The sequence below is a fragment of the Schistocerca gregaria genome, chromosome 5 (genome assembly GCF_023897955.1).
Source record: "Schistocerca gregaria isolate iqSchGreg1 chromosome 5, iqSchGreg1.2, whole genome shotgun sequence".
NCBI lineage: Eukaryota > Metazoa > Arthropoda > Insecta > Orthoptera > Acrididae > Schistocerca > Schistocerca gregaria.
The window spans coordinates 279306606-279450784 of NC_064924.1; the positions used below are offsets into that span (position 1 = coordinate 279306606).

At 42.3% G+C, this 144179-nt stretch overlaps 1 protein-coding gene across 1 annotated transcript; it reads right to left on the reverse strand.

Moving 5' to 3' along the window:
• Positions 1-7175: 7175 nt before the first annotated feature.
• LOC126273317 (short stature homeobox protein-like) lies at positions 7176-100277 on the reverse strand (the record flags this gene model as incomplete). The annotated part of the gene is made up of 4 exons (XM_049976862.1): positions 7176-8259; positions 15605-15753; positions 84894-84951; positions 100098-100277. Coding segments are annotated over 4 exons (567 nt in total), but the record flags the coding sequence as incomplete, so codon positions are not given.
• Between the last annotated feature and the right edge of the window lie 43902 nt (positions 100278-144179).

The following is a 144179-nucleotide window of genomic DNA, read 5'->3' on the forward strand; positions in this document are numbered from 1 at the left end:
TCTGAAAACGTCTGCACACTTACTCGCTGCTCCGTACTCTGACATGCACCAACACACCTCTGCGTATGTGGACTGCTGCCAGTGCCACCGTGCGACGACCGCATGTCACATGCATCACAAGGTCATACCCCGACGTGATTTAAACTCGCAAACCGCTCACCAGAGCGTTGTTTCACTATGTATCAGCATTATCTATAATTTATGATCCTGAGTGTATAAAAAATCGGTAGTAATAATTACGTAACTTATGTTTCCAGGCTAAGAATTAAAACTTTATGAGCACTCCAGGCCTCAGGAGACGACAACCGACATCACACCCGGTGCTTTTTTTTACTTTTGCCCACTCGGCATATTAGCGACGAAAATTTCTTCCGCAATCGGTGTACGCACTGGGTACCTCAGAATCGAGTGCCGCAGAATAAGGGTGCATTGACGACATCGGCTACGAAAGCAGTGGAGTACGTGTAGTTACGCGGGGATGTGATTGCGTCTGACAGCCTCTGCAAGCGGCGGCAGCGGTGGAGCGGTAAGCCAGAGATGGACAGGCGCGTGCCGCTCGATGCTAACAGCGTTAGCACTGACACCCCTTCCCCCCTCCCTCGCCTTCTCCACCCCCACAACCCCTCGCGAGTGCGCAGCTGACGAGACGGCCAAATGTCCGCCGTCCGTCACACACCCGTCCTCCAGACACCGCCACCAGCATTGTTTTTTTATCGTGCTCCAGTCCACGAACTAGCAATGCGACGATTGTGTCCGTCGCAGATTTAACTGCGAGTTGGATAGTAATATCAACTAAATTGCGCCAAATGGCGCGTGCTTCATTTGGTTAGTGCTGCTGGTACAAATTGCGTGAGTCAGCGAGTTGCCTTCTCCAGCAGGGCGCAGTTGGCTCGCTTAGGCCTGCGGTGCATTCAATTAAGCACGTTCGACCCATACAGATCTAGACTTCCTGAAGACCATTCGGCACCGTTCCTTTCAAGCGACGTCTAATCAAACCAGTAACCCCCTACACCCTACTTTTAAATAATTAAATGAAACACAAGGTGTGCAGGATATATAACAAGAATGTCATAATGCCAGTACGACACTGGGAACGTGCTGACAAGTGTTTTCGGAACCACGGTAAACTGCACAGGAAAGAAAAGAATGGAAGAGCTTTAAATTTGGTGCAACAGGAGAAGATTGAAGATTAGATACACTGGGAAACTAATGTAGAGTCTCTGAATCGAAATGGGGAGGACAGAACTTCATAACGCAACTTGAGTAAAAGAATGGATCGATAAAAGGGCTTGTACAAGATAGACAAGCGTGGACAGCTCCATCAGAACAGCTTTCGGACTGACAACAACAACAACAACAACACACCTAACAACCTATGTCCCAGAAATAAAACGTAGTGGGTATATATATTAGATGAAACAACGTATGTAGAAAACATTGATGTCCAAGTAATATCGCAACCTCAAGTAAAGTCTACACATTTATAAGCTAACGAAAAATATCAATATGACCAGCTTTTCACTTTATATAGTCTTTTATAAATTAATGACGTATTGTATGACTGATGGAAAGGGAATAGAAGTACGGCAGGGGGCAGGGGTCTGGAAGAAGAGGAGGATATAACGATGTTAGAAATGGAACTAGCCCTGAGAAAAATGATATCAGAAAGCCACCTGGGATAGATGAAATTACTGTGGAGATGATAAAGGCAGCTGGATCAGTTGGGCCACAGTGGCTATCTAAACTAATAAGATTTGTATCAAAAAATGTGCACCTGAAGAATGGGGAAAGGGAATAATAATCCCAGTTTTCAAGAAGGGTGACAGGAAAGTGAGTGGCAACTGTCGACGGATTACACTCATATCCCAAGTAGCAAAAATAATGGAGAGGATACTGGAAAGAAGAGTGAGAGAAGAAGTGGAAGGGCAGTTACAAAAGGCGCAGTATGGCTTTCGTCATGATAGATCAAAAGCTGATGGAAGGACATTGGGAGTATGGAAAAGATCTGGTGATGACATTTCTCGGCCTAGTAAAAGCATATGACAGTGTTCCCAGGGAAAAGGTATGGCAACCTTGAAGAGAAAGGGAGTTGGAAAGCAAACACTTGAAGTCATCCACGCAATGTATGAAATAAGCTCTAGTTGAGTGCAGACACCAGTGTGAAGAACTGAATGGTTTAAGAATGTTTCGGGGACTAAGACAAGGAAGGGTGATATCGCCACTACCATTTATAATGGTAATGGATGAAACAGTTAAAGAGACGAAACAAGCCCATAGAGGAAGGTAGATGAGTCACTATTTGCTGATGATATTGTGGTGTGGGGAACAAATAGTAAGGAGGTACAAAAACAAATAGACATCCTAAATGATAAGATCGAGAAATAGAGAATAAAATTTAGTGAGGAGAAAAGCAAGGCCATGGTGGTAACCAGAGGGTATAGAGTGGGCAAGGGACAAATTCATATTAAGGGATATTGAAACACCGGACAACTTTAAATATTTAGGAAGTGTATTAATGGTGAATGCTCGTTTGGAGATAGAAACTAACAAAAGAATACAACATATTAGTACATTTTACCAGTGTGTGATGGGCTTGGTATGGGGAAGGGAAGCGTTAATGAGGTGCAGGCTGGTGCTATAGAATACTTGCTTCACACACATACTAATTTACTGCTCAGAGTCTTGAACTGTGACTAGAAGAGAGGAGAGTTGGATACAATCCAGTGAAATGAAGTTTCTGAGATGTTTGTTGGTGAAGACGAGGAGAGACAGAGTGAAAAATGAAGATGTTAAGAAGGAAATTGGAGTGGAGAAGTTGACTGAGAAAACTGAAAAGAATAAATTAAAATGGTTTGGGCATGTGAAGAGGGTGGGAGAGGGAAGAATTCCAAGAAGAATGATGGAGTTCAAGATTGAGGGCAAGAGGCCAAGAGGAAGACTGAGATCAAGATGGATTTATACAATAAAGTTGAGTTTAAGGAGGAGAAACCTGCTATGAAACCAAATTGTGGAAGAAGAATGGTGGAAAGAGCGAGTAAAGTGGCGAAGTAGCATTGATACCCCAACCCGACCAGATGTTGGATAGAGGGGAAACGAAGATGATGATGTGTGACTAATAACCGACTGTTTTTTATATCACTCTTAGAGGACCTGGTTTTTCACGCTCACAAGTCAATACATTTGTACATTAACCAGACTTAGCGAATGTGATAAAAGTCTGTTAAAGATTACTACGGTATCTATGAACACTACATAGAGATAAAACTAATCTATGTACAAATATTGTAACTCTCAGAGGACAGTCATATATTCCACAGCAGAAGTGTGCAATAATTCACCGAAAGACTAATCGTAACAAAGAAAATCAGAATTACAGAACTAAACAACAGGTTACATTATCATTCATTCTTTATAAAAACCGCCTAATATTTGTACTCAAGCACTACCAATCTGTAGCAGTACTCTAAGCAAAAGTGAGCATAATTAAATAAGTATTCATTCTTAACTGCCATTGAGATGATATCTGCCACCCAACAGCAAGTATTCATACATCTACACAAATATAAAAGTTTTACTTCATAAACAGAAGGTATTTTAAAGTAGTATATTTTTAATACTTAAAAATATTATTTTTAAGCAGCTGAAATGTTTTTGCAGTAGGCTAAATCCTATCCTTCCAATAATAACAAGCAAGACTGCCTATGTTAGTTTTTGGTGGAGTACACAATACGTAATTTATACTTACTGCTTCTCGCTGTTCATGTAGTTCTTCACGTCTCTGAACGTTACCTGTATGGACACGAAGTGTGGCTAATGATGTCATAGAATCGCCTGCTAATGAGGTTGATTCCAACTTACCAGACTTCCTTTCAGCCAGAATCATTTCCTTTACTGTTGTCCTTGGATTTTCTCGTTATGAAGACAATGGATGTTATCAAATCACAATGTGTGCTTATGCATGGATACGGTGGCAGGTTCGAATCCTGCATCGGGCATGGATGTGTGTGATGTCCTTAGGTTAGTTAGGTTTAAGTAGTTCTAAGTTCTAGGGGACTAATGACCACAGCAGTTGAGTCCCATAGTGCTCAGAGCCATTTGAACCATTTTGAGCTTATGCATGGATACTTATTTTCTCTTATCGAAGAGACAACTTCTTTCAATAAGACAGCAGATCGTCGACCCGTATATGCGGCGTTTATTGTCGAATAAGCCAGTCCATCAATTTTAATTTCACATACATTATTAAACACTTATTGAAATCATATCAGAACCTTAAGAAACTTTCTATCCAGTATCAAGTTAAACAATTAATACTTCATATACTTAGTTTCTGCTTTAAAGTCACATAATACAAGGTCACAATCACAGTGACGGTAACTCTGGGGAAGTATATCTGGACCTGTCATGCTATCGTAACAGTTGTAGAAGTGATGAGGAATAAAAATGGCAGTCATAGTTTCGTATCGTTCAGGGGAGTCCATTTATAGCGACCCTTTATTCTAGTGTAGTCTGAACTGTGCTCGTTTCTAGTGCATTTTTTTTCTTGCTGACTTTACTAAATCACACTATCTGTTCACCTCGAGAATTATAAGCGTGCAGGGTGCGTTTTTTAAACGAATAGACCGTGCGGAGTGGCCTCGTGGTTTGAGGCGCCATGTCACGGACTGCGCTGCTCCTCCCGCCAGAGGTTCGAGTCCTCCCTCGGGCATGGGTGTGTTCTTATCATAAGTTACTTTAGGGTAGTATAAGTAGTGTGTAAGTCTAAGGCCGATGACCTCAGCAGTTTGGTCCCTTAGGAATTCACACACACACGTTTTTAAACGAATACATTTACTTGGTATGATACGGATGAAACAGGATAACGTATCTCCAAAACAACTGGTCAGAGTATGAGGTTTCGTTAAAAAGTGCAATATTTCTGCTTCTGTAATTTCTTCATTTAATCTGACTTAAAAAGTCGTTCAAATAGCCGTCAACGGTACCAACATAAACGACTTCCACAAAACTCCGTTTTCTTTGCATGAATAAACTCTTTTTATTTGTGGTTGCCTGTAGCTAGTTCACTCCATTGTAACAAAGACGAGTTAAAAAGAGAAATCAATATTGTGACTAACACAGCGATGTTTGTCTTCAGAGTCAATGACAACAATATTTCCACAGTTCACTTGTTTAGCGTTTGTGTGGAAGGTAGTAATTTTGTTAAACTGAAAGAGTATTGTAGCACATCAGTATGATGGAAAAATAAACAATCGGTAAACAACAAGATTTTTTTATGCAGCTGTTGGTAATAAAGCTGTTTGGTTATTTTTCAAATAAGGCGCCATGTGAATGATCTGCAGTGGCATTACTGTGCAAAACATTCAGGCTACTGTTGTGAACGTTCCAAAGCCGCAAGAACGCGAAAGTGGTGCCATGTGATGGTTTCGTTGAAAAAAATGACCTAACCGTGCAAAAACGATCCACGTCTAAAGGTAATTTTGTTGGGACAGGTATTATAGCAAAAGAAAGCCGATCTTGGTGGCCGTTCGGTTCTAGGCGCTGAAGTCCGGAACCGCGCGAATGGTACGGTCGCAGATTCGAATCCTGCCTCTGGCATGGATGTGTGTGACGTCTTTAGGTTAGTTAGGTTTAAGTAGTTCTAAGTTCTAGGGGACTGATGACCTCAGATGTTAAGTCCCATAGTGCTCAGAGCTATTTGATTATAGCAAAAGAAAACAGGGCATTTGCGGTCTGTGAGATCATAAAGTAATGCTTGCTTGATGTAGGTGAAAATTTGTGACTGACACAGCTATGTTTGTCTCCAGAGTCAAATGACAACAATGTTTCCACAGTTCACTGCTTTTCACTAAACGCCAAACTTAAGCTTTTTTGGGTTTATTTAGAACTACCTCTATAGAAACCAAAGACCTCTATAGAAACCAAAGACTTGAGAACTTTCTTGTGGACGCTTTTGGAACGCCTTTTCTGTCTGTAAAGTATGAGGTCTATCTCTTTCTGTAATTTATTCACTTATTCTGCAATTTACTAGCCTGTTTCATAAGGAAGACTCTGAAACTGGCCTGCAAACAGAAAACTTTTCCCATCTCTAACAGAGATAGAGCACTACAAAAAAGATATTTGATTCAGTGGAACAATAGGCACACTGGGCTAATATTCTGCAATTGTAACTATTGCCTTCGTGATCGTTTGAAATGAAGAAAGTTTACGAGCTCTCTAAATAGGCAGGAAAGATTACTGAACGTTGAATTCGTATTTACTAACTACTAACAACAAGACTATGTGTCACACTATATGTTGTCTGTAGAACGTGAAACTAATATGAGGAAAACTACGATAGTCTGGTAATGACGTCAATATAACCAGAGTACATGCCACCACACTCATCAAGTGCCATGGTATAATTCTTCTAATTTGCTCAGTATCAGTAATAAAGGTCTCAGATGACCGTCACGTCACTGTTCCAAATGACTTTCGATTATTTTTCTAAGTAATGGCTAGCGTTGCACCACGACATACAAGCCGAAAGCTATGGTGTAAGGCATAGTTGAGACTTCAAACATCATAGTTTCGTTACAAGCGATTTGATCTTCATTTACGAAGTAGATGATTGGTGTTGACTTGGGGGCAGTGTTTGCTTAATGTGAAATTCTGAAGACTCTAAAAGGCTACAGGTATCTGAACGAACATTTCTTTTTTTTTCTGTAAGACTTGTGTACCGATATCTATAACTTTGTAAGTTAAACATTTTATTCAGCGGGACTTCATAATTTCAGATACCAACAAGCATTGGTTGCTACCACACACATTAGCCAAATTCAAGAAAATTAATATTTTGTAGTCACAGTCTAGCAGAGCTGTAAATAAGGAGATGTTAAATTATATTTTTTCACCAACGCTATTTACATTTGGCTCTTATATTTTCTGAAAACTCTCTCCTTTGTAGATTATGTACAATTCGATGTATTATGTGTTGTAAACAAAACTTTTATTTTAAAAGTAATGAAAGTGGTATTTCTTTTTTAAAAAAATTATATGCTCACCACATCCTTAACGCCTTGTTGGTAATTACACTGATGGATTATGGACAAGTGAAGTTTCAGTACAGCAACTAATTATACATTAGCCACACAAATAGTTTTATTATGTAGAGTTTTTTAATATTTTACAGGCAAGAAGGTCATATCACATATTCACTAGCACATGTCAGAACTGGAATGAAGTCTTTGACTTCCAAATTAAACAGAAACTTTTCTCACAGTAAGCGGATCAGTACAATCTCAAGCATCAGTTCATATATGAATCTAGACTGAAGCCATTTGGAGAAATTTAAACTGTGACGTTTAGCTTCGATCTGTTCAGTTGTTTGCTGGGTGAACATCACTTTCAGTATATGATAAGCTGACAATGATGTTTCAGTTTGCATTTTCAGTATTCGCATTACACCAAGACAAACTCATAACTTTCCACAGGGACACTCCACCATGATGCTACTGTCGAAATAGTCCACACAGTGTTGTGTTCGTTGTTAGCACTAGTGAGGAGTTATGGAGTGTTACGTCATTTAGGTTATTTGTTGGCTACCTCAGATGGTGCACCAATGGTCCTGGTGACCCTCTGGGCAATACAGTGTGCTGTTCTGCAGTTGGCACTACTGAGGAGTAGCACAGTGCCCCCGTGTATTCTTGTTTGCTGTCTCTCCTGGTGACCGCTGAGCTTCCTCAGGCGACAGCACACAAATGAGGAGACACATGATTCATCTGGCCGCAGGATGCCTCAGCTGATGCTAGAACCGCCTTTGTCCAGCAGCAGGTGGCCCCATTTGACGCCCTGTTGGCTACGTGAAGTTGGTATTACTGAGGAGCAACGTGGTTCACCTGCTGGTTGCGGGCTGGGCAGCCTCATCTGGCGTCAGAACTGCCACCTTGCTCAAGTGCAGGCGGCCGCATTTGACAGTCCGCCAGCTAAATCGTGTTGTAGTTGGCAGTGCTGAGCGGCCATGCGGTTCTGCGGGGCTCAGCTGGTGCCAGAACTGCCGCCGCCTTGCTCCGGCTCGGACGGCTCCACTCGTCCGCCCGCGGGCTACAGCGTGCTGTGGCGCAGACCCAGGGCCTCGGCGTGCTTGCGCGCCTTCAGCCGCAGGTCCGCGATGCTGTGGTTCTTGTGCTGCAGCCGGTCGCGGTGCACGGCGGCGAGTGCTGCCTGCAGGCCCAGCGGGTAAGGGCCGGCCGGCGCCGCCTGGTACATCGCAGCGACCGCGTACTGCAGCACAACAAAAAAATGTTCAAATGTGTGTGAAATCTTGTGCGACTTAACTGCTAAGGTCATCAGTCCCTAAGCTTACACACTACTTAACCTAAATTATCCTAGGGACAAACAGACACACCCATGCCCGAGGGAGGACTCGAACCTCCGCACAGTCCATGAGTGCAGTGCCTTAGACCGCTCGGCTGCAACACAACACCGTCGCATTGTAATCTCCCAGTTTACGGTGATGCTCTGTGGCCAAAACTCTCTGCAAAATCATCGCTGTTCTTTCTATTTCGGCCAAGTACGTCTCATAAGCAAATCAAACAAAAAATTAACCACACACCAGGAAATGAAATGTAATGATCCCATGGCATTGTTGGCCGGGAGGCCCCATTTGGGGGAAGTTCGGCTGCCAAGTGCAAGTCGTATTGCAGTCGACACAACACTCGGCGACTTGCGTGCCGGTGATGAGGATAAAATGATGATGAGGACAACATAACACTCAGTTCACGAGCGGAGAAAAATCTCCAACCCAATCAGGAATCGAACCTGGGCCTGATGCATGGGAGGCAAGCACATTATCACTCAGCTTTTTTTTCTGATCTCATTTTGTTCATTATTGTTCTTTTCATTTGCTCGAGGCGGACGTCCCATCGTACTTAGCCTAGTTCATCGTTGATCCGTTCACTGAGTTATTTATTTCAGAGGGCAGCTAACCCTCTGACCGAACATGCTCAGCTACTGTGCTGGCGCTCAGCTAAGTAGGTTGACTAGACATCACAGTAGATATGCCATTCACAGGGCATGCATGGGGAGAGGGGAAGTGGTGGGGGTTGTGGGCAGGCACTGTAGAGGAAATTCCATCCTAAACTGAAGCGTATGATCAGATTTTTTGTGACTACCAAGTGGAGCTCCTCCATGGCTACACATGCAAGGTGACCATGAAAAAAAATATGCTGTCACTTCTGCTTTGGTTAGTATCTAGAAAGAATTCCACTGAAAATCCAACAAAAGCAGCGATTTATTTCAGTCTGGCTTGTTAACCATTTGTAACTTTCAGACAAACATCGTGAGGGGCAAATTTTGGTTAAAACGAGCATTTCTCTGGCCACCATGTTAAAATTCGTATCTTTTGCCAAAACACAATGGAGTTTGCACAGTCACCTCACTAACATGTTTCATGGAGAAAACTGCGAGAGAATTCTGAAACCATAGCTTATTAAATTTAACTGCAAATAAGACAGAGATAATGGCTTTCAATGAATAGAGTCCAGTCGGATAAAAAATAAAAATAAATGAGAAAATCTTAGAACAAGTATCTCACTGCAGTTATCTAGGATGTGATATTAGTTTTAGGTATGAAAAAAACGTTGAGAGGAAGGGGACAATTGGCAAAACTTTGGGAAGAAAAACTAGAAAGGAAAAAACATGAAATTCTAGAAAGCTATGGCTGTATCTGCTCTTGTATATGGTTCCAAATAATGGACGAAAAAAAAAGGGAGTTCACGTATAAAAGTGGAAGAGACGAAATTCATGAAATATCTAAGAAGCTGTAATAAAATGGATAAAATAACGAATGAAACAATAGGTTCAGATTTAAAAATCTTTTCAGTTAACGACAAGATATAAGAGAATAGAAAGAATTATAAGAATCATATTGAGAGACTGGGAGAAAACAGACTGCAAAGAAAGATAATGAATTATCGGTTCACTGGAAAGAGAAGACTAGCTAGACATCATTAGAGAGATCATTAGATGGCAGAGACCTTATTTCACCTACTCCTTGGAAGGAAAAAAAAGAACATGAAGAAAAATGAAGTTTATAGCTTATGAAAAAGCACATCCTCAGTGCAAAAATAAACGGGTAATGTCTTCACTTATGCTTAACCAAGACCTACAGCATTTCTCATTATGGTTCTTAAAAATTACATTCTTTCATAGAAAGAGTATGTAGTTATTGGAATATCATGGTAGACAATGAGGTTTTGCATAATAACCATGAGGCAAAACACTTTCTTTTTTGTGTGCTATCACTTTCAAAAATGGCATTTCGAATATATCAAACCATTTATGAAACATGAGGAATGTTGGTGGTATATCATTCCAGCTTTATTGCTAGTGCGTGTGACCGCAAATGAGTGTGCTACATCAGATTAATTTTCTTAAGATTGGTGTCAGATAGAGACTTCCGCCCAAACAGAGGTTAGTTAAATTTCATACACAACAACATATTAATATCTACCAAACACAAAATCATAGCGACTCTCATTTTTCATTGCAAAATTTTTCGAATTTCGCGCAGTGTCTTACTTAAACACAAATATCGCAATAACTATGACCATTAACGAAATAATGGGCATGTCGTTCGCGAAGTAATGCAAAAATGAATTTGTTTTACCAAATAGTTTCTGTAAAATAGTTTGAGAAAGACTGCAAGGCGTGTGCTTTGATTCTGTCATCGTAGTGCATTGAAGACCAGCGGAAAGCGGGTAAACAATATCGGCCTTCCTCCTTGCAAATAAACAATTGTACTCACCCTTCGCCTCGGGGCATTAGTCATCGAATCCTGCATAAACTCCAGCACCGTCGAGGTAGAGAGTCAACAAGTTTCATCAGGTATTCCATATACAGCTGAAGCCATCCACTGATTATATGCAACAAAACTACCAAAATGAGGGATACAAAATTGTTAAGGCTTTCGTGACCACTTGTTGACAAACTGCCTATTGGCGTCTGTCTCGAGTTCTTCGACCGACGTTCATCTAATGATTTTTCTGACGTTTCGCCAGCACGAGTGGCTGGCCTTGTCAAAGCTTCACCCTCCACCGGCAATGGAGGGTGAAGCTTTGACAATGCCAGCCACTCGTGCTGGCGAAACGTCCGAAAAATCATTAGATGAACGTCGGCCGAAGAACTCGAGACAGACGCCAATAGGCAGTTTGTCAAAATGAGAGATGCTGACCATTACTTTTCAGGTAGTGTTCCAAATAATCCCAGGCATTTTCTGTAGGATTAAAACTGCTCATTTAGTGGCCTAGTCGACGTGCTAGAGTATTACTCAAGTCAGGAATGCGTTAAGCTGCTTTGGTGTGGGTCAAATCAGGGAAGTATGTGAACATAGTTCTTGTTATACTGGACGACAGGTGTGTGTTCTCGACAACCTGAATGAGTGGGCCCAAATTATGTTACCAAAAACACTTTCAAAACATTACATAAACACCTACTTACCGAACTACAGGTGAGCAAGTTTTTCATTTTGAAGGTTAGTTTCAGATTCTGTTTTCCAAGGACGATTTAGAGACATAGATGGCAAAGTATTTTCGGTTAACAGTGATTGTCAACTTTTTTTATCCCACACACCTTTTTAAGTTCAGAGTCCTGCTGAAGTTTTCTTCTGATCATATGCCAGCTAACATGTTAATATCTGTTAGCTAGTGAGTAGTTTGCTCACAGTCTTTCAAATGAAAGCATGATTGATGAACATTTTATCAAGGCATGTATGAGAAAGCAACCGGAGAAATTAAGTCTTTTGTATGTTCTTGCAAATTTCAGTGGCCAAACGTGACTTGACTGTGGTAACCAATTTTTTGGATTTACGTGTTGCCTATCTAGAGAGAACCACATGCCTCTGCAGAAGATACCATGTTCATTATAGCCTTGGCTACCTTAGTTTTGTGGCTACCTTCTTCCAGGCCGTCTCTTTATAAAACTCCAAACTGGGTAATTGCACCGGTGCTATCCTTGAGCAGAAATAAAACTGAAAAAGGTCCGCAGTTGTTGTTTAATGCCATCGCAGAGGCTACATACAATCTGTAGCAATTCTTTCCTGCAGATAGTTGTTTTCAAAGAAGTCCAGAATTTCCACCTCCTGCTTGAATGCAGGCCTTACATCATTATTTCTTAGTCCTGTGAATACGATCCCAAATTCGAGGAGCACTGCATGGTCCGTCATAACCTGCCACAATTCGCGCACCAAACATTTTAAGTGGCCCAAAGTAGGAACTGATGGGGTTAAAATCATGTGAACGTAAAGACCAAGCAAGTAGTCTACTCCTACCTATCCATCAATCAGGAAACATTCGATTCAAGTACCTGTGAGGTGTACAGGAGCGCCACCATGCAAGAGGTGAGCTTCACGACGAATGATCAGTGGAGTGTCTTCAAAACAGCGGGTATGCTGTTTCCGAATTGTTTTAAACGTCCTATATTGTGCTAAATGTGAATTAGAAGAGCCCTGTAAACACTGATGCTATCTTATGTATGTAATACTCACAGACGCAGAAGCAGCACTTCCATTGTTGTCCCCGGGCAATTGCTTTCTTTAGTTTTGTAAAGAGCCAGTATTCATTGTATGTTCTTTTGTGCAGGTTAGCTTCCATGATAACTTTAGATGTTGCTGTATTCAGAACGATCCAGATTAAGTAGGTAACCGTTAATGTGAGGGGCTGATTTTCTTGATAATTAGTGCAAAGAAATATCCTCAGGGATCAATCCAGAGGTAGAAGTTATGTAGAAAGACCAGCATGTAGATGGAGTGAGGCCGTAAGGCATCACAAGATCAAGATCAGTGTTGTAGTCGAAAGATGATTCCACGAAATAGTTTTCTCGTGGAACAGTTAGTGAAGAAATTTACTTACTTTCTGAAATTTAAGGGACAGTCAAATGAAAACGAGACAGATAGAAAGAAGTAAACTGTTTGTTATATAAAAATTAATCGCCATAACTATTAAACGGTTTATTTATCCCACTGTAAGATAAGGTGGTCAGAGTCTTCATGGAAAAATATTTGTGGCTTCCTATGGAACCATGATTGCACCTCTTCGTTCAAAGCAAATTGGCAGCCACGAATGTCTTTCTTCGAGGTTTCAAAAATATGGAAATCGCACGGGGAGAAATGGGGGTGTTTAGTGTATGCGTAAAGGGATTTACAACGAAGCTTCCGCAGCGCAGTGGAAACAACACCACACCAGCTCCAGGGAAGTCCTGATGACCTGCAAGGGTCCGCTGCTCATTGACTTTCTGGACCACGGCGCCACATTTGACGCACAGCGATACACGGATACTTTTCAAAAATTGAAGCCTGCCATCAGTTCCAAACGACCAGGAGTATTGATGGACGATATCATTCTGTTGTAGGATAATGCCCACCCACAGGTTGCTGAAGTTGTTTCGATTGCGCTGCAGAAGTTTTGCTGCGAAGCCATAACACATCCTCCATATAATCTCTTCCTACGCGATTTCCACATTTTTGGAGCCCTGAAGAGAGACATTGATGGCCGTCGATTTGTTTCGGACGAAGAGTCGCAGGCCTGGGTACAATCATGTTTCCGTAGGCAATCGCAAACATTTTTCCATGAAGGAATTGACCGTCTTGAAATAATTAACAGTTTACGTACTTTTTTCCATCAGTCTCATTTTCGTTTAACTGCTCCTTACGAAATATATGACCGGCGGGAGTAATATTACCTTGCAACAGCTCGCAAGAAAAACTTCGTGTAAACTAGCAAAAACGTTTCATATTCCACATTCTTTTGTTTAAAGATAGTAGAGTTTTTCGGTGATGACTAAATAAATTTGAGACGTATTTCCTAAACAAAACATTAGGAACAATATCACAGCTACTTTAGTAAACATGTAACAAGCTAAGTAACAAATAGCTTACGAGTTATAAGAGGTGGTGTTATACTGGGTGGTTATAATTAAAGTGTAGCTACTGACGGAGGTCCGGTGTGGGCTGTAATTATCATATAGCAGCGAAACTTGCTGGACATGCGTTAAAGCGGAACCGATTTACAGCGGTAAAAAAAAATAGTTCCAATTCTGGACACAATGTGGGAATCTGGCGCTGTGAATACGAGAAAGACGTACAGAAATGATTTCATATGTAATGGAGTAGGAACGAGACAGGAGCAGAAAAGGTCGATCAAGTGAGAAAGTCAATATGTTGATTTGATAATTAACCAACTTTGATGAAATCACTGGTTTACAGCCGCGCGCAATTAGCCAAGCGGTTTAAGGCGCTGCAATTATCGACTGTGCGGCTGGTCCCGGCGGAGGTTCGAGTCCTCCCTCGGGCATGAGTGTGTGTGTTTGTCCTTAGGATAATTTAGGTTAAGTAATGTGTAAGCTTAGGGACTGATGACCTTAGCAGTTAAGTCCCATAAGATTTCACACACATTTGAACATTTGAACTGGTTTACACGCATTTGCGCTCGCTCAAAGGGCGAATCGCATGCTGTGCAAGGAGGTCTCGACAACGTGCAGACGTCATGGTACACCTGACAGGCTGTCTGGTGTATCCTCTTCAGAGAAGAACGGAGCGAGAGTAAAGGCGCCTGTGAATGCACGCCGCAGAGTCACGCCAAAGTCGGCAGTTCTGTGTATCCACTGCACCCTACAGTTTAAAATATGCCTCATGACTCCATAAAATATTGCCTGGCCCCATCTTAATAACTTCTATCCGTGCCAGAAAATTGACTGCAAAAGTTTCCGCACTGTTGATCATCGGAGGTTCGAATCCTGCCTCGGGCAAGGATGTGTGTGATGTCCTTGGGTTAGTTAGGTTTAAGTAGTTCTAAGTCTAGGGGACTGATGACATCAGATGTTAAGTCCGACAGTGCTCAGAGCCCTTTGAACCATTTAGAGCATCGGATGGACAAATCTCGTGACACTGCACGAACATTACCACTACGCGGGACACGTGCTGCATGGTCGGTTACAGCAACGGCAACATCACCTATAATTTCCTCTGGGACAGGATACTTTACTCCTCATGTGGTACACCAAGCTTACCAGTGTTTTCAAATTTCATTACCATCCTTCTCAAAGCATTTAATGAGAACCGACTTTTCAGTCAGCGATTCTCTCTCAACGCAGCACTGTAATTGCTAGCATTCACATAAGAAGTTTCACTAACAGTGCATGTTCTCTTTTCTCGATATACCGAGGGAGGTGGCTCAGTGGTTAGCACACTGGAGTCGCATTCAGGACGACGACGGTTCCATCCCACGTCCGACCATCCTGATTTAGGTTTCCCGCGATTTACCTAAATCGCTCCAGGCAAATGCTGGGATGGTTCCTCTGAAAGGGCACGGCTGACATCCTTCCCCATCCTTCCTTAATCCGATGAGACCGATGACCTCACTGTCTGGTCTCCTCCCCCAAACAACCCCCCCCCCACTCTCTTTTCTCGATAGCTATACTGTCCACTCTAGTTATGACTTAAGTGGACCTCATACCATGATACAAACAACACACAGCGCTAGATTTGCACCTGGTGGCCAAAATTGGAACTATTTTTTTCAGCGTAAATAGGGTCCGCATTGAGGCGGCAGGTGGCAGTGCAGTGCGTGCTCACCTGGTGCAGCAGCGTGGGGTCGACGGCGGGCACGGCGAGCGGCAGCCGCAGCGCCGGCACGCTGAGGTAGGGCGCGCCGCGGCACGGCTCCAGCGGCGTGGCCACGGGCGGAGAGCGCCGCGACGCGGACCCCAGCACCAAGCCTGCCGCTGCAACACGCCGAGGCACAGCGGGGCTCAGCGAGCGGTACTCGATACGCTGCGCGCCTCTATACACTATCGACTCATGTTCGGAACATCACGTGACATACACTACTGGCCATTAAAATACCTGCGCCAAGAAGAAATGCAGATAATAGACAGGTATTCATTGGACATATATATTATACTAGAACTAACATGTGATTACATTTTCATACAATTTGGGTGCATAGATCCTGAGAAATCAGTCCCCAGAACAACCACGTCTGGCCGTAATAGCGGCCTTGATACGCCTGAGCATTGAGTCAAACAGAGCTCGGATGGCGTGTACAGGTACAGCTGCCCATACAGCTTCAACACGATACCACAGTTCATCAAGAGTAGTGACGGCGTATTGTGACGAGCCGGTTGCTCAGCCACCATTGGCCAGACGTTTTCAAGTGGTGAGAGATCTGGAGAATGTGCTGGCCAGGGCAGCAGTCCAACATTTTCCGTATCCAGAAAGGCCCGTACAGGACCTGCAACATGCGGTCGTGCATTATCCTGCTGAAATGTAGGGTTTCGCAGGAATCGAATGAAGGGTAAAGTCACGGGTCGTAACAAATCTGAAATGTAACGTCCACTGTTCGAAGTACCGTCAGTGCGAACAAGAAGTGACCGAGACGTGTAACCAATGGCAACCCATGCCACCACGCCGGGTGATACGCCAGTATGGCGATGACGAATACACGTTTCCAATGTGCGTTCACCGCATTGTCGCCAAACACGGATGCGACCATCACGATGCTGTAAACAGAACCTGGATTCATCCGAAAAAAATGACGTTTTGCCATTCGTGCACCCAGGTTCGTCGTTGAGTACACCATCGCAGGCGCTACTTTCTGTGATGCAGCGTCAAGGGTAACCGCAGCGATGGTCTCCGAGCTGATAGTCCATGCTGCTGCAAACGTCGTCGAAGTGTTCGTGCAGATGGTTGCTGTCTTGCAAACGTCCCCATCTGTTGACTCAGCGATCGAGACATGGCTGCACGATCCGCTACAGCCATGTGGATAAGACGCCTGTCATCTCGACTGCTAGTGATACGATGCAGTTGGGATCCAGCACGGCGCTCCATACTACCCCCCTGAACGCACCGATTCCATATGCTGCTAATAGTCATTGGATCTCGACCAACGCGAGCAGCAATGTCGCGATACGATAAACCGCAATCGCGATACGCTACAATCCGACCTTTATCAAATTCGGAAACGTGGTGGTACGCATTTCTCCTCCTTACACGAGGCATCACAACAACATTTCACCTGGCAACGCCGGTCAACTGCTGTTTGTGTATGAGAAATCGGTTGGAAACTTCCCTCATGTCAGCATGTTGTAGGTGTCGCCACCGGCGCCCACTTTGTGTGAATGCTCTGAAAGGCTAATCACTTGCAAATCACAGCATCTTCTTCCTGTCGGTTAAATTTCGCATCTGTAGCACGTCATCTTCGTGGTGTAGCAATTTTAATGGCCAGTAGTATAAATGTGAACCGAAGGGAAAATGAAAATTCATACAGAGCCCGGTATTCGAACCCGGGTCTCCTGCTCACTTGGCAGATGCGCTCACCACTACGCCACCCTGGCACAGTGGCTTCGCGCAGCTGCACGGAATACTCCACCATACCTTCCTCCTCAACCCAACTTCCCGTTCACACCTCAGTCCACTTGGTATTCCCAGTAAATTCGAATAGCATTTCAGAGGGCCTCCAACGGAATTGGAATAGCACTGGGGATGCTACCAGAAACCCAGGCAGAGGTGTTTTAATCAAAATGAAAGTATATGGTTCCAGAGATGTTTTCGTGCCTCAGACATCCGTTATCTACAGGGTGGTCCATTGACAGTGACTGGGCCAAATATCTCACGAAATAAGCGTCAAACGAAAAAACTACAAAGAACGAAACTCGTCTAGCTTGAAGGGGGAAACCAGATGGCGTTATGGTTGTTCAGCTAGATGGTGCTGCCATAGGTCAAACGGATATCAACTGCGTTCTTTTAAATACGAACCCCCATTTTTAATTACGTATTTGTGTGGTAAGTAAAGAAATATAAATGTCTTAGTTGGCCCACTTTTTTCGCTTTGTGATAGATGGCGCTGTAATAGCCACAAACATATGGCTCACAATTTGAAGATTTTATTTCGGTTGTTCCAATGTGATACATTTACCTTTGTGATCTTATCACTTCTGAGAACGCATGCTGTTACAGCGTGATTACCAGTAAATATCACATTAATGCAATAAATGGTGCATCTGGCAATACGTGTAACGAAATTCCTCTCAACAGCGAGTAGTTCGCCTTCCGTAATGTTCGCACATGCATTGACAATGCGCTGACGCATGTTGTCAGGCGTTGTTGGTGGATCACGAAAGCAAATATCCTCCAACTTTCCCCGCAGAAAGAAATCCGGTGACGTCAGATCCGGTGAACGTGCGGACCATGGTGCTTCGACGACCAATCCAGCTGTCAGGAAATATGCTATTCAATACCGCTTCAACCGCACGCGAGCTATGTGTCGGTCATCCATCGTGTTGGAAGTACATCGCCATTCTGTCATGCATTGAAACATCTTGTAGTAACATCGGTTGTACATTACGTAGGAAATTAGCATACTTTACACCATTTAGATTGCCGTCGATAAAATGGGGGCCAATTATCCCTCCTCCCACAATTCCGCACCATACATTAACCCGCCAAGGTCGCTGATGTTCCGCTTGTCGCAGCCATCGTGGATTTTCCGTTGCCCAATAGTGCATATTATGCCGGTTTACGTTACCGCTGCTGGTGAATAACGCTTCGTCGAACGCATGCAAAAAATCTGTTATCGTCCCGTAATTTCTCTTGTGCATAGTGGCAGAACTGTACACAACGTTCAAAGTCGTCACCATGCAATTCCTGGTGCATAGAAATATGGTACGGGTGCAATCGATGTTGACGTAGCATTCTCAACATCGACGTTTTTGAGATTTCCAATTCTCGCGCAATTTGTCTGCTACTGATGTGCGGATTATCCACGACAGCAGCTAAACCACCGACTTGGGCATCATTTGTTGCAGGTCGTGGTTGACGTTTCACATGTGGCTGAACACTTCGTTTCTTAAATAACGTAACTATTCGGCGAACGGCCCGGACACTTGGATGATATCGTCTTGGATACCGAGCAGCATACATAGCACACGCACGTTGGGCAATTTGATCACAATAGCCATACATAAACACGATATCGACCTTTTTCGCAATTCGTAAACGGTCCATTTTAACACGGGTAATGTATCACGAAGCAAATACCGTCCGCACTGGCGGAATGTTACGTGATACCACGTACTTATACGTTTGTGACTATTACAGCGGCATCTATCACAAAGCGAAAAAAGTGGTCCAACTAAAACATTCATATTTCTTTAAGTACTACACGAATATGTAATAAAAAATTGGGATTCCATTTAGCGTGCCAACCATAGCGCCATCTGGTTTCCCCCTTCAAGCTAGACGAGTTTAGTTCTTTGTAGTTTTTTCGTTTGATGCTTATTTCGTGAGATATTTGGCCCGGTCACGGTCAATGAAGCGCCCTGTGTAGGCAGACTGAAGTGACGAATTGAGAAGGGAGGTGTCATAGGGTAGTCCGTGCAACTGTACAAAGCCATTGCGCCAGGGTGGCGTAGAGGTTAGCGCATCTGCCAAGTGAGCAGGAGATACGGGGTTTGACTCACAGCCTTGGTACAATTCATTCTTCACTTCATCTGCATATTTACACCACAGATGTTTTGATAAGTGCAAAGATTTTTGGACCATGTAGTTTCATTTGGCACACGTGGCGTGAGATCAAGCGATTGGGAGCAGCTAAAAAATTGCCATAAGAACAAGTTACAACTCTGATCGAAATCCGACATTTTCGGGACACTCGGGTGGAAGCGATAATAAATCCTATCACCGTACAAATTCCTGAAATTAATTTACAATAAGAGTTCTTGTATTTATGAATTCCGTATATAAACTTTTACGGCGTTTCATGTAAAGCTGATAGTCAAACATGGAAGTATTGTGCTTCGTAAGTATTACTTCTCTGTGAACCTAATACTATGTTTTATTTAGATCATTGTAATTTACCAAATGAATTACAAATGAGAATTTCGGTCCCTGTTCACGTATTAGAATAGCGTGAAAAAGAAGTTATCAGTATTAATCACCTTTAAAACAGGATGGCAACACCCAGGTCAGACGATGAAGAAACTGAATTGGCAACTGAATGCCTAATAATGAATATACGTCATATTAAAGTGACTGTAACTGTGATCGTGAGAATAAATAACAGTGGCAAGACCTGTTGTGGACGTAGTACCAATGTATTTCATTATATCGCAGGACGAGCTGAAGCTCGAGAATTACATCCAACCCTTACTGTTATCATTATTTACTTATTTATGGCTCTGTTTACATATGACCTCTACGAGATATTGCAGTACATGTTTCACGCTTATTTTTGTGATTACTATGATGATATGATTTTTATGATTTATAACTCATGATTTATGATTTTTATGATTATAATCCATATACCTAACATATTAATAACGCTATGACACTTCAGGGTAATAGTACCAGCAGAAATCCCTAATCATGTGGCGATGGTTCAAATGGCTCTGAGCACTATGCGACTTAACTTCTGAGGTCATCAGTCGCCTAAAACTTAGAAGCAATTAAACCTAACTAACTAAGGACATCACACACATCCATGCCCGAGTCAGTATTCGAACCTGCGACCGTAGCGGTCGCGCGGATACAGACTCAAGCGCTTAGAACCGCTCTGCCACTTTCGTCACTTTTTGTTGAGTACAATTTGTTATTGTCTATGGGAAACGCCAGTCCCACTGTGAACTACAGAATACCGCAGTCAGGGAGAGGAGCATATGCTTATAAGACGAATGGTAAAACCCGTAACCGATATCAGGTTCGTAAATAGAAGGTACATATCGGAAATTCGTGCTTCTGTTGGTACACAATCAATTACGTTATTGCTCCCATAGTTCTCAGGGGTACTGCAGGATCCAGTAGTCGAAAGTATAAAATGTTTCGACAGACAACAGGTACTGATCACCACCTGATGATGGCGGAACGGTTCTCTGCCAAAATATCGTGGACTTTTGGCGACTGGTTCCGGCAGTACACCCGGGAACCATGGAAGCTGTGGAAGTCTCAGGTCACATACGCGTATTACCTTATTGTGGTAGTTGCTGGGCTGCTGCATACAAGATTAAAGGCTCACATTTTTATGTAATGGTTGAGCATATAGAAATAACAAATGAAATGCTTATTCAGCTCACATAAATTATGAGACTCGTATTCTGATACTCTTCCTTTACACGTAAAAGAAATGATGACTCATGCTTTTTTGAAAGGACATTCTATTCGATCAATGTATGCAATAAGCCTTTTTAGCTTGATTCTCATACTATTCTAAGTAAAACATTTTCTGACATGTTTGTTGTTCAACTGATGGCGTATCGAGAGTATCCAAATGCTGCCGTCAGACAGAATCGAACGGTGCTGATATATGCCTACTGCTTTACCCCATAAGCCAAAGTGGTTCATATATTGGCAAAAAATGACGTCATTCGACTAATGCGTCCAGAATTTTGGAGTTTCCATGCGCAATTTTGGTCACATCACTCGAGTGTAGTCACTTAGCACTCATGGGGATGATGCTGCAGGGTGGACTAACCCCCTTTAACACGAACGACTCTCTTGTCTCCATCGACTACTCGTGGCAAGCGAGTTTACAATAGCGCCCCTGGCGTTTTGTTTCTTTTTTGTCACATGTCGGAGCGAAAATTGCGTTGCGCTGTGTTGCTGTGAAGTTTGGCTCCTGAAAAGTGAAACGGAGGTTATGGCGGACCATCTTTCTTGCTAAAAGTCGAAATATAACAACAGAATTTAGTAACTACCTTTCGGGTGTAGGAGTATTATTCAATGAAAATCTTCCCTTCAGCGCAAAATGTTTGACAATTAGCTGAAATCACACTCTTTATTTTATGTACAGTCGTGGACAAAACGAGCGAGACCCCTAGCCTTTTCGTTATACTGATCCGCACATCTTTGTAGTCTGCTACACAGCAACACAAGCAAGGCGACGAAGTGCTACCAACATACGATGCACAGGCGTGAAATTGAAAAACTATCCGAACTTTGTCAGACTGTTTTCAATCATGTGTAAGACTATATTAACGCTGATTAGTGTGTTAAACACGTAAATATAAGATATAAATGAAAGAAAAAACTCTTTTAGTATGAACTGTACTAATAAAAATGAATTGCAGCTTAGCGAGTTAACATAACTGTTTTAGTAACACAAAGTTCCCCACATCGTTACGAATTAGTAAAATATTACTACCATTCGTCCACGAAACGGTCTTCTCATCGTTGACACCAGTCACACTGGATTATCGTGTGACTGGTCTAATTCGTAACGATGTGGGGAACTTTGTGTTACTAAAACAGTTATGTTAACTCGTTAAGCTGGAATTCATTTTTATTAGTACAGTTCATACTAGGAGAGTTTCTTCTTACATTTTTATCTCATATTTACATGTTTAACACACTAATCAGCGTTAATATAGTCTTACACATGATTGAAAACAGTCTGACAAAGTTCGGATAGTTTTTCAATTTCACGCCTGTGCGTAGTATGTTGGTAGCACTTCGTCGCCTAGCTTGTTATGCTGTGTAGCAGACTTCAAAGCTGTGCGGATCAGCATAACGAAAAGGCGAGGGCGAGGGGTCTCGCTCGTTTTGTCCACGACTGTACATCATGAAAATCACGTGGGAGTCGTTAAGTGTAGCATAGCTAGTGAAAGACTATGTAATTATCATAACTGAACATTATTAAAATTGTTTTTCATAGCGATTTGCACAGCAAGACTAATTCTGTGAATGAAAATAACCGTTAAGTAATAGCACCAAGTGGACAATATGATGTAAATAATTCGCCACGTTCAGTGCTCACATGTTCCAATTTTTTTCTGTGTATCAACAGCTGTACAGCGACACCCGCAATGCTACAAACTAACGCTAAGAACTGCGTAATACCCGATGATGAGTTGCTGAGCGACTTGAAACCGGTAGTGGCAAATCAAAAGTTTCTATCGTTACAAAAGGTGATTTGTTGCAGTCATTTCTAATAACCTTGAACTTTTTACTGTTGAACAATTTTTATTAATAAATGTGTTCCACCTATTTAAGCGAGCAACTGATCGCCGCTGCCCGTCGCCAGGAAACGCAAATCGCACGTGTGTGGGCACATCGCAGTTCGCAGCGATCGATCGCTGATCGCTCGGAATTCCCGAGCTTTCTGATGAATCGCATATGACGAATCGGCCATGTGTGGCAATTTGGTTACCTCGTTGCGACTCGTTTGGCTAGTTCTAATGCGTGGCTGTGTATTTCTGATTCGTATCAGTGTGTCCATATATAGCAAGGATTTTATGTTAGAATTTATAGTTGCTCAGTGAGGACGAACCACTCTGTGAAGCTGAATGCGGAGCTATGAATAATATTAAGAAGAAATACAAATTTGAAAGTATTAATAATCTGAGATTTTGAAGCGATCTTCACTTTGAATGTTAGGTCGCAGAAGTAAAAATCTACTGGAAGTTCATGGTAATATTCACAATATATTAGATTCCACCCAGTGAATTTTAATGTTTATTAAACAACTAGACGCATTAAAAATGTTTTTGAATTCAAAAGAGACTGAGGTAATATTAAATGGACATTTCAATTTAAGTGTATAGGAGACACATATTCTACAACTATAATTAAGTCCCTTGCATTTAATATAGTCTAACTCTCCCTTACACTCTAAATAAGAGTTATGAAAACCAGTAATAGTGCTGTCGATAATATTTCTACGGTATCATGCGGACTGCAAGCCATTGTGCAAATATTTGTAGCTGAAGACAAAGTCTGGTAAATAAAAAGGAACTGAGGACTTCAAAATGTATTTTCGAAATACAAACTTAAAAGATGTACACATCACTGTAAAATTGTCTACAGCTCCCAAGAAAAGCGTTCGTAAACTAGCTTAATAAATTTCAAATCCTTTTTATTACTTTTTGTTGTTGTTATAAGTGTCGGTAGACATAGGGAGATCAAGACATAGTTCATTTTCCACAGCAGAACTTCGACACAGTGGTGTCTAAAATACTGGGTGAAATCAGCTAATCGTTCTTGTGTGGCCGTCTCGAAGGGACGACCGATTGCACAGGCGTCACCAGCGATGTCATTTATGCACAGTGCAGGATTTTCTTTGTGCAGGTACTGTAAAACATAAATACATTTTTTCTTTTTAGATTTTGGTGTCTCATTTGGGAAAGATAAAATATCCGCATGTAACTTTTGCATTGTGTCACGAAAACGAAACTAACAGTAAAATAAAGATCAAAGTAGACACGAATGCACAAAATCCATTAGCACAGGCCTGGTCAAACAGTCACTGAGCCGGACGTCGTTAGAGCAAAGGAGTCGGCTTGTCACATACCAAGAAATTTGCTAACAATGCCAAAGGTCTTAAATTAGATTTATGTTCTATATTAGGAAAAGTGTAGCTTCTATGTTCTTTTGCTCAAAAAGAAAATGTTTGGAAACCACGTCAATCAGTATGGAATGAGAATTGCTTTACTCTTTTGAAGACCGTGCAAAGTGCCTAATACGCACTGCTCTATAATGAGCTGGAAGAAACACACTCGTTGGAACGTCACTATAATCAGTCACAAAGGCGATATGATGGCCCTGTCTTCTGGCGAACGAGAGCGAATGCTGGCTGAACTGGAAGCTGTCATTAGGAGGAAAAGTGGAGCAATGAACAAATCCTTTATGGTCGATGTCACAAATTATTTGAATTCATTACATCTCTTAATGGAAGGGGAGGTTCATTGGTCAACAGATATGTAGGCAAGATTGATGCTCTCAAACAAAAATTAGTTTTGTAAAAGGACCTGCTTTAAGTTCAAGACGTGTAACATTTCCCAGAATTCAAGTCAGTCATTTGTGAACCATACATGATTGACAACGTTTCATTAATTGAAATATTTCATTCATCATCATCGTTATTTCGTCCTTTGTTGCACTTCAACGTGGGGTCGGCCTTGTTGGTATGGATTTGGCGATATTAGTGCTGGAGGGTGGCCGTATGCCCTTCCTCCCCCCCCCCCCTCCCTCCCTCTTAGGACGGAATTGTGTATCCCAGCATCTAATGTGAGCCATTAAATAGTGCGAACGTTTGCAAATGTCTGCGAGTCATGTAACTGAGGTAGGACGTGGGGACCAGCCCAATATTCACCTAGTGCGATGTGGAAATCCACCTAAACACCACATCCAGGCAGCCCAGCACTCTGGCCCTCGTCCTTAATCCGTCACGTGGATTCGATCCACGGCTGGCGCTCCTACCTGAGTCCAGGAAGCAGCGCATTAGCGCCCTCGGCTAACCTGGCAGTTAAGTTAATTGAAATATTTCATTATGCACTCTAAAAGAGGCTCCGCGAATCTGCGCGAGTGAAGACTGTTTTCGATTTATTTTTCGACCGTTCACGCTCCTGGCTGCTGATTTACCACAGTTTAGTGACCAGACGTACAACCTAGCTCCCGGCGCAACGAATTGTTTGACCAATCCAGGAATTTTCAAGACTTCTATGAAATCTTTTACCACGAGCAACATCTTCGACTGCACAGACAAGACGCTGAAGTTAATTCAATGTATAGTTCGCCAAATCTGTTCGAACATTTCCTTTCTGTTATAACATTCATAAAGTGCCGCCAACGTTTGTGTTTAACAGATTTTAATCTACATCTACATCTACATCCATACTCCGCAAGCCACCTGACGGTGTGTGGCGGAGGGTACCCTGAGTACCTCTATCGGTTCTCACTTCTATTCCAGTCTCGTATTGTACGTGGAAAGAAGGATTGTCGGTATGCTTCTGTGTGGGCTGTAATCTCTCTGATTTTATCCTCATGGTCTCTTCGCGAGATATACGTAGGAGGGAGCAATATACTGCTTGACTCTTCGGTGAAGGTATGTTCTCGGAACTTTAACAAAAGCCCGTACCGAGCTACTGAGCGTCTCTCCTGCAGAGTCTTCCACTGGAGTTTATCTATCATCTCAGTAACACTTTCGCGATTACTGAATGATCCTGTAACGAAGCGCGCTCCTCTCCGTTGGATCTTTTCTATCTCTTCTATCAACCCTATCTGGTGCGGATCCCACACTGCTGAGGTGTGTAACTCCATGTGTTTGACTGTATTACGAACCATAGTTCCAAATATATTGCATATTCTGAAATCGAGATCTGTATAAGTTTATAAACCTTACTCGAAGGTTGAAGTCCTGGTCCAGCACACAGTTTTAATCTTTCAGGAAGTTTCAAATCGGCGTACACTCCGCTGTAGAGTGAAAATATATCATGTGGTCAGAAGTTAATGTTAAATGTCTGTATGTGAAGCTTGTTGTAGTTCTGCTCATCATGTTAACACTATTTAACACAGGGTGTTCGGAAATCCACGTTACAAACTTCTAAGACTTGTAGATGGGAATGAATAGATAATATTTTGAACTAAATAGGTAATATTTTGAACTAAAACCCATGTCAGGAAACGTACTGTTTCCGTGCTACAGCCTTTTGAAAACACGTTGGTAACGCGACCACTTTGAAAAGTAATAGATTAGGCGCGACCCAGAACATCACCTATTTTGTAGTTCAACGCATTAATAGCCAGCGAAATAATCCGTTGTGTAATTGTGGCGGAAGGGGTATGGGATGGAGTCCGACGTTACGGAGGACGATTTTGATAAAGGGTTCGAGAAGCTCTTCGATTACCGATGAGCTTCACCATTCAGAAGGATCATGTCGATGTATTCTGCAAACATGTACTCGACTATGTTGCTCTAACACTAATAGACACGTGAATGAGGCTGGAACTGTTTTATGGAAATGTAGCACTCAGTCATAAAAAAGTAGGACATTATCGGTCGATGCAGAAATAATGTACAGTTATAATTTACAACTTATTTATATACAGGGTGAAGCGCTCGGTCATCACAGCGCAACTCCTCCTTGCCAGCGATAAAAAAAAAATAAAAAAAATTCTCTCACAAAATTTTCTCTGGCGAGTTCATCCGGCAAAAAAGTACGTTAAAGAGTGGCAATCTGGCAACACTGTAACCAGATGTACGGTAACTACCTCGTTTAGGAGGTATTAGTCGTGCCGTACCGTTGGCGTAGTGGGTGCTGTTTTGTGTTAGCATGCAGAAGGTCGATGGTTCGATCCTGGGTTGAGGCATATGGTTTTTATTTGGTAAATATATGATAGGTGATACGGAATCTGGCATCTTAATCGACAACTGCGATTGCAGTGGATCATCTAGAAAACATTTGCACTTTCATACTACAGTCGTATAAATGGAAGATTGGTCAGCTTTGAAAGAAGCCCTTTCCACGTCGTGGGAGTGAATTTATTCGTACCACTTCATCTACTGGATATGAAACCTGTTTTCTTTGTACCCACCTACAATGGTCCCATAGATTTGTAACAACTACGTATATTATTCTTGCCTCATTCAAGCCCATTACATTTTGTTAGAACCTTACGTTACGAGTAGGACTGGCGAACGTGCTTTTCAAATATTATCCAAACTCGGTTATTATTTGTATGTGTTATCATCATGGTCCCAATAATTATGCTTTTCAACACTGAGTCTGGCAACCGCATGCTGTTTAGTATGTCTCTCAATACATTATTATTATTATTATTATTATTATTATTCTATCGATGGGATTGTGGAAACATCACGTGTATTAACGTTAGGGAAACAGTAAAATTCGAAACCGAATATTTCACAATTGCAGGTGTTGGGATGAATCATGCAGAACGACATCTGTCAGGGGTGTAATGCACATTATGTGGAACAGTGAGCAGGACTGCTTATGTATGCGCTGTCCGTCAGACAGGGACTAGTTGCGAGCGAAGTAACGAGCGCTTGACAGACTCCAACATACGTGCATACACGTATCGAATTTTCTCATTGTAAACCTCTAAACAAGTGTGGCAGACGTGTGGCATAGACAAACGATGAATATGTGGATATGATCCTGGTCCTTGGTGTATCTGATAAATGGGCTGGTGTTGCTGCTCGTGAATATGCTTCTGGATATCCTTGTCGACGCCATCCAGATAAAAATGTGTTTCGTCGTCTGGAGCTGCGGCTTCAGGAGTCAGGTTGTCTCCTTCCACCATCGCGTGACAGAGGTTCTCTACGGACTCGCCATACTACAGCTACTGAGGAAGCTATTCTGGAAGTCATACACCAAAAACCTCATCGAAGTACAGGTAGCGTAGCAAGGCAGCTGCGTGTCTCGCAACACGCGATCGTTGACATGCTGCACGAGCATCGGCTGCACCCCTATCATTATGCTTTCACGGAACACCTGTATCCTGCAGATCACCATAAATAGATGCCATTCTGTGAATGGTTCCAACAGCAACAGGAAGCCAACAATGACCTTATGAACACTGTAATGTAGTCGGATGAAGCAGCCTCCACTCACGAGGGTGTCTTCAATGTGCACAATGCCCACCATTGGTGTGGGGTTAACCCACACGTCACCAGCGACTGTGAATGTCAAGTTCTCTTTGGTATCAACGTCTGGACCAGAATATTGGGCGACTTGTATTTGGGCCCCTAAATGTTGCCTGACCGGTTGACTGCACGAAGGTATCATGCATTCCTTTAAAACTATCTGCCTGATGTGCGGGAAGATGTTCCACTAAATGTTCGGCGGAGGAAATGGTTTCAACATGATGGTGTACCTCCACTCTGGAATTAATGTGTGACGGTATTTGGACAGAACTTTTCCAGGAAAATGGCTTGGACATGAAGGTCCAGTTGTATGGTCACCGCTTTTACCTTACCTATATTCCTGTGGTCGCACCTCAAGAATCCCGTGTACTCTACTCTGCCGACGAATGTGGACGAATTGGTAGCGGGTGTTCATGCTGCTCTTCTTACGGTGAACGCAGCTTTGCTGCGAAGGGTTCAGAGCTGTATGATCCGACGGGTTACACAATGCTGGGACATGCAGGGATGTCACTTTGAGCATCTGTTGTTCTGAGGACAACGTATCCTCTTGTGAATGTCATGCAGGACATTATTATTGTCACTGGCTGCTAATATGCAACATCTAAGCACCATATTACATGTAATATAAATGACAAGTAGATTTTGTGTTACTGTACTGTGCTATCGTCTTTAGCATCTCGATATTGGTATTGTTTTGTAGTTATTCTGTCCTACGCCGGGTCAATTGCTTCAACTATCTATTTTTTATTTGTCTACCCACCGATTTGTTATGTCCAGCGTTACAAAATATAGTAAATTTTTAATACATGTGACCTAAGAAACGGTGTGTATTACAGTATGAAATGTCAGAACGAAATTAGCAAATAAAATAAATGCCCCCCAGCCCAGGATCGAACGCTCGACCCCCTGCATGCTAACCCAAAACTGTATCCACTGCACTAAATGTACAGCATAGCAAGCACGTGCTAACATAGGTAGTTACCATACATTTCATTACAATGTTGCTAGATTTCCGCTATTTAACGCCCTTTTCTGCCTTATGTACTCACCGGACGAAATTTTGTGAGAGACATTTTTTTATCGCTGGCATGTGACGAGTTGCACCGTGAAGTCCGAGTGCGCGAACTTCACTTCACCCTGTACATCAACAGACATACATTTATGTTTTCTTAAAACAGTGACTCATACGCTGTTCCATGCGATCATCAGTAGCAGCCAGTTGTACTTCCTGAAGAACTAATCTTACGCTAAACATCTAGCTTATTTGAAAGATATTCAAGAAATTCGAAACAACTGAAGTTGTTAAAATTATACCTAAAAAGATCAATACCTCTCACTGAAACAGTAGATAATCCCTTACTTATATCTGTCCACTGTGCTGTCATTAGCGCTCGGAAAAGCGAAAATTTATATCTTACCGTGCAAGCTCTGATTTCCATTATTTCATTATGGTGATCTTTTCTCGCTATGTAAGTCGGCGTCAACAAAATATTTTCGCATTGAGAGAAAGCTGGTGATTGAAATTTCGTAAGAAGATTACGCCCAAAGAGAAACGCCTCTATTTTAATGATGTCCACCCAAAATACTGGCTCATCTCCGTGATACTCTCTCCCCTAGTTCTCGATATTGCAAAACGTGCTCCCCCTCCTTGAACTTTCTCGATGTACTCCAATAATCCCCACAGCGTTTTCTGTGTGCTCTTTCCAATTTAAGTTGTTAGTAATGGTAATTCCTAGGTATTTAGTAGTGTTTACGGCCTTTAGATTCGACTGATTTATCGGATTCCTTTCAGCACTCATGCACAATTTTCATTATGTACGGTCAGTTGTCAATTCTCCCACCAGACAGATATCTTATCTAAGACGTTTTGAAACTGGTCTTCATCTTCTGACGACTTTTGTAGTCGAAAAACAACAGCATCATCTGAAAATATCGAACGACGACTGCTCATACGGTCTCGGAATTCGTTTGTACAGATAAAGAATACCAGAGGGCCTATAACGCTACCTTGGAGAACGCCAGAAATCACTTCTGTTTTACCCGATGACCTTCCGTCAATTACTACTAACTGGTACTCTCTGACAGAAAATCACGAATCTAGTCGCATTACTGAGACGATATCCCATTAGCACGCAATCTGCTCACAAGCCGCTTGTGAAGTACGATGGCAAAAGCCTTCTGGAAAAATAGAAACACGAAATCAATCTGAAATTCGTTGTCAGTAGCCCTCAACACTTCGTGTGACTAAAGTGCTAGTTGTGTTTCACAGGAACGATGTTCTCTAAATCCGTGTTAAGTGTCAATAGACCTCTTCGAGGTGATTCCTAATGTTCGAACACAGTATATGTTCCAGAATCCTGCTGCATATCTGCATATCTGTAATTTAGTGGTTTACTGTTACTGCATTTCTAGAATATTGATAAGATATGTGCAGCTTTCCAATCTTTGGGTACTGATCTTTCATTGAGAGAGCGGTTGTATATGATTGTCAATTATGGAGCTATTGTATCAGCATACTTTGAAACGAACTTAATCGGTATACAGTCTGATCCGGAAGACTTGCTTTTATTAAGAGATTTAAGTTGCTTCACTGCTCAGAGGATATCCACTTCTAAGTTACTCAGGTTGGCAGCGGTTCTTCATTCGGGTCTTGTTTGGTGAAGGAATTTCGTAAAGCTGTCATTAGTAGTATTTCCACTGCCCTGTATTAGTATGTACACTACTGACCATTAAAATTGCTGCACCACCAAGATGACGTGCTACAGACGCATAATTTAACCAACAGGAAGAAGATGCTGTGATATGCGAATGATTAGCTTTTCAGAGCATTCACACAAGGTTGGCGCCGGTGGCGACACCTACAACATGCTGACATGAGGAAAGTTTCCAACCGATTTCTCATACACAAACAGCAATTGACCAGTGTTTGCCTCGTGAAACGTTGTTCTGATGCCTCGTGTAAGGAGGAGAAATGCGTACTATCACGTTTCTGATTTTGATAAAGGTCGGATTGTAGCCTATCGCAATTGCGGTTTATCGTATCGCGACATTGCTCCTCGCGTTGGTCGAGATCCAATGACTGTCAGCAGAATATGGAATCGGTGGGTTCAGGAGGGTAATACGGAACGCCATGCTGGATCCCAACGGCCTCGTATCACTAGCAGTCGAGATGAGAGGCATCTTATCCGCATGGATGTAACGGATCGTGCAGTCACGTCTCGATCCCTGAGTCAACAGATGGAGACATTTGCAAGACAACAACCATCTGCACGAACAGTTCGACGACGTTTGCAGCAGCATGGACTATCAGCTCGGAAACCATGGCTACGGTTACCCTTGGCGCTGCATCACAGACAGGAGCGCCCGCGATGATGTAATCAACGATGAAGCTGGGTGCACGAATGGCAAATCGTCATTTTTTCGGATGAATCCACGTTCTATTTACAGCATCATGATGGTCGCTTCCGTGTTTTGCGACATCGCGGTGAATGCACATTGGAAGCGTATATTCGTCATCGCCATACTGACGTAACACCCGGCATGATGGTATGGGGTGCCACTAGTTACACGTCTCGGTCACCTCTTGTTCGCATTGACGACACTTTGAACAACGGACGCTACATTTCAGATGTGTTACGACCTGTGGCTCTACCCGTCATTCGATCCCTGCGAAACCCTATATTTCAGCAGGGTAATGCACGACCGCATGTTGCAGGTCCTGTACGGGCCTTTCTGGATACAGAAAATGTTCGACTGCTGCCCTGGCCAGCACATTCTCCAGATCTCTCACCACTTGAAAACGTCTGGTCAATGGTGGCCGAGCAACTGGCTCGTCACAATACGCCAGTCACTACTGTTGATGAATTGTGGTATTATGTAGAAGCTGCATGGGCAGCTGTACCTGTACGCGCCATCCAAGCTTTGTTTGACTCAATGGGCAGGCGTATCAAGGCCGTTATTACTGCCAGAGGTGGTTGTTCTGGGGACTGACTTCTCAGGATCTATGCACCCAAATTGCGTGAAAATGTAATCACATGCCAGTTGTAGTGTAATATATTTGTCCAATGAATAGCCGTTTATCATCTGCATTTGTTCTTGGTGTAGCAATTCAAAAGATGGTTCAAATGGCTCTGAGCACTATGGGACTTAACATCTGTGGTCATCAGTCCCCTAGAACTTAGAACTACTTAAAACTAACTAATCTAAGGACATTGCACACATCCATGCCCTAGGCAGGATTCGAACCTGCGACCGTAGCGATCGCTTGGTTCCAGACTGAAGCGCCTAGAACCGCTCGGCCACCAAGGCCGGCGGTGTAGCAATTTTAATGGCCAGTAGTGTATGTATGAGATATGCGAGAATTGGTTAACTGGTTGTTAGCAGTCGACGTCACTGCACTCGATTTGTGCTCATGTGCAAGATTTCAGAGTAGTCAGGAGTTTTGAATTCAAAACTCGGCGCAGTCGACCGGTCACAGACGTCACGTGACCCACGCGCGACGCGGCTGGCGGCTGATCTACACGCTTACCCACCACGAGCCTGGACTTTGGGCAGAGTGTCGCCAGTGTAAGACGGGCCCCGGTACGGATCCCGGCGGCGTTTAGTAGTTGCACCGCTTCATTAGGCGGTGGTGGGGGAGCAGGGCGCCGACTGCGAACTGCGCGGGCGACGCTTAAGCGAGCGGCAGTGCGCCCCGGCCGTGTTTGACGCGCCGACGCCGTCCCCAGGGCGCCGTTTGTGAAACACGCCGTGGTGCGGGGCAGGCAAGGGGGGAGGCGCAATCCGATTACCGCCACCCGCTGCAGGGGGAGCGGCGAGCCCTCTGCCCCGCCAGCACGCCTATTTGCACCAGTATGGTCCGCGGGTGCTGTCCAAGTTCCGTGCCGCCTCTACTGTCCATACACATTATTACAGCCACCTACACTATCTCATCAAAAGTTCCCCGACATCCCTCTGCAATTCGGATTTGACAATTAGATGTCACGAGAGGTGGAGCCGCCGGTATCTACATCTACACTGTAACACTTTTGGTACTTAATGTAACACGTCTGCTACTAAATGTAACTGGGTTTTCTCTTTTGATGCTAGTCAACTGTCAGGATGAGCATTACTGCAAAGGGCATTTGATTCTAAAGCATTATGTCAGGCTGAAAATACCAAATAAATTAATTTTTCTCTCTTAACAACATGTGGGCTCTTCCTTGGCTCGGGTATGAGGTAGAATGAAACAGCATTTTTACATCAGGTAACTTTCATTGAAAATTTGTACAACTGTTCCCTTACTCGATTGTTCTGGCTGAGAGAGCGGCAGCTGTGTCGTTTGCGAAGCCACTGCTGCGGCAGCGGCGGCGTCAGATTACGCGCGGCGGTGTGTATCTCGTGTCGCCGTCTCGCCCACTTGACTGGGGACGCGCATCTTGCTGTGGCCCGTTTCATTATTGAGAGCGAAGTCATGCATCGGGTGGTGATACCTTGGATGTGATGTCCCAGTGTTTCTCTTCTCTAAGCGGCCGCGTGTGACAGAGTTGCGCGTGGGCCAGCGGAGCGGTGCGGCGGGGAAAGGCCAGTGTCCCGGACTCGAACAACGGACTCCCGCTTGCCAGTCTTCGGCTGTCAGATCTTCATCCCAGCTCACAGGTGACTGCTGAAGTGAGGCCGTCTCCTTCCCGTCCTCACGAGTCACCCGGGTACGTAAAAATCAGACTTCAAATACCTTTTAACTTCTGTCTTCTGGCGCCGAGGCTGCTGCTTGCTATTCCATTACAGCGGCGCACTTTGTGCGCCTGTGCATGATGTAGTCTCTTCTTGCGTGACGGTCTTCAGCACCGAAACTGACTGAAAACTATTGCTCTTCATCCTCTGTCGGGCACACTGCGTGTCGCTTATTTATTCACTTCAGTTCACTGCCTCTTCTGTCACGTTGAAAAGCTTCTCGAAGAATCTTCTTAACGTCGGTCATTGGCTCTTGGAATGTAGATAAGGGCCTTTGATCACATGTGACAACTGAGAAACACGTGAGCCGGTAGGGCGATGCCCTGACGGCTGAATCGACAGCGTCCGCTTATGTGGCGTGAGCGATGGCCTCTGAACTTGCTGACTCACAGTCATTGTCTCTTCTGCTCTGTTGCTCTGCCCGCTGTTTGCCAGTGTGTAATTATTCTAAACTAAACTAAGTTTTTCATTTATTTTCTAATTTCTACTTCACTTCCATTGCTTTCACTAATTTATTTACTTATCTTAAGTAGCACTCAACAACACAGATACAATCCACCGTAAGGAGCGTGGGAGAGGTTGGTTACCCTGTTCCACAAGCAGACAGAGCGAGTGAAAAACGACTATGTGCCTCGGTATGAGCCCTAATTCCTCGTATCTTATCTTCGTGTTCCTTAGGCACAATTATGTTGGGACGCAATAGAATCGTTCTGCGGTCAACTTCGAATGGCGACTCTCTAAATTTTCCAAATAGTGTTACTGGAACAGAATGTCGCCTTCCCTCCAGGGATTCCCACTTGAGTTTCCGAAACACTTGGCAGAAAATCCTAAGAAATTTTGGTCTTATGTCCAAGCGGTAGGTCGATCAAAACTAAATGTCCAGACACTCTGTGACCAAAATGATACTGAAACAGAGGATGACAGACTAAAGGCGGAAATACTAAATGTCTTTTTCCAAAACTGTTTCACAGATGAAAAAATGGGGTAGATATCGAAATAGACGACAGAGGGTTAGAGAAACAATTAAAATCGCCCAAAAGAGGAAAGGCCGCTGGACCTGATGGGATACCAGCTCGATTTTACACAGAGTACGTGAAGGAACTTGCCCCCCTTCTTGCAGCGGTGTACCGCAGGTCTCTAGAAGAGCGTAGCGTTCCAAGGGATTGGAAAAGGGCACAGGTCATCCCACTTTTCAATAAGGGACGTCGAACAGATGTGCAGAGCTATAGACCTATATCTCTAACGTCTATCAGTTGTAGAATTTTGGAACACGTATTATGTTCGAGTATAATGACTTTTCTGGACACTAGAAATCTACTCAGTGGGAATCAGCATGGGTTTCGAAAAAGACGATCGTGTGAAACCCAGCTCGCGCTATTCGTCCACGAGACTCAAAGGGCTATAGACACGAGTTCCCAGGTAGATGCCGTGTTTCTTGACTTCCGCAAGGCGTTCGATACAGTTCCCCACAGTCGTTTAATGAACAAAGTAAGAGCATATGGACCATCAGAGCAATTGTGTGATTGGATTGAAGAGTTACTAGATAACAGAACGCAGCATGTCATTCTTAATGGAGAGAAGTCTTCCGAAGTAAGAGCGATTTCAGGTGTGGCGCAGGGGAGTGTCATAGGACCGTTGCTATTCACAATATACATAATTGACCTTGTGGATAACATCGGAAGTTAACTGAGGCTTTTTGCGGATTATGCTGTGGTGTATCGAGAGGTTGCAACAATGGAAAATTGTACTGAAATGCAGGAGGATCTACAGCGAATTGACGCATGGTGCACGGAATGGCAATTGAATCTCAATGTAGACAAGTGTAATATGATGCGAATACATAGAATGAAAGATCCCTTACCATTTAGAAACAATATAGCAGGTCAGCGACTTGAAGCAGTTAATTCCATAAATTATCTGGGAGTACGCATTAGGAGTGATTTAAAATGGAATAATCATATAAAGTTGATCGTCGGTATAGCAGATGCCAGACTGAGATTCATTGGAAGAATCCTAAGGAAATGCAATCCGAAAACAAAGGGAGTAGGTTAAAGTAAGCTTGTTCGTCCACTGCTTGAATACTGCTCAGCAGTGTGGGATACGTACCAGATAGGGTTGATAGAAGAGATAGAGAAGATCCAACGGAGAGCAGCGCGCTTCCTTACAGGATCATTTAGTATTCGCGAAAGCGTTACGGAGATGATAGATAAACTCCAGTGGAAGGCTCTGCAGGAGAGACGCTCAGTAGCTCGGTACGGGCTTTTGTTGAAGTTTCAAGAACATACCTTCACCGAGCAGTCAAACAGTATATTGCTCCCTCCTACGTATATCTCGCGAAGAGACCATGAGGATAAAATCAGGGAGATTAGAGCCCACACAGAGACATACCGACAATCCTTCTTTCCACGAACAACACGTGACTGGAATAGAAGGGAGAACCGATAGAGGTACTCAAGGTACCCTCCGCTACACATCGTCAGGTGGCTTGCGGAGTATGGATGTAGATGTAGAGGTGTTGTTAGAACCTACCAGTAACAAACCTAGGAGCCCGCCTCTGAATTGCTTCAAGGTCTTCCTTTAATCAGATTTGATGTGGATCCCAGATACTCCAGTAGTACTCACGAACAGTTCGCACCAACGTTCTATATGCATTAATACTGTGCACTGACAGTCTGCCGTGGAGGAACGTAATGCATTAGGATAACACCATCTCAGTTGCACACGAGAATCACCATAACTTTAGACGTGTGAGTAAAACCAAGAAAGTTTGATATTCAATCGATCGAAATATTTCATCGAAAAAACTGAAGGAATAAAGCCAATCAGAGTCGAGAATTGTATTCACTCTGTGGAGAAAATATTGGTAAGAGCTAGCTGAAAGCTTCTAACATGTTCATGGTTACGAAACTGCGAGTATTCTGGTTAAGGAATCAGGCCGAAACAAGTCTTTTGCGACACACATAAGCAATTGGTGACTTTAAGGCACCACTGATAGGCCAGATTCAGAGGTTTTTGGACTTATCCCACAGTTTTCAAAGAGATACCCAACGTAATGGTTGGAGTGGGCAGCAGCTGCAACGAGGCTGGAGGTGATGTCATCCCACTTAGGCGACGTTCAGAAGCATCTCCTACTGTCCCATGGCTTTTATGGCAGCCCACTGTGGAGGAGCAAAGTCACCCTTGAGATTCTCAGTGAATTGTTTGCCATAGCTCCAGTGTTTGTCTTGGTGAGTGAGAACAGACACTGTCATCCAAAAAATCACTTCCTCTGTCAGGAGTCAAGATTTTCTGTGGCCTGTGGTATGCCATAGTTTCAGCAGAGAGGTACTATAGAACGCACCATTAGTAGTTCACCGAAATGGCAACCTGAAAGTTCTAAAATGCAGTCAGCATGACTTTGAACCACGTAAGTAGTGCGAAATAATTAAAAAAATATTGGAAAGACAAAGAAGTTTAGTGACTCCGGACAAATAACGAAGGGAGTCCCCCAGGATTCAATTATGGATCCATTCCTATTTCTCGCATATGTGAATGCCCTCCCAACTAACATTCATCAAAAAGTATCCTAGTTTTTACATATGATACTAGTGTACAGTAAGTCCCATTACAGAGAAATCGAAACAAGAAATTGTTAATGTTTTTCAGAGTGGTATTCTGCAACTAGACTCTCCCTCAAAGATGAGTAAAGGCATTATAATCAGTTCTGTACAACAAATAGAGTCATACCAACAACTGATGTAGCCTATGAGTAGGACTAAGTCAACACACTACAGTGATCCAGATTTTTAGACGTGTGTATTGATGAAATCTTGAACTAGAAGAAACGTGTTACTGAGCAGTTCAAATAATTGAAGTTCAGCTACTCTTGCTTCTTGTATAATTGCTAAACTAGTTTGCATATGTACACTGAACAACGGATTATGGAATAATTTTCTGCAGTGACTCATTACTTAGAAAATAGTAAAAAAGCAGGAGGTAAGAATAATACATGGTGTTCACCCACAGTCATTGCCTCAATGTTACGCTGACACCACTGAAAAAGTGAGTGAAATAGATATTACTGTCAGTGGGACTCAAAAACATCTTAAATCATTAAAAATGAAGAAAGATGAAGGGACCAGTGGAATTCCTGTCAGATTCTATACTGAATTTTTGGCTGAGTTAGCCCCTCCTTTAATTATAATCTGTCGTAGATCGATCGAACATTAGGTCGAGAAAAGCACATGCCACACACATCTACAGGAGGTGTAGTAATATTTCATATACAGATTTGTCGTAAAATCTGAGATCAAACGTAATGAAGTATCTTGAACAGAATTACCTCCACCATAGCAGTCAGCATGCACTTCGCGAACATCTACCATGTACAGCCCAACGTGCACTTTTCTCCTATGTCGTACTGAAAGCTTTGGATCAAGGCAGTAAGATCAGATAGTATTTCTCGATTTACAAAAAGCATTAGCCTAAGTAGCACATCTGCGCTTACTACCATATGGGGTACCATGCGAAATTTGTGACTGGATTTACAAGTTTTTATCGCAGATGATGCAGTTATCCGTAATGGAGTGCTGTGAGAGAGAAGCTGCAGAAATAAAAAGTCCGAACTTGATAAAATTTCAAAGTAGTTCAAAGAATGGGAACTTGCTTTAAATGCGCAAAAGTGTAAAACTGTCCACCTTACAAAACGAAAAAACCTTCGTATATTATGATTAAAATATCAATGAGTCACATTTGGAATCGATCAACTCAGACAAATGTCTGTGTAGGGGTCTGAAATGGAACGATCGCACAAGCAGAGTTATAGGTAAAGCAGGTAGCAGTCTTCACTGTGTGGGAAGAATACTAAGAAACTGCTATCAGTCTACAAACGCGAACAGTTCCAAATCATTCGTTCGACACATCTTGGAATATTGCTCCAGTGTGTGGGACCCATAGCAAATAGGACCAACTGAGGATATTGAACATATACTGAAAGGGGCAGCACGAATGGTCACAGGTTTGTTTTGAGCCATGGGAGGGTGCTACAGAGATGCTAAAGAAACTGAACTGGCAAACTGTTGATGATTGACTTAAACTACCCCAAGAGAGGCTACTTACGAAGTTTCAGGAAGCGGCTTTAAATGATGGCTTTAGGAATATATTACATCCCGTACATATCGCTCCCTTGGGGATTATGATGACAAGATTATAATAATTACAGTGTGTACCGAGGCAATAAAACAGTCATTCCTCCTGCACATGATTGGAATGGCAGGAAGACCTCAGAACGAGTACCACGGGACATACTCTCTGCCATGCAGTTCATAGGGCTATGCAGAGTATAGAGATACATGTTGATGCAGGTATATCCTCAAAGATTTTGGAATATATTCGTTAATGAAATTCGTCATAAAATGTTTTGATGAATAGCCATGTCCAAAAGGAGAAGAATTACCTTTATTACTCATTATTAAAGTTCTCAGAGGCTCAGAAAGGATTTAAATAAGCATCACCAAAACTTTTGATTATTTGCCAAATAGCATGAAATGTCTACCAGGTAGCAAGCAAATTTTAAATCTACCCTAAAATCATTACTTCTATACTATAAAAAACTTTTTTATTTAAAAACTGAAAACTGTAAAAGAGAAAAAATAGTTTTACATTTAGTTGAATGAGTAAAACAGAAAATTAATATGGTCATTAATGTTGCCGTAAGGCCAGTATGCCATCAGGAAGTTGTAAATGGCCAGTACGTAGACACCCACTGAAATTAGCCATGCAGCATCCTGTAAACTGACTCATTCCACAACATTTAGATGAAAAAATCGTTTAATTACCTACAGAACATGTAACTAACTAGCTTAAATATTTTGAACATGACTGTACTGCACCAGGAGCAGCAGGAACAAAGGACAGCCATCCAGTTGCAAAAAATGGTGGTTTTCAAATAGCCTTGGCCACGGTTTCGACTGATCTAAACCAGTCTTCTTCAGAAGACCAGACAATTTTACTTTGGCAATTCAGTCAGTAAAAGCTGTCCCCACATCACATTTATCGACAAAGATATGTACGTCCGTATATAAAAATTAAGGCCCCTAGAATCAAGGGCTTGTCAAATCAGTAAAAACAATCACTTAGAATAACAATGTTATTAGATACATGTCGACTCGGCATACCACTGCCTCGACTTTCTAGTCATACTTGTATAGTGCTAGGACTGAAGAAGACATTAGCGCTTCCTTAAGGACATAAAACATATTTCACACACCTCATTCCAGGAAAATTTGGTGTGTCCAGGCAGTACTTCTTGCAAGGGACGGACTTGGTGTAGAAGTCCTTTATGAGTCGCCAGTAGCATGAGCATATTCTGAGAGTTTATGTATGCATACGGGTGGGGAAAATCAGCTACTAAATAATCTCTGAAGTTAATCGTGAAAACCTTCAGCTGTCTTTTATTTTGCACAGTGCTACTAGTTTACTTCCTAGGCTGTTTTCAAGTTTCGCAGGCATAAATGACAGCCAGATGTAAACGATAAAATGTTGCTGTTCTAGGCCAACCATAGTAAAATATTGTCAGCAGTACGACAACTGTAGAGAGCTATTGTCATTATAATCCTAATTCACATCGACAGTCAATACAAAATAATTATTGTTAGCAGTCGGCCTGCAACAGGACCATGTAATCGTTTCCATCATGATATAACATTGTTACTGCTTATGTCTGAGAACCTTGCAAGTGGTCTATGACAGAAACTAGTAACACTGTGCAAAATAAAAGACAGCTGTAGGTTTTCACCATGAATTTCAACGAAGATGTCATAAGAAAAATTATCTCGTTACAAATGGGCCGAGGAGTCTAAAAAACTGTGACTGCTTTTATTGCTCCTGGACCGGGACAGACCCCATCGCCATTACCTAAGGGAAGCAGAAGCGTGCAATTGGATCACACTTTAATACAGTTGTCAGACAGCTTACACGTTGTTCAGATGTCTTCAGGAAAACATCAACGTCATCCAGATAGTAAAGACAGGTCACCCATTTCAGGTGTTGAAGCAGAGCCTCCATCATATGCTCTAAGCTGACGGGAGTGTTACATAGTCCAAATGGTAATAAATTAGAAGTCATAGAGGCCATCAGGTGTTGTGAGGGCAGTCTTTTTCCTGTCAGCCTTGTCGACATGGAATTGCCCTTAGCCTGTCTGTACGTCCATACATTAGAAATACTTGGCTCCTTTCAAGTAGTCTAGGATGTCATCATTGCATGACAGTGACAGGAAATCTAATTTTTTTGTTTTGTTCAGTTGCAGAAACGCCTTGTGCCATCCTTCTCCTTCACAAGGCCCACAGGAGAGGACCCTATGAAAGTCCAATGCTCTCAATTTCTCCACTTCCACCCGAATTATCTGGCGCTCAGCTGGAACACCCCATATGAACACTGTATAATTAGTCTCTGTACCACTGTGTTAATATGGTGTTTTACCCTGCTCTGTTAACTCTGGCTTTTCTCCATTCCGAATTTGAAAACATTCGAAAATTGGAACAGAAGAGCTAACATCTGTTGATGTCGTTCCTCGTTCAGACCATATCATGTTAACAGTTCGACAGTAGCAATCTCCTCTACGTTCTCAGCAATGACAGTGGAGAACGATTCTTCATCGAAGACACTAAGCTGCTCTACCTGGACCGGTTCGCCTGTCCCTACGAACATACGTTTAGGGATAAGTTATGGCTGCTCATGACAATTAGTGATTCACAATCCCCCTTGACCACCTAAAATGCTTATGATCTTCGCCTGAGATGTAGACTTATTTTGTGAGCGTGAGTAGCTTTTTCAAATCGACAAAACCTTCACAGTTTAACAGAATTTTGACGGACTACTGAAACTCGTCTCGTTGATGACGGCAGGATAACAACGTCACCAACTGCAAACAAACAGCCGGAGCATTGTTTTATGTGTGCTAATTGCAACAACCACACATAATAAAAATTGCTCCAACCGGCTTCACCTCTGATTTTCCGCAGTCTATAGCTGCTTGTGGTGACTGCAAGAAGTCGCATCAGAGAATAACATTATGATTACGTTCTGAGAAAATGACAAATTTAAAGGGCTTATATCACGATTGGTAGGTGCGTTATGTAAGCTGTTAACGATATAATTATTTCATTTACTGACAGTTTGAGAAACGGAAGGAGACGGAGCACAAGGTTCCCTCACTTGGTGATAGTTTGAGGAAACGCATAATGATGAGTTTGATTGACAAAAGAGATTGCAAGCAGATTACATACTATATGGTTTATTACCGAAATAATTATTCATTTCAAACACTTTAAAACGCACTTAGTTTTAACAATATTCCACATGCCGGGATATGATATTAATCGTTCCATACTGAAACCTTAAAGTGGACAGAACGGTGCATGGATAATTGTACAGAAAGCAAATTCACAAGTACATTTGAGCAATATTGGCACTCACATCGTCTGAACTCCACTCGCCATCTAGCACTGACGTCACCCACACTAAGTGTTCATGCTAAACAACACAACCACTGCTACAGAAAGTGCGGTTAGTGGGCAGTGATTCCTCTGGCTGTTCGATTCGGCGAAACCAGCGGAGGTTGAATCAACATAATATACTCTGTGGTGAAGCAGATCGATAAGTTTACGACCAAATGTCACAAAGGACGGCATCCTCAGATCTCAAAAAAGAAAAAAGAAAAAAATATTTATAGAGACATAACATTAATGTGAAATAAATAGAAAAGGGCCTTAGTAGACTGGAAATATAGAATAGATCAATTTTTTTATTTTTATTTGTTTAGCGTATGGCTAACATAGACATATCATGAAATTAAATTACATATTCATATGTACATATTGACACACAAGAAACTTAAGTTTGTCTTTACAACTGAATATCCAGTCCTTCAATCCAGCGCACTGCATCTGGAGTTACTAGCAGGAAGTCCTCTTCGGCGCAGCGATAGGCTCGAATCCTGCATTCACTGACATTGTGGTGAACAATCTGGTATGGAGCCCCGCAGTCACAGGCTGGATCAGGCAGCTTCTCCCACTTAGAGCATCCCTGCATCGGCCAGGGCCGGGACGGATTCTCTTGAGAATAGTCCAGGACTTGCGTGTTAGATCGAATACACTTGTATGTTTAGGACCTGAGAAGATTTTATGCAGGTGCACATCTGTCACTGCTTCCCACCGACCTTTCCATTCTTCAAGTGGTTTAAAATCCCTAGCAGCCATGTCAGCAGCACCGCAAAGAGTTGGATTCCGTGATTTCAGTTTCTTACGGTTTAAAGGTGGCAGGTCGTTATGCACGGGTAGATTAGAATTCCTGGAGATCTTGTGGAATTCTCTCATAAGGGCAGTACATCTGTGTAGATCAGGAAGCATTATACCGGTTAACAGTGGAAGCCAATAAACTGGAGTAGATCTGATTGGGCCAGATATTATGCGCATTGTCGTATTCAGCTGGGTATCAACAAGCCTTGTATGATGACTGTTCGTCCAAACAGGTGCACAATACTCAACACTTGAGTACACCAAGCCCAGAGCTGAAGATCGCAGGGTGGTTGCTGAAGATGCCCAGGTAGTTCCGCATAGCTTATGAAGGATGTTGTTTCGCGTCCTCAGCTTTTGAGCTAAGTTAAGAAGCTGTTGTCTGAATCATAGTGTACGATCCAGGATGACACCAAGATATTTTGGGTTCCAATAATGACGAAGAATTATGCATCGGAAACTTACTTCCAGTTTTACTTTCGCCAACTGATCATTTAGATGGGTCCAACACACTTCTGTTTTACTCACAGTGGGTTGGGGTCTCCAGATTTTGAAGTAATTATCTAACACAGACAGGTCATTGGTTAGAATCTCTTCTGTTGTCTTCATTTCCTGGTGTTGTACAGCTAGAGCAAGGTAATCAGCATAGCAGTATTTTCTGGACGAAGTGTCAGGTAGATCAGATGGATATAGGTTGAACAGTAAGGGTGAGAGAACTGATCCTTGAGGCAATCCGTTGTTCAGCTTCCTCTCCTTACTTATGTTGCTTCCAGTGATTACCTGGAATTTCCTATCGCTTAGCATGCTGTTAACCAGTCGAGCCATTGTTCTGCAGGGTATGATGCGGAGAAATTTGTAGATTAGGCCATCCATCCACACAGTATCGAAGGCGGCAGTTAGATCAACAAACGCCACAGATGTTTTCTGCTTCATTTGGTATCCTAACTCTATGAAGGATTTGAGAGACAATACTTGGTCGCAACAGCTACGCCCTGGTTTGAAGCCTGCCTGATCAACTTGAACGTTTTCTAGGATACAGCTACTTATTCTGTTATATACTAGTCTTTCAAAAAGTTTGTAGCAGCAGCTAAGTAGGGCAATGGGCTCAAAAATGGTTCAAATTTCTCGGAGCACTATGGGACTTAACATCTGAGGTCACAATGCCCTAGAAGTTAGAACTACTTAAACCTAACTAACCTAAGGACATCACACACACCCATGCCCAAGGCAGGATTCGAACCTGCGACTGTAGCGGTCGCGCGGTTCCAGACTGAAGCGCCTAGAACCGCTTGGCCGCAACGGCCGGCAGGGAAATGGGGCGATAGCTTTCTACCATGTTGCTGGGTTTGCCAGGTTTCAGAACAGATATTATCTTAGCCTTTTTAAACTCCAATGGAAGTTGACCAGTCATAAGGATGTCAGTGAATTCTGCCAGCCATTTCGTAGCTTTTCCTCCCATATGAATCAGGAATTCTGGATGGATACCATCGAATCAAGACGCCTTAAGAGGTTTGAGGTCCTTCAGTCCAGAGTCAATGTCTGAAACTGAGAAGGGATGGGTATACTCAGATGAGGGAGATGCCGTCTTTTTCGGGTCACAAAGCTGTCGTCTGATATTTCTTGTATGTGTCTTGTCAGGAGGCTCTCTTGAGGTAGTAATGATGTGGGAAGCAATTTGGTCTGGTGTTACTTCGGAATTTTTTCTGCATGCTGGTGCACTTCCTGCTTTCGCAGAAGACTCCATGCTTTCCTGCTCGAGTGGGTAAAGTCCATATTTTCGACTGCTTCTGCCCATTTTTGCATCTGACGCTTTCCATAGGATCGCCTGGAAATGAGATATCAACTAAATAGCAGAAACAATATATCAATAATATGTAATGTTAATTTAACAGCCACTTGAGCCATTTACACTTAATGAATGTCACCACATGCTGGCGCTGTGGCAACTTGTTCCGCCGGTCAATTATGCAATGTCGACCGCAGAAGCGGACGAGAGCTGTGACAACACCTGCAGCTCTACTCCAGGATAACGTCCCGTAGCTGGGGCTTAAAAAATTTTCACTCTGCGTACATCGAGAATCAGGGGCTCCAGCCTGTAACAATATAAATAACTGAGTGAAAGAAATATGTCTGTGGCATGTAGGATACAGACGTATTTACATAAATATCAAGACGTTTGTAACATCCAGTTGTACACATGTCGCGTCACCATTTTATCTTAACCACTCGCTGCTCTTGCTGGTGCTCTGCTTTGCAAGGGAGACACTATAAATATGTCGCACGAAACTGCAGACTAGCGTCATCAGTCTGGTCCACGTGACCTTGCTGACAGTCAGCTCCCACGTTGCCTCCCGTGGGGAGATGGGTCCACGCAGGGTCGTCGTGTGCGCGGCTTGATTCACGCATCGTCGACAGGAACGCAGTTCGGCAAAAGGCACTCCAACTGTTGGTCTTGCATTTTTGACGTGATACAGCTTCCATCAATCAGTTGTCCGCATTCCTGACGTCACGATGACGTAGTGACACAAACCAGAACCTCGCAATCATATAAAAGAAACCCTCGCGCCGCCACATCTTAAAAATTAGTCACACGACAAAAATGTGTTTGAAGTATTGCAATGACGTTAAAAACACACTCATTTATGGAAACACAAATAAATCCCTACAAAACACAAAGTAAAGTTTTGGAAGGTATCACTAGTTACTATTTCTCGAAATCAAACATTAAATTTAATCCTCTTCTCTTTCCAGTCGCTTTTTCGTTCCTCATGAAGTGAGCGTACAACTTCCTTCTGTTTCTTCTTCTCGCGCTGTTTTTCGAGCTACTCTTCAACTTGAATTTCTCCTCAATCATTGTTGTGCAGTTCCTATAGCAATTTTTGGAGTGCTCGTCATGATTTAATAAATTACGTTACTTTGTTGTGATGATCCTTGGTCGAATATGCAGTTGAGAATGTGGTTTTGAACCTGTGTAAGATTTTCAATGCTGCACTTTCCATCTATGTAGTCTCTAATATGCAAAGGGGCCGAGAAAAAATGTAGACACTCTTTGACAGTTAATATCTTTGGAACACAACGGTATATCGTTGCGATTTTGTGTGGTAGCGTAGTTCATTGTTTCCTCATCATACCTAGCCGAGCATTTTTCAGCAGATGACAGAGCAGCAATGAATGAAGTAAGAGTGTCGTTTGAGCAACGTAAGGCCATATTGAAGTGGTACTGGAAGTACGAAAACATGACAGAGTTACAACGGGTACTCGGGATAAATTTGAAGCCGACTGTACTTACTGTTCAGGATGTGCATAAGGAAAGTCTGGCCGACCAAAAACGTAACAAATCCAGCGTCTAGCATTGCTGTGTTGCAATATTTTACTACATCATCTCAAAAATCTGTGAAGCAGGCTGCACGTGAAAGCGGGGTAAGTCGATTAAGCGTACGACGAATTCTAAAGACTACAAAATGGAAAGTGTACATTGCAAGATCGTTGCACGCAATGAACGAGGATGACCCGGATCGAAGGATGGAGTACTGCTAGTGGTTTGAAGACATGCTTCGTGAGGATGAACGATTTGCAGGGGTGGCTGGTCTGACGAGGCGCAATTCAAACAGAACGTGACAGTAAAACCGTCACAACTCCGTGTCCTGGGTCCTGAAAATCCTCAAGTTCTCTTGGACAACCGTATTAATCTACCGGGTATTAATGTGTAGTGTGGTCTTTCATGGCGATGGGTAACTTCCAAGAATGATTGCCTATCGAAGTCGCGAGGTCCAAACGATACATATCGAACGTGTGATCGTAAATCGATCATGCGACTCCGGTGGCGGTTGTTGTCATCAATTATTTGTGATTGTCATTTTTATCTGTTTTCCGTCGTTTCCTTACTTGCTCTAAATTACATACCTCCGCGGATTGTTTGTGAGTTGCTAGAGAAACCCAGACGATTTATATCGTTAGTGAGTGGATGTCTGATGTTCTTGACGTTTGTTCGGCGGATTCTCTCACATGGAAAAATCTAATTCCATGTTTATCCAGCGTAGAAAATTGTTCGACTTCTTGTCGTAAATATGGATTACTACCGGACGAGGAAAGAAGGTAGACTGTGGTGGTGCGAAATGTGTGAAACTTCGTAAGAACAGTTTCGATGCTGAAATACCGTTACAATTTCAGTGCGGAAAACGAACGAGTATCAGGAAGAATACATGGTTCGACTCTTCCAAATTATCCATCCAGTCCATCGTAATGGACTTTCACATGACGACAACACCGACGACGAGTGAGGTAAGTTGTCTCCTTTGCAATTACCAGTATTTTTGCAACGCTCTTCTTTTGTCGTTGCTGCAATGACCACTGTAAACATACTCATAACACCGGCCACCGGAGTCGCATGATCGATTTACGATCACACGTTCGATATGTATCGTTTGGACCCCACGACTTCGATAGGCAGTCATTCTTGGAAATTACCTGGCGATGTTTGAGTGGCCCATTCCTTTTGGAAGGTACTGTAACTGATAAGGTGTATCTTCACATGCTGCAAACATTGATTTTACTTGCCATTCGAGAGGTGTTTGGAAATGAAACATTTAACCTACAACAAGATGTCGCTCCTCCTCACTACCACAGAAATGTCTGACCCTACTTGGATGAAAATCTACAGGGACGATGGATAGGTCTAAGAGGAGCTGTTGAATACCCACGACTGTCTCCAGACCTTACACGTCTTGACTTCCAGCTATGGGTGACCGTGGAAAATGTTTACCAACAGAAGCCAGCTACGCTGAACGACCTACGAGAAACCATCGAGACGTCCTGTGCGGCTATCACACCAGCAGCACTGAAAGCCGTAGTTAGGTCAACAGTTCAGCGGCATCGGCGTTGTTTAGCTGCAAATGAGTGGCTTCTAAGTTGACTGTTTAGGTTTTTATGTTGATTATGTCACTTGGTGCCCTGTATGAAAATCGCTGACTGAGCTGTGTGTAGTCTGTGGCTGACTGGACTCATTGTTAGAATATTCGCTTGTGTAGTGTTGGGCAGTTGGATGTGAACAGTGCCTAGCGTAGAGCAGTTGGAGGTTATCCGCCAGGAGTGGGAGATGCGGCAGAGAGATGCTACAGTTTTGAGAGGTTACTACGAGCGGACGGTCTGGATGTGTGTCCGTCAGAAATAGGAAATTTGTAATATTGGATGACATGAACTGATGTATATATTATGACTTTTGAACACTATTAAGGTTAATAAATTGTTTGTTCTCTTCAAAAATCTTTCTTTTGCTAACTATCCCTGTCAGTAGTTAGTGCCTTCAGATCCTTTTATTTAGCTGGCAGTATTGGCGCTCGCTGTATTGTAGTAGTTCGAGTAACGAAGACTTTTGTGAGGTATGTGATTCATAAAAGGTATAGGCTATTGTCAGTCAGGGCCATTCTTTCGCAGGGACTATTGAAGATCAGATTCCGTTGCGCTAAATATATTGTGTGTCACTTTAGTGATGAACAGAATAGGTAAAGAGAGAACTGTCTGATTACGTTCAGTTTTGCTCAGCTATTCGAAAATCAACGTAAGAGTTTTTCCAGCACTGGCATTCTTTTCATACGAAGTGGATGTTTCAATCTCTTTCCTCACTTAAATAACCTCCCCCCACCCCCACCCCCATCCCCGATGCAAAAATTGTAACAGCATGTACTTTTGCTCCATTAATATCGACTATCCAAAAGTGTCCACATTTTTCTGAACTCCTCTGTACATTTGCTGTGAACAAAAACCGATCTGATCTGCCTCATTAGAAATTCGTGAAAGTGAAACTTTAAATTTCCCGTTGGTAGCGAAATCGTCGTTCCTTACGTTGAAATACCAGTTCTTATTGTAGCTTCCTTCCATCAGCAAATAACGATCTTCTCTTGTGAAACTTCAGTCACTGTCAGCATTGCATTTATATTTGGCCTTGAAAAACTGATCGAGTCCATTAATATTAATTTCAAAATCAGAAGAATTTCGTCTCACATCAGAAGTCAGTTTGGTGCCTGCACTATTTTCCTCTAATGACCTTTGCATTTCAAGAGTGCCGTCATAAATTACTGCAGTTGGTTTAATAGTCTGATGAATTTCATATCGCTTTAATATTAATAGAGATTAATGGTATTCTTCCTTTTTCATTGTATTGCTATTCCGCCCCGATAGCTGAATAGTCAGCATGACGGACTGCCGTTTTAAGGGGCCCGGATTCGATTCCCTGCTGGATCGGGGATTTTCTCCGCTCAGGGACTGGGTGTTGTGTTGTCTTCCTCATAATTTCGTCCCTATCCGGCGCGCAGATCGCCCAATGTGGCGTCGAATGTAATAAGACCTGCACTAAGGCGGTCGGACCTGCCCCGTAAGGGGCCTCCCGGCCAATGACGCCAAACGCTCATTTCCATTGTATTGCTTACTGTACTGAGTGTCGTCTTAATGTTCGGTGTCCTTCAGCTTTATAATATCGCTTTTGAAATCTGTGAACAATTATAGTAAGTCATTATGCATATATACTACCTTCTGATCCGGCATAAGGCTGCAATCTTCACTTAACTTTTCACGACGTTCATTGATTTTTTGCTCAAACTTTGCTCATAATAATCAAGTCCTTTGTTCAATTGCGCGTACAGTTATTGCTTAGTGTCATCTAGCTTTTTGTTCAAATCTACGCTTATTTTTTGGCCATCGGCCTTAATTTCTCAGAATAACAATCATGTCATCCATTACTATGTTGTCAACACGATTATTGTCTGTCCAGTTTCTCGCGATACAGTCTCCACGTTCAATTTTGAACTTCCGTTATCAGTTGCCTTTTCGATTTGATTTCTGCGAATTAATTTCAATTTATTAATGCGATCCATAGCAACACTGTTCTCTTCATTAATTACATCGCCCTTCTCGGTTTGACTAGTCATTGTTGCAGTATGCAAAGATGTACATTGCACACGAATTTTGCAACTAACAGATCGGAGTCTATATCCCTTTTCCTGTTCAACGATGTTTGAAAAATCAGGTCGCCGCTGAAAATTCCAAATGTACACTCCCAATACGGTTCCGGATCCGTTCATTGCTGTGGGATGCGACGTCCTTTTCACTGGTTGCACAGAGAGGGCGATTCTTATTAACGTCTAAAAACCTCCTAGGCGACGTAGATGACGCTGAGGTAAGTAATTTAATATAAGACATAATGGGGCGCAATGTCGGGAAATACCCCAAAAATGAATGACTACTACTGACATGTCGCCATGCAGCAGTTGAACCTGACCGTCCCAACAAGACAAGTATTCACGTCGGTGTGGCTCCTGGCCTACGTTTGAGTCTTGCTGTGGAAGTATTTTTTTCAATGCATTAGACAATTGTGTGTTTACATTGACGTTAGATTTACTATTTTGTTTACTGGTCTCGCGGTCCATGCCGGTTTATTGGAAAGCGCAGTTCAACAAACGTATACGGTATTGCGTCACAAGTAAATGAGTATAAATTTCCAAATTTCGTTGTTACCAGTAAATGATCTGTGTTTTCTTCACTAAAAAATGTCTGTAAACACAGAGGAAGGGACAAAAGCAAAGAAATACAAAATAACAGATTTTGCTTGGTTACGGCAAGGACAGTAAACCTGCAACTTCTACGTTTACAACAGAGCACAGTTACAAAATGGGTTCGAAATCTGCACAGCCGTGTAGCGATGTGTAGCGCTACCCCCTACGGACGAGTGCAGAATCTACAAACCCAGGCCGGCCATGTGACCGAGCGGTTCTAGGCACTTCAGTCCAGAACCGCGCTGCTGCTACGGTCGCAGGTTCGAATCCTGCCTCGGGCATGGATGTGTGTGATGTCCTTAGGTTAGTTACGTTTAAGTAGTTCTAAGTCTAGGGGACTGATGACCTCAGATGTTAAGTCCGATTGTGCTCAGAGCCATTTGAACCATTTTGACAAGCCCAGCCGCTGCACATGCGTCGAGGAACGTCATATGACGACGTCACATGTTCAGTATTTGTCAACTTTTGAGGTATTCCTGACATTTGTGGGCCCATGTGTCTTATATGAAATGAACTGTCGCAGCGGCGAGTGCGTCACTTCAGGTGTTTTTAAATGTTAGTAAGAATCCCCTGTACAGTATGGCCACTAGTTATGCTACAATACTACGATTTACTTCCTCTACAAAACTACATAGAACAGCTAGTTGGAAACCCCACTCATGATGGAAATATGTTGGATCTAACCTATAGTCTTTGAGAATGTCCACATCGAAACTGGCCTCAGTGACCATGATGCGGTTGTGGCAACAATGATTAGCAAAGTACAAGGAACATCTAAAACGGTCAGAAAGATATATACTTCAATAAACTAGATGGAAATGCCATGTGGCTAGGGCCTCCCGTCGGGTACATCGCTCACCTGGTGCAAGTCTTTCGAGTTGACACCACTTCGGCGACTTGCGTGTCGATGGGGATGAAATGACGATTATAAGGACAACACATCACCCAGTTCCCGAGCGGAAAAAATCTCTGACCCAGCCGGGAATCGAACCCGGACCGTTAGGTATGACATTCTGTCGCTCTGACCACTTTTTTTAATCTCATTTTGTTCGTTTTCGTTCGTTGTATCTGCTCTGGGCGGACGTCCAAAGACACCCGTTTCAGCTCGTTGTTGATCCATTAACTCAGTTTTTTTGTTACAGAGGGCAGCTATCCCTCTGAACGAACACGCTGAGCTACCGTGCCAGCCACCGCTCAGCTACCAGGGGCGGACAATACACTAGATGAAAAATCAGTAGTGGTATCTCAATGAGGGACTTGGAACTTTCGGCCAGGTCAGGAGCTCATGTTTAAAAGAATAGCTGATAACGCGCTGGATCGGTATGTACCCAGTAGAACAGTTCATGATGGGTGGGAACCTCCATGGTATACAGTCACTGTAAAGAAACTTCTACAGAAATAGGGAATATTGCATAATAGGCTTAAAAGGAAGCGTAGGGCTACAAATAGAGAGATGCTGAACGAAAAGCGCTTGAATTTCAAGAGAGTAATGCGTGATGCCTACAATGACTACCGGAGCATTATATTTTCAAACGACAATTCACAAAATCCAAAGATATTCTGGTGATATGTAAAGGCTTATTAGTGGCACCAAAGTTAGTGTCCACTCCCTTGCGAATGAGACAGGAACTGAAATTGAAAGTAGCAAAGCAAATGCTGAAATGCTGAACTCTGTTTTCAAATGTTCCTTTACAAAGGAAAGCGCAGGGGAATTGACCCAATTTAATCCTGGTACCACTGAAAAGTTGAATGAAATAAGTATTAATTGTTGAGGAGCAGCTGAAATCGTTAAAATTGTACAAATCTTCAGCCCCGATGGAATCCTTGTCAGATTCTATACTGAATTTGCGGATGAGTAAGCCTGTCTTCTAACTATAGCGTATCGTAGATACCTCAATCCAGAAACGTGCCCAGTTCTTGGAAAAAGGCAAAGGTCACACCCGTCTACAAGAAGGTTAGTAGAGGTAAGCCACATAGTATTGTCCAGTATCTTTGATATCGATTTGTTGTAGTATCTTAGAACATATTCTGAGCTCAAACATAATGAGGTATCTTAAAAAGGGTGATCTCCTCAATGCCAACCAGCAAGGATTTCGAAAACATCGATCGAGTGAAACCTAGCTCTCACTTTTCTCACATGACTTATTGAAAACTTTGGATTAATGCAATCAGATAGATGTAGTGTTTCTTGATTCCTGAAAAGCATTTGACTCAGTATTGCACCTTCGCTTATTGTCAAAAGTAAGATCATATGGGGCGAGTGAAATTTGTGACTGGATTGATGATTTTTGGTAGGGAGGACACAGCATATTATCTTTTATGGAGACGTTAAAGTAACTTTGGGTGTGCCCCAGGAAAGTGTGTTGGGATGCTCGCTGTTCATGTTGTGTATTAATGAACTTTCAGACAGTGACAATACTAAAACCAGACCTTTTGCAGATGATGCAGTTATCTATAAAGAACTCCTTTCCGAGAGAAGCTACATAAATATTCAGTCAGATCTTGACAAGATTTCAACGTGGTGCAGAAACTGGCAACTTGTTCTAAATTATCAGAAATAGAAATTTTGCACTTCACAAAACGAAAAAAACATAGTATCCTATGAATATAATATCAATGAATCACTATTGGAATCGGCCGACTCATACATATGCCTGGATGTAACACTTTGTAGAGATACGAAATGGAAAGATCACATAGGTTCAATCGTGGGTAAGGCAGGTGGTAGACTTCTGTTTATTGGTAGAATATTGGGGAAGATCAATGTCTACAAAAGAGATTGCTTACAAATCACTTGCGCGACCGTTTCTAGAATATTGCTCAAGCGTATGGGACCCTTACCAGATAGGACTACGAGGGGGTATTGAACATATATTAAGATTGGCAGCACGAATGGTTGCAGTTTTGTTTAATCCGTGGGAGAGCGTCGCAGAAATACTGAAGCAACTAAACTGGCAGACTCGTGAAGACAGATGTTAACTGTCACGAGAACGTCTATTAACAGAGTTTCAAGAACTGACTTCAAATGATCACTCTAGGGATGTACTACAACCCCCTACGTGCCGCTCACATAGGAACCGTGAGGATAAGATAAGAATAATTAGTCTACTGCACGCGCAGAGGCATTCAATGCGTGAGTGGAACAGGAAGAAATCCTAGTAACTGGTGTACAGGGACGTATCATCTACCACGCACCTCACAGTGGTTTGTAGAGTATAGATGTAGATGCAGAAGAACTTAACGACACATTTATTTCATTTACTGATCGTTTGAACAGGAATTTGGCCATGCCCTTTCAAAGGAACTATCCCGGAATTTGCCTGGAGCGATTTAGGAAAATCACGGGAAACCGGAATCTGGATGTACGGACGCAGATTTGAACCGGCGTCGTCTCAAATGTGAGTTCAATGTGACAGCCACTGCACCACCTGACTTGATGATCGTCTTAGGAAGCGAATAATGATTGGGCCTGTTAAATACAGTGATGGGCATAGGATGACAAACTGTACCCTCTATTGCCGAAATCATTACTAGTTTCAAACAGTTTTAAATACACTCGGTTTTAACAATATTCTGCAAGCCAGGGGGGTTGGGGGTTGGGGGTTGTTTGGGGGAGGAGACCAGACAGCGAGGTCATCGGTCTCATCGGATTAAGGAAGGACGGGGAATGAAGACGGCCGTGCCTTTTCAAAGGAACCATCCCGGCATTTGCCTGGAGCGATTAGGGAAATCACGGAAAACCTAAATCAGGATGGCCGGGCGCGGGATTGAACCGTCGTCCTCCCGAATAGGAGTCCAGTGTGCTAGCCACTGCGCCACCTCGCTCGGTCTGCAAGCCAGTACACGACACTAACCATTGCACACTGAAACACTAAAGCGGAGAGAACGGAGTGCGCATCGTTATACCGAATTTAGTTCACAAGTACATGCGAATAAAGCCAGCACGCACATCGTCTGAACTGCACTTCCCAGCTGGCACTGATTTGAGCGACGCTAAGTGCTCGTGCCAAGTAATAACAATCACTGGTGGTGAAACCATTGTCAATGGGCAGCTGGCTGACCGAATTGGTCGAGCGGTTTTAGGCGCTTCAGTCTGGAACAGCTGCGGTCGCAGGTTCGAATCCTGCCTCGGGCATTGATGTGTGTGATGTCCTTAGGTTAGTTAGGTTTAAGTAGTTCTAAGTTCTAGGGGACTGATGACCTCAGATCTTAGGTCCCATAGTTCTCAGAGCCATTTTTTGGAATGGGCAGCGATTACTCTGCAATGCTGGACTCAGCAAGACAAGCGGTAGTTGCATTAACGTAATATTCACTCTGTGATGATGCAGATCGACAAGTTTACGATCAAATATCGCAAAGAATAACAAGTATATTGACATTGGAGTGTATAGTATCCTCAGAGACTGTGTTCTGTTGCTGGACGTATTTACCTATTTGCGCCCTTGAGCCCAATCGCTTTTGTATCATGGAACATCGCTGTAGGCATCTGAAATCACCGACGATTAGTGTCCGTAAAGGTTGGCCATCGATGGACTTCCTGACGTCTTGAGAGATTTTCGTCAACGGCGGCCTCACCTTCATAGAAGACCACCTCGCTCAGCTTCCCTGTATTCGGAGACAAGACGAGCGGCTGGTACCGCTGTACGGAAAGGGCGAATTGGCTACAGCGTGTAAGAGGTACGGCGATGGATCGCTCTCATTGGTCGGTTATGATCGTCTTCAGCTGACTGGCGTGAATATTGTTGTGATGGTTGACATCTGGTTGCATAATAATCTCCGAACAAGCTTCTTTCTCTGCAGTAGCATACAATGGGTCCAGGCCCTTTTTTGTGCAATGTAGCCAGCTAAAAAAGACTATGTTCCATGAAAATATATACCACTGGTCTGAAACGCTGTTTATTACTTTATTTACTACAAACAATCAATATTATTGGTGTTAGTGTATTCAAAACAGTTGTTCTTGTAAGTATAAAAACAATTTTTATTTTTCTAGGTTGACAGATTCGAGATATCAGAGAACAAGTGAGTAATAATATAAATACTTACCGATGACCTTTGAAGCATTTGTCTTGAGAGCTAGTCTTGGGTTCAGCTAGCATTTGTAACATGTGGATATAAAATCAATACGGGAGTCGTTTGTAAGCATATTTATAACTAGTTTTTCTTCCATACTGTATATTGAAAGAAAATATATATATCCGTTGACGGTGCACATGCAGAATGACTACTGAAAATGTGCAGCATGACGAAAAAAGTTTGTGCACACATTCCTATGTTATATGTTATAGGTATATTACTTATTCCTTTTTGGATGGTCTTCATAGTTAGAGGAATCATACTAACACTCGCGAATATTTCTTTTAGACCTGGAAGAATGACTACATGGATGTGGCATAGTCCCATATCAAAGTTCTGGCTGAACTTGTAACGAACTGCTGGAAACAGCTTTCGGAAGATCAAGCAGAAAATTCAGAATTTGAAGACTACTCTCTCTGATGCAGATGATGAAGATATGAACACTTTCAGATACTACTATAATGCCCGCCCGGTCAGCCGGGCGGTCTACCGCACGGCTTTCCGGATTGGGGAGGAGCGCCTGGTCTCCGGCACGAATCCGCCGGGCGGACGTGTGTCGATGTCCGGTGAGCTGGCCAGTCTGTGGGTGGTTTTTAGGCGGTTTTCCATCTGCTTCGGCGAATGCGGGCTGGTTCCCCTTATTCCGCCTCAGCTACACTATGTCGGAGATTGCTGCGCAAACAATTTCTCCCTCCACGTTCGCATACACCACTATTACTCTACCGCGCAAACATAGAAACATAGAGGTTACACTCGTGTGATGTGAGACGCTCCTGGAGGGGGGGGGGGGGGGGGGGGGAGGGGTCCACCGGGGGCCGAACCGGACAATAACTCTGAAAGAGTGGTTCGGTGTGGGGTGGCAGAGGGTTAAGTTGACTGCGGTAGTCGTCGTGGGGTTGTGGACCGCTGCGGCTGCGGCTGCGATGGGGACGAGGCCTGTCCACCGTTTCTAGGCCCCCGGTAAACATACGATACAGTACAGTACTACTACAATAGCTAATGGTAGTCTGGGCATCGCAATGTCAAGCAGACCAGTCGGGGACCCTTGTAGTACAGAGGCAGCGGGTAGTGTAGACTGCTTGCCTGTGCTTGAAGAAGAATTTCATAAAAGCAGTGAAACTGTCTCTGATATTGAAATGGTTGGGGTTTGGACTTGCATTCATGGTTTAAGGTCGATTGTGAGCCCCAGTCCTTTGAGAAAAGTCTTTCTTCTAAAGGCATGTGTTCACTAACAGAGGTTGACATTGATATTTCATGAAGATTTTGTGTGTACATCCTTTTAGCCGGAGGTCTCTGGGACGAGGGCCGTTTACTATCGTGACAAATAAAAAGACCTACAGCCGTCCTTATGATTTTATTTTATTTTGTCGCTACCAGTTTCAACGCTTTAGTACGACATCCGAAGATTTGTCTCAGCGACATATCTTTGGATGTCGCATTTGAATGGTTCAGTTGGTAGTTGATGGTTGGAGTGCTGACACATTATCTGAGTATCTAGTAAAGCTGGCAACTGATGTGTTATGCATGGGGATCATTTGTCACGATAGTCTTAGAGATGGCTAAGTTACAGCTCTCTGCTTCGACGGTAAATTACGGTTATATATTAATGCAGATCTGAATATATCAGCGATATCAGGTAAACGAGGCGCATCCAATGACGTAACAGCACTTCAGTATCTCTAAAAGAAGTTCATATTTCACACAGAATAAACATTTACCCAATGAACATCTGAATTAACAACTTTTAATCACTTCATGCCATTTCAACAAACGATGTCTCAGATTATAGCACTGCACTATAGCTGTCATCCCTAAAAGCTACGTATCTGTATCTATTCTATTTATTGATTTAAAACGTCTTTTCTATCTATTTCATTATGCAAATGTTTGTCAGAACATCGTATCCGCCACAGTTACACATGAAATGAACATAGCGTCAATGCCTCATATCGCCATACTTGTGTAATTATTTAAGGAACTTATCACTCTTTTGCCATTAACTTCATTTAACTGTTGATCGCAAGTATTATTAAAAAACTGTGCTAATTTATAAGTGGCCAATCGCATATGTTAGCGGATAGTTCGAGAACTAAAAGACCCTTCTCTCATGAGGGTATAAATAAGTGTTTAAACAATACTTAAGGATCCTCTGTAGTCATTCATCGTTAACACACTTGCACAAGAATACTGGCTTATTTGTTTACGATTCAACTATTATTTATATTTATTATAAATGAATTGAGTGCAACCAAATGTTATTTAAATATTATTGTAAAATTTTAATTTAGTCTAGGAAGCGGTCAACTTGAATTAGATCATCTCTGTACAGCTTAAAGACGATTTATTTTTTTGAGGAGATAACCTTCAGCTAATGGAGCGTTATGTTCGAGCATCATGACTTTTCTGGAGACTAGAAATCTACTCGGTAGGAATCAGCATGGGTTTCGAAAAAGACGGTCGTGTGAAACCTAGCTCGCGCTATTCGTCCACGAGACTCAGAGGGCCATAGACACGGGTTCACAGGTAGATGCCGTGTTTCTTGACTTCCGCAAGGCGTTCGATACAGTTCCCCACAGTCGTTTAATGAACAAACTAAGAGCATATGGACCATCAGACCAATTGTGTGATTGGATTGAGGAGTTCCTAGTTAACAGAACGCAGCATGTCATTCTCAATGGAGAGAAGTCTTCCGAAGTAAGAGTGATTTCAGGTGTGCCGCAGGGGAGTGTCATAGGATCGTTGCTATTTACAATATACGTAAATGACCTGGTGGATGACATCGGAAGTTCACTGAGGCTTTTTGCAGATGATGCTGTGGTGTATCGAGAGGTTGTAACAATGGAAAATTGTACTGAAATGCAGAAGGATCTGCAGCGCATTGACGCATGTTGCAGGGAATGGCAATTGAATCCTAATGTAGACAAGTGTAATGTACATAGAATGAAAGATCCCTTATCATTTAGAAACAATATAGCAGGTCAGCGACTTCAAGCAGTTAATTCCATAAATTATCTGGGAGTACGCATTAGGAGTGATTTAAAATGGAATAATCATATAAAGTCGGTCGTCGGTAAAGCAGATACTAGACTGAGATTCATTGGAAGAATCCTAAGGAAATGCAATCCGAAAACAAAGGAAGTAGGTTACAGTGCGCTTGCTCGCCCACTGCTTGAATACTGCTCAGCAGTGTGGGATCCATACCAGATAGGGTTGATAGAAGAGATAGAGAAGATCCAACGGAGAGCAGCGCGCTTTCTTACAGGATCATTTAGTAATCGCAAAAGCGTTACGGAGATGACAGATAAATTCCAGTGGAAGACTCTGCAGGAGAGGTGCTCAGTAGCTCGGTATGGGCTTTTGTTAAAGTTTCGAGAACATACCTTCACCGAAGAGTCAAGCAGTATATTGCTCCCTCCTACGTATATCTCGCGTAGAGACCAAGAGGATAAAATCAGAGAGATTAGAGCACACACAGAAGCATACCGACAATCCTTCTTTCCACGAACAATACGTGACTGGAATAGAAGGGAGAACCGATAGAGGTACTCAGGGTACCCTCCGCCACACACCGTCAGGTGGCTTGCGGAGTATGGATGTAGATGTAGATGTAGATGGAAAGGCAGGTAGTAGCGGAGTCAAGTCGAGACTAGGACTTCTCGAGTGAAAAGCTCAAGAGTGCTATTCGGGACGCGTACGTCAGTTCTGGAAGGAAGCAGACCTGTCTGTTGTAATGAGTGGCATTCGACAGTGGAGATGTTTGGTTCTGGGCAGTAAACGGCCACTACCATACTTTCACTTTTGAAGTGACTTTATATTTCGAGAAGTCTGAATTTGCCCCATAATAAGACTCTAACTTTTTCCGCTTGATTTTCAGAACTGAGAATAGACAGAGCGTTCACGAAATAGACATACGGGAGTGTTTGATGACTATTTTGTTTGGGGATTTTGCTCCCACTCTCGTATCACTCTCCAATCCATTTGCAGAATTAAAAAAAATCATGAAAGTCATGTTTCCATGTTTGTAGAAGTATGTTCAACAACATCTTATCGTCATTGTAACATATGGGCCTAGTGAGTGCAACTGTGACTCTGAACAGATGTAAGTTATCTCCTGTATATTTACAGCAGATACTCTTTTTGGGAAATATTCCAAAAGGTGACTTTTCGTTTTAGGACCATCGTCAATAAAGAAACAAAAGTATTAATGCATTTTATTGGATTACATAAAATAATCAGTCGAGTGACATATCATATGTACTTAACATTACTTCAATTGCGTTAAAAAAATTAGGAACGTATCGATACTAGTAGGCATGATGCTTTTGGAGTATTCATATGAGTAGAATCGCTATACGACTTGAGTACTACTCATTTGATTAGGTATAGCTTCTTCGATGGTATGGGAACATCCCTAATAAGAACTCTCCATAGAACTGGCTTCCAACAATCAGCCACATCGCAACTCCTTTGTTAAGAAGAAAAGAAGCACTGTTGAAACAATATTCCAAAATAATGAATAATCTTCGACCTCGCATCAGTGAAGATATTTCCGTACTGATAACAAACCGACTTCATTTCAGAAGCCAACAGCTTGCTTTTAGGAACTTCTTCATTGACAGAAAATGGTGTGCAACCTGAACTACGAATGTTCCATCTGAAGTCCGACGTCTTATTGAACTTCTACAGAGACTCAACGGCTTTGAACTACCACGGCATGAGTGCATCCGAACAGGGTACGAAGCGTGTTCGTACAACTTTCGCAAAGGGGTAAGCACTCCACACCAAAATGTAATCTTTGGTGAGCGGACCAGATCATCGAGTACACTGTACTGCCAACTTTTTCATGTCTGTACTATCAAGCTTTCGTTGGACAAGGAGACTGAACGTAGCATACGAGAATATCTGTTTCTTTGTGTAATATATCATTTGTATTTATGTCTTGTTTTTTCCCTACTTGTATTTTTGATCGTGTAAGGGTGATCAAAAAGTTTCCGTTCGAAGGTTGTCTATTCCAGTATCGGTATCCCAAACAAGCAAAATCGTCGTGAGCGTTGAAGCAATCTTGCCACGGATGCACCAGGTTGAAGATACCCGTTTGCTAAAACACCTTGTCCTGCTACGTGAAGAAGTCCATAAGAGCCTGCTGCTCACCGTTGTCTGACGGGAATCGTCGACGCCTCAAAGCAATTTTTGTAAGGGAACGAAGGCGCGATAATCGCATGAGGAGAGAAGAGGTTCCATATCACTCCAACAACACACGCCCCTCACCATTACAGAACCTCCGCCAACTTGAACAGTCCCCTGGTGACATCCAGGGTCCATGGATTCATGATGTTGCCTCTATACCCGAACACGCCCATTCGCTAGATACAATTTGAAACCAGATTCGTCCGACCAGGCAACATGTTCCAGCCATCAACAGTCCAATGTCGATGTTGACCGGCCCAGGGGAGGCATAAAGCTTTGTGTCGTGCAGTTATCTAGGGTACACGAATGGGCCTTCAGCTCTGAAAGTCCATATAATGTTTCATTGAATGGTTCGAACGCTGACACTTGTTGGTGGCCCAGCACTGAAATTTACAGTAATTTTGTGGAAGGGCTGCACATCTGTCACTTTGAACGATTCTCTTCAATCGTCGTCGGTCTTGTTCTTGTAGGATCTTCCTTCGGCCGCAGCGATGTAAGAGATTTGATGTTTTACCGGATTCCTGATGTTTACGGTAGACTCGTGAAATAGTCGTACAGGAAAATCCCCACTTCATCGCTACCTCGGAGATGCTGTGTCTCATCGCTCTTGCGCCGACCAGAACACCACGTTCAAACACACTTAAGGCGAGGTTTACTATCTTTTTTTTAAAAAATCAGTTTTTCTTAAATTGCATTTTTGGATCCACAAAAGTGTTTAGAATCCACCCCTGAAACGGTTTCTCCGAATACGTAACGGAAATGTTTGTTATTCGCGGTTGAAGAAAAAAAATGCATCAGCCTGAAATCTGCCTTTTCACGCACCAGTTTTTTTCTTTCCGAGGACGAGTTATTGTACCGGTGCTTGGGAGGAAACACACAAAATTCAAATGAAAGTTTGAACGCGTGTGTTTGGAAGTTAGCCCCCAAGCATTTGCATTCTGGTGCGAAGACTGTGGAGGTTGCGACTTTCCTGGCAGTGAGCAGCTTCAACGAAGGGCATTCAGAAAATATGAAGACCATGACAACGATGAACGTCACTCTGGAACTCGCCGAGCATTCGGATGACCACAGGATTCAAGCGGCCGAAAACCGCTTGTCACCGGCCGTACGAGCGGCTCTGGAGCAGCGTAGGATGGCCCAGATCGAGCAGAACGCTCTCTGTGAGGAAAAGGAAGGACTAGTTTACGGACCCGGAATAGCAAATTGAACGTAAGTTGCATAATATTGCATTTATATGTAGTTAAAACTTCAAACGCATTTTTCTTGAAATGACTTTTTTTATCGAGCGGTATGGTAACTTCAAATCTACTGAACCAATTGGCATGATTCTTTGTTTCCGACGAAGCTAACTAAATTGCCTAGGAGTTGTATCACGTTTATTCCGATCCATCAACTACAAATATTTTTACTTGGCCGACGAAGTCGAAAAATCTATGAGAATTACCCTATTTTTTTCAAATAGCCGCCATTTTGTTTCCTATGGTCCAACTAACTTAAGCGAGGTACAACTCCTAAAGAATCTTATATACTTCGCTCACGCCAACTCAATTTTGATTTCAGACGAGCCGGCTGACCTGTGACATACCGTGCCTGGAGGCCTACATCGAAATGTTGTTTCGTTCTGACGCCACATCCGCCTTTGCTCTTCGACATTTCCGGTCGAAAAAATTCCTGTTTGTAGAGGAAATATCAATAAACATTTTCACCAAAATTGACATTGATATCTATAACACAACCCGAAAAAAAATCTCAAAGAACATGCTATATTCGGCCCAAAGATAGTAAGCATGCACTCAGTCATTAGGCCACAAGTGGCCGGGACCATCCGACCGCCGTGTCATCCTTAGCTGAGGGTGCGGATAGGAGCGCGCTCCCGGTCGTTACGATGGTTTTCTTTGACCGTAGCCGCTACTATTCGGTCGAGTAGCTCCTCAATTGGCATCACGAGGCTGAGTGCACCCCGAAAAATGGCAGCAGCGCATGGCGGCCCCGATGGTCACCCATCCAAGTGCCGGCCACGTCCGACATCGCTTAACTTCTGTGAACGGGTATATCCACTGCGGCTAGGCCGTTTAAATTATAGTAAACCTCCCCTTAAATCTTGATAAGCTGCCACTGTGGCAAGAGTAACCGATCTAACAACTCCGCCTGACACTTATACAGGCGTTGTCGACCGCAGCGCCGTATTCTGCCTGTTTACATGAATACGGATGCCGATACCAGTTTCTTTGGCGCTTCATATAGGGCGATACGTCAAATAAATAAATAAACCTACAAATTTAATCATATACTCTACCTACTATACTACGAGTACATTCGCGCATTAAGCCAAATTACTTTTCATGCTGCCCTTGTGTTGCCATTTTAATGGCCAGCAGTATATATGTGAAGGGAGTATTTTTGTCAGCGCAGCAGGCGCTTCGCCACGGGACAAACTCGGGCCTGCTCTCACGGAGCCCGGAGCAGGCCGCCTGGTACAGGGCACCCCCGCCAGTATATCGCGTTCCCCCAAGGCCACTTCCCGCCGTCCAATTTGTATATTATGGCCGTGATATAGGGCTGGGCAGTGCAGCGCTAAGCGCAGAAATACGCGCCGCTGATTCACGGCCGTCGGCGGCGCGCGGCCCTAAATCACAGCGCGCAACTTCTTGTTTCTTCCAGCAGGGTAAGGACTCTGCTCTCAGCTAACGGCTAACTTATCGCCGCGCTGGACAAGGGAAGCCAGGAACTGCAGAAACGGCGACAGTTGGGGTCACAGATTCTGAAAACGATACCACACCACGCACATCTACGTCTGTTTCTACGTAAGCTACTCTACAAGCCATCGAACGGCGCGTGGCGGAGGGTATCCTATAGCACTGTTCCATTCACAAACAGAGCGAAGGAAAAACGACTTTCTACACTACTCGCCATTAAAATTGCTACACCAAGAAGAAATGCAGATGATAAACGGGTATTCATTGGGCAAATATATTATACTAGACCTGACATGTGATTACATTTTCACGCAATTTGGGTGCATAGATCCTGAGAAATCAGTACCCTGCACAACCACCTCTGGCCGTAATAACGGTCTTGATACGCCTAGGCATTGAGTCAAACAGAGCTTGGATGGCGTATACAGGTACAGCTGCCCATGCAGCTTCAACGAGGTACCACAGTTCATCAAGAGTAGTGACTGGCGTATTGTGACGAGACAGTTGCTCGGCCTCCATTGATCAGACGTTTTCAGTTGGTGAGAGATCTGGAGAATGTGCTGGCCAGGGCAGCAGTCGAACATTTCCTGTATCCAGAAAGGCTTGTACAGGACCTGCAACATGCGGTCGTGCATTGTCCTGCTGAAATGTAGGGTTTCGCAGGGATCGAATGAAGGGCAGAGCCACGGGTCGTAACACATCTGAAATGTAACGTCCACTGTTCAAAGTGCCGTCAATGCGAACAAGAGGTGATCGAGACGTGTAACCAATGTCACCCCATACCATCATGCCGGGTGATACGCCAGTATGACGAATACACGCTTCCAATGTGCGTTCACCGCGATGTCGCCAAACACCGATGCGACAATCATGATGCTGTAAACAGAACCTGGATTCATCCGAAAAAATGACGTTTTCCATTCGTGGACCCAAGTTTGTCGTTGAGTACACCATCGCAGGCGCTCCTGTCTGTGATGCACCGTCAAGGGTAACCGCAGCTATGGTATCCGAGCTGATAGTCCATGCTGCTGCAAACGTCGTCGAACTGTTCGTGCAGATGGTTGTTGCCTTGCAAACGTCCCCATCTGTTGACTCAGGGATCGAGACGTGGTTGCACGATTCGTTACAGCCATGCGGATAAGATGCCTGTCATCTCGACTGTTAGTGATACGAGGCCGTTGGTATCCAGCACGGCGTTCCGCGTTACCCTCCTGAACCCACCGATTCCATATTCCGCTAAAAGTCATTGTATCTCGACCAACGCAAGCAGCAATGTCGCAATACGATAAACCGCAATCGCGATAGTCTACAATGCGACCTTTATCAAAGTCGGAAACGTGATGGTAAGCATTTCTCCTCCTCACACGAGGCATCACAACAACGTTTCACCAGGCAACGCCGGTCAACTGCTGTTTGTGTATGAGAAATCGGTTGGAAACTTTCCTCATGTCGGCGCCACCCTTTTGTGAATGCTCTGAACAGCTAATCGTTTGCATATCACAGCATCTCCTTCTTGGCGGTTAAATTTCGCGTCTGTAGCACGTCATCTCCGTGGTGTAGCAATTTTAATGGCCAGTAGTGTATATTTTTTCGTATGAGCCATAATTTCTCGTATTCTGTCTTCGTATTGGCGGCCAAAGACTGCCGGCATAAGAAGTCTCCCTCTTTCTGCCAACGGCCCTGTTAAGGAGGCGGTGGAGCGGACAGAGGTTCATGGCACTCTCTTGTCATAGGTGTGTGAACCTGCCCTTGAAGGCAGGAGAATCAGCAATAATCAACGACATGACGATGCAGAAAGCAATGGAAACCACTGCCTAAAAGACACATAATATGTATCCACAGGACATGTGGCCTGTAATTGAAGAAGTGTCATGATGATCTCTCCATTGGCAAAGGATTCCGGAATAGTCCCCAATTCAGATTTCCGGGCGGGGCCTGCCAAGGGGAGGTGACCATGAGAAAAAGACTGAATAATCAACGAAAGGATAACGCTCTACGAGTCGTGGCGTGGATTGTCAGGAGGTTGAATGTGGTAGGGAAACTAGAAAATCTGAAAAGAGAAATGCAAAGGTTCAATCTATATATAGTGAGGGTCAGTGAAGTGGAATGGAAAGAAGATAAGGATTTCTGGTCAGATGAGCACAGGATGATATCAACAGCAGCAGAAAATGGTATAACTACAGTAGGATTCGTTCTGAACAGAAAGGTAGGGCAGAGGGTGTGTTGCTGTGTACAATTCCGTGATAGGGTTGTTCTTATCAAAATCAATAGCATAACAACAGCGACGATAGTTCAGGTATACATGCCAACGTCGCAAGCTAAAGATAAAGAGACAGAAAAAGTATACGAGGAAACTGAAAGGGTTACACAGTACGCAAAGGGACACGAAAATCTAATATTCGTGGGGAATTGGAATGCAGTTGTAGGGGAAGGAGTAGAAGAAAAGGTTACACGAGAATATGGGCTCGGGAGAAGAAATGAGAGAGGAGAAAGACTGATTGAGTTCTGCAATAAATGTCAGCCAGTAACAGTGAATACTTTGTTCAAGAATCACAAGCGGAAGAGATATACTTGGAAAAGGCCGGGTGATACGGGAAGATTTCAGTTAGATTATATCGTGGTAAGACAGAGATTCCGAAATCAGATACTGGATTGTAAGGCGTACCCAGGAGCAGATATAGACTCAGATCACAATATAGTAGTGATGAAGAGCAGGCTGAAGCTTAAAGACATCAGGCAGGAAGAACAAATTCGCAAAGAAGTGGGTTACGGAAGTACTAAGGAATTTGAGGGACATGAAAGGGAAGCAGTGGTTGGGAAGGGAGTGAGACAGGGTTGTAGCCTCTCTCCGATGCTATTCAATCTGTATATTGAGCAAGCAGTAAAGGAAACAAAAGAAAAATTTGGAGTAGGTATTAAAATCCATGGAGAAGAAATAAAAACTTTGAGGTTCGCCGATGACATTCTAATTCTGTCAGAGACAGCAAAGGACTTGAAAGAGCAGTTGAATGGAATGGACAGTGTCTTGAAAGGAGGATATAAGATGAACATAAACAAAAGCAAAACGAGGATAATGGAATGTAGTCGAATTAAGTCGGGTGATGCTGAGGGAATTAGATTAGGAAATGAGACACTTAAAGTAGTAAAGGAGTTTTGCTATTTGGGGAGCAAAATAACTTATGGTGGTCGAAGTAGAGAGGACATACAATGTAGACTGGCAATGGAAAGGAAAGCGTTTCTGAAGAAGCGAAATTTGTTAACATCGAGTATAGATTTAAGTGTCAGGAAGTCGTTTCTGAAAATATTTGTATGGAGTATAGCAATGTATGGAAGTGAAACATGGACGATAAATAGTTTGGACAAGAAGAGAATAGAAGCTTTCGAAATGTGGTGCTACAGAAGAATGCTGAAGATTAGATGGGTAGATCACATAACTAATGAGGAGGTATTGAATAGAATTGGGGAGAAGAGGAGTTTGTGGCACAACTTGACTAGGAGAAGGGATCGGTTGGTAGGAGATGTTTTGAAGCATCAAGGGATCACCAATTTAGTATTGGAGGGCAGCGCTGAGTGTAAAAATTGTAGAGGGAGACTAAGAGATGAATACACTAAGCAGATTCAGAAGGTTGTAGGGTGCAGTAGGTACTGGGAGATGTAGAGGCTTGCACAGGACAGAGTAGCATGGAGAGCTACATCAGACCAGTCTCAGGACTGAAGACCACAACAACAACACAAGGAATATTGAGATACGCTTGAAGTTCTCTAAGGCCAAAGATACAGCAATAAGGAATAGCTCAGGAGTCAGTACAGTCGAAGACGAATGGACATCTCTAAAAAAATCACAAACGTTGGAAAGAAATACGTAGGTACAAAGTAGGTAACTGCAAACAAACTATGGGAAACAGAAGAAATACTTCAGGTGATCTATGAAAGGAGGAAGTACAAAAATGTTCTGGGAAACTTAGGAAAAGAGAAATACAAGTCTTAGAGGAATAAAATAAATAGGAAGCGCAGGGAAGCTAAGATGGCTGCATGAAAAATATGAAGTAACTGAAAAAGAAATGTTTGTCGGAAGGAGAGACTCAGTATACAGGAAAGCCAAAACAAAGTTGGTGACATTAACAGCTATGGTGGTGACATTAAGAGTGCAACGGAAATTCCACTGTTAAATGCAGAGGAGAGAGCGCATAGGTGGAAAGAATACATTGAAAGCCTATGAGGAGGAAGATTTGTCTGATGTGATAGAAGAAGAAACAGGAGTCGATTTAGAAGAGACAGGAGATCCAATATTAGAATCAGAATTTAAAAGAGGACTTAAGATCAAATAAGGCAGAAGGGATAGATAACATTCCGTTAGAATTTCTAAAATCATTGGGGGGGGGGGGGGGGAGTGGGAACAAAACGACTATTCACGTTGGTGTGTAGAATATGAGTCTGGCTACATACCATCTAACTTTAGGGAAAATATCATACACACAATACTGAAGATTGCAAGAGCTGACAAGTGTGAGAATTATCGTACTATCAGCTTAACAGCTCATGCAGCCAAGTTGCTGATAAAAATAATATACAGAATTATGGAAAAGACAATTGAGGATGCACTAGATGATGATCAGTTTGGCTTTAGGAAAGGTAAAGGCACGAGAGAGGCAATTCTGACGTTACGGTTGATAATGGAAACATGACGTTCATAGGATTTATAGATCTAAAAAAAGCGTTCAACAATGTAAAAAGGTGCAAGATGTTCGAAATTTTGAGAAAAATAGGGGTAAGCTGTAGGGAGAGACGGGTAATATACAATATGTACTAGAGCAAAGAGGCAATAATAAGTTTGGTTGATCAAGAAAGAAGTGCTCGGATTAAAAATGGTGTAAGACAGGGATGTAGACTTTCACCTCTGCTGTTCAATCTCTACATCGAAGAAGCAATGACGGAAATAAAAGAAAGGTTTAGAAGTGAAATTAAAATTCATGGTGAAAGGATACGATTCGCTGATGACATTGTTGTTCTGAGTGAAAGTAAGGAAGAACATGATCTGCTGAATGGAAAGAACAATCTAATGAGTACAGAATATGGATCGAAAGTAAATCCAAGAAAGACGAAAGTAATGAGAAGTAGCAGAAACGAGAAAGCGAGAAACTTAACATCACGATTGATGTTCACGAGATAGGTGAAGTTAAGGAATTCTGGTACCTAGAGAGTAAAATAACCAATGACGGACGGAGTAAGGAGGACATCAAAAGCAGACTAGAATTAGAAAAAAGGGCATTCTTGGCCAAGACAAGTCTACTAGCATCAAACATAGGCCTTAATTTGAGGAAGAAATTTCTGAGGATGTACGTCTGGATTACAGCAATGAATGGTTGTGAAACATGGACTGTGGGTGAAAAGAGGAGAATCGAAGAATTTTAGGTGTGGTGCTACAGACGAATGTTGAAAATTAAGTGAACTGGTAAGGTAAGGAATGAGGAGGTTCTGCGCAGAATCGGAGAGGAAAGGAACGTGTGGAAAACACTGATAAGGAGAAGGGACAATATGATAGCACATCTGCTAAGGCACGAGGAAATGACTTCCATGGTACTAGAGGGAGCTGTAGAGGGCAAAAAGTGTAGAGGAAGACAGAGACTGGAATACATCCAACAAATAATTGAGGACGTTGGTTGCAAGTGCTACTCTCAGATGAAGAGATTAGCACAGGAGAGGAATTCGTGGCGGGCTGATCAGAAGACTGGGGAAGGAAAAAAAAAACATATTGGCGGCAGTAGAATCGTTCGGCAGTCAGTTTAAAATGCCGGTTCTCTGTATTTTCTCAGTAGTTTTCCTCGGTTCCTCGAAAAGATTGCCGCATTCCCCCAAGGGATTCCCATTTGAGTTCTCGAAGCATCTTTGTAACGCTTAAGTGTTGCTTGAACCTACCGGTAACAAATCTAGCAGCCCACCTCCGAGTTACTTCGATGTCTTTCTTAAAGAAAGCTGGCACGAATCCCAAACACTCGAGTAATGCTCAAGACAGGTCGCACCAGCGTCCTAAATGACGACTCGTTTACAGATGAACCACACTTTCTTAAAATTCTCCCAATAAACCAAAATCGATCATTCGCCTTCGATACCACGATCCTCACATGCTCATTCACTTTCATATCGCCTCGCAACGTTACACCCAGGCCTTTGGACGACATGACTGATTGTAGAGCGATTGCCCGCGAAAGGCAAAGTCACGATTTCAAGCCTCGGTCCGGCACACAGTAATAATATACCAAGAAGTTTCATATCAGTGCACACTCCGCTGCAGAGTGAAAATTTCATTCTGGAAACATCCCCCAGTCTGTGGCCAAGCCATGTCTCCGCAATATCCTTTCTTCCAGTAGTGCTAGTTCTCCAAGTTTCGCAGGAGAGCTTCTGTGAAGGTTGGAAGGTAGGAGACGAGGTTCTGGCGGAGGTGAAGCTATGAGGACGGGGCGTGAGTCGTGCTTGGGTAGCTAAGATGGTAGAGCGCTTGCCCGCAAAAGGCAAAGTCCCGAGTTCGACTCTCGGTCCGACACACAGTTTTAATCTGCCAGGAAGTTTCATGTATAGAGGGTGTTCACAATTTAAGGCCCAAACTAACAGGGATGCCACAGGAAACAAAACTATATTTTATAAAGCAATCATGTGTCAGAAACCAATATTGCGTGAACATTGAGCATGTGTAGATATTGCACGAGTGGAGCACATCAATATCGTTGTGTCTAGCTTTGACACACCAAATTTTAGTTTGAGATACGTTGTATGCTATGATGTCATTCCCTTCGACACTGAGTCGGTAAACTGCGGTTTGCACTAGTGCCTGTATGACAGTTGCAGTGACAACGTGCAGCTCTACAAATGGGAAGAACTGCGAGACTTGCACTTTGTATACCATGTTGCTGAGTGCAGAAGGAGAATGTGGTTTCAGCATGATGGGGTTCCAGTCCACATTACGGAACCAGCTCGAATGGTAATAACCAGTACTTATGGCAGTCGGTGGATCAGCCGGGGAGAACCTGTGCATAGGTCTGCAAGCTCCCTGGACCTCTCCCCATTAGACTACTTTCTCTTGGTCTACACGCGGGATTAGTCAAGCGGTCAAAGGCGCTGCAGTCCTGGACTGTGCGGCTGGTCCCAGCGGAGGTTCGAGTCCTCCCTCGGGCATGTGTGTGTGTGTGTGTGTGTGTGTGTGTGTGTGTGTTTGTCCTTAGGATAATTTAGGTTAAGTAGTGTGTAAGCTTAGGGACTGATGACTTTACCAGTTAAGTCCCATAAGATTTCACACACATTTGAAAATTTTCTTTGTCTACATGAATGCCGAGGTGTATTCGATCGTTGTTGACTCGGGGGCTGAATTGGTTGCAAGGATTCTTGCAGCAAACAACACAAATACAGAACACACCACACATTTTCCAGCGAACGTGAGACTCCTTGCTACGTCGATACCGGCTCTGCACAGAGGTCAACGGTGCTCATTTTTAACCTTTATTCTGATTCAATAGCAATCACAACAATCAAGCAGTGAAAACCATTTAACACAGTTTCGTTCTCAGTGACACACAGTAACCTCCTGCATACTCAGTACGCCAACAATATGAGTTTCTGACACATGGTTGCTTTACGAAACATTTGTTTTTGTCTCCGTCGTCATCCCTGTTAGTTTGGGCACTGAGTTTTTGGAGACTCTGTAGGTGCTCAGGATAAGCATGGATTTGCAGCTACTTCCATTTTATAGATGATATAGTTCTTTATTCAGAAGAGTTATAATACTATCAAAAAGCTGGCGTGCTATGTCAGAGATGATGGAGTTCCAGTACACATTGCAGAACTAGTTCGAATGGTAATAACAAGTACTTATGGCAGTCAATGGATCAGCCGGGGAGAACGTGTGCATTGGTCTGCAAGCTTCCTGGACCTCTCTCAATTAGACTTCTTCCTCTTGGTCTACGCACGGGATAATGAACATAAAAGCAAATCAATATGGAGCATAGAAGGAAAACAGAAAAGCCAACAGGAACAAGATGATATTTTAAATTAAGATAATAATAAAATGCTCCTTGATAGCAAATATACAGCAAGCTTTATGTTTCTTGAAGTTTTCCCGGCGGATCGAATATTCCATCAACTTTCGGGCGTGCATCCGGGATATTATTAATTCTTGTTCCGATAATTCGGCAGACAGCTTTACAGCCATTCTCAAAGCTTATCTCTGACGCACGTGCGTTTACTCCACAGTACTGTGTAGCGTGATTTAAAAATCTTGCAAGCGACCCACCGCTAGAATGGCTGAAAGGTTGTCAATCGAAAAATCGGAACAAGAATTATTAATATAAATAAAACAGTCTTCTGCGTGGGTCACTCAGTTATTTTGACACTGGGCGTCTCAGTGGGTCACACCATCATCTACAGGTGGAAAATTGCTTATTTACATAGATGGTGTTCGTGAAGAGCACAGACGCCTTTACACAGCAGTAGAACAGGGCAGTGTAGGTTATAGTGCGTATTTTGGTGACGATAAAAAGTTTTTTGGAAAGATAATTGTAAAGTTAAAAAACACGGTTTTGTAAGAGTAAATTGTACGTACAGGAGTACTGTAACCGTAAATTGTGTGCATACTGAAACTTCTTGGCAGATTAAAACTGGGTGCAGGACCGAGACTCGAACTCGGCACCTTTGCCTTTCGCGGACAAGTGCACTAACGTTGCCTACGAAAGGCAAAGGTCCGGGGTTCGAGTTTCGGTACGGCACACAGTTTTAACCTTCCAGGAAGTTTCATATCAGCGCACACTCCGCTGCAGAGTGAAAATCTCATTCTGAATGCATATTTGTTGTGTGTCCTCTCCGCAGTACATTGTGTTTACCATGTCACTTCAAAGATGTTGAAGATATGCTTGCTTGGATACAAAAATAAGTGCAAGGTGCTTTAGTTGGAGCTTGGTTATTCATCAGTCTAGATCACAATTCAATTATTATATGGTTTTTAAAAATAATGTGAATGGGCTGCATAAGCCAACAATACGTGCACAATTCAGTCATTACATTAGATGGATAAATGTACATAAATGTTCTTGTATCTTAAAAAATATGAATGGGCTGCAGTAGCATGTGAACATGCGCGCAATTCAAGCTAAGAGCGGTGCTTTTAATCAAGGGTTCGTGTAATACGTGTGTGAGCGTTATTTGGATGTTCATCTAATGCCTGTAGCAACCGCTAGAAGAGAGTTGTGAATTGTGGACAGATTTATTGCAAAAATTCTGAAAATGTAGTTTCCAAGAAGAGACAAGCAGCATGTTAACTTTTTCCACTCACATCACGTGAAATGAGATCGTTTGTAGTTGATTCCAGTGTGTAATCTTTGGTGTCTGAGATATGTCAGTAGGACTGAGGCCAGGTGACCTTAAATGAGAGGTTGATGGCGCTTACAAGCATCCTAAAATCGGTGGTGTGGAACTGACTCAGTTTCGGAGCTAGAGACTGACAGATAGCCTTGCTGATAGTACAGGTTGCCTACGAGCCATGCGTGCAAATTAACGGGTGCACATTGTCGGATAGCAGGGACCTGTAACGGGTGCACATTGTCGGATAGCAGTAACCTGTAACATTTGACAGCCCTTTCGATCCCGTATAACAATTCCCCACATCAGAATAGCTTCATCGCGTGCATTGTTAAGTGGGATGCATCATATCACGCGTTTTCCAGTGAACACTGCTAATGGCGTTCATCAACAAGTACGGTGATTTACCACTCGAGGTGACCTTCTGTGGAAGCTCCCTCCTCTCTCTTTTAGTTTAAATAAATAAATATAATACTGGCAGATTAAACAACTGTATGACACAAAGTAATAATGTTAGCTCACTGCCCATCTTAAGAGAGGGTCACATGCTGCTGTCATTCATACCCTGCAGCTACCCCAGCTCAAATTCATAAATATTCAAGTTACCTTACGATCAAGCATCTAAGTAAGCCACAACTGCGAAATAATATGAATAAAATTATTTTAAAGGAATGAACACCATAAATCATTGTCAGATTCGAACACCGAAATCATCAAAATTGTGCTTTCAAAAGTTAAAGTATTTCACATGCGCAACCGACTCTTAGAAATTACACTAACTCAAAACAAAAGATAAAGTATTTCTGTGGTGTGCGTACCGTAAGACCTTCAGTACACATACCATTAGATTATTTGACTTGTCGCTAGAAGTAGGCGAGTGTCATCAATATGTCTCGAGGTCTTATCGTGGCGTGTTTATCTTCTGCCTTTAGGTCAGACGATAGAAATGCCACTCGCACGCTTAGAGTAGCAGATTGACGGTGACCAACTTTAAACAGAAGTTGATCAATTTTCACACACATTTATTAAAATAATAACAAGCATAAAAGTTACTGAACTTGGTTCTGGATGCTATTTGCAACTGACAGTCTGAAGTTCCTTTGGTATTGGTACGTTAATCTTATTCTCACATATATCTCTGATACTTGACAAAAGTGTCTATACATTTTATCTTCATGGCTAAGTACAGGAATATGGTAATCTTATTAGGCGCAGACTGAAACTTGACTATAGACTGGTACAGACAAATGTAGAATGGTGGACAGATTTATCGCAAAAATTCTGAAAATGTAGTTTCCAAGAAGAGACAAGCAGCTTGTTAACTTTCTCCACACACATCTCGTGAAATGAGATTTGTATTCTTGTCAATTGTTAGCATGAGTTATTACTCAAATTATCGATAGTCTAACATAAAACTGCACATGTTACACAACAAATCGAAAGTTAACGATTGTAGCTTTCACGTGTTCGTTCATATACTGTGTAGCTGTAGAGGACTCAAAGGTCTGGCACAGTTTGCATATTCAGTATTATAACCAGATTGTAACTTGAGTTGTGCAATGGCCATGGGCCTGAGACGTTTAGTTACAGAAACATTGTAACTTCTATGAGAGCAATGCTAAGGGGAAGGTTTAGCGGTAGTGAATTCCTATTATTTTTACGATCATTTTGGTGTACATGCTGTCCCAGAAGGAATGGTCAAAATTTATGGCTATGACAGGCACACTCGCGTGGGGAAAAAAATGTCTAGCAAGCATGGGCTCTAAAATGCATAATTTAAGAGCTATGAACATGTCTTTATCTTCGATAATGTGAAACAAATCTTTTCAAGGTATGCATTTTAGAGTCCATGTGTACTAGACTTTTTTTGCTTCAAATGGTCTTTTCTATCGCAACCCTGAATATTGACCATTCCCCCTGGAACACCCTGTACCCGGGAATTACATGTGACCTTTATAAAGCTTAGCTTAGAATTTCATGAATATAACTGCTGTGTCCCACAGAATATAAATATCTGCGGAGTAAGCTTTCTGGCGCGCAGAACGAGAATTCTATCAGCAACATCTGCTGCAGCTCAGCTCGCATGATTTTGGGACGGCGCATTTAGGCCGTACAACGCTTACAGTATTTTGAGTGTTATTCGTTGCTATGGATAGATCAACTTCAGAAGCAGACTGAAGCCTCATATATGTGTTATAGACATCTTGAAACATTGTTACCAAGAACTGAAGTTTGCGTAAAGATTTGGAGAGCAATGGTATTGTGCTTTTTCGCCGCAGAATAATAGCTGAAGTTCCCCTTTATTTACGTTTTTTCGGTAACGGGATAAGAAATGACAACCAGCGATACTTTTTACGTTTCCCATTGCACTTATTCATATTGTCGAATCTTTGTTCTAATTAATTACGTTACAATGCCCTGTAGAGAACACCGAAAAGACACGAAAAAAAAAAACCAACGCATCTGGAGCTATGAAATTCTTATAGTAAAAACTGTAAGCGATTTGCATCATCTGCTTGTCCATTATTTTCAGTTTTTTTTATTTACCCTTCTGCTTGTTATATACAAGTAAAATATCTATGACAGTTTTTCGCAATCTCATCACAAAAGTAAAATCATACACTACGCACAAAAATAAAAAATACAAGATCAGTCCTCGAATTTTGCAGCAGCAAAATGAAATGACAGCCAACATTATTTTACATGTTTTTCTATTGCACTGATTCATATTCTCTATTCTGTTCTGATTAACTACGTTACTCTGACACTGTATAGGAAACCGTCTCATGCGGAAATACTTAGATACATACAAGAGTTGGAGAACCTGCATAAACTGGGGGAAATTCTACATCTACATCTACATGACTACTCTGCAATTCACATTTAAGTGCTTGGCAGAGGGTTCATCGAACCACAATCATACTATCTCTCTACTATTCCACTCCCGAACAGCGAGCGGGAAAAACGAACACCTAAACCTTTCTGTTCGAGCTCTGATTTCTCTTATTTTATTTTGATGATCATTCCTACCTATGTAGGGTGGGCTCAACAAAATATTTTCGAATTCGGAAGAGAAAGTTGGTGACTGAAATTTCGTAAAAAGGTCTCGCCGCGACGAAAAACGTCTATGCTGTAATGACTTCCATCCCAACTCGTGTATCATATCTGCCACACTCTCTCCCCTATAACGTGATAATACAAAACGTGCTGCCCTTTTTTGCACCCTTTCGATGTCCTCCGTCAATCCCACCTGGTAAGGATCCCACACCGCGCAGCAATATTCTAACAGAGGACGAACGAGTGTAGTGTAAGCTGTCTCTTTAGTGCACTTGTTGCATCTTCTAAGTGTCCTGCCAATGAAACGCAACCTTTGGCTCGCCTTCCCGACAATATTATCTATGTGGTCCTTCCAACTGAAGTTGTTCGTAATTTTAACACGCAGGTACTTAGTTGAATTGACAGCCTTGAGAATTGTGCTATTTATCGAGTAATCGAATTCCAACGGATTTCTTTTGGAACTCATGTGGATCAGCTCACACTTTTCGTTATTTAGCGTCAATTGGCACCTGACACACCATACAGCAATCTTTTCTAAATCGCTTTGCAACTGATACTGGTCTTCGGATGACCTTACTAGACGGTAAATTACAGCATCATCTGCGAACAGTCTAAGAGAACTGCTCAGATTGTCACCCAGGTCATTTATATAGATCAGGAACAGTAGAGATCCCAGGACGCTTCCCTGGGGAACACCTGATATCACTTCAGTTTTACTCGATGATTTGCCGTCTATTACCACGAACTGCGACCTTCCTGACAGGAAATCACGAATCCAGTCGCACAACTGAGACGATACCCCATAGCTCCGCAGCTTGATTAGAAGTCGCTTATGAGGAACGGTGTCAAAAGGTTTCCGGAAATCTAGAAATACGGAATCAACTTGAGATCCCCTGTCGATAGCGGCCATTACTTCGTGCGAATAAATTAATCAGACTGTCATGTATAAACATTACCTGCATATGAACATAGCACCGATATGTATACACTGACTAGCAGTTCACTCAGACAGTCTTCTAAATTTATTTAGCGCTTGTTTCGTAAACATTTAGCCATAAAATCGCAGAAATTATCTCTACAATACAAGACTGTATAATATCGTATCTCGATATTTTTCAACTTAAAAAGTGCCTCATGACATTCACAATTATACATTTCTTGTACATATGTATGAAAAGTGTTTGGTCCCCCTTCCACACACTTATCTTTGCATTCGTAGCAACGACAGTACTGCACCATACCTGTCCCTAAAACTCAAACGTGCGGACACTTATATAAAACAAGGCGAACACGTGTAATATTAAAATCTACCCATTACCACAAGTTGTAGACAAGCAGCGTCGTCAAAAATCGCGTGACTGGCTAGGTTTGATGTTGAGAACATGCGCAGTAAGCTACGCTCAGTTCATAGATATATGTACTCTACGCTGTGTCCTTCAGAGATTCGAGATACAGTGATGTAGAAAAGGCGGCACATGGCGAGGCCAGCCTCCAGTGTAGCACAACATAGTTACGATCTGACGCCATAGAGGGCGCACGAAATTTGGGCTATGTTTTGCTCCTGCCTTACCTCACGCAAATATTTACGAAGTGAAAAACCTTCTATCAAGTGTGGATATAAGCGGAAGCACGTTTCCATTAAGACAAAGTGTGTTAATATTCGAGAGCGTCAACACCGTGCCTCAAGAAAGTTTCAGCTATCTACAGTCGCCGCTAAGGAAACCCCAACTGGACAGTTATGGTAGTCATAAATCATTCGATTCGTACTGGATTAATCAGTGTTCAAACACTGATCAGTGCAAATGAACTTCAAACTGCACTGCCAGTCATGTATAATTTATTTTAATAAATTATTGTTAATTGTTGCTAATCTGTGTTGCTGTCAATTTTGGCGTAGTGTGCCTAAATATATTTGTCCCCATGACGAAGTTGCATAGTTGCTGCGTGCAAGCAAGCCTTTTCAATAACAGCAACTACTTTCGGTGGTTTGAATTTGTGTTGACGCCAAGAGTATTTGATGAATATAACAATAACATTTCACCATATTTCATTGGTTCACTGATTCCACCATTACAACCTAAGTTTCCAAACGAAGCCTGGTTCCGTGGTTTTCCCCTTTTTTCAGTCTCTGGGAAATCCGTAATACTGGCCTTCTCTGATCTGTGGCATGTGACACCTCATTTCCTGTGCTTTTGACACTGTTTACTTTCTGTCTGTAATGGACAGTTCAAGTCTGATCTCTTCCAAATCTGTCCTTGTCACACAGTCTGTTATCATTTAATTCCGCATCCCCATAAATATAAATTTGTGCAGCCACCACTTTTAACATGCTGCACATCTTGAGATTGAAGGTCATCTGTCAGCGTTCGCTTAAAAATATTTTTTTGGAAGGGGGGGGGGCTACCTTTAGCAAAATACAGTTTTATCTTTTCTTCTATTTCCCAGACATGTTTCGCTGATCATGTTTTCGTATTTTGTTAACAGTGATAGTGAAAATTACAAAGTTTTTCCGTTGCAAGTTTTTCACAATGACAGTGATGCATAAAATAGAAAAATTACACTCTTTGAAAGAAAACAAGTGCAATTAAACCATAAAAAACAGAAAAACGACAGTAATTTGTAAGAAGAAAGAAAATAAAACCCTACTGATGACGCTGAAACTTCAGCGAAACATGTCTGGGAAATAGAACATACGATAAAACTATGTTCTGATCAAGGCGTACCCCATCCACAAACAAATCTAATAATAATTAGTTTACACCAGTGTTAAGTACACCATTTTAGCATAACTTCCACGAAATTGAAGTTTAGAGAAGTACAGCATTCGAAATGTATTCATCCAAAAATTTGTGAACGTGATATAAGTGGCCTGAGGGATTAAAACAGAGGGAGTAGTCCTTGCATAAGATTTCCTAAGCCCAGGGATCTCTCGCACACAACTAATGATACAGGCATGTGGATCGGAATACTTAATAACCGTGCGCCTAGATTGCACGTAACCGTTTCTTCTCGCCACTTATCTTCTCAATTCTGCAAGCACCAACCTTAATTCAATCCTGTAATTGTTTATTTCATTCGTTGCAGGCTGCGGTCCATGCACATAATGAAAACCACAAATCATTCATATGATAGTTGTGGGTTGTTATCAGAATTTCATACACAGGGTTACTTGTAATCATTGCACCCTATTGCCCTACTGTTCGTTTACTAGTACCTGGACTATCGGAACATTAGTATTCGGCTATTTAGTTTTACTTTTGATAATTGTCACAGTTTCTTGAATTAGCGTTACTTAATCGTAACAGTGCTACTGATCGATCACTTTCACAAGTGGAGGCACGGCTTTCGTGACACAGCTCTCTGTTGGTCTCGTGGCACAATATACGAACAGAAGTATCTTCACTCGCGAATTTTAAGTACACACAGTTTATGAGCCTATCTGAATTAGAATGTGCCGACCGCGGTGGTCTAGCGGTTCTAGGCGCTCAGTCCGGAACCGTGGGACTACTACGGTCGCAGGTTCGAATCCTGCCTCGGGCATGGATGTGTGTGATGTCCTTTGGTTAGTTAGGTTTAAGTAGTTCTAAGTTCTAGGGGACTGATGACCACAGATGTTAAGTCCCATAGTGCTCAGAGTCATTTGAACCAATTAGAATGTTCTCTGAACGTTTATTGATTCCGTGATCAGCACGAAGCGACTGATTGTTACATCGACAACATGAGACGAGAATCTGGAAAGACCATTTTTCGTAATAATTAACAAATACATTTGCTGACAAACACTGATATAAATCATACAACTTTTGCTATGAGGATTTTCGGCAACACAACAGTTGGTGTTTTTGGAGGCAACGTGTCCGACAATACTCGTGGGGCACACATCAAAAACTCATGCAGCACCATTAAAAACTCTTGCACTACTTACTAACAATTACACTCTTCACTTTAGAGATGCAAATAGAGATTCTGAGGCGGACAGTGATACTACAGTAGGCACACAATGTGTAATGCAACTGATTTGTGAATTATGATAGTAACAATTTATCACAACTTTGACAACATGATATGTGACACATAGACAAAGCGTAGTATGCACTCAACGTAATCAGTGTTTCACTAAGCGCTGAGACTGTGAATAATGGTTTGCAGACTACGTAAGTTTGAACGTGAGCGGAATGCCTTTTCTTTCAGTCGTTTCCGCCTACGTTCGCGAAAATAGTCTTATGTGTAATTATTTATTTCAGTGGACGGTCTTTCCCTTTCCGAGTTGACATGAAGAAAGAAGCAGTCTTGGTTGCAGTGTTAAATTTTTTTGTTGTTTCCCAGTGACGCGCCCGGCCGTGGTGGCCGAGCCGTTCTAGGCGCTTTAGTCCGGAACCGCGCGACTACTACGGTCGCAGGTCCGAATCCTGCCTCGGGCATGTGTGTGTATGTGATGTCCTTAGGTTAGTTAGGTTTAAGTAGTTGTAAGTTCCAGGGGACTGATGACCTTAGCTGTTAAGTCCCATAGTGCTCAGAGCCATTTGAACCATTTGAGCCAGTGATGCGTTTCACCTTTATTTAGGTATCTTCGAATTGGCTGATATTTGGTAGCGATGTGTACATGGGATATCGCGTATAGAATAGTTCAGCAGACAAATGTCCCTCGTCAAAGCTTTAAAAACACTACACGGTGCCTTATTACGGCATGTAGCGCAGTAAAGTGCAAACCAAACTGAATCAGGCCTGGGACATTTACTTTCTGGGATATTTTACGCGCGGTATCCCAGGTAACCACCTTTACCAAATATTAGCTATCCGAGGATGCCTAAATGAAGATGGAACGCGTTATTGGGAAACAATAAAAAAATTAAGAGTGCAACCAAGACTGCTTGTTTCTTCGTATCATTCATATTGGTTGCAGTACCAAAGCCATTATGAATTGGTAAAGCTTTCCGAGTTGCCATAATAGACTTTCTATGATTTTCAGGCTGCCTGTGACTGGTGAACCCAGTTGGATTTGTTGTTGACAGCAAGTACGGTTAGCGTGTGTAGGGGTGCCTTTTCCTGATTGGAATTCTCCCTGAAATCTACACTCCTGGAAATTGAAATAAGAACACCGTGAATTCATTGTCCCAGGAAGGGGAAACTTTATTGACACATTCCTGGGGTCAGATACATCACATGATCACACTGACTGAACCACAGGCACATAGACACAGGCAACAGAGCATGCACAATGTCGGCACTAGTACAGTATATATCCACCTTTCACAGCAGTGCAGGCTGCTATTCTCCCATGGAGACGATAGTAGAGATGCTGGATGTAGTCCTGTGGAACGGCTTGCCATGCCATTTCCACCTGGCGCCTCAGTTGGACCAGCATTCGTGCTGGACGTGCAAACCGCGTGAGACGACGCTTTATCCAGTCCCAAACATGCTCAATGGGGGACAGATACGGAGATCTTGCTGGCCAGGGTAGTTGACTTACACCTTCTAGAGCACGTTGGGTGGCACGGGATACATGCGGACGTGCATTGTCCTGTTGGAACAGCAAGTTCCCTTGCCGGTCTAGGAATGGTAGAACGATGGGTTCAATGACGGTTTGGATGTACCGTGCACTATTCAGTGTCCCCTCGACGATCACCAGAGGTGTACGGCCAGTGTAGGAGAACGCTCCCCACACCATGATGCCGGGTGTTGGCCCTGTGTGCCTCGGTCGTATGCAGTCCTGATTGTGGCGCTCACCTGCACGGCGCCAAACACGCATACGACCATCATTGGCACCAAGGCAGAAGCGAGTCTCATCGCTGAAGACGACACGTCTCCATTCGTCCCTCCATTACGCCTGTCGCGACACCACTGGAGGCGGGCTGCACGATGTTGGGGCGTGAGTGGAAGACGGCCTAACGGTGTGCGGGACCGTAGCACAGCTTCATGGAGACGGTTGCGAATGGTCCTCGCCGATACCCCAGGAGCAACAGTGTCCCTAATTTGCTGGGAAGTGGCGGTGCGGTCCCCTACGGCACTGCATAGGATCCTACGGTCTTGGCGTGCATCCGTGCGTCGCTGCGGTCCGGTCCCAGGTCGACGGGCACGTGCACCTTCCGCCGACCACTTGCGACAACATCGATGTACTGTGGAGACCTCACGCCCCAAGTGTTGAGCAATTCGGCGGTACGTCCACCCGGCCTCCCACATGCCCACTATACGCCCTCGCTCAAAGTCCGTCAACTGCACATACGGTTCACGTCCACGCTGTCGCGGCATGCTACTAGTGTTAAAGACTGCGATGGAGCTCCGTATGCCACGGCAAACTGGCTGACACTGACGGCGGCGGTGCACAAATGCTGCGCAGCTAGCGCCATTCGACGGCCAACACCGCGGTTCCTGGTGTGTCCGCTGTGCCGTGCGTGTGATCATTGCTTGTACAGCCATCTCGCAGTGTCCGGAGCAAGTATGGTGGGTCTGACACACCGGTGTCAATGTGTTCTTTTTTCCATTTCCAGGAGTATATTAGTTCGCAAAACCATCCACATCAACAGGCCCTCGCACAAGCAACTGCAAATATTTTGTGTTAAATATGCACTCTGAGACTAACGATTATAACTTCGCAAAAATTAGATGACTGATTTATTTAAGAGAAAGAGCTTCCCAAACTGATGATGATGAGGTTCCATACTCCGAGGAGCGTAGGGAACGGTGCGGGAGACCCGCGCCACCGACTAGGCAAGCTCGTAGCGGAGGTGGTTTGCCATTGCCTTCCTCCGACCGTAATGGGGATGAATGATGATGATAAAGACAACACAACCCCCACTCATCTCAAGGCAGGCAAAATCCCTGACCCCGTGGGGAACCGAACCCGGGACCCCGTGCGCAGGAAGCGAGAATGTTACCACAAGACCACGATTCACAAACTGAGCAAGTTAATATATCTTTGTTCAACATATGACCCTTATGAAAGCAGTTATTCGGTTTCGCATTGACTGATGGAGTTGTTGGATGTCCTCCTAAAGGATACGGCGCCAGAGTTTTTCCAACTGGCGCAGTAAATCGTCAAAATCCCCAGGTGGTTGGAAAACGCTTACCCTTAATGCTCCACACTTTCGCAATTGGGAAGACATCTGGCAACCTTACTGGCCAAGGTAGTGTTTGACAAGCACGAAGACAAGCATTAGAAACTCTCGCAGTGTGGGAACGAACATTATTTTACTGAAATGTAAGCTTAACTCGCAATTTTTATGATACAAAGCTCTAATTGGACAGAATTTGGCGCAAATCTATCAATCAGTGTCAAGCCGGATAATTGCTAGTATAACTGCTCCATTTGTGAATAAATCATCAATTTTTTATGAAATTCTATTCATTTGTTCGTCTGTACATTTACATCACATCTACCGATATCCATCCCATTCGGATAACTCCTTCGCGGTGCGTCATCTTCCTGTCTTAGAATGTAGCATGTAATTTCTAGAAATCCTTGCCCTTTTCAAAACTCTTAGTTTTCATGCTACAATATTCTCTGAACAGAGATGTGGCAATAGGTACTGCGATTCTTTACCCTAAGAGACCTACCTTCATACTTCAAGTGTCCAACGGTGGTAATCCAGCTCCCAAACCGACTAAAAAAGAGACTTGTGTGCGGCCCTGTTTTCTACACCTCATCACGAGCTGGAGGTTTGTATGATATCCATATTAGCCCTTATGCAGTATAGATGCTACATCCAACTTTTATTTTTCTACCTCAGGGAATAATCAATATTCGCTGTACCTGATTGTGGCATATACTTCACACTAAGTACTTTCTGTGCATTATTTCTTTTCCTTTTTGCATGTCCCAATAGCTGACAGAATCTGCTTGAAGTAAGTATTTACTTTGAACGCCTCATAAAATTTGGTGAAACACATCAATTTCTTAAATATAGTATTACAGTCTTATGTTGTTCTAGAACAGTGCATTGATTACCAATACATTCTTCACATTCATAAAGGCTAAGCTCAGGACAGGGGATGGTTTAGCTGCTAACCAGTTGTAGTTGTCCAGCACTGAAGTAGCGTCTATGATCCTTTATAGTACCAGGCACACATGCCATAACATACTGTTGTCCTCAGTACTCAATGGTTTGCCTGAATCGAGATACTCATTTTAAAATATTAACGCTGACGTTTGAAATGCCCAATTTCTCCGTTACTCACGAATTGGAGTGACCAATGAATCGAGTAGTGAACAGATGCAGTCATATTGGCCCAATTTCCTATCATGCCCTTGACTGCCACACTTTGAGTCTGTCTTACAACACCCCACACGCGATAAGCCAATCGATTTCATTCTTCCTGGTGACATGGTACCTGGGAGCGCTCTGACTCCAGCATAGCACTTACCTATACTTCACATAGTAATGAAATCAATACAAAATCTGAATTGCATTTCCGATCATTGGTTCCACCTGTGAAAGTGCACCATTTACAGTACACTATGGTCAGTGTAACTGACTCTAAAGGTTTAAGTTACAAATCACCACACACTCCACTGCAAACTGAAAGATTTATTCTGAAACATCCTGCGTTATAGATATGACAATAGGCAACCACATACCAGTGTATATTTTTATGTCTTACCTTTCTGCATTTGGCTTTCGTGCTTGCGACACTTGGCACGCCTGTTCTGGAACCACACCTGGAAAGTACCAAAGGGACATTCAAAAACGGACATATATCCTGCACGTCTAGGAATGAACATTCCTACCTTACATTGTGACACTGTGAGTGAAATTATTTGAACAGTAGAAAAAACACATCACAATGTGTTCGGTATGTGAATATGACTAACACAAGTTATCAGTTACAGTTTCAGATTATTACACGTCTTCCTTGTTCATTTTAATTGATGCTCATGACAGGACGCGATTGTGCTGGATACCAGTGAATGTGGGAATTGAGATTAATGAAATAGCAAATGATGGAAAATATGCCTGCATGGGAAACTGTGGCGACTCCATACCCCTGCCAACAGCCATGTCGCTGTAGGGGTACAGGATCAACAGGGTCATGTATCAATCAAACGAAAATAGAAAATTGAAAATTAGGATTTATCTTCTCATCAAGAAAATTAGATCATTTGGAATGGAGAATAAGCTCGGAAACTATACGGACTGCAAAGTAAATCTGCGGTGTCCTTTGCAAAGGAACCATACCAGCATCCGAGTCAGTTACCGTAAAAGGGCAGACATGCGCGAAATCGGCTCAAGAAATCGAAATTTCTTTTATGGTCATTTCAAATGCTTTGTAGTTTTCTTTGTAAAATGAGTTTTGTTTCACCCAGATCTGACGATAATTCTCCGAAATATGGTCAATTTTACGATACGTTGTCCGTCAAGTGCCACACCCATTTTCATGTTACTGTAATATTTCGTGCATATGGCTTCGTGGTATGTCCTTGTGATGTTAGTACCTCTGATTTACATTTCAATGGTTTTCCAGACTGTAATCAGGTTGACAATTGAACGTCATTTGACAGCAGACGGTGATCACTTTGTTTTGTTTATTTACACACGTGAATTACTGTTGTGATTCATTTCTGCAAAGGGAATGTCTTTGGTTTTCTGTGCACTTTTAGATGTTCCCCAGCCTCCCACGTTTTTCAGTTTATAATAAGGTCAGGCGACGCCACCCGGCTGATAATCCGTGAAGATTTCATAGCTGAAATAAGCTGAGGAAGCCTGAAATCGCAAATAATAAAGTCATTTGTTCAGCTGTCATTGAGGTGTGTAACTTGTCAATGAAAACAGCAACTCAGCAAGCGATAAATCGAAACAATGAAGATAATTCCAAACACATAACAGCTTGTTTGGATGGTTCATGGCAGAAAAGAGGGCACACGTCTCTCAACGGCATTGTTTCTGTCACATTTTGACACTGGAAAAGTTTTAGATGGAGAAGTGATGAGTAAATTTTGCTTCGTTTGTCAAAATGACCCAGGAGCAAGACACATCTGTGAAAAAAATTTTAGTGGACCAAGTGGGGGTTGGAGATGGCTGGAGTACGAAATATGTTTCAGCGCTCTGTCAGTGCAAGAGGTGTCATGTACACGAAATATCTCGGTGATGTCGACAGTAAAGACTTCGCAAAAAGCTGTGAAGATAAGCCACATGGCCTTGACATTCAGATTACAAAACTAGAATGCATAGGACATGTTCAGAAAAGACTTGGCTCAACGCTGAGAAAGGTTCTAAAGGAAAAGGAAGGAAATAAATTGGAAGATGGAAAAAAACTTTGAGAAAAAGAACATCTTACAAACTGTGAAACAGACAAGCTGCAAGTTTGCTATGGCTTAGCCATAAGAAGGAATTGTAATGATTTGGAAAATATGAGAAGAGCTGCATGTGCAATATTTTTCCATAAAGTATCAAGTGCTGAAGACCGACAACACAGCCTTTGCCCCAATTGGTCCTGAAACTTGGTGCAAATATAATAGGGCATTATGTTCTGGTGAAAATTATAAACACGAAAACTCTTTAGCCCTAGCAGTTATGAATGCGATAAAACCTATATTTAGGGACTTGACTAGTACTGATCTACTCAAGAAGTGCTTACACTGAAAAACTCAAAATTTGAAAGTTTGAACTCTTTAATTTTGAATCGCCTCCCGAAAACGGTCTTTGTACACTACGAAACTTTAAAATTTGGGGTATTAGGTGCTGTTTTGTGTTTTAATGATGGAACATCAAGAAAATTGAGGTACTGGAGGGACTTGGAGTAAATGTAGGTGCAATCACTATACTGGCGTGGCGTAATATCGATTATTCAAGAATTCGTAAAGCGGACATAGCTGCTCTCAAATGCACAAAAGAAGAGAGAAAAAGAAGAAGAGCCCAGAACAAAAGAAGGGAGGATGCCTACAATTCAGATGATGCTGAATATGGTGCATGAAGATATTAATTAGATGTATTGTTACCAAAATTTGTAAGTAATACACAAATAAAACTGTAAAACAAGTTTTCTCAAAACTACATTCTTTATCCTGTAGGTACCATTATTTCCTGAATGGTTTGTGTCACAGAACGTTGAAATTTTATGCAGTTGTTCCAAGACAACAAATGAGTCATTGTGCGTGTATTTCTTTTGAGGTAGGCCAAAAACAATTACAAATTTTATTAAAAAAAGAAACCAAATGTTTGAAAAAATATCAAACGGTCTCTACAAAATCGATGTGCCTGAATTTGCACTAGATTAAAGCAATTATTACTGAAAATATGAATACCAAGTTTCAAGGTCCTATGTTTAATAGTTCGTTCAGAAATGGTACCTGAATTCCTTGGAAATTTGCATTGCCGGCTTAGGGAAGATGGCTCGCGCCTGTCTCCCTTAGGGAAATCGTTGCAGACTACTCGATAAGGCATTACAGGGATTTTAACGTGGTTGAATGACTTAACCATTAGTCCAACTGGCTTAGGATAAGAAACAGTATTTAGGTGTAACAAATCAATGATGATAAAAGGAAAAAAGCAACGGTATGGTCCTTGCATTTATCAGTTGGTGGCTGAGTGGACAAGTATCAGACCACAAAGACAAAGGTTTATGTTCAGTCTTTCTGTCACTTACCAGCAGATGCAAACTGAGGCAATGAGGTCACTTTAGTGTTTCACATTACTACACTGAAAAGTGTGCATCTAAGCCCATTTTATTTTTATTGTAAGTCCTTTTTATAACAAATCGAAAATTTTGCCACTTTTTCATGTTAGTAGTCTCACACTAAATTTCACTAGTCTTACACTACATTTAAAGTTGTTGTTCTGGTCTTCAGTCCTGAGACTGGTTTGATGCAGCTATCCATGCTACTCTATCCTGTGCAAGCTTCTTCATCTCCCAGTACTTACTGCAACCTACATCCTTCTGAATCTGCTTAGTGTATTCATCTCTTGGTCTCCCTCTACGATTTTTACCCTCCACGCTGCCCTCCAATGCTAAATTTGTGATCCCTTGATGCCTCAAAACATGTCCTACCAACCGGTCCCTTCTTTTTGTCAAGTTGTGCCACAAACTCCTTTTCTCCCCAATTCTATTCAATACCTCCTCATTAGTTATGTGATCTACCCATCTAAACTTCAGCATTCTTCTGTAGCACCACATTTCGAAAGCTTCTATTCTCTTCTTGTCCAAACTATTTATCATCCATGTTTCACTTCCATACATGGCTACACTCCATACAAATACTTTCAGAAACGACTTCCTGACACTTAAATCTATACTCGATGTTAACAAATTTCTCTTCTTCAGAAACGCTTTCCTTGTCATTGCCAGTCTACATTGTATGTCCTCTCTAATTCGACCACCATCAGTTATTTTACTCCCCAAATAGCAAAACTCCTTTACTACTTTAAGTGTCTCATTTCCTAATCTAATTCCCTCAGCATCACCCGACTTAATTCGACTACATTCCATTATCCTCGTTTTGCTTTTGTTGATGTTCATCTTATATCCTCCTTTCAAGACACATTCCGAATTTTTCTTTTGTTTCCTTTACTACTTGCTCAATATACTGATTGAATTACATCAGGGAGAGGCTACAACCCTGTTTCACTCCCTTCCCAACCACTGCTTCCCTTTCATGCACCTCGACTCTTATAACTGCCATCTGGTATCTGTACAAATTGTAAATAGCCTTACGCTCCCTGTATTTTACCCCTGACACCTTTAGAATTTGAAAGAGAGTATTCCAGTCAACATTGTCAAAACCTTTCTCTAAGTTTACAAGTGCTAGAAACGTAGGTCAGCCTTTTCTTAATCTTTCTTCTAATATAAGTCGTAAGGTTAGTATTGCTTCACGTGTTCCAACATTTCTGCGGTATCCAAACTGATCTTCCCCAAGGTCCGCTTCTACCAGTTATTCCATTCGTCTCTAAAGAATTCGCGTTAGTATTTTGCAGCTGTGACTTATTAAAGTGTTAGTTCGGTAATTTTCACATCTGTCAACACCTGCTTTCTTTGGGATTGGAATTATTATATTCTTCTTGAAGTCTGAGGGTATTTCGCCTGTCTCATACATCTTGTTCAGCAGATGGTAGAGTTTTGTCAGGACTGGCTCTCCCAAGGCCGTCAGTAGTTCTAATGGCATGTTGTCTACTCCCGGGGCCTTGTTTCGACTCAGGTCTTTCAGTGCTCTGCCAAACTCTTCACGCAGTATCGTATCTCCCATTTCATCTTCATCTGCATCCTCTTCCATTTCCAGAACATTGTCCTCAAGTACATCGCCCTTGTATAAACCCTCTATATACTCCTTCCACCTTTCCGCCTTCCCTTCTTTGCTTAGAACTGCGTTTCCATCTGAGCTCTTGATATTCATACAAGTGGCTCTCTTTTCTCCAAAGGTCTCTTTAATTTTCCTGTAGGCAGTATCTATCTTACACTAGTGAGATAAGCCTCTACATCCTTACATTTGTCCTCTAGCTATCCCTGCTTAGCCATTTTGCACTTCCTGTCGATCTCATTTTTGAGACGTTTGTATTCCTTTTTGCCTGCTTCATTTACTGCATTTTTATATTTTCTCCATTCATCAATTAAGTTCAAAATTTCTTCTCTTACCTACGGATTTCTATTAGTCCTCGTCTTTTTATCTACTTGATCTTCTGTTGCCTTCACTACTTCATCCCTCAGAGCTACCCCTTTTTTCTTCTACTGTATTTCTTTCCTCCATTCCTGTCAATTGTTCCCTAATGCTCTTCCTGAAACTCTCTACAACCTTTGGTTCTTTCAGTTTATCCGGGTCCCATCTCCTTAAATTAGCACCTTTTTGTAGTTTCTTCAGTTTTAATCGACAGTTCATAACCAATAGATTGTGATCAGAGTCCACATCTGTCCCTGGAAATGTCTTACAATTTAAAACCTGAGTCCTAAATCTCTGTCTTTATATAATCTATCTGATACCTTTTAGTATCTCCAGGATTCTTCCATGTATACAACCTTCTTTTATGATTCTTGAACCAAGTATTAGCTATGATTAAGTTATGCTCTGTGCAAAATTCTACCAGACGGCTTCCTCTTTCATTTCTTAGCCCCAATCCATATTCGCCTACTATGTTTCCTTCTCTCCCTTTTCCTACTGACGAATTCCAGTCACCCATGACTATTAAATTTTCGTCTCCCTTCGCTACCTGAATAATTTCTTTTATCTCATCATACATTTCCTCAATTTCTTCATCATCTGCAGAGCTAGTTCGCATATAAACTTGTACTACTGTAGTAGGTGTGGGCTTTGTGTCTATCTTGGCCACAATAATGCGTTCACTATGCTGTTTGTAGTAGCTTGCCCGCACTCCTATATTTTTATTCATTATTAAACCTACTCCTGCATTACCCCTATTTAATTTTGTATTTATAACCCTGTATTCTCCTGACCAAAAGTCTTGTTCCTCCTGCCACCGAACTTCACTAATTCCCACTATATCTAACTTTAACCTATCCATTTCCCTTTTTAAATTTTCTAACCTACCTGCCCGATTAAGGGATCTGACATTCCACGCTCCGATCCGTAGAACGCCATTTTTGTTTCTCCTGATAACGACATCCTCTTGAGTAGTCCCCACCCAGAGATCCAAATGGGGGACTATTTTACCTCCGGAATATTTTACCCAAGAGGACGCCTTCATCATTTAATCATACAGTAAAGCTGCATGTCCTCAGGAAAAATTACGGCTGTAGTTTCCCCTTGCTTTCAGCCGTTAGCAGTACCAGCACAGCAAGTCCGTTTTGGTTAATGTTGCAAGGCCAGATCAGTTAATTATCCAGACTGTTGCCCCTGCAACTACTGAAAAGGCTGCTGCCCCTCTTCAGTAACCACACGTTTGTCTGGCCTTTCAACAGATACCCCTCCGTTGTGGTTGCACCTACGGTAAGGCCGTCTGTATCGCTAAGGCATGCAAGCCTCCCCACCAACGGCAAGGTCCATGGTTCATAGGGGGGGAGGGGGGTACATTTAAAGTATAATCTATAATACAATCGTATAAAAATATTTAGTGTATGAATATACAAATTATACAAAAATACACTAAAAATCAATATAGAAAGCACACTATATTTATAGAATTAATATGTTAAGAAAATTTAGTTTCGTGCATTAGTATTTCATTCACCACATCCTTTTAATCTCTGTATGTTCTAGAAACAGGTTTATCATTTAGCATTGACTGTGCATTTTTATAAATTTATCCCACATTTGTGCCAAGTAAAGTACTTTTGTATCTGACATTTAAAATACTGTTAACTTTCTTGCCATATTTCTATCAACAATATCAGAATCAGAAGCTTCATGTTTTTTATTGATCCTAAGCTTTGATAGTTTAGGAAACTCAAGTATCTTATTCACCTTTGTCAGTAGCTGATAAATTTACATACATAAAAAATGCATTAAGACACATCTTGGACATTTTCTGTAAAAATTAATGCTCTGACTAATAAGACAAGTTTTGTTCCCCATACATTGCTATATAAAATCTTGAACATGGCTGTAAACAGCAAGTGTAAAGCGAAAGTCTTGAAAATTACGTAAAAACCCTCAAACCAGTTATGTAACACAGGTTTATTACAATACTTGATCTTGGTTTCATTAATTATAAAATTATCTTCTTCAGAAGGAGAGTGTGATGTCTTGTGAACTTCACAATCTTGTGAACTGTACTAGGCTCTTAAGATAAGGTAACTCTGTACAGAGGGCACTATGTATGTAATGTGCCAGAAAAGCACAAATAAGAATGCTGAGTGGCTTACATAAAATCAATTGACAGAAATTGCACATGATTAACCAAAAATAATCAATAACTGCCAAACGAATAGTGCATGATTATCGAAAATTATAAGCTTATTATTAACACTGCTCTTTAATACAAAAGATGTTTTTTAGGCAAATGATGCTAAAAACGAATTATTTCATACCCTTGTCTCAAAACTCATTATAGCAGAAACAGCTGAAGCACAATAATAAGAACTACTTCGCTGGCTTTCCGCCCTTACTCATGGCCACTCGACAACTGTTTACTGCGTGCATGTGCTCTGTTGAGGATGTCATTTTCTGCACATACACAGCTTCTTATGTCACTTATTCAGCACTAGATAGTTTAGATTACAGTCCAGTTGCCATGCTGAAAGAAATATCCAATATGCACAACTATTTTATGATATCATGTTTTATTTTATATTGTCACAGTCGTAATTAGAATTTAAATTTTTTTTAGCTTCGTATTTCATCTCTGCAGCAAATAGCAGTGGACGAATTCCTGCTTCATGTTGATTTAATGCAGAAGTTTCTTGCTTTCTACAATCTGTTATAGAAAGGGAGTAGGTAATGGTAAAATCAAATTACAGTTTCTTTAATTCGATTCCCTTCAGATTTTCTATTTGTTAACTTGTAGTTTAATCTCTGTATATTTTAGTTTAGGTTTTCACACACAGTAATATTATGATGAAAATTATATTTCATTTAATAGCAAAAAATTTCCATTTCCTTAACCTTAATCATTAGCTGCAATACCGACTCTTCTTTTTTCTTTTTCTATATATAATTTGTCCAACAGATGTTGCAGCTCTCTTTTTTTACAACTGAAATTTCTGATATGTGTAATCTTTCCTTCGTAGCTATTTGACGTTATTTATATGCTGTTTTGTACTCTAAATTGCAATAATTTGTATATGTAATATCACATATTTTACAAGGTTTAACTTCTTTGTCACTTCTAGGTAATCCTTCAACTAATATACTTCCTGGACCACATTAAGAGCAGCCAGGTAGATGCATTTCAAAAGTTAGTGTATTAATGATCCAATTAACTGATCCTTCACCATACAATACTGCAGTGCCTGTGTTAGTATGATTACAATGAAAAGTCCTTTTAACATGCATGTCCAAAGGAACAGGCACTTTGGCGACTACAGCCGTCATGAAAGACATGAAATGAATTCGCAATTGCGAATAATGACAATTATCGCCGTAGAATGGAATGACGACAATGAAAATCTGTGCCGGATCAGGACTCGAACCCAGATTTCTTGCTTGTAGCGATCGGTCGTCTTACCATTTAGTGACCCGTGCATGACTCTCAGCCAGACCCAAACTTTCATATGTCACCAATCATGCATATACGATCTGTACTTGTACATCCATTATGTATATTCCTATACAGGTCAGACACTGTACTTGAAAGTCGCTTGCCCAGTATTGGCAGAGAAATATAATATTGCATTGCCTGTATTACTCTGATTACAATACAAATTTCCCTTCGAGATGTGTTCATCTCCAAAGGAACAGGCACTGTGGCGACAACAGCAATCATTCACAACTGCGAATTCATTTCATGCGTTTCATAACATTGAAAGAAGGGACTGTAATACGATCTTCCACTGAAAAACAGTTTTGAAGAACAAAATCAGTAGTTCAGCTTTCTCCATCATTTTCCATTTCGGTGTCATTATGGTCACTAAGCTATTGAATAAATGATTTCAAGCCACTTATTGATTTTATGTAAGACCAAAACATCTTAGAGTTATTAGTTTAACTGACAAAGTCGTGAACGCTTCTCTCATATTCTCCTTACTCTCATTTCTCCTTCGTCCAGCTTTTGTGTCTCTTCTTTCATCTATGAAGAAGCTGTCTTTGTTTACGCAGTAGTTTTCTAGCACAGCCATTGCACCAAGGTGGGTCTTTCCCGTGCCTTCACGAACTTTGAAATTACAAATATTTGGACAACTGATCGTGCAACAGAAAAACATCTATTATTGGTTAATATTGGAATGGCATTAGAACCAAATAAGGTACCTTTAAGGTTCTATAGAGATTATGCGAAAGAACTTGCTTCACTTCTGGCAGCAGTTTACTGTAGGTCGGTGGATCAACCAAGTGTACCAAGTGAGTGAAAAAAATGCGCAGGTCATTGCCGTTTTCAAGAAGGCACATAGGACAGAGGGACTTAATTGTAGCCCTATATCATTGATGCCAATCTGTTGTACAATTATGGGACATGTTTTATGATCATGTTATGATGTTTTTGGAGAATAAAAATCTCCTCTATAAAAATTAACATGGAGTCCGAAATTAGAGATCTTGTCAACCTCAACTCACTCCCATGAAATTCAAAGTGCGACATCATTGGCACACACGTTGGTATCTTGCAGATAGAGCTTGATATGTCATTCTCATCAGAACAAAATAGGAAGATGTAAAGCTGAGTTTTAGGATATACCAAGGAAATGTGATAGGGCCCATGTTGTTTACAATGTATGTAAATGATCAAGCAAGGTGAGGAAAATTTGATAAATTTTTATTTCCCTGTCTCTGTTGCGTGAATACACAGTAGCTGGTGTTTATGGGGATAGATAGGTATAAAAGAACTCAAGATTGAGGAATCTGTAGGTTTGTTAGAGAAAAGAAAATGATTTATGGAAGTTTGCAGAGCAATGTAAATGACGTATTTTAAAGATTCATATTACTGAAATTTTTGTAATGACCACATTGTGAAGTTTCTGTTTTATTTCATGAAACTGTTCTTCAGTGACTGGACATAAACCTCTATAGTGTATAATAAATTTAAAAAATTCATTGTTATTGTCATAAATCTATTTTGCTCTTTGATATTGAATAAGCAACTTTACAATCTTAGATGATGTATTATTTATAACACACCTTTTACTATAGTAACATCTTTTTCCTGAACTTTATAGTTATATATTTTAGTTATGAATTCCATAAATTCTTTCATAATTTTTCCAATGTATTAATTTTTCAACTTTCTTGAAAATTTCTTTCATATCTGTGCAGGAATATTCATTTTTCATATTATATATGTATGAATCTGGATCTTTATATCATAATTCAATATTGTATTCACAGTTTGGTGCTCTAATATTATAATAAAAACATACATTAGTTCCTTTAATCAATCTGAAATAGTGATATCTATAAAAATTTGTCTACTAAGCAATATTTCTGTCTTCTGTATAGACACTGTTGCTACATCCTCATTAACAATTGTTTTTCTCTTAATCATGATAAACTCCTCTGCTTATAACTAGAGCTACTCTATGTTCTGAGAAAACTTTCTTGATATTCTTAATTTGATCTTTATTCAAATAGGATGGTACATTACCTAATGATGAAACCATAAACCTAAGTGCATCAAAAAACCATAAATTTAATTTGTTTGAATGCTTTCTTAAACTTATATTATTATTTGGAATTAAATCGATTTTTCATAATCATATCCTTATTCTTTAAATCAAGAGATATGCATAAAATGCTGACATATTGTTGGATATATTGACATGAAATTAGAACAGATATAATTAAGTTACAATACCTAAGGAAAAAAGTTTGTCATTTACTACATTTTCGCCTATCATATAGTAAAACTATAGCTGGCATAAGGCATGACATTTTAATTCATTATTTCTTTACTACTAACATTGTTTCCTACACATTTTATAGACAGTATCCATATACACCACTGAATGTACTTACAAATTTATATTTTTATAGACATATGCTTCAGAAGATCATCTTAAATATTGTGGTGTTGAAAAACTAGCTTTTGCTTAAAACAGAAACCAAATTAGCCAGACTGTAGTTATTCTGTGTGTGATAATGAGAGCCCTTCATGACTCCCAACAAACATTAAACATAATTTTCTGAACTTTTTCTGGCTTATATGTTCAAGATCAAAATTTTAACATATTAACTCATTTGTAAAGTAATCAGGCATTTGGAACTGTTTTACACAAGGGAGATCGATATTTAAAGAATCGAAGGTGGGAGACATATAGTTTTTAATAGATTTTGTATATTTCTGTATGATATACTTTGGCATATTTGTAGAATCATAGATTTTACTTTAAATACACTCCTGGAAATGGAAAAAAGAACACAGTGACACCGGTGTGTCAGACCCACCATACTTGCTCCGGACACTGCGAGAGGGCTGTACAAGCAATGATCACACGCACGGCACAGCGGACACACCAGGAACCGCGGTGTTGGCCGTCGAATGGCGCTAGCTGCGCAGCATTTGTGCACTGCCGCCGTCAGTGTCAGCCAGTTTGCCGTGGCATACGGAGCTCCATCGCAGTCTTTAACACTGGTAGCATGCCGCGACAGCGTGGACGTGAACCGTATGTGCAGTTGACGGACTTTGAGCGAGGGCGTATAGTGGGCATGTGGGAGGCCGGGTGGACGTACCGCCGAATTGCTCAACACGTGGGGCGTGAGGTCTCCACAGTACATCGATGTTGTCGCCAGTGGTCGGCGGAAGGTGCACGTGCCCGTCGACCTGGGACCGGACCGCAGCGACGCACGGATGCACGCCAAGACCGTAGGATCCTATGCAGTGCCGTAGGGGACCGCACCGCCACTTCCCAGCAAATTAGGGACACTGTTGCTCCTGGGGTATCGGCGAGGACCATTCGCAACCGTCTCCATGAAGCTGGGCTACGGTCCCGCACACCGTTAGGCCGTCTTCCGCTCACGCCCCAACATCGTGCAGCCCGCCTCCAGTGGTGTCGCGACAGGCGTAATGGAGGGACGAATGGAGACGTGTCGTCTTCAGCGATGAGACTCGCTTCTGCCTTGGTGCCAATGATGGTCGTATGCGTGTTTGGCACCGTGCAGGTGAGCGCCACAATCAGGACTGCATACGACCAAGGCACACAGGGCCAACACCCGGCATCATGGTGTGGGGAGCGTTCTCCTACACTGGCCGTACACCTCTGGTGATCGTCGAGGGGACATTGAATAGTGCACGGTACATCCAAACCGTCATTGAAACCATCGTTCTACCATTCCTAGACCGGCAAGGGAACTTGCTGTTCCAACAGGACAATGCACGTCCGCATGTATCCCGTGCCACCCAACGTGCTCTGGAAGGTGTAAGTCAACTACCCTGGCCAGCAAGATCTCCGGATCTGTCCCCCGTTGAGCATGTTTGCGACTGGATGAAGCGTCGTCTCACGCGATCTGCACGTCCAGCACGAACGCTGGTCCAACTGAGGCGCCAGGTGGAAATGGCATGGCAAGCCGTTCCACAGGACTACATCCAGCATCTCTACGATCGTCTCCATGGGAGAATAGCAGCCTGCATTGCTGCGAAAGGTGGATATACACTGTACTAGTGCCGACATTGTGCATGCTCTGTTGCCTGTGTCTATGTGCCTGTGGTTCTGTCAGTGTGATCATGTGATGTATCTGACCCCAGGAATGTGTCAATAAAGTTTCCCCTTGCTGGGACAATGAATTCACGGTGTTCTTATTTCAATTTCCAGGAGTGTATATCATGACACTACTGTAATTTAGTGTGTGACAACTAAAACGAAAAGTTGATGTGATTTGGTAAAGTAAAGGGGTTACAGAAGGTATAAAATGGGGTTAAGGGTACATATTTGTGTAGTGTGAGGCTAAATGCAGAAATGGTCTGATAGCCCTGCTTTGTAGCTACTCTCCTTTTGCCTTCAGAATTGATGTGTTTATGAAAAAGTCAAGTTTCACTACAGTTCAGTGTCTTCTCTGAGCTGCAGGTGCTGCTGAAATTAGCTGGGTGAGGACCATGTCTAGCACAGGACAGTGGTGTTCAAGCCTGACTTGATGATAGTGTTAGCTATCCTTCTGATCACATTTAATCTAGATTATGTAATTTAAATCTCTAGGCAGGAATTTTCATATAATACTAGGGTCCCTCCTTCAGCAACATGAGATTCAAGGATGACCATTTCATTGATTTTCTTATCTGTCTCCTTTATATTAGCCATGAGTTAACAATGAGTTATGGTGCTTTGGCAATACAATTTCGTCCTAATTCAAGTTGCATGTGATAAAAGGGAAATTGAATTTTATCTCTTTCTCAATGATGATAGTGGAAAGCTATTGGTTTCATACCTGCTTGCTGAGACTTCGAGCAGAATTATTGTGGAGACTAAGTGTGAACCGAGATTCTAACTTATGAAATGAGTTATTGTAATGAATTTGGATATATTAAGATAAATTTAATTCATACAGCAGAAAGCAGCATTCAAGGATTCATCGATACTTCCTCCATAAGAGAGAGACACTAACAGAGATGCAAAGAAATCAGCACAGAAAAAAACAGTGCATTAATAATCAGTTAAAAGGCTGAGGAATTATTGATGCGCTACTAAACCTGGATGATAGACACATAGACAACAATCCGTTACACTTGTGAGTAGTTCTATGCTTGCAAAGGTGATACTATATGTGGATAATCTCACGATAGGTCAGAGAGATCGGAGAGTAAGTTGAATGAATCAGAGAGCAATCGAGGAGATACTGGAGGGGATGTGGTGACTTTTTGTCACGTGGCTCCTGCACGAGTTTCACGTGGCTCCTGCACGACTTATTTTCACTTGCAAAATAGTGGCATCTAATTTGCAGTCGACCTTGTGAGCTTCTGTCCAAAGTAATGGGTGACAGAACCCTACCAAGACCCAAGGAGACAAGGGCCATGAGTTCATCACAATGATTGCTGGTCTCTTCCAAATGCACTGTCTAATTATTTGAATATATGGGAATCGGGCCAATGGAACTGAGCACCAAACTGTTATTATAAACTCGGAGTGGCTGGACGTCTGCATGCTTCGAACCTCAAAAACTGTCTCATTCCAACTGCCTGGGAGCGTAAGGGGCAGTGGCCAAGGCCAGGACACACAACACAGACAACACCTTCAGCACACACGTGTTCCTCGTCCTGCCTCCGTGCCAGCTGTCTCGTGTGAAGTGTATTTTTCTTCATTTCACTGTGCCTCCTTGAAGAAGATGTAGTCTTTCAAACTTTTGGCAGAATTTAAATGGAGCCCCATTTTGGGAAATAAGTAAATCCTTTCATAATGATCGTATCAAAAGTCAGAATCCGGTTTACTGATTTGTAGCAGGTAAGGCATCTAGCCCCTATTGACTCCTTTTTCTCCAATGTTTTACTAAGGGACTAAATACAATATAAAGTTTTAGATGTTTCGAAAAATAAAAGCAACATAAAAAACAAAAGTTGATGAGGGTGTTAATCGTAAGTAATGGATCCAATTCTGTACGAATATGCATGGATTTCTAATTACTTAGCGTTACTCTCTTTATTAAAGAGACTGTCGAATACGCATGTACACATTCCACCACGAAATTTCTGTGACTGATTTTATTCCTGGCGGACAAGCGACATAAGCGCAGTAACTATGGTGGCAGCTGGACTGAAAACTGTATACACAAAAAAAGACGAGTATTCTAGCAGTCAGAGGTGTACAGGTAGTGTCAAGTAGTAGACGTGTGGCTGTAGCATGTCGAAGTTATTGGGTCACGTAACACAATAGAGCTACATCTCTAAATCAAGTGTTGAAGACGTTTTCAATAATGTTTTGAGGAGGAGAAAAGTGTGCAACAAGTTTATTCCGCACACCTTCACTCCTGAACGAAATCGACGCGTTGACGCCTGGCACGACTTGATTAGAAGCACATGGCGGACAGTTCTTTTCTGGAATAGTCCTCAGAGCTGTCTACTTGGTTTTGTCAATACGAACGTATGAACGTTCCGTGCATTGTATAGAATCATGGTTGTATATAGGGGAAGGGGTAGGGCGAGGGGGGGGCGGAGATGGAAATTAATTAGAACGCCTAAAGCATTAAAACCATCATTTTAACTTTTCTCTAACTCTTATTAATCCAGATCCGAAACATTTTGGACTGGTGGGATACGCTTTTCAGTGCATGACGAGGCCGTCCAGGGTCATTGCGTTACAACTGTAAGTGAAAGTCAGATAGCTGCCTGCTGGCAGAGAAGCGAGCTTACGCACCTGCACCCTGGCCTCGCTCAGCCCGAGCCGCTGGCTCAGCTCCTCCCGCATGAAGGCGTCCGGGTAGTGCGTCTCGTCGAACAGCCTCTCCAGCTCGTTCAGCTGTTCCAGCGTGAAGTTGGTGCGGCTGCGGCGCTGCTTGTTCTGCTGCTGCTGCTGTTGGGGAGGCGGCGGGGGCGGTGCGGAGGCTCTGGAGGCGGAGGCGGCGGAGGCTGTGGGCACCGGGGGCGGCGGACTGCCCCTCAGCTGGGACTGCGGCTGCAGGCGGGACCTAGCCGACAGCTCCTCCGCCTCCTCTGGGTCCACGTCCGCCTCCAGATCGCCACCTGCGGGCACAACACTGCACTCAGTTTGGACACCTACCACAGCACACGTGCCTCCTAGCGTTTCAATTACTTTAGTATAGGTACCAGTAGCCTTTGCAACCCTGCCTCACAAACGGTTTCTAATCAAATCAATAAACCCCAAACTCTAGGTTCTTTAAACAATAGATCTTCCACGTAAAAAACAACTTGAAACGTCTGATTACTTTACAACTACACATCAGTTAATGTGTTAATAATTTGATGCTATGCACGTAAAACTTTTATGGTTGAAGACAATATTCTAACTACTGATTATTCACTAACAGACTAATGGAAACATAAAAAAGGCTATTCACGCATCTCAAAGTTTATGAAGTAATACCTCGTGAACTATACGTCGTACAATGATAAAATTTTGTATCTATATTCAGTGGTATATGTGGACACTGTGTGCAAAATGTGTTGCCAATAATATTAGTAGTAAAGGAGTAATAAATGAAAATGTCATGCCTAATGCTGAAGTTTGATTAGTTGAACAGCGAAAGTGTAGTAAGGGATAACATTTTTTCGTTTCATTACTTTGTGGCAGATGCGGGTGGGGGATTGCTTGTCAGTGACAGAAAAGTTTCGGAAGGATTGGATATTAGGTGTAAAGTTTGTTGAAAGTCGCTAAGTGCTGTCATTCGCAAATACTGGATGACTATAGTCACACATTTGACTTACTGTGTTATACCTTTAACGTAAGATTATACCTCTTAATGAGTAGATTTTCGCAGCCCTCTAAATTTTCATATTGGTCAATAATTACAAGAATTAGAGAAAATCATGTATTTGTTGCTTCTAGAAGCCGTCAGATAGGAATAGTGCAGCTAGGATAGGGCGACCACGTGTGTGTTACAGTTACTTATAAATACAGACAGTCACTATTCGTAGTGTTGTAGAGGATAGTGTAACACAATCATTTTCGCCCATCAACAGCTACAGCTTTAATACATTTCCGCATTGTAGCCTGGTAAACAAAACACTTGGATATGGAATATCAGAACATATCCTGGTGAGCCTAAAATTATGATCCCCTGCGTGTTGGTCCACCTTTGGAAGGCATTACAGCAATCATTGTGTGTGGCATGCAATCGGCAAGTCTTTGCTGGGTTTCAGGAAGTATTTCGCAACAGTCTGCCCACAGGTTACGAAATTACAATCAGTTACTGACCGACGTTTTGTGAGCGCGAAGCAGGCGCCCGAAGGCGTCCTAGATGTGTCTATAATAACCCTCAAAGCATTGCACTGGCGCCATGTAACGGACACTGAAATATGCCGTTGGCATCGGGGAAAACGTCAAGCATAGTGAGATGCAGATGGTCAGCAATAAAGTTCACTTACTCCACAGCTGTAATGGTGGCTTCGATTACTGTCACAGGTCCCATGGAAGCCCAGATGTATGTTCCCCATAACACCACCCCCACCGGCCTGTGTCTGTGGTACAGAACATATTTGGAGCAGACGTAATCCTGAACGACGGCATATCTAGACATAGCTATCAATTTCCATTGACCCACGACCCAAAACTCGATGTTCCCAGGGCCCACTCCAATCGTAATCGACGAAGTCGCCTGGGCAAAATGTAGGGGTCGTCTCTTGCGGATCTCATTGTTCAGCAATGTGCACGAATGTTGTGTTCCGAAACGCTTGGGCCTGCACCTACATTGTAATCTGACGTCAGATCTGCCACTGATCGCCGCCTATCCTCCCCAGCTGGCAAGCTTCCAATCTCCACGTTCTGTGATGGGGCGTGGACTTCCCATACATTGTCGCGTACTCACTGCTTCACCATCCGTCAACGACTTTCCATAGATGATCATGATAGCAGCACGCAAACAGCCTATCAGCTTCACCGTTTTCGAGATGTCGTTTGAGGCACCATGCTTAACGATCTATTCTAGTCAAAGTCGCTTATATCAGTGACTTCGCCATTTGCGGTCCGTGCCGTCGTTAGAAGATTCTCCATTCGCCTCTGTTCCGCTTAAATACACATCACGTACCCATAACGCCAGCACGTGGCATTCAGTCACGTGACGGGTAGTGACCATAATGTTGTGGTGTATCAGTGTACGTGCTATGGAGTTCAAGAATTCTTTGTGAACAGAATTCTCTATGTCTTTCTCAATGGAAAACATCATCATAAGCGTTGATGATGTCTGGCGTACTTGAATGTAATGTGTTGGGGCCGCAGAGGGATGGCTTACAAAAATTGCTTGGAGGACATAGTCTGTAGCCGTATGAGATTTTTTCACAGCCGACGCAGTTGTGTACAGGGGGTGGCATCGTTAAGAACTGACTGGGAAATAAAGAGAGACTCGTAGACAATCACTGTCTGATGAAAATATTGTCAGCTGATCTTAAACAGAAACAAATGTAATTTAAATGCTGTAAATAGACGAAAAGATCCGATATAATTCGACCATGTGGTCAGAGATCAGACACGTCATTGTCAGTCACAAGTTTCAAAAATCTAGGACTTCCTCCCTGGAGCGATTTATGTTGGAATCACCAGGTAAATTTAATCAGGGAGAAGAAGGGGCCAATCTCAAATTCGTTGGAAGAATGCTTCACACAGGAGGAGGTCGCTTGTCTTCATGGTCGTGAACACATTCACGAGACACGTCAAACCTAAGGCCACAAACTGTGCCACGACAAAATATTGCATCAAAATACTCATGAAGAGTTATGTGGGAACAGGTGGTAAGCGCAGGAGGGTCCTCTTAGATCATGTGCCGAAGGCGGTAATGGAGAAGGAAGGTATCAAATTGAACTTCTGTTCAATCAGAAACTCTCAGTCAAACACCACGGAACGATACATACGCCAGTTGGGAATGTTGTTTAGGATGTTAGTTTCTGACAGGCACAATGCCTGCCTCCTGCACTTACCAGAGCTGGGGAGGTACTTCAACGAAACTGTGCGTCGCAGTACGAGGTACTGACCGGTAGACTTACAATTTCAGAAACATAGAAAGTCCATGGCGGAGACCGGGAAAACCTGCAACAGGAAAAGCAGAGACACACCAGCAACATGTGAATCAGTCATGGGAGCTCAAGGCCGAAAAGGTGACAAAAGGGATCGAAAAGGAGGAAGTGAAAAGGGAAAGACTTCCCAGATTGGGGATTGCGTCTACAGGAATACATAAACTGTCGGGCGCCGTATGGAAAAGGATCGCCAAATTCTTTTATCTGTGTGAGGACACACAGACACGATTTGCCATCTACGACAGCAATCACAACGTTGGCGTATTTAACGTCTGCAGCCTGAGGACTTACGTCTCGCACTGGAGTAGATATGGCTGTAGGAGAAGAGATAATTGTAGAAGTTGCTAGTACATATTATTTTCTATACGTACTGCATGTAATAGTTATTAGTATGTTTTTATAGTGGTTAGGTAGTAATTTGTGTGTGCAAGGATTGTAGCGTATTGATATGATTACGGAGGGATGAAATGCCGAGTTCATGTTGCGAGTACATGTGGTCCGAAAGCCAACGCACATCATGCAGTGTGTGACTCATAGGAGTCATCCATAATAGTGAACCCAAGGCTTCCCGTTGCATGTGATTACAATGTAGCTCATACTTGTCCATTGCCATTTACTTTAAGCTTTTTGTTGTTGAATTACTTCAATATTTTGTGTCCATGTTCTGTTCTCATGTCTTAACAGATGTCCTATCATCCTGTCCCTTCTCCTTGTCAGTGCTTTCCGCATATTCCTTTCCTCACCGATTCTACGCAGAACCTCCTCATTCCTTACCTTATCAGTCCACCTAATTTTCAACATTCGTCTATAGCACCACATCTCAAATGCTTCGATTCTCTTCTGTTCCGATTTTCTCACAGTCCATATTTCACTACCATACACTGCTGTACTCTAAACGTACATTTTCAGAAATTTCTCCCTCAAATCAAAGCCTATGTTTGATACTAGTAGACTTTTCTTGGCCAGGAATGCCCTTTTTGCTATTGCCAGTCTGCTTTCGATGTCCTCCTTGCTCCCTGCGTCATTGGTTATTTTGCTGCCTAGGTAGTAAAGTTCCTTAACTTCATCTACTTCGTGATCATCAATTCTGATGTTAAATTTCTCGTTGCTCTCATGGCTGTTACTTCTCATTACTTTCGTCTTTCTTCAATTTACTCCCAATCCATATTCTGTACTCATTAGACTGTTCTATCCATTCAGCAGATCATGTAATTCTTCTTCACTTTCACTCAGGATAGCAATGTCATCAACGAGTCATTGATATCCTTTCACCTTGAATTGTAATTCGACTACTGAACATTTCTTCTAATTTTTTTTTTGAGCACTATGGGACTTAACATCTAAGGTCATCAGTCCCCTAGAACTTAGAACTACTTAAACCTAACTAACCTAAGGACAACTCACACATCCATGCCCGAGGCAGGATTCGAACCTGTAACCGTAAGGATCACACGGTTCCAGACTGAAGCGCCTAGAACAGCACGGTCACACTGGCCGGCTTTCTTTTAATTCCATCATTGCTTCTTCGATATACAGATTGAAGAATAGGGGCGAAAGACTACGCCCCTGTCTTACACCCTTTTTAATCCGAGAATTTCGTTCTTGGTTGCCCACTCTTATTTTTCTCTATTCGCTCTTGTATATTACTCGTCTTTCCTATAGCTTACCTCTAATTTTCTCAGAATTTCGAACATCTTGCACCATTTTACGCTGTCGGACGCTTTTTCCAGGATGGCAAATCCTATGTACGTGTCTTAGTTTTCCTTTAGTCTTGCTTCCATTATCAACCGCATCGTCAGTATTGATTATCTGGTGCCTTTACTTTTACTAAGTCAAACTAATCGTCATCTAACACATCCTCAATTTTCTTTTCCAATCTTCTGTATGTTAGTCTTGTCAGCAACTTGGATGCATGAGCTGTTAATCTGTTTGTGTGGATGATATTTTTCCAAAAGTCAGATGGTATTTCGCCAGCCTCAAAAAAATGTTCAAATGTGTGTGAAATCTTATGGGACTTGACTGCTAAGGTCATCAGTCTCTAAGCTTACACACTACTTAACCTAAATTATCCTAAGGACAAACACACACACCCATGCCCAAGGGAGAACTCCAACCTCAGCAGGTACCAGCCGTACAGTCCATGACTGCAACGCCTTAAGCCGCTCGGATAGTCCCGCGCGGCTCGCCAGTCTCATACATTCTACACATCAAAGTGAATAGTCGTTTTGTTGCAACTTCCTCCAATGATTTCAGAAATTCTTATGGACTCTTGTCTGTCCCTTCTGCCTAATTTGATGTTAAGTCCTCCAAAGCTCTCTTAAATTCTAATACTGGATCCCACATCACTTCTAAATCAACTCCTCTTTCTTCTTCTATCACATCAAATCTTCTCCATAATAGAGGCCTTCAATGTACTCTTTTCACCTCTCCGCCGTCTCGTCTGCATTTAACAGTGGAATTCCCGTTGCATTCTACATCACACTAAATTACTCCATCTCTTATGACTTTCTCACCCATATCGATCCTACCTTTTCAACCTACATTACTGCCGCTGACCTCAACATTTATAGTGGCTCCTTTGCAGAACTCTAACAGTGGCGTCAATTTACAGTCTCCCTCGAAAGCGACTTTACCCCCAACCCACAGCCCACCAACCTCCTTGGACGTCTGCAGAAGTACTTGATTCAACTGGAAGTGAGCACCTACCTATTCACTATATCCTATACAGTACCTCATCCCCAAGCACCACATCATGATCTCCATCCAAAAGTTATCCAAAACTACTCAAATGTCAAATGGAACGCCTACAGGTAATCCATAGATATCCAGATTGGAAGCCACCCCATCAATCTTCCAGCAATTTGATGATATCGCCCAAGCCACATCCTCCCTGCAGCAGATCTCGTCAGACGCTATATCTGCCCACTTTCCTACCAAGACTGTATATTTCCTCATCATCACTCTCTCCCCCATGATCCCTACTCCTCCACTTATACCGCACTTTCCTAGGACCTGTGATTAGAATACATTCATATACCACTGATAAATATAGACATCAGGGCCCGCCGGAGTGGCCGAGCGGTTCTAGGCGCTTCAGTCTGGAACCGCGCGACCGCTACGATCGCAGGTTCGAATCCTGCTTCGGGCATGGGTGTGTATGATGTCCTTAGGTTAGTTAGGTTTAAGTAGTTCTAAGTTCTAGGAGGCTGATGATCTAAGATGTTAAGTCCCGTAGTGCTCAGAGTCATTTTTAGAGACATCAGGAATTTATTAAATACTAAAAAATGACAGGACTGGAATCAGATGTGCATCAGACTCAACACTGAATTCGCCATTAACTCTTCCAAGTACTGGACGGCGTTTCATCGACTTGCTGGTTGCGATTCCATTTCACACTAAATGCTTGTCCACAGCAACAATCCCTTACCTAACAGCCATGGCATAGCTGAACACTTCACATGCTATCTCTCTGGCTTCTTCTCAGTTCGTGACGACCCCCATTTTGTTTACTCTCTGCTCCTTAAAATCCTTCAACATATGGATATCGCTTTCACATCCCTGGTTTCTAGCTTCCAGTACTTGGATAACTTACCACAAATAGAAATACAACACCGATCACAGCACATGACATAAATCAAGTACTTCACAGGAACCGCAACACTTCCTCTGGTCATGATGGCATTACGTGTTGACACGTCAAAGAGTGCCCCCTCTCATTTCTAGTAGCCCTTGCAACCCTTTATGCCACTATACTACCCATATCTTAGTAGCCTGAACTTTGGAAAACCTCCAGAATCCTACTTTTCCTCAAATCCCCTACTAATACCACTTGGTACCGCTCCATCTGCCTCACCTCAGTTTTTAGCAATGTCTTCGACTTCATCCTCTCCTGACACATCCTTCAACAACCAATCAAAACGATGGACACACAAGAACTGTGGCTTCCAGTCCAACTTATGCTCTGATGAGAATTCCTGTACTTCATTAATCTCCTATCCCACCAGCCCAATGCCCATAAATCCGCTATGTTTATCTCCATCAACCACGAAAAAAAGCTTATGAACGTGTATGGCGTTCCAGTCTTCTCTTAAAACTCCAGACGTAAGCATTTTGTCCGCTTTATTGGATCCTTCATCTCTAATCACCGATCCACTGTCTCTATTAACAATACCAATTCCCATAACTTCCATTTCACTGCAGGTGTGCCTCAAGGCTCTGTGCTTTCTTGTGTCTTATACAGTGCCAATGCGACAAAAATATTACCAAAAGTCAACTTCCTTCAGCATGCTGATGATACCACTTTCATCGCTTTCTACCCCACACTCTGGAAATCCCAAAGATGCCTCCAACTCCATCTCAATACGTTTATCTTCCGATGCAACCAGTGAGTCCATAAGATCTACCCCACCAAAACCCAGATATCAATTATAGGATGAACCACCTACATTTTCCATCCCCATGACTTTTACTCTACCATTTACGACCTTCCTACCCACTTAACTAACACACTAAAGTACTCGTACTAACCCTCGACCCGCAACTAAAATCGAAACCTCACCTACTAACCATCCACCGAAAGCCCTCAACAGACTGAAACTACTAAAACTACTAAGAGGCTGATCTTGAGGATTACAAGCTTCCGTCTGAGCCATCCTATCCTATTCGAATGATGCATGAATATCCCCCTCTCACCCTAAGTTCTATATGTCCCTCGATATCCTGGAACTACATGCACTCTGTCTCACTTTCAACAGTCATTTATCTCCCCCCACATGGATTCTCTGCAGCTTCATCAAATTCTCATCCTCCACACCCACATCAAACACCTCCACATATCCCACACTATCCACAAATTAAATTCCAATAATCCTACTGTTTCCCCTATTGTAACCAGCCCGGCACGGTGCTACTTCTTTACAAACACATCCCACCATCCTTACACCTACAAATATTCCGTATCCTGTAACAACGCAACTTCAGCCAACTGTCTTTCGCAGAGAGTGATATCCGCCCCAATATTTATCTGTGCTGCCAACTTTGACTCTTCCACATGTATCCCACTCCGCATCAAGGTTCCCTTCTTCTTCTCCTTCTGCATCTCTCTCCATCTCCTTTATACCACTACTCTACATCCACATCTAACTACTCCTCCCTTTTGTCTTCCCGCTATCCACTCTAGCACCTGACTTCATCTCCATAGTTTACTACCTAATAGACCTCTATAGTTTTTGAATCACACTCTTCAACCTTGTAGAACGTGTTCTCTCCTCCCAAAATCCGTCTCTCCCAGTGCAGTTTCTTCGGACTTTAAATGAAAGTGCAGTGCTTTTTCTTAGAAGAATTTCACCTTTCTGGTATGTGTTTAAAAATGTATATTTTTTTGTCTTAGGGGCTAGTCCTTTTTAATTTAAAAAGAAGACATCAGGTTTACTGTTTCTTATGCAGAAGCCAACAAAATTCATCCCATTTATTGCTTTCAAAAGCATGTATCAACGTTTGTTCTTTGATAACATTTGTTTTCGTCTTTGTTATACTTTTTAAAAGCTGTTGGCTGAAAAGAGGATTGTTGCATCGTTGACAGCCCATCCCTCCTGTCTTTATGTGATGAGGGGGACGAAATAAAAAGAAAGAAAGAAATAGGGATGATAGAAATGGCAGATATTTAACATAACTGTTAACAAAATATTGTTACTGAGCCGTACCTGCTACATAAATAATATTTAACGCAGTGGACACATAATTTAAAACGGGGTACAATTCATGTTCAAAAAGGGGAGTTTCCACCACTCACAACATTCCTAGTTCAAAATGGTTCAAATGGCTCTGAGCACTATGGGACTTAACTTCTGAGGTCATCAGTACCCTAGAACTTAGAACTACTTAAACCTAACTAACCTGAGGACATCACACACACCCATGCCCGAGGCAGGAATCGAACCTGCGGCCGTAGCGGTCACGCGGTTCCAGACTGTAGCGCCTAGAACCGCTCGGCCACTCCGGCCGGCCATTCCTAGTTAGCTTAAAGTAAATTATATAGACATGTTTAAATGCTTTTCTTCTTACCATTTCAATTTCAGTAACTTAAACAAGTATTCAATTTCAATTTCATTTTAATTTAAGTAACTTAAACAAGTTTATATCATTCGTGCATTTCGCCATAATAAAAAGCCACAGACTCGTCTTGGAATCAAATGCTCCTTCGCACCTACAGTTTAACTGCGCAGAACTGCGCAGTTATCTGTCCAACTCACATCTCTTCAGTTATCTGAAGATGTAGACGCGACATACAGTCTTCGCCGCAGTTCCATTCACTCATCCTTTAGCTGTAACTTCCCGTGCAGTATTCGTGACGATAAAACGACAATGTGTGACAGAAAAAGGAGAACCGCACTTTCTTTTGTGGTAGCAGCTGCGTTGCTTCTTCAATTTTGCCCGAAAAGCAGATCAGAAGTTGTATATTTTCTTCTCTACACTGCCACGAGTCATGTTAGGTCCTAGAAGTTGCTGTTTCTCTATTAGAACTTCGTTCAGTGCCGCTCTTTGTCACCATTCGAGTATGAAGCACCTTCTCCACGTCAAAGTCCGGGAAGATTATAGTAGACCAAAACGCATATCTTTTTCATTCTAGGTCATCATGGCAACATATTAAGGATGAAGGCTGTGCAAGCCGCATGTCATTCACCTCCACGAGACTCGCCTTTTACGACGAAAACACACAGTTCTTTCCTTGAACCTCAACTTATGCTCATCATCACCTCGAAGAAAATGATAGATGCCTTTTGACACCGGCAAAGTAGCAGCAGATTGAAACACTTGGTATTGCTCATCGAACCGACTACACATAAAATGGAGTGCTGAGAAAGTGCACCAGAGGTCTACGTGGCTATGTCGAGTCAACCGACAGACACATCTTTCGAAAGGCCCGATAGTGAGGTATTAAAAAAATTCTAACAGTATAGCGTATCAGACACGATCACGAGGTGCGCGATTACATCCAAAGCTAAACACAATCACAACAAACACTTCTTAGAACCAGCAACTTCGGAGTTAACGACAGACGAGACATTCGAGATCGAATCCGATACTCAGACAAACGACAAGCGCCAATTTCTATTAAAAGACACCCTAGAATAACCTGCAAAACGCACTTGATCCTTGCTGTGTCGTCCTGAAAATACGTATCACAGCCATGCATAGAAGAGCGCCGAGTTGCCTAGAGCTCAGGTGCAACTGAGTTGAGGCTAGCCTCCAACAGAACACACACAAGGTAAGAAATATTTTACGCTCCCACCTTACGTCACACAAATAGTTCCCTAGCGGACATCTATCCGCCAAAAGTGGATAAAGCAGACAAATGGCTTTAATCAAGTCAGTGTCTTTGCAACACCCTCACATTATCAATAGCACCTCAAAACAGCAATAGGACTCATTCATTGTCGACGCCAAGAAGAGCCAAACAGTACCATCTACAAGTGGTCTTAGTCATTATTCACTGGATTCACTAGACCAGAGTTAGAGGCACATGAGTACAAGTGAACATTAAACTAATACCACACACTATTCTCATTGTACAGTTAAGTAATGATTTTAAACCATTGATAATTTGTGTTACCATCACTGTGTAGTAGTTGTTACTTTACCCTGTTAGCCCTGTAAGGAGGCTGTTCGGTTGCTACATGCAAGTAAGTCATCTCATGCCAGCAACTACTTTCTCAACATGAAACATATTTATATTGACACCAAGAGTATTTAGTGAATATTAGGCCTTCCTCCTGTAACGCCGGAAATGCATATCCTTCTATTTCCATCTATTGTACTATAGATTTTTTTCCTTATTTTGTTACCTGAAGATGTGACATTTCTATGTCTTTATATATTGTAATTGTTTTACTATATATATGCATTTATGTAGATGTATAGTTGGTTTGTTTTGTAAATATTATTTGTATTTTACGCTGGTCTGGCCTAGGGGAAACTGTGCTATCGAACGATTACATCGATAGATCGTGTGGCGAACCGAAGTGTTTAGGATCTTAGGTAGTGTTAACTCTGCCGCATGGGGCGCGGGCAAAAGCAGAGTCTGGCTGGAGGAGGGCAGTGGATCAGGTGTGTTGTGTGACGCTCCCGCGAGTTGCCGCGCTTTCGGGGTTTGGCAGCATGTAATTGCACTCGACTTGCTATGTTAGTTTCTGACACGGTGTCGCGGACGGGTAGCATTAGCTGGCGCGCATCAAGAGTCCGTGTCGCCTGGTGACCGTGTCGAGAAGAAGGCACGCCAACACCCAGCTTCTGCAACAACGACGGCCGACAATAAGTGACTGTCGCCACCTCCTCGATCGACTCCAAACCTTCAATCAACCAACAAGCAAGACTAAAAGCACGTAAAGTTTTAGAATTGTATGGCAGACCTCACCTTTTCAAACTGTTAAATTTTTCTCACTAAATTACAGCAACGTAGCATGAACCTTTGTTGCTCATTGTCCCAATTGCATTACCAAGCAGGGTCCCTTCCTTTTCCGGGATGAACCCGAGTGTCGTTGAAATTCAAACGCCAGCATTAGAGTAATATCATTCGATTTCACTGCTTTAATTTCAAAGTTCAGTTAAGGTATTCATAGCTGGCTACAATATTTAGATTACACAAGCACAAATTGTGAGTGCGAGTTTTGTTACCGTATTTTAGCTTACCTGTGACTGCAGCTCCGCTTGGTACGTACTAAATTTTACAATTGTTAATTGTTCAGAATCATTTAATTCAAGTTCAAAGTTAAATCTCTTATTTCTAAATTGCGTAGATTCAAGTAGGTTTTGAAATGTTTGTTGAGGTAGCCCAAGACTAACTGTATTTTACTGAATTTCGATGTGCTTCAGAAACAAAGCTCACTATTAATTTCAGTCACTAAATTAACTTTCAATTTTCTGGGTTTATTAATTCTTTTGCTAAATTAAGTCAGAGTGTAGGGAAATTTATTACCTCTGACAAACTTTCAGTTTTCACACTACACGTGTTAATCTCAGGTGCCATGCTTCTAGTGCTAATTATAAGTGTAATAGCCTTTCTTTTTCAGTTACTATAGTAATTGTCCATAGGATTGGCGACCGTAATTTCCCCCAAATCTCAAATATCTAATTACCGCTAGTTAATTGTTAGCGTAACGGCCGCACATTTACTTTATTTATTAACTTAACCCCTTTTCATAATTAATTTCCACCAGTTTCGTTTGCATTTTTCCTTTCATTTAGATGTAACCCTTTCCTCCCTCTTTACCGACAGATTAACTTCGGTGACGATTGCTTTTCCCAAATTTCCATTTGGTACACGCGGTTTAATTTTTCACTGTAATTAAGGTCGATAAGTGAGGGGGAGGTTACAGTTCCTAGCTTCACCCACATTTGTGTTCAACACAATATTGCCTGCACCTTCTCTGCCCTCTCTGTTTCCACCTCATCCTCTGTCACTCTGTCCACCTCATCCTCCCACATCCATCTGTCTTCTCCTCTCCGCTCTCTCTTCGGCACCTTTTCTTACTTCTTCACTCCCCCCCCCCCCCCCAACTCTGTGGTGTCCACCTTTGCCTCCTCCACAGTCACTGTATGTCTCCTCTTTCCCACTCTGTTCTTTTCCTCCTCCCTCTGTATCCACCTTCTCTCTAGTCATCCCCTTTTGCCTCCTTCACTCATATCCATTCCTTCATCTAGGCTCACTGCTCCAACACAACATACCGGTCATGCACAGCAGCTTACAAGTCAGGGGGGCTGGGAAACCATTTCTTACCCCTGACATGTAAGCTGCCCTGCAAAGCAAGTCGATTAGACAATTGATATTCTTCCTACACAATACACTTCCCATGTACGGCAGCCTGTATCCGAGGGGGTGGAAGAAATACCTTTTTGCCTGTATTCTTGCTCATACTGGATCTAGGAGGTTATAAAATACATAGCCCTGCAGGATTCATGATTCAGTTTCCTCCAGCACACAGTGCCACAACATGAGGTGGCATGGACTGGACTAATACCTAAAGTAATACTGGAGGGAATTGACCTCAAGAATCCTGCAGGGCTATCCATAATTCTGTAAGCATAAGAGGAGGTGGAGATCTCTTTTGAACAGCACATTGCAAGGCATCCCAGATATGCTCAATATGTTAGTGTCTGTGGAGTTTGGTGGCCAGTGGAAATGTTTAAACTCAGAAGATTGTTCCTGGAACCACTCTGTAGCAGTTCTGGACGTTTTGGGCGTCTCATTGTCCTGCTGGGAGTGCCCAAGTCTGTTGGAATGCACAATGCACATGAATGGATGCAGGTGATCAGACAGGATGCTTACGTACGTGTCACCTGTCCGAGTCGTATCTAGACATGTCAGGGGTCCCATATCACTACAACTGCACACGCTCCACACCATTACAAAGCCTCCACCAGCTTGAACAGTCCCCTGCTGATATGCAGTATCCATGGATCCAGGAGGCTGTCTCCATAACTGTACATATGCATCCACTCTATACAATTTGAAACGAGATTCGTCCGACCAGCCAACAAATCCGGTCATAATCAGTCCAATGTCGCTGTTGACTAGCCCAGGCAAGGCATAAAGTTTTGTGCCATGCAGTGATCAAGGGTACACGAATGGGTTCGGCTCCGAAAGCCCATATCGATTATGTTTTGTTGAATAGTTTGCACGCTGACACTTGTTGATGGCCCAGCATTGAAGTCTGCAGCAATTTGCGGAAGGGTTGCACTTGTGTTACGTTGAACCATTCTCTTCAGTCGTCGTTGGTCCCGTTCTTGCAGGATCTTTTTCCGGTCGCAGAGATGTCGGAGATTTGATGTTTCACTGAATTCCTGATATTCAGTGTACACTCGTGGATTGGTTGTACTGGAAAATCCTCACTTCCTCGCTATCTCGGACATGCTTTGTCCTATCGCTCGTGTGCCGACTATAACACAGCGTTCAAACTCACTTAAGGCTTGATAACCTCCCATTGTAGCACCAGTAACCGACTTAACAACTGCGCCAGACACGTGTTGTCTTATACAGTTCCCGACAGCAGCGCCATATTGTGCATGTTTACATGTGTCTGTATTTGAATACGCATGCCTGTATGGGTATGAGTTTCTTTGGCGCGCCTATATATACTATATATATGAGAGAAAGAGAGAGAGAGAGAGAGAGAGAGAGAGAGAGAGAGAGAGAGAGAGAGAGAGAGAATGACAACAACTCTATTTGAAAATAAGTCATTTTTCTGTCGGGAAAGTCGAGGTAATTGCAGAAAGTGCTCAGTTGCCGATAACGCAAAGACCCCAATACTCGTTAAGAGAATAAGTAGACAGATGCCTCTGTCTCTGAATAACTGCATCCTGATATCATTTCTTCTTATTCGTTGGAGCGAAAGCGTTTTTTTGTGTCCGCACTCCCAGAGAATATTCAGATACGTTACAAGATATCGTAATAAGTAAGCGATATGTGAACACGGATTATAGGTATGAAAGCATCACCACCTATTTGTAAAATTCCATAATAATAAACTAATATGTTATGACATTGACTCTCATTCAAGGGTGTCTGCAGAAATTTATCCAAGATGGAGCAAGAGTCAAAACTTGCCAGTTTATATGTGATTGATTCGGTGAGTCTGAAAATACGTCCTGTTCCAAGAACTAAAGTATACTAAACGCATTGTACACACATCAAAAATAGTCTTGCTTCAACCAAGTTCCCAGAACTTCTGAAGATAGACGTTGACTGTGGATATTGTATCATAGACACAGTACCTTTGACTCTTGAAGTCACTAAACCCGCCCAAAGATGTAAACAAACATGCATGAGACGGAGGGGTCCGACAGCCGTTCAGTTCCAGTCATTCCACTAGAGATTAGGTACACGGCTCGTGTTGTCTGTAGTTCAACCTTGCCTAGACGGTCAAAACCGCGCTTCGATGGTGTCCTTATTATTACTTTGTGCCAGGAATGGCTCTCAAATAGGGGTGTGTCCAGACGTCTCGGAGTGAACCAAAGCGATGTTGTTTGGGCATGGAGGAGATACAGAGAGACAGGAACTGTCGATGACATGCCTCGCTCTGGCCGCCCAAGGGGTACTACTGCAGTGAATGACCGCTGCCTACGGATTATGACTCGGACAGCAACGCCACCAGGTTGAATAATGATGTTCGTGCAGCCACAGGACGTCGTGTTACGACTCAAACTGTGGGCAATAGGCTGCATGATGCGAAACTTCACTCACTAAGTCCATGGCGACATCCATCTGCAAGCACGACACCATGCAGCGCGCTATAGATGGGCCCAAAACATGCCGAATCGACCACTCAGGTTTGGCGTCACGTTCTTTTCACCGATGAGTGTCGCATATGCCTTCAACCAGACAATCGTCGCAGACGTGTCTGGAGGCAACCCATTCAGGCTGAACGCCTTAGACACACTGTCCAGCGAATGCAACAAGGTGGAAGTTCCCTGCTGGTTTGGGGTGGCATTATATGGGGTCGACGTACGCCGCTGGTGGTAATGGAAGGCGCCGCAACGGCTGTACGATACGTGAATGCCAAACTCCGATCGATAGTGCAACCATGTTGGCAACATATTGACGAGGCATTCGTCTTCATGGACGACAGTTCGCGCCCCCCTCGTGCACATTTTGTGAATTACTTCCTCCAGGACAGCGATATGGCTCGACTAGAGTGGCCAGCATTTTCTCCAGACGTGAACCCTATCGAACATGCCCGTACTAGATTGAAAGCGGCTGTTCATGAGTTACGTGACCCACAACCAATTTGACTGATCTTCGCCGAATCGCTGTTGAGAAGCAAAATTTGGAAATTTGTGGTAAGTTCCTATGGGACCAAACTGCTGAAGTCCTCGGTTCCTAGGCTTACATAATACTTAATCGAACTTACGGTAATGACACACACCGACGCCCGAGGGTGGCCCCGGACGTCCGCCGGGGGCAGCCGCGCGAACCGTGTCAAGGCGCCCGAGACCACATGGCTACTCCGCGCAGCCGTTGAGGAGAGGGACAATCTGGACCAACAGTGCCTTGATGAACTTGTGGATAGTATGCCACGACGAATGCAGGCATGCATCAATGCAATAGGACGTGCTACAGGGTATTAGAGGTACCAGTGTGTACAGCAATCTGGACCGCCACATCTGGAGGTCTCGCTGTATGGTGGTACAACATGCGATGTGTGGTTTTCATAAGCAATAAAAAGGGCGGAAATGGTGTTTATGTTGATCTCTATTCCAGTTTTCTGTACAGGTTCCGGAACTCTCGGAATCGAGGTGATGCAAAACTTTTTTTTGACATGTGTATGCCAAACGAATCGCAAGTTTAGTTCAATATTTGTTGAAGGTAAATTACTTTCATACCTATAACACAACATAAGGGCTCTTTTTGTATCGTCAACATCAATATATACTTTTTAGATTTAAAAGTATGAAATTACAAATGGTTCAAATGGCTCTGAGCACGAAGGGACTTAGCTTCTGAGGTCATCAGTCCCCTAGAACTTAGATCTACTTAAACCTAACTAACCCAACGACATCACACACATCCATGTCCGAGGCAGGATTCGAATCTGCGACCGTAGCGGTTGCGCGGTACTAGACTGTAGCGCCTAGAACCGCTCGGCCACTCCGACCGGCAGTATAAAATTACAACCCCCATATGATCCAGTTCAGCCCATCCAACTAGCTAGAAAATAAATCTAGAAAATTGACAAAAGAAATTTTTGTGCATATTCCAGTAATGTCTGACTGTGCCTGAAAAACAAATATCTGAAACACACAAGAAGTCTGAAAACTTGAGAAAATCCTGTCGGTTAGTAACAGAAACAACTAAGTTAAGTGTCACTGATAAATGCTCTTTTAAGTGCAATGTAAGTATTTAAACTTGAAAAACTGTTATATAGCTTTTATACCATCTACAACACATCGTTTACTTAGAAAATTTCGCATCACATTATGTTAGCGCAGTTATTGAGTTGTGTTTATGTGGTGTCACCGCCAGACACCACACTTGCTAGGTGGTGGCCTTTAAATCGGCCGCGGTCCGGTAGTATACGTCGGACCCATGTGTCGCCACTATCAGTGATTGCAGACCGGCAAAACTGCCACACGGCAGGTCTAGAGAGACTTCCTAGCACTCGCCCCAGTTGTACAACCGACTTTGCTAGCGATGGTTCACTGACAAAATAAGCTCTCATTTGCCGAGACGATAGTTAGCATAGCCTTCAGCTACGTTATTTGCTACGACCTAGCAAGGCGCTATTATGAATCATGTACCGTCAAGAGCGATGTTCATCATTAACGGATTAAAGTTAAATATTCCAGCAGCTAGGTCCGTTTTTCTCAATTCTAATTCCCTTGTCATGTTCCAGACCTCACGCCCGCCTGCGTGAGCTAAAACGCGTGCATTTCGGTCTCCTTTAGTAACACGGTGTTGGCTCTCCTGCCAACCACAACATTTTACACATGTGCAGGGAATAGGGACCGAAACCTGTTCGCCAGCGTGTTGGATTAGTCCTTTTCTGCAGCTCGAGGAAGGCTTGAATGCTGAATAGGATGTACTGGCAACTTTTTGACAACGTCCTGTAAATCGTCACATTCGCCGTACCTGCAGGATTGCACCGAAACGAGCACCGCTCAAAGGATAAGGCATAATTCCCCATGACCAGCCCAACAACCAAAGAAATCGAAGTTATGTGGTCATTGATAAAGTCATAATATTCCTCCTAGGACTCGGTAGTGGTACATCTACGATGTAGTACAATCACAATCATTTCTAGAAGCCGTGAAAATTCTTTGACGAATAAAAAGTATGTATCCCAGATTCCAGGAGGGGTGGGAGCTCTGCCCCCCCCCCCCCCCCCACCCCCCGGCCCTCTACCAATCCTACACTGAGCATCCGTAGGATATCATTCACTTGAATTTTACTGAATTTTCTATCTCTTTCTTATTTTGCGACAAGCTGTAAAATTTAAGTCATAGACTCTAGCAAAGAAATCGCATACATAAGGCGCCACAGTTGTTCAGACTGTTTGTTGTTTTCATTTTTGTGCCATCTTCATTTCTTTAGTTGTCATTATTTCTACACTAGACGTGAGTAGCATGGTTTTAGCTTGCGTGCACGCTTCGACAGCGTCCTGTCTATGCAGTGTAAGGGAGATCGGTACTCACAAGAATATGTACCTAAATACTGTTTACGCTTCGATTTTACCTGTCCCTGCAGCGGTGCGGATTAGTGCATGAAGAAAAACGCGAGTCGGTCCATGGACAATTAAATTACGCAGACGGTGCGCCCCGCGTTTACTGCTAAACGAGTGAACTCGGAACGCTCTAAGCGGAAGGGAAACACTGCGCCGAGATTATTCGGAGCCCCCTGCTGTAATCAAGTATTTTTGAATAAGTCCGTTAGCTCCCTCCGCGCCGCTTGCAAATTTGATTGTCGGCGATACGTGCGAGGGGAAAGCGCCTACTGGGAGCTTCCACTTTCTGACACCAGGTGTCACTGTACTACCAACATGCAGTTCCGTCTGCACGCGTTTTCTTCATACTGGAGTGCTACGCTTAACCTTAGTATGTGATTAACCTTTATTGCGTAGAAACGGTAAATGACAGCGTGTTAAAGGCTTACTGAATACTGAGTTGGCAGGAAATCAGAACTGTGCTCTGATGGGTACTGCAACTTCCAAGTAGAACTTCCCAGCGGCGCTGCCGAACGAACTGCGCAATGTACACTGATGTGACAAGAACTTCACACAGCGATATGCATACATACAGACAGCTGTAGTATCGCGTACACTACGTATAAAAAGGCAGTGCACTGGCGTGTCTGTCATTTGCACTCAGTTGATTCATGTGACACGCTTTCCAACTTGACTATGACCGATCGACAGGAATTAAAATTGAACACGGAATGGTATTTGGAGCTACACTCATGGGGGCGATTCATTTCGGAAATCGTTAGGGAATTCATTTTTCCGAGATCCACCGTGTCAAGAGTGTGCAGAAAATACATTTGAGGCATTGCCTCCAGTGGCGGCTCTTGGGATTCTGTGTGTTTACAAATTTTTTAGGTTCAGATAAATATGAGAGTGTAAAATTAATAGCATCTGCTGTATAACAGTTATTCACTACCAGTAACAACAACAACAATAACAATAATAATAACAATAACAATAGTACGCATAATAGTCAAGCAGTTGAAAAATAACAAAGCACCAGGAGAAGATGGGATCATTGCTGAGTTCTGGAAACTAAACGATCCTATACTTATGCAGAAATTACACCATATAATGTCAGACATATGGATAACGGAGCAGATACCAGAGGACTGGAAGTGCGCTCTAATTCACCCGCTACACAAAAAGGGCGACAAGACAGACATGAACAATTACAAAGGAATTTCCCTGCTCCCAGTCGCTTACAAAATCCTTTCCAAAGCGCTTTTAAACAGGATAGAAACCCAAGCAGATACACTAATTGGTGAATACCAGGCCGGATTCAGAAAAGGACGCTTATGTGTTGATCAGATCTGTTGCTTAAAGGCAATATTACAAATGAGGAAATGCAGAAACACGGTAGTTACATTCATCGACTTTAGGAAAGCATATGATTCAGTGGACCGTGGAAGCCTGTTTAAAATCATGGAAGAACTTGGGATCGACCGAAAGACACGAAAAATCACAGAACAGATACTTACAGGAACAGCGGCCAAAGTGAAATTCATGGGCGAAGTATCAGAATCCTTCGAAATCAAATCTGGAGTCCGACAGGGGGACGGACTATCCCCAATCCTTTTCAATGTTGTTCTACAAAAGATAATCAGGGAATGGGAACCTCACGTAAAGGGTATCCAAATTGGTATCAAGAAAGAGAACCGAATTCAAGTCAAGTGCCTTGCTTTCGCTGACGATATTGCAATTATCACCAATAACAGAACAGAAGCGATTCACGCAGTGGAAAAAATACATGAAATTTCACAAAAAACCGGACTACAGATATCTTATGAAAAAAAAACAATATATGGACAGGCAGCCAGAAAATAAATAATAAGGAGTAAATGTGGCACAGAATGGCTGAAAGAAGTCCAGAGAGATCTACAGCAGATCAACATAAAAAATCTCGAAGATCGCACCGAGTGCCACCATAAAATCACAAGTGTGAAGATGGAGGAAAGAACATCGCGTCAGCTTGTTAAAAAATGGACAGAGGAACGGAAGAAGGAGCATTCTGAGAGGATGAGGGGGTTTTGGGAAGCAAAGAAGAGAAACATCCGAAGATGAAATTAAGAATTCAAGTTCAATCGCTCTCCTAAAGGGGAACAATCGTTATAATAATAATAATAATAATACGCATAACTTATCTGAAAAAGGAAGAATTGTTTTTTTGGAATTTTGTTGTTTTGTAGATAATTAAGTACATCTTTCCCTACTCTCTGCTTGGCATTTTTATATGCGTGGGATATTTCACGCGTTCTTTTTTTTTCGGACAAACGTGCAAGACCACTAACACATGTTAATTACGAATTACCTTCCGTGCTGAAAATCAGATTTTCTTACGTTGCGCCTACACAACTTACGCTTATTATAACTTATTTATTAAATGTTCATTGCAGTCACTTATTTGATTTCGTCAATTTATTAGTCAACGGATCTGTTCTGGGAGCCCCTTGTTCCTTTGCACCTAACTTTTCCTGGTAATTTGCTTTTCTGTTAGCACTTAAAACAGATTTAACAGAGTTCATGCTGACTCTGCACACGAAAGACGATTCCTGCACAGTAGACAACCAACTCCAAACACAAACTGCCGTTTGTGGACATGATTAAATTCAAGTAGTATTGTCTATCAACATTGTCACTTGACTAGAATAAAAACCGTGCCAAAAGCACATCTTCAGCGATCCCACATTTAAATGAATATCAGAAAAACCAGCTGTTCGTGAATGTTTATATACACCTTGTGGGCTTTAGGAGACAATCTTAGTAGCCGTCTTAGATTGTTTGCAGATGATGCTGTCATTTACCGCCCTGCAATGTCATCAATTGACCAAAACGAATTGCAAAATGATTTATATAAGATATCTGTATGGTGCAAAAGTGGCAGTTGACACTGAATAAAGAAAAGTGTGGGGTTATTCACATGAGTACTAAAAGAAATCCACTAATTTTCGATTACGCGATGAGTCACACAAATCTGAAGACTGTAAATTCAACTAAATACTTTAGGATTACAATTACAAATACCCTAAATTGCAACGATCACATAGATAATGTTGTTGGTAGAGGCAACCAAAGCCTGCGATTCACATGCAGAACACTTAGAAGCTGCAACAGGTCTACTAAAGAGACTGCTTACACCACGCTTGTCTGCCCTATTCTGGAGAATTGCTGTGTGGTGTGGGATCGGCATCAGATGGGACTGACGGATGACATGGAAAAAGTACAAAGAAGGGCAGCTCGCTTTGTATTATCGGGAAATAGGGGATTAGTGACACAGAGATGATACGTGAATTGGAGTGGCAATCATTAAAACAAAGGCGTTTTTCGCTGCGACGAGATCTTCTCATAAAATTTCAATCACCAGTTTTCTCCTCCGGTTGCGAAAACATTCTGTTGGCACCCACCTACATAGGGGGAAATGATCATCAAGGTAAAATAAGAGAAATCAGGGCTCGCACAGAAAAATTTAAGTGCTCGTTTACCCCCGCACCGTTCGAGAGTGGAACGGTAGAGAGACATCTTGAAGGTGGTTCATTGAACCCACTGCAAAGCACTTTATTGTGAATAGCAGAGTAATCATGTAGATGTAGATGTAGACAGTATAGATAAACCTGACCCACCATAAGATCAACAGATGTCAGAAGCCTGAAAAATCGATGATCATGTGCTTTGTGGTTCTTAATACACTATATCTCATTCAGAATCCCACCAAATAGATTTTTCTACTTGTATAACACACACTGGTGTCCGATCTAGTTTTGCTATATAGTGAATGATAGTCATATCTGAGGATCGTGCTACAGTGTAGCGGGTATAATGGAAAGCAAACAGGGATAAAAATCTGCTGCAGTGTGCTACCAGCTGGTGGCGTTGACGTAAACATGTAGTTGATTGGTAGAAGCTAGCTGTGCATGGCGTGAACCGTGCACGTTTTTATCAAATCCCTATGTATTTGGCCCATAAGGCAAATACGTCACTCCAGTTGCGCATGCGCAAAAGCTCCTTAAAATGTGCAAAACTGAAGGTGTGCTCGCGATCCTGATATCTAGGTACACAGAGTCTACAGGAGTAGCAATGTAGCACAGCGCGGTAGATTTAGCGCCTTGCATTTCAGATCACCGCACTTGCATTGCGTTTAACAGCGTTCGAAGAAAAGTAACCAATAAATCCGCAAGGTGTCAAAAGTTTGAGTGTTAGCGTGCTCTCGCGCTCTTACACAACAGTCGCCTCTGATTTCCTCTCACCACAGACAACACAGTGGCCGACGGCCTTCACTTAACGACCGAGTGCAGAGGCGTTTGCGTAGAGTTTTCACGGCAAATAGACAAGCTACTCTGCATGAAATAACCGCAGAAATCGATGTAGGGCATACGACGAACTTATACGTTAGGACAGTGCGGCGAAATTCGTTAATGAGGGGTGGCAGCAGAGGACCGACGCCAATGCCTTTGCTAACAGCACGACTCTTCCTGCAGTACCTTTCCTGAGCTCCTGACCATCTCGGAAAATCGTACCTGGTCAGATAAGTCCCGATTTCAGTTGGTAAGAGCTGGTGGTAGGGATCGAGTGCGGCGCAATGTCCACGAATCCGTGGACCCAAGTCGTTGACAAGGCACTGAGAAAGCTGGTGGTGGCTCCAGAATGGTGTGGGCTGTGATTACATGGAGTGGACTGGGCCCCCTGAGCCAACTGAACCGATTATTGATTGGAAATGGTAATGCTTCGCTAGGTGGAGACCATTTGTAACCATTCATGGACTTAATGTTCCTGAACAACTATGGAATCGTCACCGAGACACAATAGTTGGCGACTGGTTTGAAGAACATTCTGGACAATTCGAACACATGATTTGGCCATCCAGATCACCAATATGAATCCCGTCGACATTTAGGGGGCATAATCGAGAGACCAATACAAACACAACATCCTTCACTGGCAACATTGTTTAGAGCCCCTATCTGTCCCACGGCTGCACGATAGTGAGCTCCGGTCGCAGTGTACTGCGTTTTATGATACTTCGTAGTTCGCTACACGGCCACAGTGGTGCGTCGAGTAGTCCCGTGTTCGATATGCCAACACAACGTTGTCAATGGGGTTTCCCATTAGAAGTTACGAAATACTGGCATGTCCCACCCTTGCAGCACGGAGATGGGGTCCCGTGTGTATCAATATTCAAGAGCCATTGAGTAGCATGTCATAAACGACGAATGTGTGCCCAGTTCTATTGCTCCGATTACAGAGCCATCTATGAAACGAAGAAAATGCATCAGACAAAACGTATGTAGATTTTGCTGTAGAATTGTAATCTGCAATAAAAAGTGAGGGTCCCATTAATGATTTATATGTTTCCCCCACCAGCCATGCACGGGGTGGCATGGAGGTTCGAGAGTGGTATCATTGGATGTCGCGCTCCAAGGCAAAAACAATTGGAATTATAACTTTTTTTTGATGCGCTGTGTAATTCCCTAAATATTTCAATGTCTTCAGTTAAAATGAACATCCTGTATGGAAACAGATGCTACTGTGTAATTCAATATATTCTGCTGTAAATTTCTATAAATATTTGAAAGTGGCTTTCCTGAAAAGTTATACAGAAAATTCATTAAGAAGACTAGTAACCCATGGATAACTAAAGGGATTAAAATTTCATTTAAGAGGAGAAGGGAAATTTACATAGAGGCCAGAATAAGTTGACATCCGAATTTACTTACATTCTACGGAAAATACTGCAATAATTTAAAAAAAAGTCGTTAAAATGTCCAGAAATATGCATGTACTGGAAGAAATTAATAATGCAGATAATAAGATTAAAACAGTGAAGTGGGAAATAAGAGAAAAAGCCAGCTACAAGGTACCACAACAATTAAAGTAAATTACATTATGACTGACAATTCACAAGTTACAAGTTTTTAACAATCATTTCATAAATGTAGCAGCAAACATAGGATTAAATGGTTCAATTAAACAACCAAAAGAATGTGTTAAAAATGTCATTCCACAAACCTTAAGCAACTAGAAGTAGCACCAGTATACTTCACAGTAATTAACAGAATCACAAAAGTTATAAAAAAATTAAACCTCATATGGTGCCGATGCAATTTTAAATATAATTCTGTAAAGCTGTTCTGACTTAAAAAGTAATGTCCATAATAATATATGTAATGCGTCACTGGCATAGTGAATTTTTTCAGACAGATTGAAACATGAAATTGTTAAATCTCTTTACATGAAAGGTGACAAGAAATACTTAAATTATTCTCGGCGAATTCCAAAATATATGAAAAAGTAATCTCATATTTAAGAAGAAACAACTTACTTAGTACATCACAGTCTGCACTCCAAAAAGGTTGCTGGACTAAGAATGCTAGTTATATGTTCACTCACCAAACATTACAAGCCTTAAGTAATGAGGTATCACCAGTTCGTATTTTTTGTGGTTTCTTAGATAATGGTATTCTCTTAGAAAAGTCAGGTTTTGTGGAATTGATGGGTTTGTATACAACTGATTTTAATCATACTTAACAAACAGGATGCAAAACATTGTGCGCAATATTTCAAACAATATTGGAAATGTAGCAAATTATAGTTACTGGGGAGAAATCACAGCCGGCCGCTGTGACCGAGCAGTATTAGGCGCTTCAGTCCGGAAGCGCGCTGCTGCTACGGTCGCAGGTTCGAATCCAGACTCGGGCATGGATGTGTGTGATGTCCTTAAGTTTAAGTAGTTCTAAATCTATGGGACTGATGACCGCCGATGTTAGGTTCCACAGTGCTCGGAGCCATTTGAACCATGTTTTGGAGAAACCACGGACGGTACCAAAAAGGGTTCAATTTTGCTTTTGTTCCTATTCCTTATATGTGTCAATGACCTTGCACTTAACATTAAACAATTAGAATTGCAACTTTTACGGACGATACTTATCTTGTAATTAATCCAATTAGGAAGAAAGCAACAGAAGAGATTGTTAATTCCGTTTTCCAAGGAACTATTACGTGCATTCCTGAAAATGGAAGCTTCCTTAATTTAGCGAAAACACGCTATATTCAGTTACGTACAACTTTGTGTACATAATGAAGAAAACTTGAACTGGAAGAAAAGTATTAGTGTGCTTTTCCAACAGCTGGGTTCAGCTGCTTTTGTTCTTTGTATGATTGCTAGTCTTGGAAACAAATGAATCAACCTCTGGCATATTTTACATATTTCCACTCCAACGTCTTATGAAGTAATTTTCTGGGGTAACACATCACTTAGGAACGAAGTATTGATCATTGCACGGAAGCGAGCAGTAAGAATAATATGTGGTTTTCACACGCGGCCCTCACATAGGTACCTCTTTCACGAGTTAGTTGTTTTAACTTCACCATCACAATAATACATTTGCTAATGAAATTCGTCATAAATAATCCATTACGACTGGAAAAGAATGGTGTTTTTGATCATTTCCCCAAAACATAAAATGTCTGACAGGTAAGTCTTAAATCTAACCCAAAATCGATGCTCCGGGACAACTCCATCTATTTTACAGACAAAATTTTATTTAAAACCTGGTATCCTGTAAAGAAGCTAATTTTCAAGTGTAGATACATGATACCGACTAAAAAATCATAAGTTTATTAATGTTAACAATAGTTGCAATGCAATGTAGTCGAATTAAGTCGGATGATGCAGAGGGAATTAGATTAGGAAATGAGACACTTAAAGTAGTAAAGGAGTTTTGCTATTTCGGGAGAAAAATAACTGATGATGGTCGAAGTAGAGAGGATATAAAATGTAGACTGGCAGTGGCAAGGAAAACGTTTGTGAAGAAGAGAAATTTGTTAACATCGAGTATAGACTTAAGTGTCAGGAAGTCGTTTCTGAAAATATTTGTATGGAGTGTAGCCATGTATGGAAGTGAAACATGGGCGATAAATTGTTTGGACAAGAAGAGAAAAGAAGCTTTTGAAATGTTGTGCTACAGAAGAATGCTGAAGATTAGATGGGTAGATCACATAACTAATGAGGAGGTATTGAATAGAATTGGGGAGAAGAGGAACTTGTGGTACAACTTGACTAGAAGAAGCGATCGGTTGGTAGGACATATTCTGAAGCATCAAGGGATCACCAATTTAGTATTGGAGGGCAGCGTGGAGGGTAATAATCGCAGAGGGAGACCAAGAGATGAATACACTAAACAGATTCAGAAGGATGTAGGTTGCAGTAGGTACTGGGAGGTGAAGAAGCTTGCACAGGATAGAGTAGCATGGAGAGCTGCATCAAACCAGTCTCTGGACTGAAGACCACAACAACCCTGTAAACTGACTCGTTCCACATCATTTCGATAAAGTTCGTCCAAATTATCCCCAGAACATGTGATTATCTAAGTAATTCTGTAACAAAAAAATGGTTCAAATGGCTCTGAGCACTATGAGACTTACCATCTGAGGTCATCAGCCCCCTAGAACTTAGAACTAGTTAAAACTAACTAACCTAAGGGCATCACACACATCCACGCTCAAGGCAGGATTGGACCCTGCGACCGTAGCGGTCGCGCCGTTCCAGACTGAAGCGCTTAGAACCGCTCGGCCACAACGGCCCGTAATTCTGTAACACTAACACTTTACGTCAGTCATAATTTTGCGTTGTGTATAAATAATGTTTTGCTTGCCTTTTGTGTATGTGTTTTTACCATTGTCTTTTATTTCTCAGTTTGTACTGAAATGAAATGATCGCCTGGTGCAAGTCCTTTTCGGTGACGCCACTTCGGCCACCTTCGAGTCGAGGAGGACGAAATGATGATCATGAAGACGACACAAACACCCAGTCCCTGAGCGGAGAAAATCTCCCGTCCAGTCGGGGATCGAACCCACACCCCCTGGCATGACAAGCTGGCGCGCTGTCCACCCAGTTACGGTGACGAACAGTGTGTTCTGAATGTGAACCATATTTACACATGCAATGTGAACTAGGAAAACACTGTATTGTTAATGGAACACCTGTAGTATCCATAGTTGCAACTGTAAACAGATGAAACGGAGAAAGGCTGGAGAGAAGTCCCTCTGTGGTAAGGAGGCAAAAGCCAGTGGAAAAGATGAAACGGGAGAGGAGATCGTGCCACAGCCCCATTCAGCCACGATAGTGAATACATGTTGGATTCGTAACGAGGCTAAAACCCAGACTGTTACATGGAATTATCGTCGCAGATGATCGTTTGCTCAGTTGGTAAACACGTACTACGTTGAAACCGTTCCCCATGTGATTTGTTAATTAGAAGAGGAGTCATGTAAATGCTGGGTCCCTCAACCGTATAATATTCGACCCACTGGTTCGTATTGTTGCCTCCAGGTAACGTATTGTTTTCTTTGGTATTGTAAATCACATGGATCAGTAATTATTATATAACCTTTCATCAATATAATTTATTTTATGCGTGTACACAATCTTTTGCAGACGCAAGTCATGCTCCCAGTTACATATTCCTGGCCCCAAATCGAAAACTAACCTTAGTGTCATAATTATAATGAGAAACTGCACATATTCTTAACAAAGATGGTCACAGATCTGCGCTCGTATTATCTGGAAAAATAATTTTTCTGGTTGAGCCTCGCTAAGTTAAGCAGTCAGATAGTTGCGCAATTTTGTAACAGACTTTGAATTTTATGAAAAGATAACAATCAATCTAAAAGTAACTCAATTCTGACAGTAATATTTAACAAAAACTCATGACATATGATTAAATTGTGTTTATCATTTCATTGTTATCGTTCTGTGGCGTGTGTATGTTCATCTGCATGTAGTTGTGAATATGGGATTTCTGTGAAATGAAAGTAAGGTAGTGGATTTACTTCGTCGCTTACTTTAGGTGTTACTTTACTAAACCTAATTAGAATAATTTTATAACTGTTAATGAGTGGAGTGTTTTCTGGTTAATTAGTGTCCCACAGTGAAATACGTAATCAACACTACAGCTTAAAGTTGGTAAAGTTGGCTTTTCCATTAAACAGTTAATGCCTCAATATCTTTCTCATAAAATAGATAATATAGGGTATTAATTAATCACTTACATTTTAGGTTTAATTGTTACAGTTTCTTTGCTCATTAAAAGGTATGTCCGAATTGAACTGACGGTCGTAATTTTGCCTTGATACAACTTGTAGCTACAATATTGTGTGACCTAACAGAAACGATTTACAGTCCTTATTGTTCTATACACCGATTACCGTATATTTCGATGGAGAATACATAACTCTGAGCCCAACAGCCTAAACTAAACGTTAATATAACGATAACGGATAAAATGTAGTAAAGTAGCAGTTCACATGACATTCATATACAGTTTTAAGGGGGGGGGGGGAAGGTTTTCATGTAGAACCCGCATGACAGGACACTATAGGTAAATTTATTGTTAAGTGGTGCGAAATGGTTATATAACAGACGGCTAGAAAATAATAAAAATATGTAAGAATTCTAAAAAAGTGGGTATTACAAGCTGTAAATTAAGGCAAGAGATACAAGTAAAAAGGGAACTAAATGCATCAAATGAAAGTAATATGCAGACTCAGGAAGCCCGGGGTAGCGACAGGATTGTGAGACATCTAGTGTGACAGTATCAGACAGAGTAGGCCTTTAATTCTCACACAAATCAAACCGACTAATAATAATTCTGACCTGGACGATGTTAAACATTCAAGAAGTAGGAGAGGATGGAAGAATTTGATGTGGCAGTGAGTATGATGCATCTTTGTATCTTGCTAATTTCCCAACCAGTATATCTCTAATGGATAGTGCGTCCTTCACTCGACAGGGTGAAGAAGCCGTCAGCTGCCGTTGGGTTTTTGCACAAAAATGATTTATTATTAAATATTCGCATATTAGGAATACTTTTGACATGTTGCTGCATTCGTAGGTACAGTATTTAACAGATTACATTTCATACCTTTTTTGTAACCTATTTAACCAACCACAGTTCGCTGAGATAATATGGCCCACAGTGGCTCGATGCATACTGCTATACTTCTATTTTTATTTTAATCATACCGTTGGAAATATAATTACAGACTCAAAAACACAAACGGAGAAAAGCAACACTACACTATTTTGACTGGTACGTCACACAAAGAGGTGTTGGCCATTCAAGAAAAACGCAAATCAAAGAAAATGGTAAGATAGGATAACAACAAAAATGATGGATGAAATCAGGTCCTTCTAAGAGAAAACGTACAAATCGTAATCTGAAATTCATCAACTGGTTCTGTAAAAGAGGTATACTTGGCCAACTTATATGAATATTAACAAATTTCTGGGGGGAATGTTCCATAATGAAATAGCGAGACAGCTTAGCGAAGCGAGTCATGAACTTCCGCAAAATTCTAAATGATAGCCTTCCTTATCAACAAGTGCTGAGTTTAATCAATGAAAAGCGAAAAACGCCTGGCTGACGCAATGGGGTTTGACGAAGATATCAGAGAGCGTACAACGTGACCAGCTGCAACTCAAAACAGCATTAACCCCTGAGGTTTACTGACTCGAATAGCTTCAGATGATGCATAAAAGCGACTACGAGCATGCGGTTAAATCATGACAAATTGCCAGTCCACCTGTTCCGAATAGCACTGAAGGAATTTCCCTTATGTGAGTTATATAACGAATAAGGAGACGTGAATGGTCCACTATTCTCATGTGTGAGACGCAAGGCATAACAAAAATCCTTTATCAGCGCACTGGTTAACACAAAGATTGATCTTGCAACATCGACTGCAGTGTTGTTGTCATCCCAAAAGGTGCATTAAATGTGATGCTCACTCACTTACAAAAATATGTTTGATCTAACAACGAGTGTGTAGAGACACCGTGTAAATAGTTCGCGGATTTTTGTGTGATGTTACTGAGCCATGCACCGAGTTCAATTACTCGCGCCCGTCGAGTGAGCACTGTCTTTGCCTGTTAGAGGATTTTTGGTTTTCTCTCTGGTGGAAGAGAGAAAGTGGGTTGTGCGAAAATAAGGGACAGTCGAAACTGGGCGGTGATGGTGGGTGGTGTGTCAGGTAGAATGTAGGGGCATTCTGGTGAGTGATTGGTTAGCATCGCCGGAGCACCATTTTCCTGGTGTGAGTGCTGGCAGTCTGCTTTCTCCGTGCAGGGCTGTGCGGCTACATACCGCACTGGACCAGACGTCCTGCCCTGGCTGTACTTGTTCGCATAGTACCCAGGTTCCTCTCGGACAACTTGGCGGGATTCGGCGAAGGCCACAGGTCGTGTCCTCTTCTGCACTAAAGTGCGCGTCATTTATGATGGCGGCCGAGTTTAGGTTCGTTCTGCGCATCTGACGTCACAATCTACAGTCAGCCAATGAACAGAGAACGACGTTGCCAGAGCTCGACTGCAGTGCAGAGCACGGACGAGTGTCTTCAGTTTTAGAAACGTTCACTCATAAATAAAGTAACTGAACGAAAGCAATGTCTTGATAGCAGACTTTCTTTTATAGAAAGTTTGGAAAAAACATTCTTTCTAGCAATTGCTTCATATTCTATTAATTAATTAAACCAAACAAGCAATAAGCCACCTAATTCAGGCGATAGCAATGAAAGGTGTTTGTATCATTCTCACTAACCGCTTATTTGCAATAAAGAACAGCGGTAATTGTTTATTTCCTATTGTACTTCGACGAAATGTGAGTAATTCATAGTCATACCAACAGTGTTTGTCGGTATTTTGCGTGGTGTTTTAAATCCTCCAGGAGATCTTTTGAATGACGAGCTGCGTTAGCATGATGGTTATAGTGTTTGGTTGCTAAGCAAAAGGTTCTGAGCTCAAACCCTGTTCGGTAATTAATATTTTCTATATTTAAAAACAATATCGAAGCGTCTTACTTCATGAATTTTATTCGTTTTAATGTATTTTTTTGAAATTTCTAGTGGCAACTAAAATCGACCATATGGAAAGTATGTGTTATAGACTTTTACCTCTGTAAACTCTTCAAAATTCGTGCAATGGTTTACTATATCTAATGCTGCACAATAACTGCGTTGAACATCAAAACAAAATGAAGCCATTTATGAGGGGAAGGTATCAGTCAAGAAGATGTATAAAAATCAAATTTTTGGGCCAAATAGTTTTTGTGAAATCGAATGATAAAGTGTGTCAAAGCATTCGAAACACCATGTGTCTGCACAGGCGAGCAATGCAGTGATGACAAAATCGCGCACAGAGCGGAATGCGGGGAGCACGTCTCTATAGCAGCGAAAGGATTAATGCGGCCGTGGTGGCTTTACTTCATAAACTGCGCGCTCCCCCCTAAACGTTAAGTTTGCGAACTATACTATATTATGGCGCTGCTTCTCTTGGCGCGTGCAACTGGCAACGCAGCAATCTCCCGCGTCTGGGCGGGCATGCGCGAACCGCCAAGAAAACCATAGACGACTGGGACGCCTTCACCGCAGGATTTTGCCGGAAACCGAGTCAACGCCTTCTTAAATTTCGTTGGTTGAAGAAAGAGCCCGGTTCCGCTTTCTTACATTTATTGCGAGCTTCATTTCTATGTTCACCAGTGATTTGTCACCATTTCCCGCTGTTGGCTGCGTTTGAAGCAGCTTGGCGCTGGCCTTCCGCTTGGTTTTTCAGTGACTGCTGAGCTGCGCTCCTACATTATCATTAATGTGTTTTTGAAAAGGTTTGCGGTGCTTGCTCAATTCTATCTCTCTTTGGGAAATTGACTTACGACTAGAGTAAACATTTTTTTAAAAAAATTGGGTGCGCAATTTTAGGTAAAGTGCAGTCTGTCGTTTTGGTGATTTCATTTTAGAGCCTAGAGACCTGTCATTAATTCTAAGTCACATATTGTCACTATATTGTTCTTTAGAAAAGAGATCCGCTTTATTTAGTGCTACTAACTTGTTTCAAGAGGCCAGTAAGTTTTTTTTTATTTCCTCTCAGATACCACAACAGCCTTTAAGAAAAAAATGGAATTTCTTATATGATTCTTAATTGATGTTTACCTGTGTTAAATTATACGTAAACTTTGCTAAAAACAGTTGCCTGACAACCTAAGTTCTCAAGAACCTCTGAGTTGATCATTAAGCTAATAATAAGCCATTGATACATCCTGGATTGTGGATACTTCTTTGAAAGCTGCTTCTGCATGTATTAAAATTGTGGTAATTGATTCTACATTTAAGATATTAGTAATTTTGATCCTTGGCCGGTCGCAATTCCCCGGCTTTATGTGTATAGCATACACGAACCTGTTAACTTTAACTAGCATCACGAGATTAGTTAACATTCAGTGGCGCTTTATTCTTAATATACTGGATTGCCTTGAGAATCGGGGCAAAGGCTTTCGTTTTATTTAACCTGTTCACTGCTTAAGAGACCTTTACTGTATGTTATAGTGTACTACCTATCCTCTCTCGATGTTTTGTCGCCGGGCGGATGGGCTCCGATGTCTTCGTCTGGGGTCTGTTGTGTCATCTGCGGGTTTGTGCCCTGACCTGACGTGGGACCGCTCTATTACTTCATTGTGATTCTCAGCTTACGATATACATCTGCATGACTTGGCAATATAAATTATTGAAATTTAATGTCATGATAAACTGCAATTTTTGTGAAAAAACTTTAAAGAATATCTAAGTTGTTTGCTTCTGGTGTTTTGTATTTAATGGCTTTTTTAAGGGTGGAAGCCCAAGTTTGATCTTAAATGTTCATTTTAGTTGAGCCTTGTATTGTTGTTTTAAAGAGTCCTTGGCAACAAACGCGGTTCAGTAGTCCTGTTGGTTGGTGTCCTAAGGTACAAGCTCTTGTTGCCTGTGTCAGTTATGTTTTCTTTTATTATTATTATCATCGTATAATCACTTTACGAGTATAGTGGTGACCTATATCAATCATTTATTCACATCTACATTTTTTTGTAAATAGCAATTCACGAAGTGTGTAGTAGATAACCATTAAGAAAGATACTTTGAAAATGTGATGGATGGCTCTGTATGACGATGGCCAAATGCCAATTAAAAGAAAGGAAACTTATACGGCGGCAATGAACTAGATTATGTGGATTCTGATTCGAAACAAAAAATTTATTTAATTCTTGATGAATTTGAAAAAGACGAAGTAGTTTGGTAGAGTTGCGCATCCTTCTAGCGTTGGATTCGTTCAGAGTGCTGTTAACGTGACAGTCCACATAATTATTAAGTCTAATTTGAATAGTGCAGTACGCTAAAACAAAATTAAGTAGTAAAAGGAACTTCAGAGAGCAGAAAACTAAACATTTTGCGAAGCTTTGCTTAACCCCACTTCATGCGTCATCTTCGCCGCCATGTCGAACAAGACAGTGTGGATGTGGTGTCATAATGAGTATTCGTCATCAAAAAGCAATAATTATTATAAGAGTAGAGTAAAAAAACAGTGATTTTAAAACTATAATCTTATAATCAACAATAAAATTCCTTCATGTGCGTTGAGGCCCACCGTCCTCTCGTACATAAGAACGGGGCACAAAGGCTTAGTGCACGCATCCTGTTTTATAGGTGCATTACAACTTCACACAACCCATGCAGTAACACACACATCAAAAAAAAGTTTTGCATCACATCAGTTCCCAGAACTCCTAAAGATAGATGTCGACTGTGGACTTGTATCACAGACACAGTACCTTTGACTGTCTAGAGATGTCACTAAAGCCGCCCAAAGATGTAAACAATCATGTATGCGCAGCGCCTATTAGACGGAGGGGGACTGATAGCCGATCAGTGCCAACCATTACACCAGGAAGGAGGTACACGGCTCGTGTTGTCTGTAGTTTAATCATGCGCGTCCGCATTGTTACTTTGTGCCAGGAAGGGCTCTCAACAAGGGAAGTGTCCAGGCGGCTCGGAGTGAACTAAAACGATGTTGTACGGATATAGAGTAGATACAGAGAGCCTCTCTCAGACCGCTCAAGGGCCACTGCAGTGGATGACCGCTACCTACGGATTATGACTCGGAGGAACCTTGACAGCAACGCCACCATGCCGAATAATGCTTTTCGTGCAGCCACAGGACGTCGTGTTACGACTCAAACTATGCGCAACAGGCTGAATGATGTGCAACTTCACTTCCGACGTCCTTGGCGAGGTCCATCTTTGCAACCGCGACACCATGCAGCGCGGTACAGATGGGCCCAACAACATGCGAATTGACCGCTCCGGATTGGCATCACGTTCTCTTCACCGATGAGTGCCGCAAATGACTTTAACTAGACAATCGTCGGAGACGTGTTTCGAGGCAACCTGGTCAGGCTGAACGCCTTACTGTCCAGCGAGTGCAGCAAGGTGCATGTTCCCTGCTGTTTTGGGGTGAAATTTTGTGGGGCCGACGTACGCAGCTGACGGCCATGGAAGCCGCTGTAGCTGCTGTACGATACGTGAATGCCATCCTCCGACCGACAGTGCAGCCACATCGGCAGCATATTTGCGAGGCATTCGTCTTCACGGACGGCAGTTCGGGCCCCCATCGTGCACATCTTGTGAATGACTTCCTTCAGGATAACGACATGGCTCCACTAGAGTGCTCAGCATGTCCTCCAGACAGAACCCTATCGAACATGCCTGGGATAGACTGAAGAGGGCTGTTTACGGACGACGTGACCTACCAACCACTCTGAGGGATCTACGCCGAATCATCGTTGAGGAGTGGCACAATTTGGATCAACAGTGCCTTGATGAACTTGGGGGTAGTATGCCACGACGAATACAGAAATGCATCAACGCAAGAGGACGTGCTGCTCGGTATTAGAGGTACCGGTGTGTACAGCAATCTGGACCACCACCTCTGAAGGTCTCGCTGTATGGTGGTACAACATGCACTGTGTGGTTTTCATTAGCAATGAAAAGGGCGGAGATGATGTTTATGTTGATCTATATTCCAATTTTCTGTACAGGTTCCGGAACTCTATGAACTGAGATGATGCAAAAGTTTTTGCTATGTGTGTAGGTAGCCGGTCTTTGCCTCCCTAAAACTGATCTTATGTGCGTGGTTCATTTCATTAAGTTTCCCAACATTGCGCCTTTGTTTCTAATGAACGTGTGTTAAATAGTGCATCATTAATACCTGTATTTGAAAATTACGGGAATCTTTTCCCTTATATTTTTCCTCATTTAAACCAAAGTGCCATTCATTCGTCGTACCAAAGAGAAATTGAAGGCATTGGTGCAATCATCAGATAAGTCACATCTACATACTTTCTAGTAAAACACAAAAAACTGCCCAGAAACTGGAAAACTTTATTAATCGGTCTTGTCCTTTCCCAGCCTTTATTTAGGCCACCAACACACAGTAACAGATTATCACACAACTAAGCAAAGATTGAGTGTGATATTGGTTGAATTAAAAGAAAATATTGGAATTGACTCGCTCTTCCACAAAAAACTTCCTTTTTGAATATGATACGAAATAAATGAACAAGTAACTAAGGAGACAACAAATATTAGCATTTTGCACGCTACTAAATATTACCAGAAGTCTGAGAATTGGATATGCTAATAAAAACTCATAACTGTGGAAGTTTAATAAGAAGTCCAAAGTGCTTTTCCTTCTGGTGAACTGAATGTAGCATTCATAGCAGCTCTGTCACAGATCATTTTATCAAATTCCATGTCTGTCTGGCACACAGAACTTCGCAAGCTCTATGACGAGTTTATGTTTTTCAAATTTAAGTGGCTTTAGAATGCTTTTCCTCAGAAAGAGTCAATGCAGCTTTCTGCAGGACGAAATCATGACAGGTAGGTTGTGATAATGATACACCATAGCGAACTACATGCTTTAGTTCAGTCAAGAATTCTAAGAACCTGTTCTTCGAATTAATGAACTTCTCAATTGCAGCACTCCTAGTGTTAGACCGAAACAGATTTTTAAGTGGTATTTTGTAACATCAGCGGCAGTAAAATCTTGGATATATTTCAGATGACAGAATCTCACTACTGTATGGAGCAATGACAAAGCATTCCCTCGACATGTCTGGTCGTTGCCCCAAACACTCGTCGTCGAACAGGCCACTTCCTATATTATTCTGAATTAGTCCTAAGGATAAGTCTCATCTTTGCCCCATAGGATAGAGAAATTCTCAAATCATGCAACGGTAGTAAATGTCGGCCAAATGTGGACATATCTGATTATGCCCCAATGCCTGCAGTTTTGTCCCAGTGGTCCGGTATTCTCAAGGATGACACATCACCGCCGGCCGCGGTGGTCTAGCGGTTCTAGGCGCTCAGTCCGGAACCGCTAGACTATACTACGGTCGCAGGTTCGAATCCTGCCTCGGGCATGGATGTGTGTGATGTCGTTAGGTTAGTTAGGTTTAAGTAGTTCTAAGTTCTATGGGACTGATGACCACAGATGTTAAGTCCCATAGTGCTCAGAGCCATTTGACACTTTACCATCCATTGCAGCGTCATTAGTAAACAGCCCCAGATTGCTGCCCAGGCTACACGGCAGATAGTTTATGTACACGGAGAACAGGAGTGGTTCCATGACACTTCCCTGGGACACGCCTGACTGTACCTTTTTCTCTGATGAACGCTTGCAGGCCAGGAAAAAATTCTAGGTTCTTGAAATATGCTTAAAATGGTACGTCACAGTTTGCAAGTAATAACTATACTAGGCTGCTAAGAAATTTTATTTTTGTTTACCAGAGCCACACTAAAATAAGTGCACAGTGTTGTTTAAACACCGGATTTATTTTCTATACATTTCATATATTTGTTACATGCTGATACATTATTGAGAGTAAAAATGTCATTTTTGCACATAGTCAGCTGCCTTATGCCACCGTGTCAGGAGTCTGTGCTGTGTTCGGTCTGTCGCTTCGTGAGAGGTCCCGAGTACTGGCGTGACCACTTTCACCAGATAATCTGCTTGCCCTATGACTGTAATCAACAGCGCATCCCCATACACCTTCATCAGTCTCTTGTGAGTGTTCGTCACTGTCTCGTTCACACAACACACGAAACCCATAACAACGCGTTGCCTGAGACGAACAAGTGTCTCATCCATCTTGAGGGAGCACCGCGACAGTGCTATTTGCGGAAGCAGGTTGAGTTAAATTTGAATACAAGAGGGAAGAATGTTTCTATGGCCTCCGTGAATACAAAGCTGTATAACGAAAGATGGGTATTTTTGAAATAATACTGTACCTTTCCTTTGAAGCGACCTTTTATAATTCTGCAAGTAGTTTCGATCTAGTGGTCATCATCAGGAAGACCTGGACACGGTACACAAACATGATTCAGTTATTCAAAAAGTCTTCGACTTCGTCCAGTGGCGCACCAACTATTTTTAGTGTTTTTGTGTGGGGGTGGGTGCAGAAACAAACCTACTTACTCATTTCGCCTACCGTTAAGCATTTCATGCACACCAAAAGTGTGGTAAGGTGTGTTAGGAAATCAGTCTTATAGTGTTCTGCAACGTGAAAAAAATCATTAACACTAGAATCCGTAAACATGGACCTAATTGTTTACATCCGGTCTCATGGTAACAACTTTTTTTTTAATTTTGAGGAAGACGATAAATAGGAAGGTATCATTTTACTTTTGTCTGAGCCCACGTAGAAACAGGAGCTCAGATTCATTGTAAACTGCAAATTAAAAGACTATAGGAAATAAAAGAGTAAGCTGTATCAAACTAAAACAGTGATTTTTGCCTTAAGTTTTGCGTTCCTCCCCAAACATTCGGCTCCCTAGTTCGCCAATACGATAGAGCCGGGCCTGCCGACTCGACCAGTCCCAACCACTGTTCACACTTTCAGACAAAAGTGCTATCTAGAATTTGGTATGTATACTTGCAGAGCTTGTCTCCAATTGCCACTAATCCTTGCGTGGAGTTAAAGGGCAGAGGTAGAAAAATGGAATGAAGAGAGAGAGAAGGAGAACAGAATAGAATCTAATTGGAATTGTAAGACATTTTACAGTGTCTGATAATTGCAGGGACAGAAAAGTTTGATCAGTCATAGGCAAAAAATTGTTGACAGCCAAAAACTAATTACCTGACATGTAGCATAGCTTTATCACTAGCTCTGCTTGTAGAATGTGTACATATCTAAGTGAATTTGGGGTGGGTGGAGGGGACAGTAATAGTAAATGCCCCTTTCCAGACCGTCTTCGAAATGAGCGTAGGTGAGTGTCCCTCTGTAGCATCCCCCCTCCTCCATCTCCACCAGTTTGTTACGTGACAGTTGATGCCCACACTGTAATGCAACCTACTTTATAATGTAATATGCACATCCCAAGCATCAATGTCGATTCCTGAATGCTGCCTGAAAACTGCAGACAATATTCTCTACTGCCAGTGACGACACAGCATATTAGTCCTACTTCTATTTCATTTTTTAATGTGAGGGGGACCTGTTATTTTCTGCAGCATTCAGAGTTTTCTTTAGCTGACTCATGACAGGGAAGGTATCTTAGAAGGACTAGAGTGTCATAAACTTGTTCGGCGCCGAAAGCAGGCCCAAGCAGGTAGAGAACAGTGAAGTCACGGCTTGCTGTGACTGCACAGGATATAGGATGGTGGCCTGCATTCCACAAAATTGCATTATGGGAGATGGTAGAAGGAATGTGACTTCGTAGGATTTCCCAGCGTAATAATTCATGAAAGTCTCTTCGGGTTTGCTGCCGGATCCTAAAATCAACTTGCCTCGATATTTCGGCGATCCAGTTGGTCACCATCTTCAGGAGAATACTGCTTCGCTGATGAGTCACGCTGAGAACTGACGCCAGGTTGCAAATCGACGTCCTATATAGGCCACCGTTCAGTACACGGCGCATGCGCAGCCCATCACGGTTGTTGTCTCCAAGACTGGGAAGTGGCGCCTCCCTTAGTAAAACACTGGCGGCAAAGATATATCACACTCAGGGCCGCACCGAAGAACATTCAATTTTGATGCGGGACAGTACATGATTCCACGTCCTGCTAGGAGGAAACCCATTATCTCTGTTAATGAAATTACCCGCCAACCTAATTTCAATCGCCTCGGTAGAAGGAATGCTTTTTTTGGTGAGATAAAGATATGAAACCCAGGTGAAGCTCTCATAGCTTGAGACAACGAGACTGTCATGAAAGAATGTTCGTTTAAATCCGCATAAAAAGGACTCGGATGGGTTCACAATGATTATTTCGGTAGCAGGAGCGTTTTCCTGCATGTGTATGAATGACAGGCGTTCGGTAAGCAATATAACATTTTTCTCTCGGCCAATTTAAACTTTAAAAAAATCGTTCTGGATCAACGTGGAGTATTCCCACTTCAACCCCTATAGTTTCACGAAGTTCCAATACAAGGCGGCGCTATACGTAAGTTTCAAAGTGACTTGTGTAACAGACGCATTTTCCAAGCAGAAAGCTATCATGGAGTTTTGTCTGGTGGAAAATCAGTGTATCACAGATATTCAACAGATATTTACCTGACACTGAGCAAAAGCGTGGTGAGTCATTGGGTGAGGATCATCATCACAACAAGGTCTCACAAACCTGTCTGATTTCCCATGTGCCAGCCAGCTACACACAACTGTGAAGCCCGCAATGTTGGAACATGCTGACACTCTCATTCGATGTGTTCAACAGATCACAATCAAACACTTCACTGCACAAGTGGACATCTCTGTCGGTAGTGCTGACACACTCATCCACCTGTTTGGTTTACGTACACATACGGCACATGAATTTCATACCCATTGAACACATTTCACTCCTATCTGCACACTTATTTCGTCTGTTTTCGAGCATTATTTCTCCTTTCTCATTCCCATCCCCATTCCTAAGGGTTGGAGGGGTTTCTAACTCACATGGTATTTATATACAAATATTGAGTCGTGTATACGCGAAATTTGGGTGAAATTGGTCCAGCAGCCGCGCGGTCTGAGGCTCCCTCCGTCGGAGGTTCGAGTTCTCCATCGGACGTGTGTGTGTGTGTGTGTGTGTGTGTGTGTGTGTGTGTGTTGTCCTTAGCGTAAGTTTGTTTAAGTTACATTATGTAGCGTGTAAACCTAGGGACCGATTACTTCAGCAGTTTGGTCCCATAGGAACTTACCACAAATTTCCAAATTTTAAAATTAGTCCAGGTGTTTCAGAGTTGCGCTTTTATGTAATATCTTTTCACCTCAACTTTCAGCCACAGGAGTGTATTGGTGACACAGTAATTGTATCCAAGTAGTAAGTGACACGTGGCCAAGTTTGGTATGAATTGGTTCAATCGTGACAGAAATATGCCGCATGTGACTGTCTTTGCACTAAAACTCCCCCCCCCCCTCCCCCTCTTTTCCTCTAGGGGTGCAACGTCATCTGTACTGTCACTAATGATCCCAGCGACCTCGAAATTTTGTATTCTATATTAATATCCGTCGTTATTTTTACGTGTCACTGCTTCTCACACCAATTCCCATCCTATAGGTGATATGGCACATTGCAGCACAGTATTTTTTTATACAAACAATATAGATTATGGGTGTTGTTTGTACAAAATGTGGTTGCATGTGCTCAAGACGTTCGTGAGTTATTCTCCTATGTCACCCCATTTTACTTCCAACCCCTCCTCCCCCCCAACTCTATGAGAAGTAGGTGGCTGTCAACCCCACAGCACTTCTTTCCAGACAGTAAATGATTTTTGTACCAAGTCTGATTAAAATCGATCCAGCGCTTTAGAGGAGATGTGGAAAATACACACATACAGTTTTTTTAAAGATTAATACAGGTTTATGTATTTCAGGAAAGGTAAATTATTAACCTGAATACATAGCATTAATGTTATGCAATAATTATTGCAGAACATTAATACTGTGTAGTGTGTGTGTGTGTGTGTGTGTGTGTGTGTGTGTGTGTGTGTGTGTGTATGCCCTAAATGACACAGGAATGAAGAAAAAGCTTTTGGAAAATCATAGTTTGCACATATCTGTGTTGTCACTTTATAAACAACCAGTTTTGGTCAGAAACGGACCGTCCTCAGGTATCTTTATACCACGACAAAAGATAAAAAATTAGCCACTTTTAGAAACTACAAAAACAATTAGATTGTACTAATCACTATTCTTGGCCTTACTGCCGGCCGAAGTGGCCAAGCGGTTCTAGGCGCTGCAGTCTGGAACCGCAGGTTCGAATCCTGCCTCGGGCATGGATGTGTGTGATGTCCTTAGGTTAATTAGGTTTAACTAGTTCTAAGTTCTAGGGGACTAATGACTTCAGAAGTTGAGTCCCATAGTGCTCAGAGCCATTTTCTTGGCCTTACTATTTACTTACAATGTGACTTCGTTAATCAGATGGATGAAAAATCACAACCATTAACAAGCATATACCGTAAACCAACAAGTTTAATCCAACTATAATACTTGGGTATATACAGAACACAGTAGGTAATGTGGTGGAGCACGTGGTAAGACTGAAGTGGCATGTGATCTTCAGCAAAGATGTAGAATTGTAACCGAAAACGCTACACAGGACAAATTAATAGTCCTAGAATTTATATTTCAGGTATCAACTTGTTATGTGGTAGCCTTCCTATTATCGACACAATCATCAAGTGAAACAATGAAGTTATTATTACAGCAACAGGAAGACTGAACAAACTATTTTGTTAGACCGAAAAAAATTTGTATTGAAATTGCAGTAAAATGAATACCCCTAGCTGCTCACTGGCGTTGATATAAGCCAACAGGAACAGTTGAAAATGTGTGCCCGGCCCGGGACTCGAACCCGGGATCTGCTGCTAACATGGCAGACTCTCTATCCATCTTTTTTTATTTATTTTTTATAATTATTTTGTTCGGTATTGTTAGGTTCGTTTGGTCTGGGTGGACGTCACATGACATCCGTTCAAGTTGATCGTCGATTCTTTTACTCAGTTTTTGTTTTTTTATTACAGAGGACAATCGGCCCTCTGACCGAACACGCTGAGCTACCGCGCCTGCATCCATCTGAGCACCCGAGGACAGAGAGGATACTACGACTGCAGGGACTTATCTCTGGCACTCCTCCCGTGAGACCCACATCCGTAACTTATTGTCCCGCACGATATTCGTACTGCTCCTGCCCATTATACTCATTACTCCCGGCTTTACTGCCGATTTCCGTAAGCGTTCTGGCACTGTTTGTGCATCCGCACAGAAGAAGGTCAAATGGCCGGTGAGCCTTAATGATATATCTATGAAGATATATATAAAATTTGTATTTGCAGCGCAGGGGACTCTTCTTCCCAAATTCAAGGTGAGAGTAATTCGTTTTCCTCACGAATATAATCTTCTATGAGGCGTACAGCGAAGTGCGTGAGTAATGGATCTTGCGACATTGGGCAACATTAGGCCTGGAACGCATCTTCCACATCTTCTTGTTTCAATCAAGTTACGGAGAAGCACTTACTCAACCTTTGTTTTTTAGTGCATTTGCTACCAATTTCCTACCTATTTTTCTATTGAAGATGGATCGTTAGTGTGATTTCCCACACACCTGGACGAAACACGATCTTTGGTAAAAATTTTCGCATTACAGCTGTTCTTGCTCGAGCATCCCAAACGCTGTTCAGCATTAATTTAACTTCTGTAAAATATCTGAATGCGTATCTTTATTTTTAAAGAAAGAAAGAAGTGTCTGGCCTTGCTACTGTAGGCCTACACTTCTTTTACACTGTTGTCCAACTTCATTATATCACTTTTATCACAATGTCGAGGTATATCGCATACCGTACACTTCAGGATACGTCTATGTTGGGATAATCAGGCGATCCATCGGTACCAGGCACAGTGTTGCAGGTTGGGATGAATGATGAAATCCACTGTGTGAGTCAGACCACATAATAAAATTCTCCGACACGCAAGTTCTCGCTATGGAAGAGAGCTACCAAGCCCGTTCATTCGCAGAAGCATTAAGTACTCTCATTGTTTAAGATCCATATCTTAATTTAATTATTTGCCCAAATAGTTCACCATTTTTAAATTAACTTCAATATTTGTTTTAGAAAATAACGTCTGTTACTTTTTAACACCGCACATTATTGGTTGCCTAGCCACTCCCCTGCTTCCCCCCGCATTTGTCCCAGACACGTAGATCTCGGATACCACTGGATACTGTTACAAGTCTGGTATAGAGCTATCCCTGTTATTTTATAGCTTACTGGCGACACACCCTGGCTTCGCACGGATAGCACTAAGTATCTACGACCGGACGACTTAATTGTCGTGGAAAACCGTATCATATTTCTTATAATACTTCCTGAGATAAGCCTTAACCCGTAGACAGAAAAACGCGTTGGGGAACTAATTTATAACACCTACAGATGACTGCGACCTTTTACAACTAATTTTAGACTTTTAAGAAGTTTAATCATGAAAAGTTTAAGTTTAAATATTTTCAGTGTACTTTACCCATTTAAATACTAGGGGCGTTTGAAAAGTTCGTTCAAAATTCAAATCTACTTACGCGTTTTTGGTAAACATTTTTATTTTTAGACATAGTCTCCTTTTAGATTTACACACTTCGTCCAACGCTATTATAATTTGTTGATTCCTTCCGAATAATAGGAATTGTCCAAGTCTGCAAA